At 46.1% G+C, this 144179-nt stretch overlaps 1 protein-coding gene across 3 annotated transcripts; it reads left to right on the forward strand.

The window, feature by feature from the left end:
• Positions 1 to 12300: 12300 nt before the first annotated feature.
• On the forward strand, positions 12301 to 84149 carry LOC144767639 (uncharacterized). 3 transcript variants are annotated; one of them, XM_078651038.1, is made up of 8 exons: positions 12301 to 12409; positions 12506 to 12630; positions 12759 to 12851; positions 13448 to 13556; positions 13859 to 13936; positions 80551 to 80814; positions 82709 to 82740; positions 83081 to 84149. In XM_078651038.1, the coding sequence occupies exons 5-8, from the start codon at positions 13928 to 13930 to the stop codon at positions 83229 to 83231; spliced, it is 456 nt and encodes a 151-aa protein (XP_078507164.1). In that variant the 5' UTR covers positions 12301 to 12409; positions 12506 to 12630; positions 12759 to 12851; positions 13448 to 13556; positions 13859 to 13927; the 3' UTR covers positions 83232 to 84149. The 3 variants fall into 3 exon arrangements, 1 of the variants encoding a protein (XP_078507164.1); XR_013598292.1 differs by lacking the exons at positions 80551 to 80814; positions 82709 to 82740; XR_013598293.1 differs by lacking the exons at positions 80551 to 80814; positions 82709 to 82740; positions 83081 to 84149 and adding an exon at positions 14170 to 14689.
• Positions 84150 to 144179: the final 60030 nt, after the last annotated feature.

Genomic DNA, 144179 nt, shown 5'->3' on the forward strand with positions numbered 1-144179 from the left:
GCCAACTAGCTCTTGGAGTCACTCTGGGTTCCTGGGTTCAACAAATGCAGTTCAAGACAGACGCACCTAAGCTCTCTACTGTGTGTGACTGTCTAGGAGGAATGCACAAAGCTCATCTGTCATCTATATGTCATGTAACCCAAAGACACGGATAAGGCAGGAAAATGCTAACTTTCTTAAAGTGGCCTTTTCGGAATTAACATTTTTAATCTGATTTTACCATAAGAGAGGATTTTTTTCAATACAATTCCTAAAAACACCAAACATGAAGTGGTCACATGTTCCTATTTGGAAGTTACAGCTTATTAAATGTAATATGTAATAAGGTAATTCCAATGTTATCCTATTGGAAAGGGGAGAGGCAGGCCCTTAAGTAGTGAAAAATACATTTAAGCGTTTTTCACTACCATGTAAAAGTTAAAAGAGCATGCCCAACTTTCTTAATACATTGCACCCGGCCCACCTTAGGGGTGACAAATTTGTATTACAAACTAAGGCTTGGGCTTGGCAAAAAGTTTCTTTTGCCAGGTCGAAATGGCCGTTTAAAACTGCACACACAGACTGCAATGTGGGTCCTAAGACACTTTTAAAGGGCTGTTTAACCACTTCCATGCTACTGACAAGGCCAGCTCATCATGCAGTTTACTGGAGCTGTGCTTATGACGAGCTGGCCTTGTCATGAACAATGGTAAATCTGGAGTACCAGCACCCAGCGGGAAAAGCCTTAGCATTGAAGGTGTTAAGTGGGCGGCACAGTTAGTGCTGCACGCCCACTAATAGCATTTAATTTACAGGCCATGGCAAATGTAGTACCACTTCACTGGGGACTTAAAAGTAAATTAAATATGTTAATTGGCTAAGCCAATGTTACTATGTTTGAAGGAGTGAGCACAAACGCCTTAGCACTCGTTAGCAGTGGTAAAGTGCACAGAACCCTAGGGCCAGCTAAAAAGAGGTCAGCGAAAATAGGAAAGGTAAAGGCAAAAGGTTTGAGGGAAGACCCCCGGAAGGCTGACCAGTCTTTGATGTTCAGCATTTGACCACTGTACTGGCACCTTACATTCGCTCACTGCACCTTTTATCCAATTCCAGAGCTGATACCAGGCACTGTGCCAGGGTGGGAGTGGGATCACAATTAGGCCTGGGCACTCACAAAGAAGTGGCCCACATTCGTGGATCGTCTCTGTCATGGATCAACATGTGTTAGTCTCATTGGAATCTGGCCGGTTATTTTTGATTAAATTATTTTTTGTAGTTTTATATAGTGTGAACTCGGCCCTAAGGCATCAGAGCGATGTACATGAGCAACACTCACATCACACAGTTCATTCCTAATTTAGGTATGGAGATTAAGTGATTCGCTCAGAATCACAGGTTGTTTAGTTGATGCTGGGACTTGAACCTGGTACCAATGTCGGCACCTCTAACCACAATGCCACATCCAATTTTAATGCAACCCCCCGCTCCCTTCCTCAAGAAGGCCTAAAAGACACTGGGGCTGAGGGGACAACACCTGGCCCATAGAGAGGCCACTTCTCTTACACGCCCTCTCCCCAGCTGACTATAGCCCCAGGGTGATGACCTGGCAGGGGAGGGGTAAAGCAAAGCACACTGCCCCCTGCTGCTAGAGGGGGAATTAGGTGAGAATTGCCAAATGGTGCAAAATCACCTGCCTCCCCCAGCAAGGCACCTGCATACTACCACTCTTTCCACACCCAACATGCCTTAATGTTATCCCCCATAACATTGCTTCTGGCCCATTAGGTCACACGAGGCAGGGCAGCAAGGTGTGAATACCCCAAAGGCCAAAGCAACGCTTGGACTCCAGCCTTGGTTTACAGCATGGCAAGAGAGTGTTCACGATGCTGGAACCACATTACAGTGGCCTGGCGGGGACTAGGGAAGAAATTAAGTCTCCGGGCCTGTTTACAGAGGCCCAAAAGACAGGCTCCTGTTGACCCTGAGACATTGGCCCATCAACCAATGCCCGCGTTCCCAATCAGACCTTGCACTGTGCTCAGCAACAGGTAGTGGACAGCTCTGGTCTTCATATCTGACACAATACTAGGGGAATATTTACAACGAAATGACGGAGTGCAGCTTAGCCTTACCTGGCTTAACGCCGCACATCGCCACTTCAGAAACGCAGGGTGCACCACATTTACAACAATATGGTGCAGTCCTGCATTTCCCCCTGCACTGGCGCTAAACTTAGCAACCTAGCACCAAGGCAGGCACCCTTGCACCATAGTGCAAGGGAGTCTGTGTTGAGGGGAAGATTGTTTATATGCAGGAAGGTCTCCCTTCAAATTACGTTTTGTAACTTTTATGTGTTGTGCTTAATGCAGCACGCATAGAAGTTACAAAACTTCATTTATTTTTTGATTGTTTATGTGAAGAAAGGTTCCATTTACTGTTTCTATGTGTGTTGCACAATGCAGCACACATGGAAACAGCAAAAACGAGGAGAAACAAAGCATTTCTAGTCAATTTCACCTGTTTAAGACCAAGTTTTCCCTGGTCCTAATTTTGGCGCTGGCTCCCATTCATGTCACCCTTGTAAATAGGAGGCAGTGTCAAAATCAATGGGTGTTGCAGTGGAACACTCACTTCAACACCCATCGCCCTCCACTTTCACAATAAGTACAGCGTGAAAGAATGCCTTATTTACAAGCCAGCGTTAAGTCACGTTATGTGCCTTAACACTGCCATGTAAATAAGGCAAAGACCCTATTGTCACCACAACGTTATTAAAACTCACACTCTTTTCAATACCTGTGTCTGAGTATTGCGTCACATTCCTGTTATGTGGAATATGCAGGATGCACCACCAGGCTGATGAACACTGGCCTGTAGTAGTTGGTGCGTGTAGAGGGGTTCAGGTGCTGCGTTGTAAATTATTATAAAAGCACAATTAGTGGGGCTATGGAACCCTCTCTCTTGCTCTGCAGGGGCTCCGCTTCCACTGGTAAGTGGTCGGGCGAGTTTCAGGGCTCTGATGTTCTGTGATAAACACACTTCACAGAACAGATTATGGCCTCACATGCTTCCTGTAGATAGAGGGTTCAAGTCAATCCTGAGCTCTTGAGTACCGAATATAGCATTCTAAAGCTGACACTTACAGGTCATCTTCGGTGTCATCGCCCCACCCCCCCTGCCCACACTCATCTCGTGCACAGACCCCGGCCCCTCCCTTCATGGGCCATGCTCACAGTGTGCAGGCCCGAGAGAGGGCCATCCTGCCTGGGTCGCTCGAGGCTTCCAATCCAGCTTGTGTGTTGGCACCAAACATCTCTGGGATCCCCGAAGCATCACTTCCTGTTAACGCAACACACTTTCAAAACGCCAAGAGGGCACTCGGGGTGAATGTGACACCAAACAACACTCTTTAACATATGGTAACATAAAACGTCTTCTACTGTGATAAAACCTTAGCACCACAAATATCACTGCAATCCTCCCTGATCGGACAGTGATTGGTCACTCTCTCGCTGACAAGTCTTCCTTATCACATGCACTGAAGGGGCAGTGCCAGGGAGGGGGCCTTCCTGATTCCAGGAGGACATCGATTCGGGGCGGGCAGGGCACCTCGACGCTTGACTACTTCTACTGACATCATGTGTTTTTCTAACAAATGTAACAAACTAGTGGTCACTTCCCTCCACATGTCCTCCCCAGACATGTCACTGATGCCCTGGTGAGATAGGTGCCAGCTCTCAGCCACACCCACGGCTGATGACTAGGGGTGCATGGGTGGTGGTAAACTCTGCCACGTGGGAGAGTTTTTGCGGAACTCCGGAAGTGCGGAATGGCAAAACCTCCACGAACTCAACGGCGAAGCGGAGTTTACCGCACACCCCTAGGTGAGACCTCCGAAACTGGGCACATGGTAATGACGGTGAGGAAATGAGTTGTGTCATCCCTCAAGGGCTAAGTCCTCCCGGGGGTGAGTCGGGGTAATCCTTAGAATTGAGGCAAAGGTGGTATGTTGAAATGGATTAAAATTAAAGTATGCGGAGGAGCTTCGCGCGCACCCAAGATGGTCGCGTGAGCACAAGGCTCCCGGACCCTCGCCACCTCCATCGACTATCCTGTACTTTATCCTGGTTCTGACGACGGGTGTTTATTGGCACGGTTCTGCTGCTCATTTATTTGTTTCAACGAACTTTTTTGGACTTCGGGGTCCAGAGGTACAGACTGTTGCAGTTTTCTGGCCTGCTCCATGGTGACGCCCCGCGCTATCTTGTCTCGCTTGCCGTCCAGTAAGTGAACAACAGCGGACTGCTAGACTTGCGTGGGCTGGCGCTCGCTTTCGGTTTCGATTTCTGTCCGGAGCTTAACCAGACCTTGACGGCTCCGTGGACGGCCAGACGCTCCTACGCCCTTGATCTCTCCGCTTCTACTGCCGAACCGTGACGGCGTCCAGATCTGAGACTGGCACCATCTTCGCCCTCTTGGTTTTACATTTGCCACCGCAGTCACCATTTTCACCCGTCAACAGGCGACCCGCACGGGTCTAGGATTCAAGATGGCCACCAAGCCTGAGAGTGGGAAGCGCGGGCCTAAACCGGGCGCTCGAGGGGGTGCTCCGCAAACGAACATTATGGACCGGTACACTCTAGCTAAGGGATCGCCGGGAGCGGCGGTTAAATCCTCGACGACACTGCTGGAGGACTCATCGATTGAGGACGAGCCCTCGCTGAGAGATCTCATGGGTGCCATCACCGGCATGAAGGCCTCACTGGGGCAACAATATGAGACCTTGACTCTCAAATTGGACACGGTGGCGATTGATGTCAACCTGATCAGGGCGGACTTGGCGAAGACGAATGAAAAGGTCAAATCCCTAGATCTTAAGACCTCTAGCCTGGTCACCGACGTAGCCGACTTACAGGCTGAAGTCGGAAATCTGAGGAAAGCCAATGATTACTACTCTGGGCGCCTAGAGGACTATGAAAGCCATGCCAGGCGCAATAACATCCGCCTGATCGGGGTCCCGGAATCATCGACTGCTGCTTCGACGGACCTATTGGTGGAAGACCTGGTGCTGAATTACTTGGCGCCTAAGGGTCTCAGCAAGTTTTTCGCTGTCGAACGTGCGCATAGGATCCCCGGCGGCACACCTAAATCGGGTGCTAACCCTCGACCCATCATTGCGAGGATCTTTCATTTCCGGGACAGAGACGCTATCCTGCAGGCCTCGCGGCAATCTGGTCCCATTGCCTTTGAGAACTCTACTGTCAGCTTCTATCCGGACTTCACACAACAGGTCCAGAAACAGAGGCTGGGGTTTCAAGGGGTCAAGAAGAGACTCCGGGAAAGATCTATGAAGTATGCTATGCTCTTTCCGGCCCGCTTGCGGGTGGTACATAGGGATCGTACTTTCTTCTTCGACCATCCTGGGGTCGTGAGTGACTGGCTTGACACGCTGCCTACGGATCCTGAACCTTTTGAGGACTCTGGCAAGTCGGATCGGGCGGAAGGTGGCCCGACGGAGCAGGAGTAGCTGTTGACTTTGGCCCCGTGCCCTTCTCGTTGGTTTTGAACTGTGCTATGCTGTGTTCTTAATGTTTGCAAGTAATAGTCTTTTTGGGGGTGGGTGGGGGGCGAACGGGTCCTTTCTTCTCCTGGGTTTCTTATCGTAGATTAGTTGGGTGGTTGGGCGACAGGCACACTGCAAGTTTATGGGGCTCTTTGGTCTTCAGCAGGGGTGCGGGGTGGGGGGTATGGTTGTTTCGACAATGTTGGGGGAATTGGGTTGTTTGTTTGACTTTTATCGTTACTTGCAAGGCGAGGGAAAGGCGCACTCCTGTTATTTGTGGTTGCTCTGGGTGTGGGGCGGGGGAGGGGCTGAACGCAGGGATGGGGGGTAGGGGACTTCGATTATTGTGTTGGAACGTGAACAGGTTGGGGGATGGGATTAAGAGGAGGGTGGTGTTGCAATTGCTGAAACGTTTGACTCCAGATGTTGTTTTACTGCAGGAAACTCACTTGCTTGGCAACAAGTGCTACGCTTTGAATAGGCGTGGTTATCGCCTTGTGGCGCACTCGGGTTTCACTTCGGGATCTAGGGGGGCGGGCATTCTGGTTCGGACCTCCCTCCCCTTGGCCATTGATGATGTCATACTGGATGATAAGGGACGTTATGCTGCCATTGTGGGACGCTGGGAGGGAAAGGTTCTTATTCTGATTTCTGTGTACGTGCCCCCGGGCCTCCAGGCCACCACATTTGCTGATCTGAGTGGGCTTATCCTGGGTCTCCCCGAGGGTCTGCTTCTGGTTGGTGGTGACTTTAATGCGGTGGTCTCGGGGATGCGTGACCGTCTCCCTCCCAGGGAACTGCCGAGGGCCCAGACTTGGTTGAGTGACTTCCTGGATACCCTGGGGCTCACCGATTGCTGGCGGTTGCTTCACCCGGGCCAGTTGCAATATACCTATCACTCTGGTGCTCATGGTAGTCTCTCGAGATTAGATCATGTATTACTGCCCTCAGCTCATGCATCCCTCATACGAGAAGTTAAACATCTGGCACGGGGTATCTCGGACCATTCTCCGCTTTGATTGGTGGTTGATGCACGGCAGGGTTCGGCGGGCCGAGTGGCTCCGATCAATCCCTGGTATTTGAAGGACCCCAGGGTCAGGGATGGGCTGGTTAAAGCGCACGATTGTTATTTCGAGGAAAATGTGGGCTCTGTTTCCTCCCCTAGTTCACTTTGGGAGGCTTACAAAACAGTCATTCGTGGCCAGGCCCTCTCACTGATTGGTGGCGTGAAGATGGCCAACCGCGCTGAGATGGTTCGACTTGAAGGGGAGGTTACGGCCCTGGAGGAGTGCTTGGAATCTGGGGTCACCGCTGAGGGGTTACATCTACTGGAGTTGAAATAACATGAATACAGAGCTCTGGTCACTGAAGCCGCTAAGGAAATGGGAAGAGAACAGCAGGGACGCCTGTATGATGTTGGTGATAAGGCTGGGAAATTGCTTGCTTGGTTAGATAAGAGAGAGAATGCAAGTCGTGTCGTCCCTGTGATTGTTGCGGAGAATGGAGAGAGTTGTACAGACCCTGTTGATATTGTTGCATGTTTTGCCGATTATTTCCACGAGGTGTACTCCCAGGTGTCTGATCGATCGGAGCAGGATTCCCACTTGCTACTGCGTGATATTGCACTTCCCCGATTGTCTGATATTGATAGAGATGCTCTGGATGCTCCACCTACTGTGGACGAGATTGCCGCTGCTGTCCGCTCGGTCCGATCCGGCAAGGCCTCGGGCCCTAATGGGCTCCCCATTGAGCTTTATAAACTGCGCCCGGATTCGCTAGCTCCTCATCTGCGCTCTATGTTTCTTGAGTCTTTGGAGGCGGGTTCTCTCCCGCCAGACCAGAGGCTGGCTACCATTGTTGTCATCCACAAGGATGGTAAACCTCGGGATCGATGTGCCTCTTTTCGACCCATTTCATTGATTAATGCGGAACCTAAAATCCTAGCCAGGCTGCTGGCTACACGTTTGGCGACCGTCATTGGGGACCTGGTTCACCCTGATCAATCCGGCTTTATACCGCATCGTAACACGGCGCTTAACCTCCGGAGGTTGCATGGGGTCCTGGCACGGGCCGAGACGCTGCGTGAGCCCGCCATCTTGGCGTCCTTGGACGCTACGATGGCGTTTGATACGATAGAATGGCCATATTTGTGGGCGGTTCTTGCTAAGTTTGGTTTCGGTTCGGAGTTCGTTCGGTGGGTCAAATTGCTTTATGCCGGTCCTATGGCTCAGGTGGTGGTCAATGGTCGGGTCTCTGCGCCCTTTGCACTGAGCAGAGGGACGCGACAGGGCTGCCCCCTGTCCCCCTTGTTGTTTGCTCTCGCTTTGGAACCGCTGGCGGCCTGGTTGAGGTGGGAACCGTCCCTGAAGGGCATTAGATGGAATTCGGGGTTTGAGGACCGTGTATCTCTCTACGCTGATGATATTTTGCTGTATCTTACGTCACCCCGTAAATCCCTCATTGTGCTGTTTGATGTCCTAACATCCTTCCGCAAAAACTCAGGTCTTGTCATCAACTGGTCTAAGTCCTGTATATATGTCCTGTCGGGTGCCGCCCCCCCTCTGCCGAGTGGTTGTCCTATCGCGATTGTGACCGATGGTTTTAAATATCTAGGCATTTTTATCACGTTGAGCCCTACGCTGCGGTTTGACCGTAACTTGCTGCCCCCTCTTCAGCGCCTTCGGGCGGATGTGGTCGCCTGGGGGAAACTTCCTCTCTCTCCCCTGGGTAGAGCGGCATTGTTTAAGATGATGTCGCTGCCCCGTTTCCTCTACGCATTGCAAAACACGCTTGACGTTGTCCCGGCTACATACTTCCGTGAGGTTGAGAGTTTACAGAGGCAACTGGTGTGGGGGGGTAGGCCCCGGATCGCTATTGCTAAATTGTCGCTCCCGTGGTACGACGGTGGAATTGGTTTGCCTGATATCCGTTGCTATTATTGGGCGTCTCAATTGGGGGCTATAAATCACTGCATGTATGGCCCTTTGCCAAATCCGGCCTTCGAGATGGACAAATGGTTGCTACCGGGGGGCGACTACAACAGAGCCCTCTACTCAAAACTCACCCCTCGTAACGTTACGGGCCCCACTAGGACGGCCGTCCAGGTGTGGCGACATGCTTCCATGGCGCGGGGGTGGAATGATAAACTGACTCGTGCCACACCACTGTATGCGTCTGATAGACTTGGCTCACTCTGGCAGTGGAAGGGGTTTGATAGGTGGGACTTGATCGGTATCGGCAGGATTGATGATGTTTGGACTAAGGGGAGAATGAAGACGTTTGAGAAATTGAAAACCGAGTTCGCTTTGAGCGACCGCAAATTTTTTCGCTATGTGCAGGTCCGTCACGCGGTGCTCTCGATCTTCCCTACGGGGGTGGAGATTCCCGAGTCGTCCCCACTTGAGGACAGGGTACTAGACGGGCATGTTCCTGATAGTACGATTTCGCTTATTTATAAAAAATTAATCAACTTCAGGTCTGATCTCCTGTCTCGCCTCAGGGAGGTCTGGACGGGTGATGGGCTGGAACTAGACGACGAGGACTGGCAGGCGGCGATCTCCTCCCCTAAAGAGGTAGCCATCCAGGCGCGCCTTAGATTTGTGCAATTAAAAATCCTGCATCGAGTGTATGTCACTGGTCCCCGTCTGGTACATATGGGCTTTTCTGTGGATGGTTTGTGTCGGCGTGGATGCGGTCTCCTAGGTACCTTTTTACATATCATCTGGGAGTGCCCTGAGATAGTGCGATTCTGGACCTGTGTGCACGAGGTGATGAGTGAGGTTACGGGGGTGCGATCAATGCCGGAGGCTAGGAGATGTCTGCTGAACGTATGGGAACAGAATGATTACTCTGTGTCGCAGCTTCGGTGGGTGACCTTGGGTAATATGATTGCCAAAAGGGACATTGCGCAACTGTGGGGTGCTCAGGGGCCGCCCGGGATTCGGAAATGGAAACAAAACATGGATTGGTGCATGTTCAGAGAAAAGACTGTGTATATTTCCCGAGGTACCCCCCGAAAATGGGGGAAGATATGGACTCAGTGGAACACTTACCGTGGCGATATATGTGCCCCTCCTCTTCCTGACCCAGATGTTGCACCAACGTCCCCGTAACCTGTGGTTTCCTTCACGTACTATTGTCTATTGATTGCAATTTGTTCTTCTGCCCCCCCCCCCTGTACATCTCTTTCTCGATTGAACGAACGCTCTATGGACTATCCTTCCCGCCCCAGTACTGTGTACTGCAACGCTGTGTATATTGATGTCTCTTTTTCTTTCCTTGCAAGGTGTTTGTGTTTGTGTTATAAAATCAATAAAAAGTTTTCAAAAAAAAAAAAAATTTAAGTATGCCTTTGGGCTGATTATGATCACCTGGGGCTCATTTTACTCCTAATTGGTGAGCCCTAGCCACCTAAATCCTCTGCAGCAGGCAGGCCTCCTGCCCTCAAAGGTGGCACACTTTGCAGGGAGCTGGTTCCATTTTGTTCCCTGCCCCTCATTTTTTTCCCTCATTCTAACATTCATGGATTTATAAAGCTCAGCAAACCATCTGTGAGGTTCTGAAGGTGCTGGAGTTGCTAACTGCTTCATGGTTATCCGTTCAATCGATGAAAACAAAACGTAGGGAAGGCAAGTAGATGGCACTCAAAACCTGGGGGAAAAGCAAGGAAGAAAACAGTGAAAACATGGAAAAAGAAAGGAGAAACCAATTAAAATTGAGGGAAAAGTAAGGAAAATGCAGTGTCAATGAGGGGAAATCAAGGAGAAAGCACTCAAGAAAAAGAGGAAAAAGGAGAGAGCATTGAAAAATGAGGGAAAAGCAAGGAGAAAGCACCCCAAAAATGGGGAAGAAGCACAGGGAAGACGAGCGATTCAGCAGGACCGGGAGATCTAACAAGCACGCCTGCTCGTTGGGGTCGAACAGCAGCATCCACTCAGTAGGTCCTAGGAGAACAGAAGAGCTCTGAGAGGCAGTGGGCGGGCCCAGGTAGGAGGTGGGAAAACAGGTAGCACACTTGAGCGGCAATGAGAGAAAAGCAGGAAGAAAGAAATGAAAACGTGGGGAAAGTTAGGATAACACACTCCAAAACTGGAGTAAAAGCAAGGAGAAAACAGTGAAGATTAGAGAAAAGTAGGGAGAAAACACTCAAAAATGGGAGAAAAAGCAATGAGAAAGCAGTGAGTACGAGGGAAAAGCAAGGATGTGACACTCAAACATGGGGGAAAAGCAAGGAGAAAGCAGTGAAAACGAGGGAAAAGCAAGGATGTGACACTCAAACATGGGGGAAAAGCAAGGAGCCAGCAGTGAAAATGAGTGAAAAGCAAGGAGAAAGCATTCAGAAAATGGGGAAGAAGCAGGGGGAAGACAGGAGCAAGAGCGATGCAGCAGCACAGGGAGAGCATGGTGGTCTTTCCTCATTCTGGGGCACAGAGGTCCAGAACTTCCACCAGCTAGTCCTCAGGGAAGCAGCCTCAATGATCCTGTAGAGACTCACTAGTCCTGGATCAGCTGTGGCTAGAGTTTTTAGTCTATTAGGGCATCAAGGGGATCGTCCTTCCAGCTTTCCATGGTGTTTCCACCATATGATTCCAGGGTCCAACAACAACATTTTTCTCTCCCTTGTGCAAGAATCTTTAACTGAGGGTGGACATTTCTAGAAGCCAGGTGCCCCTGGCCAATCCTGGTGTGGGATGTACGACATTACAACGCATGCTTTTACATCGCATGCTTTTACAACGCGAGTTTTACAACGCATACCATTACAACGCATAGTGCTTTGGGGCGCTGGAAAGTGAATTATTTAATTTACTATTCCAACTCCAGTCCCCGTGGATAGTAGGAAATTCATAAATTGCAACACCAAATTTACTGTATACTGTATCATTTGTCAATGTGGCCAGATCTATGTCGGAAGTTCTACCAGACCCCTCAAAGAAAGAATTCAAGAACAAGTACGTGCTATTCGCAATTTCAATAAAAGCTATCCCCTGGCAGTCCATTATAATACGGCCCATGCAGGATCAGAAATAATTGCTATCAAATTTCATGGTATCACTCAAGTAAAAACCAATCCTAGAGGGGGTGATAGAGTTACTGCATTAAGAAAGTGCGAATCGCATTGGCTAATAAAATTAAGGGCGGTAGGTAGGGGACTTAATACTGATCGAGAATCTTATGTCTTTTTAAAAGACTGATGTATTGAATAATACGAATCCTCTTCTGCTGCACAGCAAATGTTGTTCAAATCGTGTCTACTGGTACCTGAAACCTTTGGCTCAGTCCATATGTATCTTATGCAATGTCTATTACTGAAGTTGTATTATTTTTGTGTCATCTATGTATTATACACTTATTCTAAGAATTTTTTTTTTTAGATCATTAGTTGGTTTCCATCAATATTTTCCACTAGGTATGTCCTTTAATAGTCTGCAGTTTCTAGTACGTTTTTGTGACTTAATCATTTTGATCCACTCCAATATGTCTGCCACAACCTTATCATAATATGATACATCTACAAAGAAATGTTCGAAAGCTCCGGTAATTTTAATATTTGCATTGATTACTATATCAATTCTCAAGTGTAAATATATGCAAGGACCTTGTATGCATACCGAATGATCGTTCACTATCACCACATTGCCCCACATCTTGGCAGATCTAACATACTCCAAGATGGTGGCAGCTGGTATTGTTGACAGGGACTTCCCTAACAGTTAGTCCTCTGTTTATCTCTACGTCGAGAGACTCGCACAGAATCTGGCGTTTGACAACTAGTAACGGGCAGGGTATATAATGCCGTCGGTGCACAGACACGGCTTCCTGCTACGGGGACGGTTATATGTGGAGACGTTACCACTTTGGTTTCAGGTAAGAAGGAACGGGATACCGTGGGCACTAATACGAGGCTGTTTGTGAGTTAGGAGTCCTATAATCAACTAAATTTTATCGAAATTGTTTTTTCAGCGTAGCAACGTATTATGGTTGCGAAAAACATATATTCTACTAATACCTATTGGTCGACCACCTCCGTACTCAATATCTTCGTCTTCAGGATGCGTTAAAAATCAGATATTGATATATATATCAAGGTGGGTTCGGCTCATTTATTTGACCATTATGGGTTGATTGTGTCATCTGGTATTTGTTCGGCTGCAATTATGAAACGTGCAAATTCATTAACTTTTGATCTAAGTGCTGTCTCCATTTTATTTTTTAGCTAAACAACCCACTATGGTTGTGAAAATACGCACTTTCTAAATGGTAATCAACCATCCACCTCATTACAGCAGAGTATGATATATTTGCCAAGGTGGGTTCGGTTTAGTAATTCGTTGCCTGTTAGTTGTTTGGTTACAACTATAAACCGCATTGTTTATTCATTTTTAGTGAAATTCTGCTCTTTTCCCTATCTTTTCCAGCTGAGCCATTTATGACGGTTGTGAAAATGTACACGTTTTGAATGGTCAGCAACCTTCAGCTTATACTTTGCCCATTAGGAAATGTACAAATATAGGAACTTACTGATATATGCATAAGTGAGTTCTGCTCACTATCTTGATTATCACGGGAATACCGTTATTTATAATAATAGTGTTACCCCTAACTCCAATGATTATAAGCCGAGGTGTGCATAGGTCTGTAACTATTGTGACAGAAACTAATTTGTAACACGATCGATACAAATGAGATCAGACATTTATTCACTTCTTTCCCATGTTGCAATCAATTTCGGCAATAAATGTTATCCTCTTGTCCTTATTAAACCAGACAACAGTCTCTAAATAAAGAATCAAATACCAGTATGTGCCATCATTAATATATGCGCATGTTAGAGAATTTAAACTCACATTATTAGAATACTTGATCTATATATAGAACTTGTGTTTTCTCTCTCACTCTTACCAGTACAATATCGCCGTCGTACCTGATTATTGTCACGACTGGTCTATAGAATTTGAATAAATCTCTCCGTTCACACTGCAGTCATCCATCAAATTAATTATCAAATTGAAGGGTGAGTGCCATATTTGGATGTGCATAATGTATGATAACTATATGCTAGTATTAACAAGTGTTCTTCAGAATAGAGCTTGTTTGTCCTTATAGCTTTAAAAGAATTCAGAGACTAGTGACTGCCCCTTCTCTTCTTACATTAAGTATAGCTGTTGATGCTTTCGAATGTCTCTCTCTGACATATTCATTGTTTTTAATAGATGTCTCTCTTTGGTGTTCTTTGTCTACACATAAAGGGTCTTGATCCTTAAAAAAAAGGTCCATAATATTGTAAATACTAATACTCTGATTTATTCTACTTAGGTGCTTTGTTCTAATTGATCTACATTCTACGACCTTAACTTTGATGAAGGAATAAGATTTCATCTCACCATGTTTATGGTGGGTGTTGATTTTAAAAGTTCTCTTCTGAATTGTATATATGTATATTTTGTGTGGTTTAATATAGAAAGAATGTATATAGGATATTGATTATCACACTGATTGTAATAATATATAAGAGAATTTTGTCATCCAACATTTTCTGTAGTATGACAACCTGTATATGTGTAAATATGTGCCTATATTTATATGAGATTGTGTAATTATGTCTTTGTATTATTTAACTTTTCCAGCCTTGATGAAGTCCTTGTGGAGGAAGAAACACGTGTTAGGGCTTTGTATACGCTGTGCCCAGATTGTTATATTATAACCTTTAGGTTATTCTGCTGTAATCAGAATCTCAACCCCCTTTAGCATTTGTGACACACACTTCTTGTGTATGTCAACAGCACCTTGAGGTAGTAGGTGCCCCGAGTTTTCTATAGCACCCTCCCTGTTAACACTTACGTGTTTGATTTATACTACAAATGTGTACAAATTATATATCCAGTAATACTATTTTGAAGAGCTGTGCGGACGTTTCCCTGTGGGAACACTACTACCTGTCTTGGAAGTATAGTAGGGAAGGTGTTGGATATTAAATTAAATATATTCCCTATCCTAGAGCGCCCCCCAGCGCAATGCGTTGTAATGGTTTGCGTTGTAAAAGCTGCGATGTAAAAGCATCGCGTGGTAAAAGTTGCGTTGTAAGTGAGGTTCCCCCTGGTGTGACACATCACCCCTCCAACCATTTCCCAACCACAGCAGTGGCCCGTGCAGATAAGAGCGGTGGGGGGGTTGGAGGGGGGGGAAGAGGGCGGGGTTCGACAGACGACCGCGAGGGAAAATTAAATGCATAATTTTCTCTCATCGTCATCTGTTGAAATCCCCACACCTGGCCCCACCGCTCTTACCTGCACGGACCACTCTTGCCCAACCCTCCTGCACAGCATGCTGGGATAATTCAGGATGGTGCTGTCAAGAGGGCATTGTTCACATCCCCTCAGGGGACCTCAGCTCCACCACTAGCTGACTTCACTGCCAGGGTCTTTCCCACCAAAATGCCAAAAAGGAGCCCCCGCCTGTGCTGGCTTTGGAGGCCTGGGCTTCCTCCTTTGGTAAGTGGCCCTGGGGTGTCCCAAACCTAGCACAGTGTGAAAAGTAATTAACATGTCCAACCCTTTATCCTCGGGAGCTGAAGAAAAGCACTGCTAATTACACATTTTTTGTGTGGAGGCATGTATTCGTTTTGCTGGGAGGCAGGACAATTAACCAGCAGATTGACATAAGGCCTGGACTCTGATCCTAAGCTGAGCGAGAGAAATATGAAAATTCGGACGCCACATTTGGTGCACACATAGGATTTTGTGACCTGTGCATTCAAATTTAGGACACATGTTTCACCTCAGTTTCATACCTTATGGAACTTTGGAGGTCAAAGGGAAGAGAAACTGAACTCTACAGCAGATTTCCTCTATATGCATAATGCAGTGACACTGCAGATAAACCAGTAAACCTTACTGACCTTACCTATGAGTGTCCACTATGGCTACCTATTCACAGTTACCGGGCTGCACACAATAGTAGTTTCAGGCATGCAGCCTGGACACGCCTTTGCACGTCTTGACATGTAACCAGTCAATTGCCTCTTACCCTAGCTGCATCATATTTGACTTCTCTTAAAAGGCAGACACTAACAGTAAAAAAGAACAGTCCATTTGCTATGCGATTACTGTGGGTGGGTCTCAAGTAGTGAGAATCACACTCAGTAAAAAGTCCAAAACTGGCTGATCAAAAAAGCAAAAAAGTTCTGGGCGAACTAAATGGGCGTAGCCCAATTGCAATATGATCTTTGGATTACGTTTTGCTTACTGGACAAGCACCAATAATATCACTCAAGCTAGCTGATTATTGAAGTACCCAGTACTAGTACATCTTGTATTTGACTGCTGTACTTATCTATATTTAGCCTTGTCGTTTACGAAGTGCCTCTTCTGTGCAAGTAGATGCTGACTAATTGGGTCAATCTCTGAGTTTGGCACCTTTCTTGGACAAAGAGGTGATTCGTACATGGATCTGTCTCGCCTCTGCTCACCTCTTCTAGATTAAGAGGTCTTCATGGGTGGGTGACCTGCATTGGCCACCTTTCTTGATAGAGTGATGCACTGTGGATACATATGTCACTCAATTTACCCACCTGTCCTGGGTAAAGAGGTGCTTCATGAATGGATCTCTTCCTGCACTGGGCCACTCTACTGATTAAAGAAGTGTTTAATGTTTACTTTCCTGCCAGCAGCTACGAGGCCACCTTTCCATGCCCAACAGGCTGAAGGTTTTACCTTTAATCACAAAGCTAAGGTCATTGCATGCTGACGTTTTTACCTTTAATCACAAAGTCAAGGTCATTGTCTTTGCCAGTCCTAATGTTCTTCTAATATCTCTGTACCTTTTGTTTGGCAGTCATGTAATCCTCACCATGTGCTGCTGAAAAGTTTATTGAGCTCAAATAGTTTACACACAGACTACAAGAAGTAAGAAAAAAACTGCTGATAGAAATATTTTCATCAATTTTCACAAATTTATTTTCAGATCTAAATCTTAAAATGCACATTTACCAAGTTTAATTACAGTTGTGAAGCTGAAGCCACGTGACACAAGGATTCTCAGAGGGAAGATTTCAGGAAGGATTCTGTAAATGAGGTTCATTCAGAGCTGCGTTCCTCATGGGACTGATGCTGGGGAATGTCCCTGCCACTGGCACATGTCCAACTTCATATTTCTGCTGCAGTGTTATACTGACAACTTCTAGGTATCTGGCTCTGAATTTTATCCCAGATGTTCACTGTATATTTGCCATACCAAACAGCACATTTCTTAAGGACTTGTGATTGACAAATGTATATGCAGGCAAGTTAGTAATAGCCAATTGTATTGGCTGCTTTCCTGACTTTTTATATTTGCTTCCCTTGGCACTGCCTTTACCAGCCTGTTATTTCTCTGTAATTTCTTCTCCATGCCCATCCCCTTGCCCCCTGCAGCCGTTAAGGGGCTGAGGATGGAACACAGTAGTCAAAAGATTCTTCTAATGGCATTTTCGTCTTTGAGGTGCATGTTTATGTTCGATCCGATGGAGTCATTTAGTCTTTGTTGGATGTCCATTGGAACAGCTGGGTGGTGGAGGCCATGGGTCGACCCCCTGTGGAGGACCTTCTACCCTGGGTGGGATCCCTGCGCTCTGTAGGAAGCCACCCCTCTTCCAAGCACTGAAGGTTTGTCAAGCGGAACCCATGTTTATAGCACGCAGTAAACATTTATGTATTGATCAAATATAATTCCAAAGTGGGAAGTTTTTAAAAAAAAATAAACTTCTCCCACTTGCCCTGAGTTTTATTCCTGTGCATCAGGGACTATTCTCCATTTTGTCTGCCCCATCTCGGGCAGGAAAAAACATATGATTGTTGACTTGACCTCAACAGAGTGGGGTTGACTGTCACTGTGACCAGGTAACCCCTTGACAGATGGGCCGCCAGACAGATCAGAAGTTTGCACTGGAAGAGGATGCAGGAGCTCTGCCGTGGTAAACCCAGTGCTTCCTCGGACTATAAGAATGGTGGACTGTGAGTTTGGTGGAGTGGGAGCACTGCTGATCTGCATTGGTATTCCCACGCTCCTAAAGTCTAAAAAAGACTGAGGGCCAGATGTACGAACATTGTGATTTGCGACTCACAAATTGCGAGTCGCAATTTGTGCGTCGTAAATCACAAAGTACAACAGTGTCTCAGACGCTGTTAGTGATTCCCAATGGGATCGCAAAATGCGTGTTTCATGAAAATTAATGAGCCACTTGCAATTTGCGACCCCGTTGGGAATGGCTGGCCGTCCCAGGGATGGTGGCCTGCTGGGCTCAACAGACAACCTTGTCTGCGACTGCTTTTCCATAAAGCAAGTTTTTTTTAAATGCTGCTCATTTTCCCTAAAGGAAAACGGGATGCATGTAAAAAAAAAATAGTGAAACGTTTTTGTTTAATTTTTTAGGGCGGGCAGTGGGCCCTGAGACCACTGCCTGCCCCTAAAAAATATTTTCCCCAGCATTTGCAAAGGGACAGGGGTCCCCTGGGGACCTCTTCCCTTTTGCAAGTGCATTTCCACCCTCTTAAAGAGGGTGGTAATTTGCGAGTTTTGGTCACAATTGCGGTTGCAAAACATTCATACATGACTTTGGGGTCGCTATTAGGAAGGGAACGCCCCTGGTGACTAGCAATTTCTAACTAACGAGTCGCAAACAAATTGTGACTCGCTATTTAGGAATTGTACTTATCCCGGTGACATTTTTCATGCACAAACGGGTCACAAACCTGTTTGCGCATGCCAAATAGGGTACTACATCTGGCCCTGTATGTCTTCAAAAGAGGGCTGCCACTGCAGTTTAAGGGACAGATTAATGAGCACTTTGTGCCTCATGAAAGTAACAATGATGACACAAACTGGCAAAAATGTTTTGATAAACTATTTAATTTCTAGCACTTCCAACTACTTTGCATTACTTTACGACAAAGGGGTGCCCCATGATTGGTGCATGTGTGTTCCTGCGCTATCGCCCATGGTTTTTGATGCAAAGCCCTATCTACTAACATTGTTAGAATCTCGCTTTTCTTCCTTCTTTTTCTGCTTTCTTCTTCTTCTGATTCGATCAACTGATAGTGATACATTTGTGAATGGTTTCCATATATGCTAAACTGCTTGGTCTTCATGGATGCCTATTTTTATTTCTGGCAGATTACTTTTATTTACTATATATGGATGCATTTCATATGTTTTATTATTGGATTTCATCTTCTGATGGTCTGTTTTATTGCTCTCAAATGTATCACTTTTTTATATTCTGTATCTTCATTTGTTTATTTATAACAATAAAAGCGTTTGAAATCAAAATTTTGGGTGGAAGAAGTCTTTACTGATTTCGACATAGTCCTTTTGGCGTTGATTCTGGATATTGCGGCTGTGATTCTGGAAAGCGACGTTGATGTATATGACGTAGGCAACCCAAGCGATTGTGAAGCAAATGCCGAGACACAGAGCCAAGTTGTTTAGCGTTCTCGCCGTACGGGAATTTTCTTGAGCCCGAACTCTGTCTCCTCTCTCATTGGCCGACTGCGTCTGTAAACATGATAATACTCTGAGGTTACTTACGGGAATACACCTCCTAAACATATATAAAAGGCACTACTCTGCTGCTGCTACCATTCAACTACAATTCTTTCAATTGAATCTCAGTAAGTGGCTGGACAGAAAAAGCAAATTGTGGTAACTGAAGGAGAGTACTGTATTGCATTTTTGTGTTTTTTCTCCCCTTTTTCCTTGAATGCAGAGTCTGTTAGGATTGTCTCTAGTCAAAGGTGGGCACCAGTGGTGATGAGGTGTGGGTTAGTGACTCCTTCCTACACATAAAGGTAGTGAGGAAAATACATAGATTGTGGGTACTGAATGTGGCTTAAGTGCCAGAGTTTCCAATTTTGGTACTCGGGAACCAGGTTCGAGTCCCAGCGCCAGCTGAAAATCTCATGATTTTAGAAAAATCACGTAATCTCCCCGTTTCTAAAAAACCTTGCCATGTGTAATGTAATCTGGCGCTCATGTAAAGTACGTGCTCTAATGCCCCTGGGTCAGGTTCGTGCTGCATAGATAAATAAGCATTGGAATTGCAAAAGGTCTCGCATTTGTTTGATTTAGAGCTTTTGGTATTGTTAATGGAGATGTGTTTTACCCATGTGTTATGGTGTGTATGTATGTGGTGTGCAGTAGAATTATGTGAGTCGTATTGGAATTACTATTTGTGCAGCAGCATAAAGCATAAGGAAGGACAGTAAGTAGGTGAAGAGCAGCATGAGGCACAAGGGAGGAGAGTAAGGAGAGCAGCGTGAGGCACAAGGGAGGAGAAGAGCAGCGTGAGGCACAAGGGAGGAGAGTGAGAAAAAGACCAGCATGAGGCACAAGGAAGCAGAGTGAGAAGAAGGGCAGCATGAGGCACATGGAAGGAGAGTAAGGCGGAGAAGGGCAGTGTGAGGCACAATGAAGGAGAGTGAAGAACAGAGGAATAGTGTGAGGAACGTGGAAGGAGAATGAGGAGGAGAAGAGCAGAGTGAGGTACAAGGAAGGAGAGTGAGGACGAAAAGAGCAGTGTGAGGCACAATGAAGGAGAGTACAGAGAGGAGCAGCAGGAGACGAAAGGAAGGAGAGAGAGGCAAGAGAAGAGCAGCGTGAAGCATGCAGAAGGAGAGTGAAGAGGAGAGCATCATGAGGCACGCGGAAGGAGACTGAGGAGGAAAAGAGCCGCGTGAGGCCCATGGAAGGTGAGAGAGGAGGAGAAGAGCAGTGAGAGGCACTCAGGAGGAGAGAGAAGAGAAGAGCAGCAGGAGGGAAAAGGTAGGAGAGTGAGGATGAGATGAGTAGCTTGAGGCACAAGCAAGGAGAGTGAGCAGGAGAGCAGCATGAGGCACAGGCAAAGAGAGTGAGAAGAGCAGCATGAGGCACAAGCAAGTAGGGTGAGAAGAGCAGCATGAGGCAAGAGGAAGGTTAGTGAGGAAGAGAAGCGTGAGGCACAAGGAAGGCGAGTGAGTAAGAGCAGCGTGAGGCGGAAGGAAGGAGAGTGAGGAAGAACAGCGATAGGGTCATGGGAGGGGAGTGAGGAAGAGCAGCATGCGGCACAAGGAAAGAGAGTGAGGAATAGCAGCAGGGCGTACAAGGAAGGTGAGTGAGGAGAGCAGCAGGAGGTAGAAGGAAGGTGAGTGAGGAAGAGAAGAGCAACGTGAGGCACAAGGAAGGATAGAGAGGAGAAGAGCAGTGTGTAGAACAAGGAAGGTGAGGAACAAGGAAGGAGAGTGGGGAGGAGAGCAGAGTGAGGCCCAAGGAAGGCGAGGGAGAAGAGCAGCAGGAGGTACTAGGAAGGAGAGTGAGAAGAGCAGCAGGAGGTACTAGGAAGGAGAGGGAGAAGAGCAGCAGGAGGTACTAGGAAGGAGAGTGAGAAGAGCAGCAGGAGGTACTAGGAAGGAGAGTGAGAAGAGCATCAGGAGGTACAAGGAAGGAAAAATCTTACCGGAGAAAAAGGAGTGCTGGTAACAAGTATACTCCGGTGTTAAAATAATATTCAACAATATATTTCCATTTTTTATAGACATACATTTAAACAACTTACATTTAGAATACTTTTTTCACTTTTAAAGTCTTTCGGAATGAAAATCGAGAAAAAGCAACCAACATTGCTTGCTGGAAGGGTGGGAGACGCTTCCCCTGTGTGCCAGAGGTTAGGTATCTTTGCTCTACAACCTCTAAACTTTCCGCTTAAAAGGGGAGCAAGGAGTTAATCCTGAAGGGGAAGAGCTTGCACTATGCTCATAACCTACCTCCAACTTCCTAAATCCCCTCTCTCCTCCTGAAATATTGCTTCATTAAGAAGCATGTGACATGACAAATTGGGCAGCAATAAAATAGGAGCCTGTGCTGTAAAATTCAAGCCCAGGTGGGCGCACGCACAGAGCCATTGCAGCCCAGAGAGAAGTCAGCTCACAGCAGCATCATGGGCATGCAGGAAACAAACAACACTACTTCTGCTTTCTCTTATATTTCACAATGACTATTTTAGGTCTCGCTTAGAGCAGAGCTTATGCTATCTCTTTGAGACATGCAGTATTCAGTTTATGTGCATTAAGCTCCACCCATGTTCCGCCTATCTTAACAATTGGCTTCTCTTCCTGTACTTTGTAAAGGATGGCTTTTGATTCCTCAATAGGATTAGTAGTCCCTCCTTAGTACCTCCTTGTTTCTTTTTGTAACCTCCCATGAGGACTGGCCCTCTTACTGTGGTGTTACACAGTATGTTTTATTTACTGTAGGTGGGCACTATTTTCTTAAATTGCTTTCTCCTATCACACAAACAACATGCTTTCCTGCAATCTACAACTGCATGTTTACATTTTACTACTATGAGACTCTTCCTCCTTCTCCTTGGCTCCCTCCTCCTTCCTCCTGCTTCTTTAATGGATGCTGTCTGCTGTAAGTTTTACATGGACACCCCCACCCAGCTGTAATTCACACTAACATCCCTCCCTCCTGTTGTTTGCTTAAATTGCCCTGCAGAATTGCGAGTTGTAAATGGAGGGTTTAGTAATGCATGAGGGCAGAGAAAGATTAGACTTGGAAAAAACTTTTTTTTTTGGCAAACCCACATTAAATATAGTTTTCCCCACAGTCGCCTTTTCTTTCTCAAAAACAAGAGATTTTCAGCCATTCAGATGTTAAAAACAACTTCCACAAAGGCCAATTGTGGTACATTTTCCATAGAATCAGATCAGATTATCTGCCCTCTCTCCTCCTATGTCCACAGAGACAGTTTAGCAATGCATTAAAGACACATTGGGACCCATTAGGATGGCGGGCGGATTGCCCCTGCCAGGCTGGTGGTAGCCACCACCAATCAATCAATAGGAGTGTAGAGGGAAAGAGGTAAGGCCGCCCCCCACTCAAACAACTGTAAACAAAACGTGCCTTACCTACTTAACAATACATCAAAGCTATATGACCATCATAGGGGATCTTATATACCATCTAGATCCTTCAAGTGTGTTAAATAACACTAATCGCATGAGCCAAAGATGTGGATTTAAGAAAGAAAAACAGACACAGGTCCCCAAAACCACAAAAAATGTGTGAAAACAGAGAGAGTGCCTCACGGTCGTAACTCCAGAGGGGGTTCCTGGTTGACAATTACCAGTGTACCCACTTCTCATCATCGGTCACTCTCTCTGTGTATAGTGTGTAAGAAATGACCAAGTATAACCAAGTGTATAAATAATAATAGTGGTTTGTAAAAGAAATAACCAATACCAATGTGCACTCTTGTAAATCGTGTACCAATGCACCTAGAACCCCAAAGAAAAATAAACCAACGTGTTAGGTTCAACCAAAATTTAAAAATTATATGGTGAGGGTTGCTAGCTCTCTGTCTTCATTCTGGTGCTGCAAGCCTCCCAAATTAAAAATGGGTACTCATATACCATCCATATTTAGATAGTGCCGACATGTTTCATTGCTCCACTTTCAGCAATTTCATCAGGGCAATCTGGGGTTCTCAATTCCTAGTCTCCACACTTATATTTATGTCGGACCTGCGTCAAAGTTCAAAACAGAACACAGAGGTGAAATCATAAAAGCCCTCAGCCGAGGGTCTGCATTTGCGGTCACTCACACAAAACATATATGGACACGCGGAACAGAGAGTTACCTTATGCTTGCCAAATCAGAGCGTACCGGCAATCATACAAGGGACCCCGTGTCACGTGATCACGTGTCCGCCAGTGGCTCAGTGTATCTCAAGCCCCCTGGGAAAATCAATGTATAAAAAAGAGATGTTGCTTGTCAGGCAAAGATACAGATATCACTACAGCGCTCCAATCTACATTCTTCATGAAGGACGTCCCGCTATTCCCGTCGGGTTTACCTTATACCACACAACGTGATACTACTCTCTTCTAAACTTCCCATCACTCAACCCAACAACGTTTGCGAAGATGGTAATGCACTTACAAGGTGGGAGTTAATCCTACACATCGGCATTCTACCGAACTGTTTTTTGAAAAAGGTTACATACGCGGGTAGTCTGACCCCCTGTACTTAGCAATGTCAGGCAACCAAAGATGTCTAGCGCATCTCGAAACCAAGTGCCCGTTATTAAAAACGTTCATACACCAAGGGCACAAACATTTCTACATTCACATAAAGCCTTACTCGTGCCGCGTCCCTCCAGCGCTTCTGACGGTCCTACAACCACATTCCCGTCTGAACGTAGAAGTAGCCGCCATTCCCAACCACGTTGCATGACGATACGCGTCAGAAGCAACTACGGTGGCCATCTTGGGTGGGGATATTTTTGTTTGCAGAAGGGACACATCGCCGTTTTTTAAATAATTACAATTAAGCGGCGAGATGTAACGAATCCAGAAAAATACACCACATAGTCTTAGAGAAACATATATCCAATGCAGGGGGTCATTTTATAAAAGAGGACACCCCCCCTTATTTTTGAGGTCAGAAGTCAGTAGTTATATTTAAGCTCACACACCAGGCAGAGTGTTGTTGAGTTATTAAATACTCAGTGCCTGCTCATTCCCGCCTGAAAGGGGCACCCAAAACCCATCAAAAAAATATTCAGGCAATGAGGATCATCCGATTAACAACAAAGGTAAAAACAGAGCGGGCTGTGGGAACAGTAGGGCTTACACCCTGAACTGTAAGCAGATGTAACAGGCCAGCAAGATACAGGTGCCCTAAAAAAAAGTGGATTACTGGAGATACTAGGATTACCTCCTACTCACTTTGTTCCATTCGATATTTTCATTCAGCCCCTCCCGGTCTGCCTTTTCTGAAAAAATCCACTTTGCCTCTTTTCTTGCTAGAATTACATCTAAATTGTGTGTGTCTCCAACTACCTTCTCTAGGACTGTCCATGTGAGATCTTTTTGGTCATGTCCCTTCTCAATGAAATGTTGTACTAGGCGGCTAGTAAGTTTCTTGGCTCTTATCGTACTTAGGTGTTCTTGTATGCGGATTTTTACTTTCCGGGAGGTAAGACCAATGTAGTACAGCCCACAACTGCAAGTCAGTCTGTAAATAACATGTGATGTGTTACAATTACTGAAGCGGTTTAGAGACCAGGTTCTCCCACCATGCAGAACAACACTTTTTGTTGCCGAGGTGTAGCTGCACACAGAGCAGCTTCCACACGGGTAGTGTCCATTGGGAATGGTACTTGGCTGGACTACCGAGGGGCATCGAGTGTGGACCAGCTTATCCCGTAAGTTGAATGCCCTTTTAAAGGCGAACCTGGGGGCCGGTCTCTTGCTCGTAGGTGTGTCCAAAATGGACCAATGCTTTCTGATAATTTGTCTCATTCTGGTGGACAGAGGGTCAAAAGTGGTAACCACTGGAAGACAAATTTGCTTCTCTTTAACATTTCTTTCCAAGAGTGCCTCATGTGGAGTGTTCAATGCCCTCTTCCGTGCATGTTTTATGACCTTCACTGGGTATTCTCTATTCTTAACTTTAGTGACGAGCTCCTCTGATTGATCCATGAAGGCTTCAGTGGTGGAGCAGTTACGCCGATATCTCAAGAACTGCCCTATTGGAAGGTTGTCCCTGAGTGCTCTAGGATGAAAAGATTTGTAGTGGAGGAGAGAATTTCTGTCAGTGCTCTTGTGATGTACGCTGGTAGTCAGTTTGTGATCCATCACAGTGATATCCACATCAAGGTACACCGCTGACCTATTGCTGATAGTCCAGGTGAACCGAATACTGGTATCAGCTTGGTTGAGCCACTGTAAAAACATCTGCAGTAGGTCCTCTGTACCTGTCCAGATACAGAGGACGTCGTCGATATATCTTTTCCACAATGCGATGTTTGCCAAGTATGGATTGGAGGGATGGTATACCACATTCTCCTCGAACTGGCCTACATATATGCAGGCCAGACTGGGGGCAAATGTAGACCCCATCGAGGTCCCTGATGTCTGCAGATATAGCTGGCCCCTATATTCAAAAAACTTTTGGTAAGTGCCAGCTCTATGCATTGCAAAACAAATCTCTGCGGCGTGTGGTAGCACCATTCCATGGCCCCCAGGGCCCTCGCTGCTGCCACCAGCGTGGCATCCTGGGGGATGCTGGTATACAACAACTCAATGTCGATGGTGACCAGCATTTGGGTCTCTGGGTCAAAATCAATGTTGTTTGGAGTATTCAATATGTCAGTGGTACCCTGTACATAGGATTTTTGTGTAACCACTGCTTCCCTAAGAAAAAAGTCAGCAAACTGAGATAGGGGTTCTAGAACAGATTGGATCCCCGAAACAATTGGGCGACCCGGTGGCGGGCGTTGGGGTTTGTGGATTTTGGGTAGTATGTAAAATGCCGGTACCCGAGGCTTAGTATTGATGATAAAAGCTGCTTCTTTCTGAGTAATCCACTTTTTAGCCACAGCATCCGCCACCATATGCTTGATGGTATCTAGGAGTTTAGAAGTGGGATCACGCATAAGGGGATGATAATTAGTGCGGACCCCTAACAGTTTTAATATTTCTGCTTCGTAATCCTCAGTGTTGAGCACAACGACTGCCCCGCCTTTATCGGCTGGCTTAATTGTGATGGCAGTATTCTGTTGTAAAGACCTCACCGCTAACCAGTCGTCCCTACTCATATTCTGCCCCTGCTGGCGCTCCTGATTCAATTCTAGGACTTCTATCTCTTGTAAGATACGTTGTTCAAATACTGCGACTTCAGGGCCCAGAAGAGAATTAGGGGGACAGAAAGTTGAAGGGCGATGTAAGTTGGTATCAAAGATCGACAAGGGAGATTTCTCCTTGTCGGCAAAGAATGTATGCAGTTTGATCTTCCGCATCATTTCGGTTATCTCAGTCCTGCATAAAAAGGTGTCATGTTTGGGTGTGGGGACAAAGCCCAAACCCTTATTTAATGCCCCACGTTCAGTCGGTGTCAATTCATGTGGTGACAAATTAACAACTATATCATTACAATCAAGTGCTTGGGGTCCACTCACAACCCCTGGTTCTGGAATGATCTGCCTCTGCTCCATGTAATGCGGGGCGAGTGCGTCTGCCATGTTGATTGCACTCTGCCCCTGCCTTGACCCCTTTGTGCCTGTCCGCTGCCTCCATGGGTGCCTCTCAGGGGTTGCCCTAAAAAAGCTCTCAATAGGACCCCCAAATCCTCGTCCGATCTGTTCTCAGGAGCAAAGTTCACCCTATTGCTCGTAGGTGCAGTATAGCAATCCGGTGCCTCCTCGTCCTCGCTACCTGTATTATAAAAGCGCCAGTTACTGGGTGTACGTCTATTATCTCTCTGGCCCCCTCTCTGAAAATGTTGTCCCCGCCTCTCAAAAATGGGACCACGTGGTTGAATCACTGGTTTATCATAGTATTCATCCTCAGTGTAAGGAAAAGCCCACGTGTGTGTGTAGCCTTCTAAATTTTTCTTGAGGCCCTTGATCTTCTGATTGACTATGTAAGTTTTATACTCTAACAAATCGCCCTTAATCCGTGCTAACTGTTCCTTGGCATCAGTAAGTACGTAAGTACAAACTGTCCTCAAGATCCAAGATCTCCTTTAAAAGGGCCTCGCTCAATCGTTTCGCAGTGTTGATAATCAGCCTGGCGGTGGCAATCCGCCCGCCATCCTCTTCTGAATACCCACCTGCCATATTAGTATGGCGGGGGGACCGCGGCGGACGGAAAGACCGGCTGCCGCTTTTCCGCCCCGGTCGCCTTGCAGCATGGACGGAAGAGGAATAATATGGTGGCGGTGTCTATTAGACACCGCCAGCCATATTACGATGGGCCAGGGCAGATGCCTCATCGCCGCCACGGAAAGGCATGCGGTCTTCACTTTGGGGGGCCCCCAGCGGGCCCCCAAAGTGAAGGAGAGGTGGGGGCGCACACGGGGGGTACCTGTCATACCCCCCTGCATTTGCATATACAATGCGGTAGGCACCGCGCGGTGCCTGCCGCTTTGTGTATGCAAATGCATACATGCATTTATAGCATTGTGGCGGACGGTGCAGAGAGCACCGCCCGCCACAATGTTATAAATGCAGGATGCGGCCCCCACTGTGGAGGCCGCATCCTAATACCACCCATGGGACCCCCGCCCTTATGGCGGGCGGTACCGAACCACGATAGGATGGCAGGCGGACTAAGTCCGCCCGTCATCCTAATGACCCCCATAGTGTCCAAAACGTGCTGTCTCTGGGGACATAGGAGGAGGGCGGGCACTTTATAAGTAATCTTGTTAAGCAACATACAGTTTGCTTTCTAAACACATGTTCACCCCACAGGATTTTTTTCTTCTAAACAAACTAACAGGAAGGATTGCTGTTTCGCTTTTTGAGTACAAATGAAAAAGCTTTGTAAAAATGCATCCCATGTACCAACATGAAATGCATTTTTACAAAACTTGTTAATTTTTTCTTAAAAGTGAAACATCATAATCTTTCCTGTTAGATGTAAGATTATTTATGAAGTGCCTCACCTATGTCCGCAGAGACAGTTTAGCAATGCATTAAAGACACACTGTGTCCAAAACGCGCTGACACTGCAGACATAGGAGGAGGGAGGGCACTTTATAAATAATCTTGATATGCTTATTATATGTACAGTAACAGCCCCTTGCATCTTTGATTTACTGTCACTTAATGCAGTTTTCTGGCTTTAATCAAGGGGAGTGTTTTTCTTTAGCACACGTCAGTTGCTAGAACACAACGCTTTAGAAAATGCAAATGTCACTGCTCTGTGAAAGCCAGTCTTTTGTTATTCTTAAGTGGAGTTTATTGCTAAGTGTGCACACTGATTGCAAGCTTTTTATGGGTACCCCAGGAAAGAGACAGTCCTGATAAGATGAGGATCAGCAATCAAAGGATATGTCTATTTTCAAGAAACATGTGTTGCTTTTCTGTTAGTATAATATGATACAGCATGGAATTATTTTTCTTTTTTACAAACATTTACATGATAATCCCAACACTACTAGCCTATCATAAAAAAAATGCGTGCTGTCTTTTCTTTAATATGAGATAGTGTGCTGCTTTTGTAAAAATTTTCCTTTTTTAATCTCTTTATTTTCTAAAGTGTCTACAATATAATTCAAGATAACTCAAGACCTGTAAACAGGGCATATTAGATGTAGCCAATAAATCTGGGATATTTGTTATAAGCAAACAAACATAACCCACAGGTTTCTACAAAAGGACTCCTTTACTGGAATAAAAGAAAAATTCTGCTCATTAAGGAACCATAAAGCTTTCTTTCATGAAATTGTACGAATGTTAACATTGTTTTTCTTAAGATGTTTTCACCATTTTTAAAGGGAAGGCTTTTTTTATATGTATATGCCCCAACAGCAGAGTCTCGGCACTCATACAATTATTATTAAATCTGCACATGAAAAGATAGGACATCATTTTGTGTGTGGAGCTCTCCATCCTGACTGCAGAGTCTCTACACTAGCAAAATTACTATTAACATGAACTTTGTTAATTGCAAAAAAAGGTGAAAAGGTCAGGTCCAATGTATTTTAAAGAATTGCTAATAATAATACTCCTTATTTTCTGTTTCAACTGATTTCTAAATATAAATTCAGACAGGAAACTAGTTATTTTCCTGGCTGTATTTATTATTAGATATGTAATAAAATGGATTTTAGATTGGTTTTTGAGTGCTTATAAATGCTGTTAGACCTGACTGCTGGGCTAACAGCTTTTCGAATTGATAGATAATGGGGTTTAAAAAAAGAATAAGGCTTAAAAGGTACTAGGTATGCACAGGTTTGATAATAACGCTTGCATGTTTTTATATATGTGTACTGGTTTAGCATCTGTGGGTGTTTATAGCATTGAACCCTGTCAGAAACTTAAATAAGTGGGTACATTTTCTGGTTAAATAAATGGGAAACATATTAGATTCAGCTTCGTTTTTTCGCAAAACCCAAAATAGGCATGTAAAAAAATACATATAAAATTAGAAAATATAAATACAGAAGTTTCAAAAAAACATAAATACCACAAAAAAAGGAGCCCTAGTAGTAATATGTCATGCAAGCGGCTGCACTGTCAATTCAGACCTAAAAAGATTAACATGGCAAGTATAATATATCAATATATTATGTTTGTTAATGGTTGAGAAGTCTGGATATAATCAATAGCAAACAATATTCATGTGATAGCTTATAGAAGAATAGATTTGCCACGTTCTGGTCTATGTTGCATTACCCAGAAGCCGCCCTAGACTGTGCCTTGCCTCTCCCAGTAAAGTATAAACTCCTGCTTCCTTGCAAGCTGGATCAGGTTGGAGAGGAAAAAGGCTTCGCAGTTTTACCCCTTAGTGCAGCAATATGCACCATCCTGGGTTTCCCAATCCTTCTTCTGGTTCAGCTTTTCAGGGTGTACCCATAAAAAGAGAGGTCTCAGAATGCTCTGAAGACTGGAAATACAGGGATTAACAATATCTATAATAGTTTACATAAACGTGGTCCAGTGCACACATTCATTTGCAGACCGTGGGCCAGATGTACGACGGGATTTTGCATGCGCAAACGGGTTTGCGACTCGTTTGTGCATGCAAAAATCCTGTGGGCCACGTACTAACACTATTTTGTGAGGCGCAAATAAATTGGAACTCGCAAAATAGTGTTTAGCGACTCGCTATCAGGAAGGGGGGTTGCCTTCCAAAAAGCAACCCCACAAACCATGTACAAATGTTTTGCAACAGCAATTTCGGTCGCAAAACACTCACAATTTACCACCCTCTTCAAGAGGGTGGTAATGCAATCACAAAAATGCTTTAAAAATGCTGGGAAAATTATTTTTTAGGGGCAGGCAGTTTCGTTTTCTTTTTTTTTTTTAATGCAACCGGTTTTCCTTTAAGGAAAACAGGCTGCATAAAAAAAACCTGCTTTATTTAAAAGCAGTTCCAGACATGGAGGTCTGCTGAGCCCAGCAGGCCACCATACCTGGGAGGGCCAGCCATTCTCAATGGGGTCGCATATTTTGAGTGCCTCATGCATATTGATGAGGCATGCAATTTGCGACCCCATTGAGAATCACAAACATTGTCTCTGACACTGCTGTAAATGTAATTTTGCGAGTCATAAATTGCGACTCGCAATTGAGCATAATTTGCGACTTGCAAAATAACATGGTTGTAAATCTGGGCCCTAGCCTATAAATGAAGGATTTCCAGATTCTATATTTAATCAAACAGTGGCGGCTGGTGATCTTTAAAAAGTGGTGAGTTGTAATTCTTAGCTCAAATACCAATGAGCTTCTTCTTGAAGGGTTCTCTCACAGCTGCTAGCACTAAGTTTACTCTCTTACTCCGATTCACTCAATCTCACCCGTCCCACTAATTCATTTATGCTCACTCTGACCTTCTCTGTCCCACTCAGTCCCACTCATTCTGATTTACTCAGTCTTACTCTTACTGTTACTCACTAAGGCCCAGATGCATCAAGGTAAAATCCGTTCGCAAAGGGGCAGATTCTCAGAATCTGCAGGGTATGATGAAATTACTTACACTTCCTGGAAACAGAATCAACAATATGTTATCCTCAAACCTAAAAACTTGATAAATGTATTTTTGCTGTTATTTGTACTTTACAAAATAATTAACGCCAAATGTAATGAGGTTGTCAGACAGATCTCTAACTGCACAGGATCACACTGGTTGATAGGGCATGAGCTGGTGATTAAGGGGGCCCCAGAGCTTTTCATTTGTCTGAGCAATATGTAGCCCAAAGGGAAAGCTCTAGGATGCTCTCCTGTGAGTAGTTCAGCTTGTTAGCCAGTAACAAAGAAAGAAGGGCTAGGCACTGAAGCACTATCACCCGCAATTTTCTATCAAGTTAAATCAAGAAACCACAACTCGCATCCTAAGGTAACTCGTGCCCTCGCCATGCACTGCTAATTACCCCACATATTTCATCACTCATGACATCATTAATAATATCAGTGCAGCATTTGCTGCTAAATTATTGATGAGAAAACTCATGGCAGGGGTACGAGTTAAAGTTATCTTAGGGCACAAGTTATGGTTTCTTGCCATAACTCTATGGTTTTTGTGTGTAAATTGTTTATCGAATTATAATTTCCCTGTAAACTCTGTTTTTTGTGTGAAAAAAATATATATAGCTTTATATGTGGCATTTGGTTCACAACATGCTTATGAAATAAACAACTGCTTGAAAACGAATTTGGGCTAGAGTATTTCCTTGACGAAGAGGAGAGGATTTGTGAATGTGTGTGTGTATATATATATATATATATATATATATAAATATATATATATATATATATATATGTATATATATATATATATATATATATATATATATATATATATATATATATATATATATATATATATATATATATATATATATACACACACACACACACACACACACACACACACACACACACACACACACACATATATATATATTTCCATCCGGGGTTTGAAGCGCTATATAAATGCATTGTAAAGCATGATGTATGCAGTACATGCATCAGTTGCAGTTCAGTCGCATCTAGCGGTCTCACCTGCAGTCCAAGTCACATCACATCTTTCTGAAAGTCAATCCTGGTGCTCGCAACACCTACAACCACCACTCATATCCAGTAGTTCCCTGTGCAGCAAATCCAAACTCACACACTAGCCTTGGCTGAAGCACAACCTCAAGTTGTCACATTGAGGAGCAAACACATCGTAACAGGGAATGGATTATCATTTAAAAAACTTACACTGCAGGAGTAGAAGAGGGCTGCAATTCCAAGAGGAAGGCAGCAGCACAGCATGGTAAATATGGAGAACCCCATGTAGTCCTTCTCGTAGACCTGTAGTCCAGGTGCAGCTATCATCGGCTGGGTGGTCACCACCACATTCTGTCCCTGGGGATAACTTGGGTAGTTAGCAGTGTACTGAGGGTAGGTGGTTTGAGAATACACGACATTGGCAGGTAAATGTTGAACTAGAGGTGGAACACCCCCAGACACAGGTCCACCTGGATATGCAGGAGGTGGATAACCACCAGCTGCTACTTCCGGGTTCTTCTTAGATGGTTCATATGTGTCCATGGTTAATGTTGGATTCTTCTCCTGCAGGTCTGGATTAATGGCTTCTAGTTGATGAATGACTCTCTCCTTGCTGACCTCTCTCCCTCCTGTCACTTGTTAAATGCTCTCTATTCAAAAGCTCCTTATATACAGTCCAGGCAGGAAAGGTACATTTTGCGAAAGCTTCCTGAAATGCAAGTGTCACTTCTGCTTTCAAGATTAACTATTTCCTCTATGTGGAATGTATGACGTAATTTCGGATTAACTATTTTCTGTGGTTTCAGGGGTTTGCTACCCAAAGTCTTGAAACTTTTTCGTAACCGATTAGATGTAAACCTCAGTGGGTGCCTAGAAGAGCAGTTTTTGTAGCGCTTTTGTACAAAGTAAAGCCTGCATCATTGAACTTCCACTGCAGGGATTCCAGGATCGTAAAATCGACAACCTTCTGTACAGTTTCACCACTCTGCGTAGAGGGCGATAGTAACAACTTGGCAGAGGATATGCCTTACAACCCCACGCTTTTGTGCAGACCCACTTATGCCCTTTGCATCCCTGGTGTGCTGTGTTTGAATGACAGGAATGCATAGATGCTGGAAGAAAGGGTGTCCATCAGGCCTTACATTTATATGGTCCCTTGCCGCGCAATTATGTGCTAAAGAAGGCATACAATGCCCCCGTTCCACACGGGAATTGCCTGCTGTAGATGGCTAATTCCCGTGGGGAGCTGGGGATTGTACGCCTTCTTTAGCGCATAATTGCGCGACAAGGGGTCATATAAATGTAAGGCCTGACGGAGACCCTCATATACAACAAACATAAGGTTTGATTGTTTATGGACAGATAATGAAAGTGTGAGAGGGAAATTCAAAGAGAATGCGATGAGAATAGAAGGCTTCGCCTGTTTAAACATGTGAGGAAATCATAGTGAAAGCATGTGAGGGTCTGAAGGCCCTTTGTGAAAGAATCAAACCTACTTTTTTCAAGTCTGGATTACCTCGGCTTGGAATTTTGCCCTGACGAAGTCCCATGTGAATGGGGATGAAGCACGTAGGCTCTTTCTTTGAATGCATTGTCCTCTCTTGTCTTGCTACTTGAAGACGTTTGAATAAAGGCAAACAAAAAATAACAAGGACATTAGAGTTTTCATTCTAAATAGAAAGCACTGGTTTTGCTGTCTCACATATAAGACACGTGTCTATAAAGGATGCAAGATACATGCTTGAATATTATATAATTCTATGAGGTCAGATTTTTATTGTTCAAGGAATTGTGCTCCTCAAACATGTGTAGTTGCATAACTGTTAGCCCTGCGGTCAAGGCTGTTGCATGGATATGAATTTACCTTAACCCCTTCGGTGCTGATGACGGCCCCCAGCTGTCATGCATCACAGTGCTCGTGTGCTGATGACGGCTGGGGGCCGTCATGAACCCGCCCACTCATTAAAAGCGCCACACAGGCGCAGAATCGTGGTCGCGCCAAGGGGCTAAAGAAATGAAAAGACGAAAGGCATTTGGCAAAACAGGAACAAGTTGGTTTAATTAAATACAGTGGCTTGGAGAGTCTCGACACAATGTGTCTGAGGAAAGTCTCTTGGTTTACAAAGTGTTGGTTGACATTATATAATTCTCGTGAGGTACAATAAAGTAATTTCTGCATTCCTGAAAAAGCAGCTCAGTCATAAATTAACAAGTTTTGGCATTTGATAAGGACACAGATGGCTCTCCGGCATAAGGAGAGCTAGTGTGGCAGTGTGTATGCGTCCAGATGTCCGGCGTGAGGAGAGCATGATTACTAGGTGTGGTGTGCATGTCGTATCCTGATTGGCTGAGGGGCTCGAGCAGAGAATACTTCCCACATCCACTCTATTACACAGGATTAGATGAGGTGCATGCCAGATTAATGATACCAGAGTATAGAGAACTAGATATCAAATGGACGCTAGCTGTAGAAAACTATTGCTTTAATGGTCAGACAATCCCTAGTACAATATAATTGTGATAATTTGCATCATATTCAGGAAGCCATCTGGCTTCTGTCTCCCCTGCTGGGATTCCTAGCAGGCTCAAGCATGAATGTGAAATGTTTTTCAGCACTCCCCACAAAATGTTATTTGGCATCCGGAGTGCTCGCCATAGACGATGGGAAAATCCAGTTTTGTGGGCCTTTTGTTTTACCTTAAATTATCAATAGAAGATACCTTAAGTCTGCCTTCAAGGCACAGTTATTGCATCAGGACCAGTCAGGGACCCAAGGAACCAGTCTCACCACTCTGGATAGATGGCGGGGATAGTCACAACTTGGTGGGGGATGGGACGTGGCCAAGCAAGATGGCATAGTAGTCACACTCTACGTGAGATCCCGCTATCTCCGTATCGTGAATTATCCTGGTGGTGGTAAACGGACATTAAACGCTCACATTCTTTCACTCCCCCTGTCTCTGCCAGGGGCTACAACCACTGCCCTTGGAACAAGGGGCCATGGTGTCGATGCTACCTGCGGGCCCAGGTGCGTCGGCGAAACCAGATGATCGACGCCTTATATAATGAGGTCCTGACGGCCATCCACGTCTCGAGGGATGAACTAAGAACAAAAATCGACTATGTGGCTGTAGACCTGAACCTGCTCAGATGCGATTTGCGGAAGGTCGCCGACCCTGTGACAACCACTGAGAAGAACGTGGGTATGTTGCAAACAGAGCTGCACACTCTCAAGGACACAGTGATCAATATGCAGCAGAAATTGGTGTGACTGGATGCACAGACTGAGGATGCAGAAGGACGCTCCCGGCGCAATAATCTCCGCTTTGTCAGATTTTCGGAAAAGGTGGGGGGCCCATCGCCGGGGCTGTTCCTGGAGGACTGGCTGATCAGCATTTTGGCTCCGAAAAAGCCTTCCCACTTCTTCACGGTGAAAAGAGCGCACTGGGCACTCGTCCCCCCTCCAAAACCAGGGGCGCCCTGAGAACTATGATAATCCGCTTTCTTAACTTTTGAGACCGGGACTTGCTGCTACAACTGTCGCGCAACAAGGCCAGCTACATTATGAAGGGTACTAAATCTCCATCTATCCGGATTATACGCAGAGAGTGCAAAGAGCAAAGGCAATCCTTTTTTGTCGTTAAATGCCGCATGAGGGACCTGAACCTTCACTACAGCCTGTTTTATCCGGCGAAACTACTAGTGGAGCATGGCAGAAAAACATTATTCTATTTCTCACCAGGAGAAGGGACAGATTGGTTGGATGCAAGGTGCTCCCCGGGGGCCTGTCTTGTGTCCTCCATGACAGCAAGAGAGAAACCCGGGCCTCGGAGCCACTCTCGGGATCCTCGTCGCTGAGGACAATGACTGAATGCAGCTAAAACCAGCAGTCTTATCAGGATCCGGATTTGCTCAGATTGCACGTTGCAGGCCTCAGATGTTGTGCCTGATTCACGGCCATCATCACCAGGGTACCCTTCCAGCACCAACGTGAGCAAATATACAAATGGGGGACTATGCTGGGGTAACAACTGCTCGAAATCCCAAGGCATATTAGTGATACTTGGTAAGACTGAACTACCGAGGACAGGGGTAGGGTTTATCACTGATCTACACCTGATGGCAGGGATCCGGGGGCCCCCCTATTGAGGCTGGTTCTTGTCATTGGAGTTGGAAGCATGTCCTCACACCTCTACAGCCTACCACCCACTTATTCAATGGGGAAGGGTGGGGAAGGAGGTACTGACATTTTCTTGTTTTTAACATTCATAAGGTTATACATTGGGGTGTTTCAATTGGGAATTGGGCGGCACCTACATACCAACACGGGGGGGGGGAATGTGGTACTGCCCAGGGGTTGGGGGGAAGTTGGTGGAGCAATATTTGATTATTATCAGTCCGTCCGTCTGGAGCTCGAAAGAATAAGCAGCAATACTGTACTGAACCTGGGGTGGGTATGGATAGCCTCCTATGTGACAGCTTACATTGGGTATTATGGAAAGTCAACAGATGAGTACTGGGGTAGCCGCTGTGAGAAAATGGCTTATCTGGAACGTGTAAGGTATCGCCACCCTTGAAAAACGCAGACCAATGTTTGCTTATTTAAAAAGATATAGGGTGGCGGTGGTATATCTCCAGGAGACCCATGTGTGGGGAGATTCTGTAAAATGTTTGAAGAAACAATGAAGGGGTCAACTGTACGCCACTTCATAGTTTGGCTTTACTCGGGGGGGCCTCATATGGATAGCACCGGTGGTCCTGTTTCAACTCTTATAGATCCCGATGGACAATATGTAATTATGCATGGGAGATTGGATGGGTCAGAGATCTGTATAATTTATGTATATGCTTCAAATGATGATAACGCCCCTTTTTTTGGGGACCTTCTTGCAGCTGCCTCTCCCTACTTGGGAGCTCCAATACTTTAGCCGGAGAGATGAGCTGTGTATTAGACAGCACTGTGGTAAATAAATAATTAATTACCGATACTATTTTTCTATACATTAACTATAACAGATAGCTCAATAAATAAGAGGCAGGATCCGTGATATCTGAGTCAGAATGGCTTTAATCGGATGGCTCGAGCCTAAAGACCATGATGTGGCATGCAATGGAATGGAATGGCAGCTGCCCCGTCTCATTAACATTACATAGTATATATAGTAAAACAGTACAATTGTATTGCATACAGTAGGCGTAACAAGTGACAAACGTAAGATAAGAACATATGGGCGTACAAAGAAGGCGTGCACAGAGTGTGCACGAAGACATGTGATGTAAACGTCACAGAAGTGTCATAAATGGGTGGGTACATGGAGGGGGCTACCTGGGCAGCTGGAACCTTTAACCTACTGGTGCGCGCAAACGGGCCATGACGTGTAACTAGAGAGAGCTGGGGGCTCTGACTTCTGCACCAGAAGAGGAGACTAAAGTCTGGGGTGTCAGGACGACATGTACCTATAGCATATCTGATATCTTGTGTTTGGAGTACATGTTGATTGAATCTAAAAGTCATCAGGGCAAAGGCTACTTGACACTAAGGCTGGTGCATGCATATATTCTACATGTATTGCGTGTGCTATGAATCTTCTATGAATACTAATTCAGTAATTCTCTTGCATGGAGACAGGAAGACTAGACTATAGCTGAAGATGTTTATGCGGTTCGTTAGCTTAGGAATGTGAAGCCGGGGAGCTGAACTGATAACTAGAGGCATAACATATTCTTGGCAGACAGGCAGGCAGGCCAGGCCAGGCACCGCGCTGCTTGGCAGAAAGTAAGTGAAGGGTCAGGGATGCGGGAGGGGCTGCATCGCTCCTCGGAGTGATTCAGAAGACTTGAAGCTTGAATCTGGTGTCCGGGCCCTATGAGGCCTAGAAACGGGGACAACTCGATGAATTAACGTGCACAATGTAAGGACGTTGGCAACATAGGCCTAATACTTGTTGCTTTCAGGGAGACTGGATAACTGGCATACTAACGTTGGACACAACTATAATTGCGTCTTTAATCTGGAGAGGGGGAACATATGCATGTCGATCATGCACAAATAACATATAATGGGGAACACGTAGGGACACATGACAGGGCAAAATTCAATTTTCCTCATTCCCTCCTTGTTCCCTACGTTTCCTTCAGGAAACATCAATATTCATGATACCATCTATCTGTTCATATAGCATCATTTGCTCGTCTCGAATCTTTTTGGAACGGGATTTAGGACTAGGAATACAAGAGGTAGCGCACAAGCCGCAAATCGCAGGGCCACATTGTAAACATAGACAACAACTGAATATGATCATTACTACTATTCCTAGGAATGACAATACTTTCCATCCCCAAGCAGATATTATACTCCAGAGCCAACCGGACCATGTCCAGGTGCCTGGATTCTGGTGCAACTGATGGGCTATCTTGTGAAGTCTGGTTATAGCTGAATAAACAGACGGTGCGTTATTAGGAATGAAAATGCAACAACTAGATCCGATGACTCTACAAGCTCCGCCCCTATCGGCCAGTATGACGTCAAGAACAAGGCGGTTCTGAAGAACGACAAATCTCATAGCAGATTGCTCTTCAGTTAAGTTACCTAGAGCGGAAGTAGTCTCATTCACTACTGCTTCAAGGGTTCTGGTTAACCTACGTATTAGCTTACTATTCTGGATAGGTCCAATGAAGAAAAAGAAACCTTTATTGAAGTCTGTATATTGTTCTAATGCAGTTTCAGTTTGATCGACAATTGGGGACTCGATCTCCCTTCTATGTCTGACGTGTACTAGATGTGTATTTCTGTGATAATCGGATGGGGCTAGGAAAACTGGTGGCAGTAGGAAGGCAATGTAACATGTTCCATCCCAATCTAGGGGCAGACGTACATATGCGGTCTGACCACATACAAAATACGAATGACGTGAGGCTTTGAAATTAGATTTCCCACTGTCACTGTACTTGACCACAGTAGTACAATCACTATGTCCTAGATGTACTGAACCATTCTTTCTAACACATAATTCGCCTTTCACTGGTAGGACTGTAATAGCAGGCAAATCTGGAGTAGTCTCGGATTGAACATTCAAAACCATGAAATTCGAGGAATAATTACCTAGATCATATACTTCATTTTCTAGATCTAACCCTGTCCTATGGGAAAGACCTTCCTTGTCTGGGAAACATGTTCTATTCAGAAGGGACTTATCGTCTAGGGATGATGTTATCGTAAACCATGCTCCACACGACCCATTGTGTGAAAACGGATAGGGAAAGAGTGGCAGAACTCCCTTCGGTGTCTGGAAAGGGGGGAGTCGACCACACACCCAACAATTAGTGGCATTGCTAGTCTGGTGTGAATAGTGTAACATTCGTATGAAAGTATTGTTGCGCATGGCAAGTCTGTAAGATAACTCGTGAGGAGGTAGTTCACTAAAAGTGTGCTCTACTGTATTATTAGAAGAAAAATGTACATGTGAATCAATAGGAGGAAAATATACATGTAAAACATAACTTATGCATGTAACCGTAAGACTCAGAAATAACATAAACAATAAAGTGATTACGCATCTGCTGCGCAAATTTTTACAATAACGTATTTTCTTAGAGTTTCGTCTAACTCTCTCACTAGGGGGGTCTATCTCATACATGTCAGGAACCTGTCTAACCGCTTCACCCGAGAGGGACTTAAACAATTAAACTGTCTGACTTGCTAGACCTCAATTTCATTTTATACTCCTGCTGCGGAGTTTTCTCTAACAGGGGGAGTTTAGAGTCAGTATCTGGGCAGTCCTTGAAAAAAGTCTTTGGACGGAGTCCATGAAAACGTTTAACGTGACTGGAGTGGAGCCATCCCTTGCGGCCCTCCACTTTGACGGCGGTCCTTGTGGTCATCAGTATGAGTTTCGGCTCTTTCCAGCGGGGCTCCAGCGGACTTGAACGATCAAAGTTTCGGATCAAAACCAGATCACCTGGAACGACCTTGTGCGGTTTCACCTGGGTGTTGTCTGGAAAGGCAGCCGCAACCTGTGAACGACAAGAGAGTAGTGCAGACATCAAGGAAGCCAGGTAATCTGTCAGCATATTACTGTCAACATCAGTAATTTTACGTGGCATAGGTGTACCCCACATGTTCGGGGGACGACCGAATACAACCTCGAAAGGTGACAGACCTGAACGGGAGTGAGCGACCATTCTCATATAAAAAAGGGCGACTGGCAGGGCTACCATCCAATCTATACCTTTCTCTGCGCAAACTTTTGCAATGCGGATTTTCAGAGTCTGATTATGTCTCTCGACGAGGCCAGCTGCCTCGGGGTGTCGTACACAGTGGAACTTCCACTGGTACCCTAACGGAAGAGATACTTGTTTCATGAGTTCGGATGAGAATGGCTGGCCATTATCTGAATATACGACCCTGGGCAAACCATAGCGGGGGAAATACTCACGAACCAACTGCCTGGCAGTGGTCGCGGCAGTGTAATCTGGGACTGGATATGCTTCTGTCCATCTGGACAAAGCGCATACTACTACGAGGACATACTTGAAACCTCGACATCGATCCATCTGAATATAATCCATCTGGAGGACTTCAAAAGGGTGGTCAGGAGGATGGAATCCACCTTGTTCCACCGGAACACCTTTACCTGGATTGAACTGACAACATATCATGCAGGTACGCACTTTCTGCTTAGCTGCTGCTCGTAAATGTTTGTTAAACCAAATGTTCTGGATGCTGTCTAACATGGCTTTTTCTCCTAAATGTGCTGGACTATGTGCTGTATTAATAATAACTTGAACCATAGAGTCGGGGAGAAACCATGTGGCTTTTCCCTTCGTCAACCATCCCTGATCTGTCTGGACCCCTCCTTGTTCAGACCATTTCTTGATTTCGTCTGGGGTAGCATGTGACTGTATGTCTAGTACGTCTTGTGTAGGGTCCTTGACTGTCATGCAAGTTGTCAGGACTGAAACGTCTGTCTTTGTCTTGTCAGCTGGAATGACTGGAGTCTGAGCTGTAAGCTTGGCTGTTCGATCTGCTAGATCGTTACCTTGGGAAATGGTGTCAGTGGCTTTCGTATGTGCTTTGCACTTCATGATGGCAATGGCTTTCGGTAAATGTATTGCTTCTAACAGAGCTTGAATGAGGGGACCATGCTGAATCTTGGCTCCATGAGAGGTCATGAAACCTCTTTCTTGCCAAAGGACTCCAAAGTCGTGAACGACTCCGAATGCATAACGTGAATCTGTATATATGTTTACTTTCAGGTTCTTGGCTCGTATGCAGGCTTGGGTCAGAGCGATAAGCTCTGCTGCTTGAGCAGACAGGGAGTCAATACGATGTGTTTCTATAACTTCAGTTTCAGTAGTCACTGCATACGCGGCTACTAGTTCTCCTGTACTTGTTCTCATACATGAACCATCCACATAAAGTGTCAGGTCAGGATCAGGTAATGCAATGTCAGTCAGGTCTTGTCTTGGCTTGGTCATGATGTTAATAACTTCCACGCAGTCATGTGTGGCAGGATTCGATGTAATCGAGGGTAACAGTGTAGCAGGATTTAATACGTTGCAGCGTCTGATTTCTATGTGTGGCTGAAACAGTGTCAGTTCATAACCTGTTAATCGTGCAATTGTCAAGTGCTGAGTCTGTGTTCGGTTTAAAAGAACTTCCACAGAGTGTGGGACTTGTACTGTCAGGGAGTGTCCTAACGCTATGGAATCACTTTGTCTGATAGCTAGAGCTGTAGCTGCAACTGACTTGAGGCACGCAGGCAGTGCCTGGGCTACTGGATCTAATGCGCTAGAAAAATAAGCACAAGGCTTGTGTTGTCCTGCTTGATCTTGCGTGAGGACAGACAATGCTGTACCATCACGTTCGGTAACAAAAAGTGTAAAAGGCTTACTGTAGTTTGGTGTCGCTAACACAGGTGCATTACATAAAGCTTTCTTTAACTCGTTAAAAACAAGTGTATGTTCCTGGGTCCAAGGGAGGACAGTCGATGTGGCTGCCTCCTGTGTCGTTAACTGTATCAGTGGTTTGGCTAGATATGCGTACTGAGGAATCCATTGTCTGCAGTAAGAAGTGAGGCCGATAAAAGCTCGTACCTCCTTCTGTGTCTTGGGCTGTGGAAGATGTGCTATTAACTGGATACGGTCAGGTGTCAACTGTCTACCCCTCTTGGACAGTAAGTGTCCAAGGTATACCACTTGCTGGACACAGAATTGCAATTTCGAAGGGGACACCTTATGCCCCATGTCTGCCAGAAAATACAGGACTGTAAGTGACGCACGTTCGCAGTCATGTTCTGTACAGGCTGTGATTAATAGATCATCGACATACTGGAGCAGGGCAGTGTCAGTTGGCATGTGAATACTGTCTAGTTGTCTTTTAAGTGCTTGACTGTAAATACTAGGACTTTCTGTGAAACCTTGAGGAGCACGTGTGAATTTATAGCTTCTTCCGTTTAAACAGAATCCGAAAAGAAACTGGCTGTCTGGATGAATGGGGACACTAAAGAATGCGTTCTTGAGATCAATAACAGTAAAGAACGTAGCTTCAGAATCAATGGCAGTCAATAGGGAAGAGATATCTGGAACCACTGGGTACTGGGGTATGATACACTTATTAAGTTCTCGAAGGTCAATCACTAATCGATAAACTGGAGGTGCATTTGGATCAGTACGTTTAAGAATCGGAATGATAGGAGAATTACATACATTGGAGTCAGTTTCTACAACTACTCCTTGAGCAATGAGCTCGTCAATAATTTTCGATAAGGCTGCTACAGCCTCAGGTGGTAATTTGTACTGTCGGATTCGAGGCAATACAACACCTTGTTTCAGAGTGACACGATATGGTGTAATGTGCATACAACCTACATCAGTTGGACCTTGCGCCCATAAATGCTGTGGTACATTCAATAATCTTGGATCAAAATCACGTAACACATAATGACCTTTAAAATCACGTAAAAACAATCTCACTCCTTCTGGGGAACAGCATATAACTGCTCCTAATTCTTTCAATGTTTTAATACCCAGTAAATTTTCAGGACAGGATTTCGTAAGCAACAAATCTGTAGTTCGGGACAATGGACCAACTTCAAGGGAAACTGGTTTCGATATTTCATTAACAATAGGCTTTCCTGAAAATCCCAGGGAAACATTTCTTGAGCCTGAGAGTGGAGCCCCTGGAACCTCGTCATGACTGATGGTAGTCCTACTTGCCCCTGTATCAATCAGAAACTTTCTGTCTTTCCCTAATACTTGACTGTGTACATAGGGACCCTCTTGATCTACAGGAATCTCGATGAGAGGCAAGCAAACCTCCCTCTCTAGGCTGTTTTATGAATACTGCTGATATTCTGGATAATCTGACTGTGCATATTGGTACATCTGTTGTGTAACGTGTTGTGTGGCAGCTATAGGCTGCGGTACTGTAACTGTCTGTTGTGCGTTCTGCGGTGGCTGGGCATTTTGCTGAACATGTTCTTGTCTAGGAAGACGTGGTCTCTCTTTCGTCTTACCTGTAGCTATGTTATGTTTCAGGACTGCACATTCGTTTATATAATGACCTGGCTGTTTACAGTAATTGCATGTCCCTTTAACGGGAGCTGCAGAATGACTAGTCTGATTCGGACCCTTCTTCTGACTATCTGGTTGAACAGACTGTGCAACTAGTACTTTCATTTTCGTGTCTTTCATACGTCTCCTTTCGTGTTCTTGCTCTTCCCTGATTCTGTTCTGGTGATACTGTAACATCTGGAGCATTTGGGACGGGGTATTAGCTTGCCATGTACTCTCGACTTTTAATACTCTATTTTTAACTTGCGGTAAGGAATTCTCAACTAGTTTAGTAACAAAAAGATGTGGATACGACTCACTACTTGTTTTCAAACCGCTATTAATAATGAAACATTTCTCAAATCTGGAATAAAAATCACTAGTGTCTTCGTCCTGTTTCTGTTTACAGGCTGAGATGGCGTCCCAGTCTTCCTTTTTCGTGGCTAGTAATCTTGGCAAGACTTGTATTAACAGTTCGGGCAATTCTTTGGATTTATCCCCAAGACCAGTACCTGGGACTCGTGTGTTATCTTCGGTTTCTAACGCGGTCCAGTCTATCTTTTTTTCTCCCACCTCCCATTCTTTTTCTTTGAGTTTTTCATATATGCCCGCAGGCAGCAGGACCTTTAACATTTTGATGATATCAGGATACGTGTATTCTCCCATACGGAGCATGTCTTTTAATTCACGGTGGAACCCTGCTGGATCTCTATCGTGACAGGGCACTAACTTTTTCATTTCTAGTAGCTCTATTTTCGTTATAGGGGTGTAAACAAATACTCGTTCGAGCTCACCCCCCGTTCCCTTAACAGGATGCACTTCTCGCAACGGATTCTGTCTATCTATGTAGAATGGGGGTGAAACAGAAACAAAATGCGGAGTCAGGAACGTTCTGTATTTGTGGCGCTGTTCTAGAATGACGTTAATTAAATCGGTACCTAGACCTTTCCATCTGTTTAGTAGTAACTCGTTCAGTACATTATATAAGGGACCTGGATCAGAATGCTGACTCTCGTACAGTGTAATGAGGTGCTGGATCATATACATACCCACCAGTCGCTGCTCGGCTGGCGGTAGTTTCAGAAACATTTGAGCCACTACTTCGTCTGAAAACGTGGTAGAATCACTAGTCCATCGGACTGCTGATCGGGCGAGTTCTTGTTCATGCATGGTACTAAGCTCACTGTAACCAATCCGTAATTTCAGAACTTTATCGGTAGCCTGGAATAATTGTTCAAGAGAACACTGTTCCGGCACGGGAGGAGGAAAAGCTTTCTTGTAGTCTAGGCGTGTGTGTCTATCGGAAGGTCTCGTCCTACCTACATACGCTATTCTAGTGGGATTCTCGTTGTCTACCTCTTCGTCTGAAGAGTCATTCTCTTTCTCGGCTACTCTCATTGCTTCCTCCTTTTGGTGTATACTTATAATTTCTTTACGGATCTTTCTGTACATAGTTTCTATACTATTTTGTGTCTTGTGTTTTCCTTCTGCTATATTGTCACTCCATCTGGTCAGGACTCTCATCTCGTCTGGATTTTTATCAGGATGATCCTGTTCTCTTATTAAACAATTTATTAAAAATTGCAAAATCATGCCTTGAATCTCGACTTTTCTGTGTACCATAGCTTCGTGAATACTTTCTGGTTTCTCCCCTGTTCGGATGAAATGATATATTCTGTCTAGATGTTCTTTCATATTTGATATAGTAACCAAGAAGCTTGCAACTCGTCGTAAGCGTATGGAATATATTATCATACTATCTTCACCTGGTACTGGATCATATCTACAATCAGATCCGCACTCATTGAAATACTTTCTGAGAGCTTCGTACGTAGTCACTTTCGGGGTACGTTGTAACGCTGCATCTCTCAGCGTCAGGCGTTTTGTTTGAGGCGGGGTGATAGGAATACTTCCCCCTGCCCCTCCTGAACTGGAATCGTCAATTAATACTGAATGTGCGGCCACTGGTAACGTGACTGGTAAAGCAGGCGTACGTAAAGTGGGTTGGTCCTGGGGTACTGGCACATTAACAGGACCAACGACTGGAGGCACAGTAATTACATTATTGACAGGGTGTTGGACCTGAACTGGTGGAATTGGATTCGTATTAGCATATTCTGGGACAGTGTCATCTAAATAGGAAGAAAGGAAAATTTCGGCTGCAGTCGGTTTATGACGCAGCTTAGTCGGGACCAATGGTGGCGGTAAATTACAGGATGTTTCCGGGGTCGCTTTAGGCAAACCCTCGGCGAGAAGAGGATACATACCTTTAATAAGGGCATTTCTCTGTCTGTCTGATTGTTCTGCTCTAACTCGTTCACCTTCTTCTAGTAATTCCCTTTCTTGGGCTTTTTCGGAAGATTCCCTACTTAATTCTGCTTTTCTGAATTCTTTCTCTGTTCTTTTATGCGATTCTTTACGCCATAATTCTATGGCATCTTTCTGGGATTGTCTGGCTTTCTTTTTCCATAATGCTTCTTCTACTCTCATGATGCACTCGGCATCCCATGTTCCTGAAACAGGCCATCTATATTTCTCTTCAAGATGTTTGGTGTAATCCACCCATAAATCTAGATACAGTATGGCATCTAAGCCATGCTTATGATACATGAAATGTCCAGGACTGTCCCTGGGAGGGACAGGAACTGATTCTTCGAGTAATCCTTTTCTGGTTTTTATCTGACGTAACTTCGAAAACAAAGGCATATTTGAACCGTACTTGAACTTGAACACAATACACAATGAACACAGTAATGAATAGCAAAACAATCATTCATACCACGACATTAAGAACACATTAATAACAGTTCGAACAGAATACTACCTGATACATTGAAAACATAATACTTGAATTTCTCGAGAACAGACTTACTAGAATTACTGGATGCACTGCTAAAACAGTACAGAACATACCGGTCTCCTAAAGAGACACATCATACCGTATCCACCTAGGTGAACACGTCGGACCGGATCTGTGTACCCAAACCCGTCGGACCGGGCACAAATTAATGAACCCGTCTAGATACCCCCAGCAACGGTACTCACCGGGAAGCAAACTGAAGGCATCGGACTGGACTGGACTGCTACGATGTCTGGTAACTGCTACGCACTACGCATGCGTTTCGGGTTTCGGGCTTCGGTTACAGGTGGGCCTCCGGATACCTCAGACCTTGCTCTCTCGGCTTGGGCTCTGGTCGGAACGACCCGCCTTCCTCACCGCCTCGTCTGGATGCCGGACCGCAGTCTCCGTCTCCTCCGTGGGCCTGAGGGAGACTTGAAGCAGAAATATCTGCACGTGCACAGTAGGGTTCCGTCACGGCTGTAGAAGGGTCAGGGGGCCTGCGTTACATCGCCGGCGCGTGGGGAAGGGGCTTGTCCCTAATCGGGCGCCATTTTATGTGGTAAATAAATAATTAATTACCGATACTATTTTTCTATACATTAACTATAACAGATAGCTCAATAAATAAGAGGCAGGATCCGTGATATCTGAGTCAGAATGGCTTTAATCGGATGGCTCGAGCCTAAAGACCATGATGTGGCATGCAATGGAATGGAATGGCAGCTGCCCCGTCTCATTAACATTACATAGTATATATAGTAAAACAGTACAATTGTATTGCATACAGTAGGCGTAACAAGTGACAAACGTAAGATAAGAACATATGGGCGTACAAAGAAGGCGTGCACAGAGTGTGCACGAAGACATGTGATGTAAACGTCACAGAAGTGTCATAAATGGGTGGGTACATGGAGGGGGCTACCTGGGCAGCTGGAACCTTTAACCTACTGGTGCGCGCAAACGGGCCATGACGTGTAACTAGAGAGAGCTGGGGGCTCTGACTTCTGCACCAGAAGAGGAGACTAAAGTCTGGGATGTCAGGACGACATGTACCTATAGCATATCTGATATCTTGTGTTTGGAGTACATGTTGATTGAATCTAAAAGTCATCAGGGCAAAGGCTACTTGACACTAAGGCTGGTGCATGCATATATTCTACATGTATTGCGTGTGCTATGAATCTTCTATGAATACTAATTCAGTAATTCTCTTGCATGGAGACAGGAAGACTAGACTATAGCTGAAGATGTTTATGCGGTTCGTTAGCTTAGGAATGTGAAGTCGGGGAGCTGAACTGATAACTAGAGGCATAACATATTCTTGGCAGACAGGCAGGCAGGCCAGGCCGGGCACCGCGCTGCTTGGCAGAAAGTAAGTGAAGGGTCAGGGATGCGGGAGGGGCTGCATCGCTCCTCGGAGTGATTCAGAAGACTTGAAGCTTGAATCTGGTGTCCGGGCCCTATGAGGCCTAGAAACGGGGACAACTCGATGAATTAACGTGCACAATGTAAGGACGTTGGCAACATAGGCCTAATACTTGTTGCTTTCAGGGAGACTGGATAACTGGCATACTAACGTTGGACACAACTATAATTGCGTCTTTAATCTGGAGAGGGGGAACATATGCATGTCGATCATGCACAAATAACATATAATGGGGAACACGTAGGGACACATGACAGGGCAAAATTCAATTTTCCTCAGCACCCTAGATAGGGAACCTCCAAAGTTACACACTGAGCCAAAAATGACCGCAGCCCTCCACGGGCTGATACAAGGGCTAAGATTACATGATGTGTGGAGGGAGCGCCACTCCACTGTGAGACACTTTTACTGCTACACTCCAGCCACGCAAACTTCCAGTCGATTGGATTATTGGTTCCTATCCTCCGATTTGGGTTGACGTGTGGGAAGGGTAACATATCCAATCATGCCCTCGTCTTATTGGAATTAGGGACTAGAAATTTGAGGCCTGACATACCCCTCTGGTGACTTAACACTGATGCACTCACAGACCCGCCCTTTGTAACCACAATCTCCATGCAGCTAGGTAACAACTTTCAGGAAAATTGGGGGATGGCCTTGAGCCGTGCAATGGAGTGGGAGACCAGGAAGTTGGTGATCCGGGGTATACGCATAAAGACCACATTTGGCGTCCGAGCACAGCTGGAAATGGATGTCGCTTAATGCGAGTCTGCTCTGAGGAAGTTGGAGGCGGAGATTAGTACAGCCCCTCAAAAATTAGCAGAGTGGACTGAGACTAAGGAGGCGCTTTGACGGATGTCTGAGGTTAGAAAAATACGCATACAAAACAAACAGGCAGCGGCTTTATAGGAAGGGGGATAGAACTGGAATACTTCTGGCACGGTTGAGCAGACAAGGAATGTCTGCGACACAAATATTGCAGATGAGGGATGAGCCCAGGGCCCTGGTTTATACGCAACACACTATTACAGAGGCACTGGCAACCCATTTGGAAAAAGTGTATACTAACCGGCCTGACATAGGATCCGAGGTAACAGGAGGTTACTTAGATGCACTGGGGCTCCCCCAACTTACTAGAGAAGAGCGAGAGACATTGGATACCCCAGTAACTAAAGAAGAAATTCAAAGTGCTATAGTCCGCCTTAAGACAGCCAAAAGCCCAGGCTCTGATGGCTTACCCACAGAGTTCGATAGGTGCTTCTGGCCACTCTTGGTGGATACATTACTAGAGGTCTACAACGAGGCAGAAGACAGGACTGTACTCCCACCTACCATGAGTGAGGCTCTTGTTGTCATGATCCTTAAACGGGATGGAGACACTAACCAACCGAACTCCTATGGACCAATATCATTATTGAACATTGACGTTAACATTTTAAGTAGCATTTTAGCTGAACGTCTTCTCCCACTTATGAAACGCCTGATTCGCCATGATCAGGCAGGGTTTATACCAGAGTGGAATACAACTTATAATGTACGACGGCTTGTGCACGTTTCGCACGCTCCTGCTCTCCTTGAGACTGACACTTGCATTGCGTCTCTAGATATAGCACATTGGAATGGCCATATATGTCGTGCGTTCTAAGAGCAATGGGAGTGGGGGCACAACATCTGCGGTGGAGCCACCTACTTTACTCGGCCCCTGATGCCAGAGTACGGGTGGGTAAAACTGTGTTGCGATCCATTTAGTTGAGACGCGGCATCCGTCAGGGGTGCCCCTTATCACCGCTCCTATTTGCCATATCTATGGAACCCATGGCTATACGACTGAGGACGGATATGGATCCTTGGGGTGTATGGTTGGGTATGACTAATTATGTAGTGTCGCTCTATGCTAATGATACCTTGGTTTATTTGAGGCAGCCGGAGCTCTCGGTCTCATTGCTTGCAGCTTAAATGAATACATTTGGTAATATCTCTGGATTACATGTCAATCCCGCAAAATCTAAATTGATATCAATCGGCAGGTTGGTGGTGGCTGCCCCGGAATCGATACCTCCCCTGGATATACCGTGGAAGGTAGAGTGGTCACGATTTATCTAGCGGGCTCAGCCGAATCATTCCACAAACTGAATATCAACGGGGTGGTGGAGGATCTGAGAGGCTCCATTTGCTTTTGGGCTGATCTCCCGCCCGATCATTAAAATGATTGCATTACTGCGTTGCCTCAATACACTGCAACAATCTTTCTTCATGATTCCACAATCCTTTCTTAATACGTTGGAAGTCTTGCATGGAGATTTATTGTGAAGCGAGAAATGTAGGCGGGTGAGATTACGAACATTACAGAGAACTTGGGGGACAGGGGGACTCGAGGTTCCACAACTAGAGCTTTACTATATGGCCTTCCAGCTCTAATTTGCAGTGCACTGGCTCGATGACGAAGACAATTGGGAAAAATCCCTTTAGATGGGGACATACCAACAACATACGCTTGCAGGGCTTTTAGTGATGGGAGGTGCGATTTCTGATGGCTAACCCAGACATAATAGGCCATGTTGCTAGCCTATGGGAAAGTGCAGTGCGACGGGTAGTCTGGCGAGCTCCATACACTGGACATGCCCTTCTGGGAAATCACCGACTCAATGTTTTTTAGATGGTGGAAGCAGGGGGGTTGTTCACTTTTGGGAGACCTTTATAGGGAAGGGCACTTTATAACTCAAAAAGATACTCGTGTTGAGTTTGGATTGGGAACGGGGCAATTCCTGCAATATGCAAAGATTTTGACAGTGGCCCCGGAGCTGTGGCCGTATTTTCCCTCCGAACCCCCACACTAACATACTAGTGACAATGTTGTACATGGCACAGGGGCGATGCCTCATAACTCACCTCTACCGAGCACTACGAGATTATGTCCTGCAAGAACCCTTGGGTATGCAACACAAATGGGACATAACACTGCAATCCCCTCTGACCGCGGCTGTATGGAGGAAAGTGCATGAAGGGGTTCACAAGGTGAACGCTAATGCAAGACTTAAACTACTTCCTTACAATGTCATTCATCAGGTGTATCTGACCCCGCGCACCCTCCACACGATATACCCACATCGCATGGACACGTGCCCCAGGTACGCTACCAGAGGAGCCTATTTTGTACATATGATCTGGCAATGCCCCAGCCTACAACTTTACTGGAATGCTGCACTGACATGTCTAGGAGAAGCTGCGGGCTGGACTATCCCATGGGAAATCAGCCAGGTACTCCTGGGCCTACTACCCAGGCCCAACAAAAGGTACTGAGCAGGAAATTTGTAAATCTGGGATTGCTATTGGCTAAGTGACGAGTAGTTTTACAGGGATGCAACCCCAAACACCGACACATACTGACTGGCTAAGAGATATGAATGGAGTGAGCAATGGCGAGCTCATCAGAATGAAATTTGTGAGCCTAGATGACAAGTCAGAAGAGGACAGGTTGGCATGGAATACAATGATATTTAACCTCCAAGGGGACCGGGATCAGACCTCCCGACCGGCGGAGCACGGGGACGTGACTCATAGTGGCGTGAGCATAATTAGCCCAGGCCTGGAAAGGTCAGTACATCAGTAATTGGCACGGATTACATGAGGTTGCAACTACCCCTAGAAGCCAGGTTGCTAAAAGGGACAGATGACACACGGGGAAGGTTACTGTTTATGTTTATACACCTTTATGGCATTAAAATTGTTATACACCACAATATTTTGAAATGTATGTCTCTCTGATTATATAATGTACGAGAATATCCTTGCATGGGGATACTGTTTGGAATATTTACAGTGTACAGCGATTTGTGTTACAACAATATGTGTTATAATTGTAACTAAATGCCAATAAAGACACTTTTTTTCTTAAACTTGGCGGGAGATATGCCTTCTAGCCCCACTCTTTCGTGCAGACCCACTCTGCATCCTTGATGTGCTGTGTTTGAATGACAGGAATACATAGACGCTGGAAGAAAGAGTCTCCATCTGGCCTTAAATTTATATGGCCCCTTGCCACACAATTATGCGCTAAAGAAGGCGCACAGTGCCCCCTACTCCCCACAGGAATTAGCCGTCTAATTGTACGGCATTGGACGGCTTCTTCAGCGCATAATTGCGTGGCAAGTGGCTGTATAAATTTAAGGCCTGACGGAGACCAGCATATGCAATATAAGGATTGATTGTTTATGGGCAGATAATGATAGTGTGAGAGGGAAATTTTAAAAGAGAACGCAATGAGAATAGACGGCTTTGCCTGTTTTAACATGTGAGGAAATCATAGTGAAAGCACATGGGCATCTGAACTAGGCCCTTTGTGGAAGAATCAAAGCCAATTTTTCTTTGAAGTCTGGATTACCTTGGCTTGGAATGTTGCCCTGAAGCAGACCCATGGGAATGGGGATGAAACACGTAGGCTGTTTTTTTGGATGCATCATCCTCTCTTGTCTTGCTACTTGAAGACGTTTGAATAAAGACAAAAAAAGAAATAACAAGAACATTAATGTTTTCATTCTAAATAGAAAGAATTGATTTTGCTGTCTCACATATAGGAGAGGTGTCTATAAAGGATGCAAGAAACATGCTTGAATAATATATAATTCTATGAGATTGGATTTTTATATTTCAAAGTATTCTGCTCCTCAAACATGTGTAGTTGCATAACTGTCAGCCCTGCCACCAAGGCTGTTGCTTGGATATGAATTTATCTTAAAGAAATGAAAAGACGGAAGGCGTTTAGCAAAACAGGAACAAGTTGGTTTAATTAAATAATGTGGCCTGGAGAGTCTCGACAGAATGCGTCTGAGGAAAGTCTCTTGGTTTACAAAGTGTTGGCTGTCATTATATAATTCCTCTGAGGTACAATAAAGACATTTTTGCCTTCCTGAAAAAGCAGCTCAGTCATAGATTAACAAGTTCGGGTATTTGATAAGGACACAGATGGATCTCAAGCATAGGGAGAGCAGTTTGGCCAGTGTGTATTCGTCCACATGTCCGGCATGAGAAGAGCGTGATTACTACGTGTGGTGTGCATGTCGTATCCTGATTGCCTGAGGGGCTCGAGCAGAGAATACTTCATGCATCCACTCGATAACACAGTATTAGATGAGGTGCATGCCAGATTACTGATCTCAGAATATAGAGAACTAGATATCAAATGGACGCTAGCTGTGGTAAACTATTGCTTTAATGGTCAAAAAATCCCTAGGTATAATATAACTGTGATGGTGTAATTATTAGCATCATGCTTAGGGAACCATCTGGCTTTTAGCTCCCCTGCTGGGATTCCTAGCAGGCTTGAGCATAAATGTGAGTTTTTTCAGCACTCCCCACAAAATGCTATTTTGCCTCTGGAGTGCTGGCCATAGACGCTGGAAAAATCCAGTTTTGTTGGCCTTTTGTTTTACTTGGAATTATCAATAGAAGATACTTTAAGTCTGCCTTCAAGCAACAGTTTATTGCATCAGGACCAGTTAGGGACCCAAGGAATTAGTCTCACCACTATGGGTAAAGGGCTATAGTCACAACTCGACAGGGAATAAGCCTTCCAGCCCCACTCTTTCGTGCAGACCCACTTATGCCCTTGGCATCCCTGGTGTGCTGTGTTTAAATGACAGGAATGCAGAGACGCTGGAAGAAAGGGTCTCCGTCAGGCCTTAAATGTATATGGCACCTTGCAGTACAATAATGCGCTAAAGAAGGCCTACCGTGCCCCTGTTCCCCACAGTAATTAGCCATCTAATTGTATGGCATTGTAAGCCTACTTTAGCGCATACTTGCGTGGCCAGTGGCCCTATACATTTTAGGCATGATGGAGATCCGCATACGCAGCATAAGGTTTGATTGTTAATGGACAGATAATGAAAGGGTGAGAGGGAAAGCAGTATCTGAACTAGGCCCTTTGTGAAAGAATCAAAGCCTATTTTTCTTTGAAGTCTGGATTTCCTCGGCTTGTAATTTTGCCCTGAAGAAATCCCATGTGGTAGGAGACGAAACGCATAAGCTGTTTCTTCCGATGTATTGTCCTGTCTTGTCTTGCTACGTGAAGATGTTTGAATAAAGACAAAAAAAGAAATCACAAGGACGTTAAAGTTTTCATTCTAAATAGAAAGTATTGGTTTTGCTGTCTCACATATAAGACAAGTGTCTATGAAGGATGCAAGATACATGCTTGAATAATATATAATTTTATGAGGTTGATTTTTTATGCTTCAAGGTATTGTACTCCTCAAACATGTGTAGTTGCATAACTGTTAGCCATGCCACCAAGGCTGTTGCTTGAATATGAGTTTACCTAAAAGAAATGAAAAGACAAAAGGCGTTTGGCAAAACAGGAACTTGTTGGTTTAATTAAATACAGAGGCCCGGAGAGTCTCAACAGAATGCATCTGAGAAAAGTCTCTTGGTCTACAAAGTGTTGGCTGACATTGTATAATTCTCGGAGGTGCAATAAAGTAATGTTTGCATTCCTGAAAAAGCAGCTCAGTAATAAAAACACATTTGGGCATTTGATAAGAGCACATATGGTTCTCGAGCTTAGGGGGAGCTAGTTTTGCCAGTGTGTATGGGCCCAATTCACAGAACTAACTTAAGACAAAATTCTAAACTTACTACCATTTTTGTATTCACAGAAGGCACTTAATCATTTTGGTATATTTCTGTGAATCGGGCCCTATGTGTCCAGATGCCCGGTGTGAGGAGAGCACGATTACTACGTGTGGTGTGCTTGTCGTATCCTGATTGGCTGAGTGTTCCTATTTATACATGGTATCAAGCTTTGTGTTATTTTTAGGGAATGCAAGCTTTTGGCCTAATGTGTTTTATTGGGGCTAATTTCCTTGGACCTGTTTATGGTGCAACATCTATTTGTGGTATCATTTAGGGTTTTCCCTAAGTGCACGTTTGTCTTTGGGTTAAGAGAGATCCCACCTGTGACCAGTTATTCAGCAGTCGGGGTTGTGGGTCGCAGGACCTGCCTGACGATGTATCTCTGACTCTGGGTTGCTGGGGAGGTCACTCTGGGTAAATCCGACAGCAATGATACAAGTTGATTCTCAACATTGTGCATATAGTTCTCATAGAGTACTTCGATATTGTCTTTACTGATATTAACATAGTTATGCATTGCTAGATCATGGCGTACATCAACATTGTTTTCTTTTAATTTCCTCCTGAGAGGTTTGAATGAGCTGTGGTCATCGAAAAAGAGGGCAAGGAATTTGTAATCTTTTGTTTCCTCGATCTTGTTCCTATCGAGATACCAGCTGGCCTTTCTTGTTGGTATGCTCCTGGCGAGGTTCATGATTTTAGTTTTTTGCTCTTTATTTTTAACACATTCGCCGAGGACTATGCTTGGATGGCTCACAGGAGCGCTGCATGTCAATCCTGATTCGACTTAGTAACACTAGGTCATTGGCATAACAAAAGATTGATAGTTGGGTCAACCCTAATTTCAGAGTGTGCAAGTTTATGTAGGACAGTACTGGGGTAAGGTCTGCCAGAATTAGTTTGAATTAAATGGGTTCCAAGATGCACCCCTGTTTCAGACCGCTTGTAGTAGGGATGGCCCTTGATAGATTCACTCCACTCCCCAGCTTCATTCTAACCCATGTGTTGAAGTATAGGTTTTTGATTGCTTTGAAAAGAAGTTAGAGCATTCACCAGTTTTTTAGCTTTTTCCAGAGTCTGTTGGGATTGATAAAATCAAAGTTGGCTTGTTAATCAAGGTAACAGAGGTAGAGAGGCAGTTTTGCAATTTTAGAGGAGTTGAAAAGGAGTGATAGGGCCATCGTGTTTGTCACATTCCCGGTGCTCCTTGTGAATCCTGTTTGGTTGGGAGGGACAATTAAAAATTTGCTCCATTACTTCTATCCCTTTTGTCGGGTGTGACTTACAGATTGGCTGGGGGATACTATTTGGGCCCGATGCTCCTGCGGTGTGCCCCTTTGTTATCTGCCAGAATACATCTTTGGCAGCAATAATGAGTGTACAGCCTGTGATCAACATCGGCTTTGCTACCAGGTTTGTTCCCTCAGGCAGGTCGACCCCTGAGTCTTGCAGGGTTGTGCTTGTGCCAACTTGTGAAGTGAAATGGGCATGTAAATTGGCGGCCCAAACGTCTTCTGAGATGCTAGATTCCAACCAATGATGGTCAGGGTTTTTTAGATCATTCAACATTTTCCAGGGTATATTAGAATTGTGGTGATTAAGTTTCCAGATACATTTTGCCCAGAAAGTATTTGTGTTTTGGCTCTTCATGGCCCATATTGCTCATTTGAATTCCTGTGTAGCGGCCCTGAAGTTGGCAATATGTGTTTCGTTAAGTGGGGACCAGCGGACTGCTTGAAGGGCCTTGTTAACTTTCCATTTTAATTGTTTCAGAACACCAGCCTTGTGTAGTTTTGGCTGTTCAAAAGAGTGGTTTTGGATTGAGTCCTGGCCGGATATACTCTTGAGGTTGACTGTTTGGTGATGGTGTCAATGAACCATTTGACTCTTTTTAGATTTATCGAGTAGATGGAACCTTAAGGTTCAGCTGTGCCTTTGTTCTTGATCAGGTCAAATGCAAGTTCCAGCTCCTGGGGAAGATGATTGCTTTCTGCTCTTGGTCTCATTTTGAAGGAGAAGACCGAGTGCAGCAGGGGGAGGGATACCAGTCCACATTCTATTAGTGAGTATCCATTTGTTGAATGAAACGAGAAGGCTGGGGGGAAGTCCTCATTGAAGAGGCCATTTAGGATTCACAAACCTAAGTGCTTTAGTTTGCCAAGCAAATTGCGACCCATTGAGTCTCTCCTTCCTAGGTTTATTTGAGCTTATTTGGGAATTCCCCATTGGCATTCCTGAGTCTTTGTAACTTCATTCCTTAAGGATTGGCCGAGCAGTTTCATGTTGAAATCTCCTTCCACATTTAGTGGTTTACTTTGGTGGGACCCCCTACTTTAAGAATGTTTTCTGTCAATTGTTTCTATGTCTTCGCACTGTCCTTGCACGTTGGTGAGGCATAGATATTTATTAGTGTCACTGCCTGTTGCTTTCGACTATTTTCCATTGTCTGGTGCAATATTTGGAGATTTTCAGAATATGTCTGCTCATAACTTTAATTGCTATCAACAGGTATATTCCTAGGGGTAAACAGCGTTTACAATGCAACTTTTACCACGCACTACCTCTACCACGCAACTTTTACAACGCAATTCGTTACAACGACTTGCGCTGGGGGGCGCTGTAGGAAAGGGAATAGTTTAATTTACTATCCAAAACCTTCCCTACTATCCACGGGGACTGGAGTTGGAATGGTAAATTGAACTATTCACTATCCAGCACCCCCCAACGCAAGTCGTTGTAACGACTTGCGTTGTAAAAGTTGCGTACTAAAGGCATGCGTTGTAAAAGCAAGCTTAGTAATGACATCCATCCATTCCTAGGCCTCCTCTGAATTGGCCAAAGTTAGCATCTTTGGTAGCCGAGATCAAGTGATAGGAGAACCCCGGAATTAAGAATGGCTCCAGGACCCAATTTTCCTGCATGGCTACGACTGTAAAGGATTGGAGGTCTCTTAGTAGGTTTGGGTCTTCCAACGTATCCCTCAGGCCAGGCTGTGTATGTTCCTTGAGAAGAGTCTCAAGTTGTATGTTATTTGGTCTGATCCCACATCTTTAACTTCAGATCAGTTTGATGGCAGCTGTCAGTTGATTGTTCCTGTGATCCACCCCCATTCATTCCTAGAGGACTCTGCTCTGCTTTGAGTTATTGAGTAGGTGTTTTTCTTCAGCAGTGGGAGGACTGATACATGTTTTCAAGCATATGGGAAGGTTGCAGTACTGACTGAGGTATTCAGAATGGGTGTGAGCAGGGGGCTGATGGGTTGCAGTACTCTGGAGTAGGTGTGGTGGAGGCTTGGGTCGGGTGTGACCCATGAGTGAATGGACTTCATGGTGGTAGTAACACTGCTTCTTTGGATTAGATCGGGAGGCCTCTGGCAAGGTCTGTCGGGTTCAGGTGTGGTTTGATGTTGCTATAAATGGCAATGGGTTTTTGCTGAAGAATTGAGAGAGACTGTTGCAGAAGTCCTGTTACTGGGTGAGTGAGTTGAAGGCAACCGCTGGTGAGGTGAAATCCTTCACAATGGCAAAGATTTATTTGCTTCTTTCGGTGCTGGCTTAAATACAGTTTACCAGAGCAGCACTTTTGGTGGCACAGATTATTTGGTGGTAGTTTCTAAGGTGGATTTGAATGGCTGCCTGTCTGATTTGTCCTGGCTCATCCACCATTTGTGCTCCAGTTGTTTGTTTTTTTTGCAGAGTTTTATATAGCCAAAATTTTAACCGAATCAGGTATCAGAGCACTTTACATAGCACCAGTTACTTTACATGAGGACACTCATTCATGTTTGCTGTGGCATTTCATCAGTCTGAGTTCCTCCATGTACCAACTGGCTTGGGATCTAGATCCTGTCGTATTTTGTGTGAAGGGGACAGGGTGCTGGCACAGGAGGTGATCAAATCGTTGAAAAATGGTTTTGGGGATTGTGTTGTTGTGTTCATATCAGTGGGTGTTAAGAGTGGTGTTTCAGTGCTTGGCAGTGATGCTGTTCCAGTTTCAGCAGGCTGAACTGGTAGTAGTGCATATGTGTTGGGTTTAGACGAGGATGCTGTACTTGACAGGGCATGGTCTGTCCATGAGAATAGTATGAGATTGCTGACTCAGGTGTTGTTGAAGGTGATGCAAGTAGAGTCCAGGAAGTGTCTGGGGAGATGGGTAGGTTGCTTTACTCATTGGTTGAGGCCCAGGTATCCAAGGTATTCAGTGAATTTTTATGGGTTGGGTTCAGCCTGGTCTTCCAGGCAGTGCTTAATTTGTAAAATATGAAGTGCAGGTGCTCAAATGTTTGTCGGACGCCACATCTACTTTTCTCCGGCTCCACCCACTTACTCTACTGGCTCCACCCACCAGTTACTTGGCGCTACACCAACCAGTTCAGCACAAATGCAAAGCTGCCGCAAATCTTGCCCTTTTGAGTTTTTGGAAAGAAGCACATTAGTTCCAAGTGCTTTGCTGTAATTGTTATTTTATGTTCATTTTGGGGGGGTTAAGGGTTGACTGCACTTAGCAAAAACAATACAGGACCCGCATTCAACAAATGTGTGAAAAGAATATGGTGCAATTAAGTTTTGTCTGTGCTTTAAACATTTATTTTCTCGTTCTAACCACATTTTGGTTCTGAACTGACACTTTTGGTTTTGCTTTGGTTTAGTTATGACTCTACATGTCCCTCTCTAGAAATGTAATTTGATTTGCACCTCACTTTTGTTTTCCTTCTCTATCACGCGCTCTATCATGCACACGCATTTAGATCTGACACTTGTTAGGCGAAAAAGCACTGACATACATCCAAGGCTCTAAAAGGAGGGTTTAAATCTAAAATTGCTCAATGGGCTTAAAAGATTCTTAAACGCATCTATAAATACATCAAAGAGATGTCCCTCAGCACCTTTGACAAGACGTCATTAAAGCAGGCTAGTGCCAATATTTCCAATAGTAATGATGACCCGATAAACAAGCAACAATTTCGATGCTATGGCACTCATGGATGAACTTGTACATTGACTCTCTAAACAGTGCCGCCATTACCGTGGGCATGTGTGCAACAAAAAAGCTTTCTAGAGGCAGAACATGGTTGTACTCTCAAATATAAAAGCTGCCGCAAGATAATCCGACTTTAAAGTTAAACACAACTTCCACAAACCTCTTAGCATTTTACGATAGTGCAATCCAGTGGCAATGTCCCCTGGGCGGCATTCCAGTGGCAATGTCCCCTGGGCGGCATTCCGGTGGCAATGTCCCCTGGGCGGAATTCATATTTTTCATTTAACACTAAGAGGACAATTTTGCTGAATAAAAAAACCTAACTCGCCTTTCTGCTGCAGAGAGCGGAGCTGCCCTGGGCTCTCTGTGCCAAAAATCCCGAGGAGAGCGCGCTCCAGTAATGTTAGCCGCCGGAAGTACATATGTTGACTTTTCCAGGGCCCGCCCGCCCTGCGATGTATTACAGGTCAGCTAATCAAAACACTTACAACAGCGCATGGGCGGGCAAAAGCGTGCCGGGGACCGATGCAGCCAACAATGCGTCCGATATAGCGCCTGAAAGACTGCATAGGGCATTGGAATCACAGAGGAGCACTTCCTGGCTTTTTAGGATAGCCAGATCCTCCCCGAGGGATCAGATGTGAGAGAAGGAGAGACACTCATCTGCTGGTCTGGAAGGGGTGGATGCAGCTGAGCCGTCCAGACGGGAGGGGCGAGGGCCCAAAGCGAGAGAAACCAATATAAAATTCACAGTTAAATATTACGGACTAGTCACAAAAAGGGTGACGGGCCCGTGAGAGAAAATTAAACACTATCGTAAGGAATATGGAAACTTACTGAATTACCGCAACGTGCCATTTCTATAGCGCTTTCTACCTCTTGACAGGCCTCAGGGCGTGTTCCACCTTGCAGAGTAAGCAGGTTTGGCTTGGGTGGTACATGGATGAGAGGCGGGTGCTGGCTGGGGTTTGGGGGTGCGCTTTACCTCCTGTGGAGGTGCATTTCACAGCGTGTGCACTGGAGCACTCCTCCTCCCTCCCCCCACCCGTGACAGTGCAAGCCCAGGCTGGAGCAGGAAGGGGGGCACTGAGAACCGAGGGCAGAATCGTTGGTGAAATTAAAGGTTCGGATACGAGACTTGTGGTCAACATTAAGGTGAATGTTAGGTTTACCTAACAACTCCTACCCCCCCCCCCCCCACCACCGCCCGCCAAAAAAAGAACACGTAGCACACTGTGGTCCCGAGGCAGGATGTTTCCACTGTCCCACAGTGACCATGAATAACCCTGTGCAGTTTCACAGTTTGTTGGTGACCTAAGGTCCTCACGTGCTGCTCTGCCAATAAGAAAGAAAACCGCACACTACTCTGGGTAGGTGCCAACCTGTGTCACTGCTGGTGCCGGAAAAGAGAGTCAATCCTGGCGTCACCACTGTAAATTGGTCTTATCCTGCGCACCTAACTCCGCCAGAGAATACTCGGGGATTCTGCTGCCCGACTACAGTAATCTGACGCGAATTCAGCCATACGGGAAAACGAAACTGATATCCGTCTCCCGCCCACCGCCTAAGAGCAGCAGTGCCAATTCCATCTGAATGGCTCACGCGGTCATGGGAGACGTCGAGAACAACACTGTGCCGAGTGAGGAGGAGACAGTATTTTATCAATTAAGTCTAGTCATAAATATAATTAGAATAATGTGACATGCAAGCAGCAGACGTATAGACCCGGCCCTGATAAGTAAGTGCCGGTGCTAAGCACTGGCAAGCACCGGCACAAATTAAGCACTGCTTCCAGGTGGAATTTCAGGTCTCCGAGTAGGATGTAATTGCTAACGTTGAGAGCAAGTGGTACGATGAAATTGTTGATGGTGTTGGTGAAGTTGGTATGTAGCCCTGATAGTGTGTAGGTGAGAGTGCTGCTTGGGTGAAGTTGTCTGTGATGTGGAGCTTGAACGACAGGTGTTCCATGTTGGAGAATAGCATGTCTGTGAAGGTGGCACAGCTGATGATGCTCTTGTGGATGATGGAGATTCCGCATACTGGCTTGTGAAGTTTGTCTTGCCCAGCAATTTTGTAGATGGGGGAGTGTCTGTAGCATAGTCAGATGCCAATTCAGTGTTCAGCCAGGTCAGAGCACCTTAGGTCCGCTTTCAAGGGTCCAGGACTGGGTGGCACCCTTGAGCAGGGTGGAAAAGCAAAATGTAGAGTCCAGGTGCTGTAAGGTGATTAGGAAGTCTTTTGTGTTCCTGAGACTTCTGAAAACAGGAGGCAAGCCATCAAGCCCTTGGAGTCAGCTTGGTTCTGGGTTGGAGAGATGCGGGTACATCTCACTATCAGGCAAGGAGGGGAGCAGGGAGCAGGTCAGCACAGCAGAGCTGGAGTCCAGCATATTGACTGTCCATTCAGCAGCACAGCAGACCTTCTTCCTGGCAGAGTATCGACATATCCAGAAGTGTCCTGAAGTGGTGGTGTCTGAGTTCTAGTTTTGAGACTTTGATTCCCTCCTTCTGGAAGGTGGGAGAAGCTTCTAGACAGTGACTTTGAAGTGCGGGGAATCCCCTTCCTCCCCTGCACCGACTCCAAGCTGGCTGTAGTGACAATGCAGGGTTATTATGCCTATTGTGCAGAGACTGGGCACAGCCTATTCAGGTGCAAGTGGGACTGTGCTTAGCTCCACCACCCCCCATCATACCAGGTAATGACCCATTAATGCCCATCAAGTCACACTTAAGCTCCCATTCTGTGTGGCTGTCAGGGGATGCCCATGGCTCAATTGTCATTCACCACAGATGTTTATTCAAAGACATGCAAAAGGCGCACAATGCTTAAAGTAATAAAATGCCAACTTTCTAAAAGTGGCCTTTGCACACTTGCAACAAGTTCCTTTTTTAAATTGTGAATCCAGAGAGGCCAAAGGCTATCTTTTCCCAATTGAGAATTACACTTATAAAGTGTAATATGGAAATCCCAATGTCAACCTATCTGAGAGATAAGCCTTGCAGTAGTGAAAAATAAATGTAAGAGTTTTACACTTCCCTGCCATGCACAACTTAAAAGTAAATTTCCAACATTTTAAATACACTGTACCCTGCCCTTGAGGCTGCCTAGCACTTATTTTAGAGGTGACTTATATGTGTTGAAAAGTAAAATTAAGGTTTGGGCCTGGCTGTAGATTTAACGCCCTAATTTGACACATCAGTTTAAAACTTCACACACAGTGTTGGACATATCCCTTTTTAGGAGATTTTCCTTAAATGTTTTGCTTTTTTTCTTCCTGTTTGTTGCTGATTCTCTTTTAGTAGCCTTAGGACTCTGGGAATTTTCCCACTGTAATGCAGCATGAAAGTGCGTGTGTCCTTCTCACACATGCTAGGAAGTGGTACTTACCTAATGGGTTTAGGTGTTGTACGTTTAAAAAGGTACACCACATACCCAAGGCAGGTACTGCATGGGCTAATGGTGGGAGGCAGCACTGAATGTGCCACCCATCGGAATAGTCTGTCAAACATGTATCAGGCCTGCCATTGCAGGCCTGTGGGTGCTCAATTGCACTTATGCTCTGGTTGGCATTTCTCACTCATTTGTCACTATCAATAGGGTGTGGAGAAAGTGGTAGGCGAAAGGCAGGGCAGGTAAACATGGGTGATCAATGCCCAGGTAGTGAAGGACCCCATGTGATTTTTCTCTACCTAGGAGGTCAGCTCTTCCCATAGGACACAAATAATTGACGTAATGCTGAATGAATCAAACATTTATCCCCAGTCAAGAGATCTGGATTAAATTCATCATCCAAACTTGTGTGGTCTATTGAGCAAAAGAAAAATGAATTTAACCCAGATTTTCTGACTACTGGGGTTGAATCTTTGATTCATTCAGCATTCCGTCCATCATTAGTGGCCGCAGCACTTTTTGCCATAAGTGGGACGGATGTGCCCTGACATGGGTCCTTTGCTTGCTGTGCCACAGGATTCAAGCTAGCCTGGCTGATGAAGGGTGTTACCCCGAAACTGGTCCTAGGATGCTTGTTTCCCATCCAGTGAGGACCCAGCTTGGCGGTTTGAGCTGAACTGTTGCCATGAGGAGTAGGGTCAAGACTGTTTTCCTTATGGATGGGTCCAAACTACTGTGGTCTAGTGAGCAAAAAAACAATAGGTTTAACGCTGATCTCTTGCCTGGGGGAGAGTGTTTGATTCATTCAGCATTCCATCCATCATTTGTTTCCGCAGCACTTTCTGCCCTAAGTAGGATGGGTATGCACAGATGTGGGTCCCTTGCTTGCTGTGCCATTGGATTGAAGCTACCGTGGCTGTTGAGGGATGTTACTCTGAAGCTGCCCCTAGGATGCTTGTTTCCAGTCCAGAGAGGACCAGGCCTGGCAGTTTTGGGCTGGACTGTTCCCATGAGAAGTAGGGTCAAGACAAATTTGCAAACTGGGGTGGCGTAGTTAACAAAAAACAACTGATTTAACCTAGATCTCTTGACTGAGGGTGAATATTTTATTAATGCAGCATTCCGTCCATCATTTTTTGCCGCCACACTTCTTGAAAGTGGGCATTTCTCTACTCTAAAACTCTCTGTGTGCCCTTTTGCTTGCCTCCAGTCCACACTGGAGGCAGGGATGGGAGCACAGTTGTGAATTCTCCAGCGCCAGCTATAAACATTGGGCATGCAACTAGAATGACAGACCTCTGCCATTTGAGAGCCTGTCTGGATAGACTGGAGGGAGAGGTTTTGAGACTTGTTCTCTGGGAACCAGATCATGACCCCACTAAAGATAAAGACCAGCATTCCATGCTTCATGACAGACAGGTCTGAAATATAGGAGAGACTTCTGTGGCTCTAAGGGACACCCCTTAAACAACCCTCAACTACAAAGGCACACCACATTACAACTAAGGCTCCCAGTTGTTAGTGTTTACTGATTTTAACAGATAAATACAGATAGAAAAGGGTATTTTTTAACAGTGGAAAAATGCTGAAAATTGTCCTTCTTTCCTGCCTTTGGATTGTCTAGGATAGCAGCTGAGCAGATAGACAGCATGTGAAGTAAACAAACAGGTTGAGATTTCCCGAAATAGAGACATACATTAACATATATTTGTAATATAACGCTGTTATTCGTATGAGTTTTTATTAAGGAGTAAAATAAATGTGGAAATATACCATTTTACTACTACATTTAGGGGTCGATTCCTATTCGGGAAAGAAATCCGTACGACGATTCGTATTCGTAGCTGTTTCCGCACGAATCGTACAAATCCGTCCAAATAGCGTAGTACGATCCGTAGTAAAAAAATACGTCTGAATCTTTGCGAACCGTACCAAAAGCAACTAAAAATCCGTACGATACAGAACCTGAAGGTGAACCGTACGAATCGTAAACATGCTGTACGACCCGACAAGTACGATCCAGACCGGGGAATCAGAATGCAATTTGTACGGGGAAACGTCGCATATGAGCTGCGATTTGTACGGAAAACGTCATGTATGAGCGAGCCACAAAATCTAATACGAGACGAACCCGCACTGAATGAAGCACACTCGAACCCCGTAAAAACGTTGCATATGAGCGAGCCACAAAAGTAAATACGAGACTAACCCACACTGAACGAAGCGCACGCGAACCCTGTAAAAACGTCACGTATGAGCGAGCCACATAAGTAAATACGAGACAAACAACCCCTCAACGGAATGCACGCGAACCCCTAAAAACAGCACAAGGAGGTAGAAAACGACTCATACCGCGTGAACGTCACATTGCACACACAGATAAACAGAAGCAAATACAAGGAAACGAGCCGTACCGAACCACGCTTACACTGAAAAACAGCACAAGGAGGGTAAAAACGACTCACACAACACCACAAAACACGTCTCCAGTGTACAAACCATGGATATGAAGGTCCTGGCCAGATCCAAACAGGCAGAGGGGTGGGCTAACTCAGAACCACCCCTTATAACACAACCACCAAAAATTCAAACTAAGCCCCACCCAGAAATGGACCAATAAAAAGGGCCCACACACACAAACCAGGATCCTTTGCAATATACCCAATTAGCAAGAGACACTGAAAACACACCACCAACTGCACACATCTACCTTCACACATACCCCCAATAACATTCAGACTCACACACCCCCCTTTTACATTCAGACCCACACACCCACATCCATACACACTGGCACACCATACCATGTCCGCCCAGAAGAATCCAAAGTTCACAAAGGAGGAGATGGAGATCCTTGTAGATGAAGTCATCAGAGTCGAACCACAGCTATTTGGCGCAATGGTCAGATAGACCAGCATAGCTGAGAAAACACGCCTGTGGGAGAGGATAGTCAATAGGGTGTATGCTATTGCACCCATAAGACGCACAAGGAAGGTGAGCCAGGCCAGGTGGTACGATCTGCGGAGAATGATCAAGCGGAAGATGGACGAAGAGTACGCACAGAGCAAGGTCACTGGAGGTGGTGGTCCCCGCAGACCAGTACAGTACCATCTCTGGAAGGAGAACGTCATGGCCCTGCTACTGCCGGTGGAAGTACATGGAATTAAAGGAGTCGTAGAGCCTGGTGAGTACACAAACAACTCATGTAACATGGGGGTAATGGCATCCACACCCCAAGTACAAAAAATGCCCACAACAACCCCCAAGTGCCTACCGCCTACAACTCCAGGCAAAAGCAATGCTTATGCCGCTAACATGTGTACGCCCCATTGACAAAGCAAGGCCATGCTACAGGAAGCACACACCCAAGAATGGACGACCGGTATGCTGCAAGGGTGGGTGTCACAAAATGCATCGTGGGACTCCAAATTTGACCCAATTGCATGGGTGTCTGCAGTAGGGAGCAAGGGTGGCTCTTGGACCCCCCTGAATCACCAGTGTGTCTGGTGTGGGCCCTGTCAGGGCCGGCCCTAGTCCATCATGCTTTTGAAATGGTACCATTGTTTCAGGTGGCAGCACCCTCCATTGGGTGGGAAGGGTGTAACGGGGTTGCCAAGAAGTGTGCAAGGCAGAGGGGAGAAGGGTGCAGGGCAGTGGGGAGAAGGATGCAAGGGGGAGGGCGCAAAGGGTACAAGGCAGAGAGCGAGAAGGGTGCAAGGCGGAGGGGAGCAGGGTGCAAGGTAGAGAAGGGTGCAAGGTAGAGGTGGAGCAGGGTAAAAGGTGGAGGGGGAGCAGGGTACAAGGTGGAGTGGGAGAAGGGTGCAAAGGGGAGGGCGAGAAGGGTGCAAGGCGGAGGGGAGCAGGGTGCAAGGTAGAGAAGGGTGCAAGGTGGAGGTGGAGCAGGATAAAAGGTGGAGGGGGAGCAGGGTACAAGGTAGAGTGGGAGAAGGGTACAAGGGGGAGGGCTAGAAGGGTGCAAGGGGAGGGCGAGAAGGGTGCAAGGCAGAGGGGAGAAGGGTGCAAGGTGGAGGGGAGAATGGTGCAAGGCAGAGGGGAGAAGGGTGCAAGGTGGAGGGGAGAAGGGTGCAAGGCGGAGAAGGGTGCAAGGTAGAAGGGTAGAAGGGTGCAAGGCAGGGAAGGGTGCAAGGTAGAAGGGGAGATGGGTGCAAGGCACAGGGGAGAAGGGTGCAAGGCAGATGGGAGAAGGGGGCAAGGGGAAGAATGGTGCAAGGCAGAGGGGAGAAGGGTGCAAGGCTGAGGGTGAGAAGGGTGCAAGGCAGAGGGGAGAAGGGTGCAAGGCAGAGGGGAGAAGGGTGCAAGGTAGAGGGGAGAAGGGTGCAAGGGAGAGGGGAGAAGGGTGCAAGGTAGAAGGGGAGAAGGGTGCAAGGCACAGGGGAGAAGGGTGCAAGGCAGATGGGAGAAGGGGGCAAGGGGAAGAATGGTGCAAGGCAGAGGGGAGAAGGGTGCAAGGCTGAGGGTGAGAAGGGTGCAAGGCAGAGGGGAGAAGGGTGCAAGGCAGAGGGGAGAAGGGTGCAAGGTAGAGGGGAGAAGGGTGCAAGGGAGAGGGGAGAAGGGTGCAAGGCGGAGAGGGAGAAGGGTGCAAGGTGGAGGTGGAGAAGGGTGCAAGGAACAGGGGAGAAGGGTGAAAGGCAGAGGGGTGAAGGGAAAAGGGGAGAAGGGATGCAAGGCAGAGGGGAGAAGGGTGCAAGACAGAGGGCGAGAAGGGTGCAAGGCAGAGGGCGAGAATGGTGCAAGGCAGTGGGGAGAAGGGTGCAAGGCAGAGGGCGAGAAGGGTGCAAGGCAGAGGGTGAGAATGGTGCAAGGCAGAGGGGAGAAGGGTGCAAGGCAGTGGGAGGAAGGGTGGAAGGCAGTGGGGAGGAGAGTGCAATGCTGTGGGGAGAAGGGTTCAAGGCAGAGGGCCAGAAGGGTGCAAGGCAGTGGGGACAAGGGTGCAAGGGAGATGGTGATGAAGTTAAAAAATTGCCCACAAATAGAAACATTTCTGTGGACGCACATGCCCAATGGCCCTCATCCCATGTGGCCCAGGTACACACCCATGCACCATGCTCAATGCAAAGGGAGTGGGAAAGTACTGACAAGATAGCTGACACTGGTCCCTGGTGTTGGCAGCACAAGGCCCCCTGGGACCTGTGCAAACACAAACACCAGGACCACAAGGTCAGATATCTTTGACAGGAACTCACAACCACTGTTATAGCAGCATGCTCCATGGGGGTACAGCCACTACACGAGGGAGGCCAAGTTCCAAATAAGACTGCAACTACCAACACGGCCTGTCACACACCCCTTACACATACATACCCTCCTGGGTCAGGCAATGGAGTGCCCCACTGTCACAATGGTCATGTAACACAACGAAACCGATACAGATCTGCTTAAGCATCCAAGCAAAAAATGCACAGTGCAGATTCACAAGCCTTTTGCGCTTCTTTCATGCCGCCGTTGTGTCACCTTTGTGACGCAGCGGCTGCACAAAAGTGGCGCCATGGTGCTGGGTATTTACAAGGTGACTTATCTGTGAGATGTGTCACGTTCTAAAGCCCTGCGCCAGAAGTAGGTGTTCTGGCACCCGGGAGGGGGGAGGGGGGGTGTTACAGCGCAGCAACGCCTCCCAATTGTGGCTGAGTGAAATCTACAAGATTTCACTCAGTTACTTTTAAGCACATGCTGCCTCATAACCCTGCGCATGCTTGAAGCAGGTGTAAGGATTGACGCGACATTGTGCAGATAGGACCCCACAGAGCATTGCTGGAGCTGCATTGCACCGGTGACGCAACTCCAGCAATGCGCCACTTCTACGGCACAGATGCGTAACACAGCTGTGCCATTTTTCCACCATGGTGCTCCGCATTGCAAATGTGTCGCATCCATGCTGGCATAGCTGTGGTGCACAATGACTGGTGAATCCCTGCTGTTATGCAGGGCTGTGCCAGTCATTATAAATATGCCCCCACATGTCAATGACTCCTGAGCACAGATCAATCTGACCCCACAACATACCCATCCACAAGTGAACATTGAGAACAATCCAAAGCATAGACAACTACCAGGTGTAACAGTGCCAACTACAATGTGTATGAAAAATGGATGTTGCATTAAATGGCATTAACATTGTCTGTCTCTCACACCCACAGGGCAACGTGCGGAATCTACCCCCAACAATGGGGAGATGAATCACAGTCCCAGGCTACGCAGGACCCTGATCCCACCGACAGCGACGCCTCTCACCACTCCATGGATGACCCCGACGAACCTGGCACCTCTGGTGCCCAAACCCGTGCAACAGCTGGATCAGGAACATCTGCGCCAACCGCCACCACCATTCCTGCCACATCCCAGCAGACATCTCGGAGCACTGCCCACACTCAACAACTGACTCAGTCTGACAATGAGGGACAAGGTTCGCCGGGCATCCAGGAGAGGGCAGACAACACCACCACTGCCATCCCTCAGGGATCCCATCGACCCGATGTGCCCACAACGGCAGGCCAGGCTCGTGTGGGCAGGGGTGGTGGGAGTGGCACCAGGCGGAGGCGTGAACCTGACCAGCCAGCTGCAGGGCCCGGTATGTCTGAACTGCGCAACATAATGGAGGCAAACCGGCGGGACACCAGGGAGTTCAGCCAGTTAGTGGGGACCCTCACAGAGATCAAAAACCTGCTGGCCGAGCAACACGCCAGTCAACAAGAACACCAAGCACGGATGGAGGAAAGACTGGCTGAGCTCCTGGCGGTGCAAAGGGACATAAGCCATTCACTCCGTCGCATCGCAGACAACATGGAGCACCCTCCCTGTGTCACCAGGCAAGAAACATCTAGGCGAAGACAGCCAACAGGCACAGGGAGGGAGGAGGAGGAGTAATCGTCCGACGGAGCATCCCATGCATCGTCAAGGCCTGCATATGAGGGTCCCCCAAGGAAGGTGGGTCATCCATGGAAAAGACAGTGAGGGGCAGTGGGCCATGCATATCTCCCAGGTCACCTGGTCTGGCACCTTGACTTTGTGTGCAACAGCATCACCTCATTGACTGTCCTACTCTCCCACATGGACTTGCTGGTTGCAGTCTGAACAATGATGCCAAGCACTGTGGTCTGGACTCTGTTCACTCAAACTGCAAGGCATCACATCTCCCTCTGTGAATTTTGGATTCCCGGCATTTTTGTACAGCACCTAGCACTTACTCACGTTTCACGTACAAGACAGATAAATAAACAAAAAAGATAACAAGTAATATTTATGTTGCAGTCATTTGGCATGAGTCAACAACATACGTGTGGGGATATGTCAAAGTATGCCAGAGTGTGGAACAAACTCAAGCCATCCAGACACTGGGCTCTGAGTCTGGTCGAGGACACACATAGGTCACAATGTATCATTAAATACATACATGGAGCGCAATACTCACCTGTGATGGTTTCAAGCTGCTGAGGGGGGGGGGGGGCTTGCCATACTGCTCAGACAGACAGGTTTGGATGAGTGTTATGATGGTGTAGAGGTCATGGGTCATGCAGAGCTGCCCGGGGAGGGATTACCAGGTCTGTTTGGTGAGGTGGGACAACTATCTCCTGCATGCAGTTGTACTGTGGATGTGATGAATGGTGCCCAGGGCAAGGTTGGCTGGACGGAGATGGGGCAATGAGGTGTTGGATGGGAGTCCATGTTCGTCTTTGGGGGTGGGGTTGTGGGGTTGTGACGTGCCTCCTGAGTGTGGCTGAGGAGTCTGAAGGTGATCCTGCAGTTGACAGTGAGCCTATTGTAGGTATCTCAGGTGGACGTTCATGTGGCTGTGGCAGGGGATGTTGAGGATGAGGTGTGCGGATGACCCCTGGATGTGCACAAGTCCCCCTGGAGTCTGGCTGTTGTTCCTGCCTAGAGGGCGTTGCCGTAGTAGAGCCGGCTGGTGTCATGGACCTGGGTGACTGTCTGACTTGCCTAGGAGTGGATCTACCTGAAGATCATTTGCAGCATGTAGAGGGAGTTGCAGCGTGAGGTAGAGATGGTGTTGAGTTGCATGGTTATTGCGAGCGAGGAGTGCATGATGAACACCTGCTTGCGTACTTGTCCAAGTCCAGCCCCGGGTGGCTGATGTTCATCTATTCGTCAACGCACCTCATGCCCTCTTGAAAGTTGGAACTGGGAGTGGCTGGGTCTCTGGTGAGGGTGAGGAGCAGCTGGGTGTCAATGGCATAGGACATGATGATGAGGTCGTGTGCACATGTGATGGTGGAGAGGGGGGTTATGGAGACATCGAAGATCGTCACGCTGAGTGATGAGCCCTGGGGCATGGGCACGATGACCCCAGTGTACTACGTGCTGAAGGGGGGAGGCGGACTCCCTGGGCCTTGCTGGTGAGGTACTTGGCAATTTCATCCTGGGCCCTCCTCTGGATCCCAGTGTTGGAGATGTGTGATATGACAGTGTGGTAGCACATGGTGTTGAATACCGTTGAGAGGTCGAGGGGATGAGGGTGGTGGTCTCACCATTGTTGACCAGGGTCCAAAATGTCGTTGGTGGCAATAAGGGCTGTTGCAGTGGGGTGATTACTGTGGAAGATGGACTGGGGCAGGTTGCCTGGAGGTGTTTGCTCAGAGGGAGTTGGTCAGTTGCCCGTTGACTGTCTTCTTGATGACATTTACCGGGTAGAGAAGCAGGGTAATGCTCCTGGCAATCCTGTGGTACTGCTGTCAATTGTTAAAGAAGTGCTTGGGTCTCTGCATGCCTCCAGCTCACATGGCATGTGACGTACTCAAAGGAGACATTCATGACGTGTCGGAGGTGGGCTCCAAGGATGGGTCCAGTAGGTCTTCCTTGTCCCAGGGGGCTTAACTGTTGTTGTACTTCACAGAAAAGTCCGCCAATGTAGCAAGAGTGTTGGATCAGTCGCTGATCCAGTGTGTGAGGTTGCAAGGTGTGGCAGTGGCGTTGGTTGGAGTGTCCTGGGTGAGGGTGCCACACAGCTCGTCTGTGGTGACTTAGGTCAAGCATCTTTGTGGGATATGTAGCGGAGTGTGGGCCAGTGTGTTGCTTGTCGGAGAACTGGATGCACATGTTGGTCTACCAATGAAGGATGGTGGTGTGGTTGTCCGCTAGCCAGAAGTTTCTGTCCCTCTGCCACATGTAGTCTGTGTAGGTGAGAGCCTGCGTGCTGATGTAGTTGTTGATGGCTTAGTGGAATTGTGAGTGTCGGCCTGGAGATCTGTAGATGAGTGTTAGACTGAGTGGTCAGGGGGTCAGGGGGTTGGTGTGAAACCTGAAGTGCTGGTGCTTCACAATGCTGAGTGTGTCCTTGTTGTTGTATGTAACTCTGAGGGTGTACTTCTGAACGAATTTCAATTAATTCACCTGAATTGTTGGTGCGGACCCTGCGGGTGATCTTGTATCAGTCTGTGATGGCAATGTTGAAGTTGTGTGCTGAGGATGCGTTCAACCAGGTTACTGTAATGAAGGCAATGTGTGGGGCTCTTGTGTTGAGGAGGTAACAGAGTCCAATGGCGTGCTGGTGGATGGAGCGGGTGTGCAGTAGGAGACACATGACCTGGTTGTACGGACATGGTCTGTGAGGCGGGGCCGTGCGGTGTAGGCAGTAGGAGTTCCAGACACAGCATGTTAAGCTGTTGTGTGTGCGCTTAGGGATTGCCTGATAGCAGGTGTTTGATTGTCTGGTGTTCATTGTATGGAGGGTGGCTGGAGCATGAGTCTGTTGTGTTACGTGGGTCATGCAAGGACCAGAGTGTCTTGCACTGTGCACGTTGCATGCGCTGACAGGCGCTGACGGTCCTGCCTTTGGCACGGAGGAGGCGCAACAGTGGCACAGACAAGATTCTGCCTGCATTAGGAATGGGTGGAGGGAGGGAGGAGCATCTGGGAGGCGTGTGGGTTGCAGAATCAGGGCACTTGGTGGTGCGGTGCCACAGGGAAGGCAGCAGCAGGAATGAGTGAACACCTGACGGCGGAAGGGGTGAGACACCAGGCAAAAAGTAGCACACAAAGACAAGTAGGTTAGAAAGGCACAGTGTAACAGGTGTATGGAAAGGAAGGAGTGTCTGGTTACTCATGGGTCACTCAACGAAAATGGATGACAAATTACCAAAAATGACTGGCACAGGATCAGGCACCAAAAGGCCAAGCTGCGCCCAGGACACACAGCATCAGCAGGTGTTGCCCGGCTGTTGTGGGTAGCAACCTTCACAAATACATACACAACCAAGTACTTCATGCACAATAGGGATCATTAGCCATGAGGAACTGCATGCATGTTGGCAAAGTACACATACTCCCATAAGCACAATCTTTGCCAAATATTCCATAGATGACGCATGCAAAGTGGCAGGAAATCTGCGGTGACAGTGATGAGGCACATTGTACTGTGGTGAACACATTCACTACACAAACAGATCAAGTATGTGTTGAGGCCATGCTGCATGAGCCAATGTCCATGGCCAGTGCCATTGCTCAGAATAAATGAACAGTCATGTAATGAGTTTACCTGTACTGCTGGTGAATTAATGTGCACAGGACTGCATGTGACTGTCAGGGCCTTGATTCCTCAGAAACGTGTGATGATCAAAGTGGTCCATCTCCCGATAGAGTAGAAATGACAGACTCAAAAGGGTGATCAGGCGAGGGAAGGAAAGGAAGGGAACAGCAGGGAGGGAGATCTGAAACAAAGCCAAACAAGCATAAGGATTCAACACTTCTTGTCACTGAATCTTAGGATACCTCAGGACCTATACTGTAACGGTTACACCGGTAAAGGAAAACAACAGCCACAGTATCCTAGTTGGGATCACAGTAATGAAAGTGCTACTAGATCTGAGGATCGAACAAGGACATTACTACACACTTACAAAGAAGGATGTTCCATACGTTTACATGTATTTATCCAGCAGTTATCAACATACCCAAAAAAGTCTTAACAGCCACGTAACAGGGAAAATTGAGCATACTTCTGGGTGAGCTCTACAAGCCCCTGCTGTGAAAACAGAGATGAACAATGCAAATGAATTCATAGCACATGGAAAGGTGATCAAACACAATAACACACCAAAGATTATGTTGTACTAGTTGCAAAAGAAATGGCCACTATTATGATCCTGTTCCAAGGATTGTGCGAGTAGCACAAGGATCACAGAAGACACATAAAAGGAAGCAGAGTATTGCAGCGATATGAAAGGGGTATGATGCTCTGCAGGCTGCGTCAAGGCAAGTAAAGCCATGCGATAATCCTGAAAATCACAGTGTATGAATATGGTCCAATAAAAAGAAATTCAAATGCGCTGCAGCGCGACTCACAGAAAGCCAACAATCCGTAGTTACCCCAGGGAATCAGTGAGGGTCAAGTAGGAATATTACGCATCCCCCGCATGAGCCTTAAGAAGCTCGTCCAATGAGGTAGGAAATTAGGTAAATACAAGGAAGCCCCGCAAGAGCCAGTCATCGGCTTGACCAACTGTGTTTTGAAATGCCAAACAGAACAAGCAGGTGGGCTGGAACTCAACAGAGAGTAATGAGGAGCAATGGCACAAAAGCACCCATACCATGACCAGGATATGCAGCACGCCACAAGAGAATCATGGAATTAACAGCACCCGACTGGTGACAGTGAAGCGTTTACATTTGCTACTGCGCAAAGTTGTGAAATCATCAACGCAACGTTCGTGGCTTCATTGGAATAGAAATTTCTTATCAACTTACCGAGAAGGCTGGCAAAGCAGTGTTCTCCAATGGCCCTGAGGTAGCGACGTGACAGTGACATGACATACTGGCACAAAGGGCAATGCATCCATACGAACAGACTCACTGGACAGTTGACAGAACATGTGGGACATATGCTGGCCCAAACCTTCACAACATGGTTGTTGGAAATCCAAATGTACTGGCACACAAGATTAAGTGGATGAGCCAAACACATCCTGCTGCACACAGAGAGGCTGCAATGCCCCATAGGGCCTGTTGTTGTGATGTCCCACACAATGTCAACATGGTGCATCCGCAATGTGTCAGGGGCAAGGTTTACACACATTGATGCCTTCCACACTCCACTACAGATGACTGTCAAGAAGGGTGACTGTCAGGTCATGGGAGTGGTGCAACATAAAATTTGATCCATGGTGATGAGACATGTATGCATGCTACTAAAACATGCACAGAAACAGTTCCCACACATTCCCAAACCATACCAACACAAAAAAGCCTGTGTGGATCTCTTAGCTGAACTGACATTTACACATGTCCATGCATGAAACGCTGATTCAGCCCACGTTGCAATCATCATGAGGATTAGCAGGAGGACAAAGATGACATGAACAGACAACAGGCACAGCAACCTGGGAATGACAGACACACAAGTTCACCGGTAAAAATCTTTGCAAAAGACATGGGGAGTTACAAAACAGGAACAATGTAGGACACATGCAAAATTCAAGGAAAGACATTGCGCATTACTGTGTGGCATGACATCAGCACTTGCGGACACATCAGAACACACACCAAAGTCACTTTGCATACAATCAGCTGGACACACACATTGCAACACATGCCACTCAATGCTACAAGCTTGCTCACCCATTCCCAGTGACTCACAAATATGAGAAGAAGTTGCGTATGAGCTGACTCCGGATATCATCCTCCTCCTCATCACTTGCATCGTGACCAAGCCCTTGATCCTCAATGGGTAGATGTTCCTGCTCCTCAGGATCCAGGATGAGTGGAACTGCCTTCTCAACTGCCATGTTGTGCAGCATGCAGCACACGAAGAAGATCTTACAGACCTGGTCCGGTGCATATGGGAGGGATCCGCCGGTCTTATCGAGGCACCGGAATCGGCTCTTCAGGAGGCCAAACGTCCTCTCAATCACTCGCCTGATCTGCCCGTGTGCATTATTGTACCGCTGATCTGCAGCTGTTCTTGGGTGCGGAGAGGTGTCATTAGCCATGGCATGTTGGGATATCCCGAGTCACCTACATAGATACATCATGTAAATAAGTGGGTCAGGAGATGCCGTTAGAGCAAAAGAAACTGAAATACACAGGACAAACAGAGTTCACCCACCAACAAGACATGCCCGGTTGTTGCGCAGCTACAGCATCATTTGTGGCACCCTGCAACGCCTCATGATGAATGCATCGTGTGCTGATCCTGGAAAACGTGCACAAACGTGGGAAATCAGCATGTTAGCAAGACACACCACAATGTGATAATGTTTCCTGTTGCGGTAAGCCTGCTCCTGTGCCTGTGGTGGCACCAAAGCCACATGTGTCCCATCAATGGACCCAATGACATGTGGCATCCCTCCCAGAGCATATAAATCACCCTTGACATCTCTCAACTCTTCAGGAGTATGACATTTGATGAATTCATCAATGTGCTCCAACATGGCTGCCAAAACATCACGCAGGACACGGCTGAACATTGTCTGTGACATTCCACCCACATCAGCTATGGTTTATTAAAACATAGCTGTAGCAAAAAAACGGAGTGCTGCCATAACCTTTATCTTGGGGCTCAGCGCTGTAGGATACATGTGTTGCGGTTGAAGATGTGGTGCCAGCTTGTTCGTCAACTCCCGAATCAACTGTTGAGTGAATCTGTAACGTCGGATGCAAGCTCGTTCCCTCATGGTAGCCAAGTCTGGGAATGGCCTTGGTAGAGGCGGTGCCCTGCAGGACATATTTGGGAATAATGGAGATTAACAGTAAGGGTGAGCACAAAATCCGTTCCGCTCGCGGATTTTGCGGATTTTCGGTAAATTAGCGATCCGCGAACTCCCGCGAATTTACCAAAAATCCGCAAATCCGCGAGCGACGGATCCGGGGGGCAAAAGTTCAAGCCTTTAAGCTTGAAGAAGTTCTAACTATTTTAGGATGGCGCCGGCAAACTGCCAGCGCCATCCTAAAATAGTTACTAAGTTAGCTTCAATAGGAAGCACAAATAGATAAAATAAAGCTGGTGCTCCAGCACCTGCTTTATTTTATCTATTAGTGCTTCCTGTTGAAGCTAACATTGTAACTATTGCAGGATGGCGCTGGCAGCTTGCCGGCACCATCCTAAAATAGTTACAGGATATGAAGGGCAGGGTTCATTCTGGCACGATGGTCCTGTCACAAAAATGTAACCTCAACAGGAAGCACTTACAGATATCAATAAAGCATGTGCCCTAGTTGAAGCTCAAATTCAGTGACGCATTCATCAGCCCAAAAGCAATCGTGAGCATTGTCGAGGCTGGGCAGGTGTGCTTTCTTCCCAAATCTACCGTCGAAAATCAGCTGTGATGCTGGATAGAGGCCTTTGCATCCTTTACTTTCACGAGCGCAATCTGCAAAAAAAAAAATCCGGAGATCCGCGGATTTTGCGTATCAACAATCCGCAAATCCGCAAAATTCGCGGATCGTGGATCCGTGAAATCCGCCCATGCCTAATTAACAGTCAGCCAACATCAATGGCAATGTACAAAGCACATGCAAATCTGCTACTAGACATCAGGTCGCTATGGAGTCTGGCGTGTGCAATACATCCAGGACACATATGCCAGCTTGCTGGCACTCCTACGAAAAGCCAGATACACCTGTTGAATGACAAATAAAACATGACATGCCTTGAAATTAGCTGCTAGGCCGGTCTGAGTGAACAGCCCAAGATATCACTGGAGTGACACACGTCACCAAACCTGCAGTGGAAGGTTGTCATCCCATCCAGACAGCTGACTGCAAGGCACACGCACAGGTCACATGGAATGTCAAATGTACATATCAAACACATTGCGATTAAGGTATACAGGTGACAACAAAACAACACAGCCATTGTCAAGACACAGGCATGTATGCCAGGGAAAATATGATGTCTGATGCCATCAGTCCAAACAGACGTGGAAATGCACATGTGGCATGGTGTGCGTAGATGTGAAAACATTCCCATCTCAACACAGACTCATGTTAGATGCACCAACAGCAGATGCAGTTTATGGAACACAAAAAGCAAGCTCATAGTAACACATGACACACACCTGACATAGTCACATAGGGTCATGCTGAGCGTGACATGTCAGTTGACAAAGTGCCCCAGTCCCTGGCATCAGGAGACAGGCGCCGGTAGTGATGACTGTGCCATCCCAGTGTTGATGTGCATGACAAAATCTGCCTAATGATACACATGGGAGAAGTGTCAAGGTGATGTGTGCCACATAGTGTCCCATCACACATGACATGTGTCTACAGGTCATAACACATCGATTGTGCAACAAGAAAACATGCCCTGTGCTATATCACTGGCTGCCACACCTAGGGCCTGCATATGAAAGTATGCAATAACAAGTACTTGATAGACATCCTTGTGCTAACCGTACCCCTACATCTCTGCATTGTGTGTGCCTCGTATCACTATTGTAATGGTGCCATACGTGAGTGTGTGAACCACGCCGTACCCCTGCATTCACATCAGCATGCGAAACACACCATACCCCTGTATTTACATCAGCGTGTGAACCGCACCGTACCCCTGCATTCACATCAGCGTGTGAAAAGCACCGTACCCCTGCATTCACAACACCGTGTGAAACGTACCGTACCCCTGGATGTGAAAAGCACCATGTGAAATGCACCGTACCCCTGCATTCACATCACCGTGTGAAACACACCGTACCCCTGGGTGTGAAAAGCACCATGTGAAATGCACCGTACCCCTGCATTCGCATCAGCGTGTGAAACGCATCATACCCCTGCGTGTGAAAAGCACCATGTGAAATGCACCATACCCCTGCATTCACATCAGCGTGTCAAACGCTCCATACCCCTGCATTCACATCAGCGTGTGAAATGCACCGTACTCCTGCATTTGCATCAGCGTGTGAAATGCACCGTGTAAAACGCACCATGGGAAAAGCACAGTCTACTTTCCAGACGTGTGTGCGCATCGTATCACTATTGTAATGGTGCCATACGAGAGTGTGTGAAACGTACCGTACCCCTACTTTCCGGGCATGTGTGAACATTGTATCACTATTGTAATGGTGCCATACGCGAGCGCGTGAAACGCACCGTACCCCTACTTTACGGGCGTGTGTGCGCATCGTATCACTATTGTAATGGTGCCATACGCAAGAGCGTGAAACGCACCGTACCTCTACTTTCCAGGCGTGTGTGCACATCGTATCACTATTGTAATGGTGCCATACGCGAGAGCGTGAAACGTACCGTACACGTGTGTGGATCTCAAAATCACTTAGGGGACACATAGGGGACGAGTAGTAGACCCTGAATGCATCCTGGGTATCATGGATACTGAGTTCTGAGTAGCTATGTGTCCAACAGGTGACCTGCAAAAGTCAGTTGACCCAAAAAATACAATGTTGCAAAGTGATTGTTGAGCTGAAGCCCAAATTTTGAACGATGCGAATGCGTGTCAGAGCTGTATGTTTAAAGGGATTGGAGGAAACGTACAATGTGAACGAATCTGACCTATCACTCTGTACTCCTTGAACTGAAAGCCCCTCAGCAGCACTGATTTAAGGCAGCAAGAACCCCTGAGAGGGCACTTGCCTACACAACATTTGAGTGGACCACACTGCTGCTGTCTCTGCATCCTCTGGCATATCATGGCTCGTACTATGGAGAGGGCCCCAGCCTTGAGTAAGGAGGAGAACCAGGCCCTCCTGGACAGCATCCTACCACAGTACAGCAAGCTGTATGGGAGACCAGAGGAGCAGGTGAGTGCTGACTCCACTACCTTTGACTGTGCAGCTGTTGTGTGAGTGTCACAACAGGCATTGTGCATTGGTGGGGCAGACATGCAATGTGCTTTGGAGTGAGTACCAGGGAGTGTACATGGTGGTGTCCCTCATGCATAGCATGATGTAGTTCATGTGTGTTCACTCCTCACTTGCATTGTGCTTACTGTGACATTCACTGCATAGTGACTGACACATTCAGCCGTGCCAGACCTTGGTGGCTTTATTCCCAAATGTACTGAGGTGGAACAGTGGTCCCCCCGGAGTGACAGGTGACTGTACTCACAGATGTTTATGACTTGAGGGGACCTGTGGTGAGATTGTCCAAATGATGTGTACGACCTCATGGACGTTGATGTGTGTGAATGTGCCTTGTCATCTGGGAGAGTGTGTATGTGATGTGTTGCACCACTGCTGCATGGCGTTTGCAGCAGCTCTAACCATCTGATGTGACAAGTAGGCAGTGCTGTGTGCCTGACTTGCAAAGCTAGCACGACACCTGTAATACCCCAGTGGCAAGTGGCACATGTGCAAAGTGAGGGTTGTATCCTCTGTTGTCAGTGACAGGCGAGTGATCTGTGCCAGGGTGTGTCTGTCTGGTCTGCTGAGGGTTCTTCAGTGGAGTGGGATATGTGACTGCTTGGCACATGCTGTCCCACACCCTGCAGTTGCATGTGTTGCCCAGTGTGTGTCATGATCAGTGAGTGTGTTGCACCCCTAACGCTCAGTGTCTGTCATGATCAGTGAGTGTGTTGCACCCCAATGCCATGTAGTGCATTGGGGCTTGCCCACAGGCCAAATTCACATGGACAATGATGCAAGCCCTGTCAGCATCCTATGCCCTGTTCACATTATCAAAGGTGTGCGAGTGTGTGTCTCTGGGACATGTAGCAGGTGTAGTGACGTTGTTTCACTGTGTCTTCCTGACAGATAACTGCCTACGAGCAGGGGGAAATCTGGTGGGACAACGTCAGGGCCGTCAGGTCTGCCAGGTCTGCGGGTGTCCCTCGCCGGTGGCTGCGAAACATGCAGAAGAGGTGGGAGGATATACGATGTTGCACCCGGCGTATCACCCAGGTCCAGCTGAAGCAGGAACCTCCACGCCAGCATGGTGGCCACCGTCACCTGACTCCCCACATGCTCCGTGTCCAGACCTCGATAGGCAGTTGCAGGAGAGACAGCAGCAAGGAGGGGGTAGGTACATGGCTGTTTGTTGTGTTGTGTGTCACCTGCTTTTTGAAGTGCTCTGAAGCCTGGCTACCCTCCCACAGTTGGGGCGTCTGGTCAGATAGGTAATATGTGCAGTGTCTTTTCGGTTCCCCATAGTCACCTGGTGCTCATTTTCATCCCTTCCCCTCCTTAACATGTGTCCCCTGGTCTGGGTGTAATCACATTTGCACATGTTCATCTAGGGTGCAAGGAAATAAGACTGCACATTGATTTCCGCATCATGTGGGAGGGTAGTCTGTGACACGTGTTGGGACCTTACCTGTGCCATGACCTGTGCACTGTATATGGGCTTCATATTTATTGGCACTGATTATGGGTCTCAACAAAGGAGTGTGAGGTTTCAACTGCACACCCTTGCATCATGCATGACCTATGTTGTGCCCTCAAACATGATGGACATCAGTGGGAGATATGCATAGTGCCATGACGGTTGCTCATGGTACAGTCAGCTCATTCCAGACCCATGGATCAGTGTGCCCACTACAGTCCCCTGAGAGACGCTGGCCTCCTAATCATGTGTGTCATCCAACACTGTGCCCATTCTATGTGGGTTCAGCATGGGTCTGTCTCTGTGGCATTGGTCCCTGGCATAGTTTGTATTATTCCTGTGTCTGCTACATGTGTCCACTGGACAGGGATACAACATTTGGTTTGTGCATACTCACACTGGGCAGTGCCTGTGTGCCAATTCACAACAATCTGTTGATTGTTGCTTGTCACAAATATATATTGCCAGCCCCACGAGGTGAGCTTGGATTACTTTTGGAATTGTTGCTGCACAGTTTTTGTTACCCTGATTCAGAGGTCTCACTTCTTGAGCTGTATCACTCACATTGACTGAGGGATGGGGTGTTGTGCAGGAGAGGTCTACATGGGCCTGCCGGATTTAGCCTTGCCAAGTCTGATCTGTTGGTGAGAATTGGCTAAACAATGATTCACCATGCACTGCCCCTGTGATGGTGGCCAGTGATTTCAGTTGGGGCTTGGCAGCCTATGTCATTTTGTTCCAGACATGATTCAGGCTCATACATTTTTGCCACATGTATGTAGTTCAGATGCAACGCTGTTTTGTCTTACTTCTGAGATGACATTTTGCCTAGGGATAATGGTGTGTCACAATGCAGCAATGATTTTGTACTTCACAATTGCTGGCCCAATAGCTTCAGCATTGTCCAGAGTTGGGACATGTGTGCCACTCCACATGACAGCCAGTAGGTTTTATGTGCAAGCAACTGTGTCATCAGGGAATGGATGCCCATGTGAGGACTGACATATTTCAAGTTGTGTCACATAAAAGATTGTACCTTGGCACTCACAACACTTGTTAAAAGTTGTTCATGTTTAGAATGTGTTAATATGATGAATTGTGTAAAGGACACTTATGTGCCTGCATGATAGATGTCTCACAAGGTAGTGCACACAAAACGAAATTTCCACTTTCTTGGAAGAAGCTGGCACCTTTTCAAAGAGGCCAGTGTTAGCGATTAATGGTGTGCCTTGATCTCCATATACATGTCCACACAGTGGTTTAGAGGTCTAGAAACCCCTGTGTTGCCAATTAGACAAACTAATGAGTGTCAAGACATCAAGACCTCCGTTGGACCATGTATATGGCAAATCTGCAACGCCATTTGTTTCTAACAGTGTTTTATCTTAAAGGGTGCCAGCTTTTTCAATGAATGTGTAAATGTTTTTTAGTGTGCATTTCCTCGTGAGACATCTTTCGTGCAGGCACATACGTGTTCTCTTCACAAGGTGGCGAATCACCACCTTCAATACATGTCGATTGTGTAAAGTATGGTGAGTCCCAAGATACTAACATTTATTTACATTTATTTTTTGCCCAATGTACTTACAGGGCTCTGATTGTGGTGTCACCTTGGGAGTGAGGTGAGTTAGTTTGCCCTTAGGGGCACCACTACTGTTGATTTCTTTGTGAACTTCAGGTGGCATCACTTAATTGCATTGATCTGCTCTCCTGTAAACAAACACTAGCTTCTCTGTGTATTTCTCATTCAAGTTGTGGCCTGGTGTGTTCTTTGGATCATTGTGTCCAAGAAGCATTGTGTCTATACCAAATGGGCAGTGCAAGGCTCAAATATGTGCAGAGTTATCTAGCTGTTACTCGTGATGCATGGCATGATTTGCAGTGTGACCTACTAATTTTGTGCTCATGTGTCAGATGTGTACAGATGACTGATGCATTTCTGTTTCTTCTCCTTGCCCACAGCATCATCAACAGAAACTGGAGGAGACAGCAGCAAGGACCAAGAATAGGGTACCAGCCACAGTGCCACCAGCGTGGAGGAGTCGGCGGGAGCCAGTGGCACGGAGGGTGCGGGGAGTCAGTCTGCGGACCTGTTGGAAGGCGAAACATCTGACCACGCTGACTGATCCGATTCTGGCTCCCTGGACTAGGGGGAATATGCAGCAACCCCGGGCAGCTGCACACAGTCTGTACCAGCCCCTTCCAGCACCATCTCCACCCTCCCAATTGCACCCGTCCCTTCTGTCCGTGCAGCCCCCCATGTCTCCTTCAGCCCGGCACTTCAGCCCCTGCCCCTGAGACCCCTGCTGCCCTCAGTGCAGAGTCTGTGTACTTACTCCACCAGTTGCACGTTGGTCAGACATCGATGCTGAGTGTCCTCCATGCACACACTCAAATACTGACCCAGTTGTTGTCTTTCATGGAGGGCATGTCAGCAACGATATCTGACCAACGTCGGATAATGTAGTCCATGGACTCATCACTGACGGCAGCAGTTTCCCTCCTGCAGCGGTCCGCCCCCCTCCTTCAGACCCATCCTTTCTCCCCTCTCCCATACCTGCCCAACGCACACACAGGAAGACACCATCAGGCACACAAATAGACACAGGCAGCACACCCCCACATATGGGGAAGCGCACACCTTCTGGCACGCACACTCAGGGGGCTGCAGGCACACCCATGGGGATTGGGCTTAGACCGTATACACGCAGCCAGAGTCACAGTGCGCAACCCTCACAGCCCTCTACCTCCACTCCAATAGTGCCCTTGGGTATAGGGGTTGGGCTGGCTGAACTGCCTGCAGTGTGCAGCGCTGAGCATGAGTCCAGCTTCGGCGCTGCACAAACCACTGAGGAGGATGTGTCCACCCCTGTACCCACCCCACCTACCCTTGCCACTCCTGACCCTGTGGTGCCTGATCCTGCCCCCCATGATGCCCCCAAAGGGTCCCCATCCCATTAAGTGATACATGTGCAGGCAAGTTGGGGTAGACGGCCCACCCAACGTCCCCCTACCAGGACTATTGACTGGACTGGCCATTGGCCTTATTTGAGCAGAGACTTATTTTTGCACTTCTTTTTTGTTCCTGCTCAATAAAGCATTTTATTTTACGTTCAAAAAACTGTTTCTGTAACTTTCATTTACTTGATGTTGGTGATGAGGGAACTGGAGTTGCTGTCATGGTAATGTTTTGGGGTTCTGAAAGATGTTTTTTGTTGATGGTCATGAGGTGGACCATGGTATCTGTGTGCCATCACAATGTATCTGCTATTATTCATTGGTTGTGTGTGCTCAGTTTGGCTAGAGACATTGCCCCAATGAGTGTTCCTTCCTCTGTGGCACCTGACATCTTCACTGCAGACAGTTGCACAATTGTTGTGCTGACATGTGTGCACATTTCCTTTTTTGGTGACAGTTCCCTTCAACAATGCCCATGCCTGCTCACAGATATCTACTGCTCATTCGTCTGTGCCATGCATGCAAATCACTGTACTTGTGTTTTGAGTATGTACAAATACTTTCATGGACACATTCACCCTTTTCACCACTATGCATGTGTATAATCACAGCCTACCCCTATGTTGGGGATTGTTATGCAGGGTATTTGGGAACATGACTCACAAGTTTGTGCATTGTATCTAAGGGGTTTCATCCCTATTCCTTCCATGATAGACTACATATTGGTGGTCTGACAAGTGACAACCACCTGGACATTCATATTATTCCTGGGATATGCATGACAGTGTGTGTTCCCTTTCGCTCTCTTTGTTTGGTAGGCTGTTACATAACTATACACTATTGTGTCATGATGGTAGGGTGTGTATTTTGCCAGCAACCTCCATGGGTGGGTATGCATGTGGAATTTGACATCACATCCACATTGGTGTGTCACACAGTGTGTGAATTTAATCCATCCTCCAGGGAGTGGGACACTGCTGTAAGTGTTGTGTTGCTATGGCACTATCATGAATGTCACAAGTTAGGGATGTGCACATACCCCCATGTAGTTGTGGTATGCTGATGATGATATACCCCTATATCTGAGCACTGCTGGGAGTCCTCTGCAGCCACCCCTCATATGTCTGGCCTCTGCTGGGAGCCCTCTGCACCCAGCCTTCATATGTCTGGACACTGCTGCTGGGAGCCATATCCACCCACCCCTCATATGTCTGGCCACTGCTGGGAGTCCTCTGCACCCACCCCTCATATGTCTGGACACTACTGGGAGTCCTCTGCACCCACCCTTCATATGTCTGGCCCCTGCTGGGAGTCCTCTGCACCCACCCCTCATATGTCTGGACACTACTGGGAGTCATATCCACCCACCCCTCATATGTCTGGCCACTGCTGGGAGTCCTCTGCACCCACCCCATACTGTTGGCCACTGCTGGGAGTCCTCTGCGCCCACCCCTCATATGTATGGCCTCTGCTGGGAGTCCTCTGCAGCCACCCATCATATGTTCGGCCACTGCTGGGAGTCCTCTGCACCCACCTCCTTACTGTTGGCCTCTGCTGGGAGTCCTCTGAAACCACCCCTCATATGTCTGGCCTCTGCTGAGAGTCCTCTGCACCCACCCATCATATGTCTGGCCTCTGCTGGGAGTCATATCCACACACCCTCATACTGTTGGCCACATGGGGTTGATGGCGTGTGTGTGCCTCGTATAAGTATTGTGAGGGTGCCGAACGTGAACGCGTAAAACGCATGTACCCCAATATTCATGGCGTGTGTGGGCATCGTATCACTATTGCAATGGTGCCATACGCATGCACGTGAAACGCACCGTACCCCAACATTTGTGTGCGCATCGCGTGACACACACCGTACCCCAAAATTCATGGCGTGTGTGCGCATCATATTACTATTGCAATGGTGCCATACGCGAGCGCGTGAAATGCACCATACCCCAACATTTATGGCGTGTGTGCACATCGCGGGACAGGCACCGTACCCCAACATTCATGGCGTGTGTGCGCATCATATCACTATTGCAATGGTGCCATAAGCGAGCGGGTGAAACACACCGTACCCCAACATTCATGGCGTGCGTGCGCATCGTGTGACACGCACTGTACCACAACATTCATGGCGTGTGTGTGCGGCTCGTATTACTATTGCAATGGTGCTATACGCTAATGTGTTAGATGCACCGTACAACACACTTCTGTTGTTGCGGTACGTTGTTCTCACCGTATGCGCCATCGTCGCTTTCTGTGCACCAGGTCATTGGCGTACAGGACTGGGATGGCACGGACCATGGGGTTCATGGCGTGTATGTCGCGTACCGGGGATGTGGTTCTGCTTGGACTCTGCTTTTACGTACGTTTTGAGCTCCCGTAGAAAAAGGGTTGTACGGTGTGTCGCAGAGATGAATCATACTTGCTGGGCCGGAAACTGCTGCTCGATTACGTACGGACGTCGTGTAATCGTGTTCCGGATACAATTTGCACATATTTTTTTGTCGAACGGTGTTTGGTACGATTCGTATGGGGATCTGCTTCGGGTTCGTACAGCTATACGTAGGGGATTTTACCAAATCGTAATCGGCCCCTTAGTGTCAAAACACAAAATAAATATGGATAAATATCAATAAGGTGGCCCGAAAATAAATATGGATAAATACATACAGAAATGTAAAAAAAAAATTAAATACCATAAAACCGGGAGCCCTAATTATAAGTACTGGTGCCATACTTCAGCATAGGAGAGATACAAATGTGGGGATGTGGGACCCGACATCCTGGAACTGCATGGTGCACACTGCCGGAGGAATCTGTTGTTATGTTATGTTATGTTACGTTGTTTTTGTATAGCGTACGGCTACTCACTAGGAGTGTCCCGACGCTTTTCCACCAGTGACTCATAAAAAGGTAACACAACACAGCTAAAACCAAAAACATAAGAAGAAAAAATAAAAAGAAACAATTTAATAAAAGGACAAGCTAAGCCTTAAAAAGCCAAGTCTTCAGGCTCCTCCTAAACTGAAGCAGATTGGCAGTACTGCGCAACGCAAGTGGAAGCGAATTCCACATCTCGGGAGCTCGACAGCTAAAGGATCGCCCTCCAGCGCGAGCCTTCTTCACCCGTGGAACCACAGCTTTAAAGAGGGATTCCGAGCGGAGAGAGCGAACTGGATGATAAAAGTGCAGTCTCCGCTGCAGATATCCCGCCCCTGATCCATGCAAAGCTTTGTGCATCAGGGTCAGGGATTTAAATAGGATCCGCTTCCTAATAGGAAGCCAATGCAGCTTCTGAAGCAACCCTGAGGCATGTGCGCGTCTGCCAAGGCCAAAAATTGCCCGGGCGGCAGAGTTCTGCACCACCTGAAGTCGCTGAACCAGATAATCGGGGAGGCCAAGGAAGAGGGCGTTTGCATAATCCAGCCTTGAGCCAATAAGAGCCTGAACGGTAATCCTCCTGTGCTCCTCCGACAACAACGGCAAAAATTTTCGGACCATCTTCAGGATTCCGTAACAGGTACCGGCCAGGCCGAGGATATGGGTTCGCAGCGCCAGATGGTTATCTAACTTAACGCCCACATTTTTGGCCACTCGGGAGGACTGAGCGGGGGGATTCATGTCGGACGGCCACCAATGCTGCCAGTCCGGCTCGACGACACATCCAAAGAATAAAATCTCAGACTTGCCCGAGTTGGCCCTCAGACTGTTCCGTTGGAACCAGTCGAAGACCTGCGCGAGGCAGTCCCGGATTCTCTCTCCATCAAACTCTTGATCTTTCCCGCAAGTGAAGAGGAGTTGCGTGTCGTCGGCGTAAGAGACGATCTGGGCCCCATAAGCCTCCACCAAGGCCGCCAAAGGGGACATAAAGATGTTAAATAACGTGGGGCTCAACACAGATCCCTGTGGAACCCCAACTCCCAGTGGCGGCATCTCGGCGGAGCTCTGGGAGACCCAGACCGTCTGGCGGCGATCTTCAAGAAAAGAGGTGAACCACCTGAGCACCGTCCCCCTGAGGCCGATGTCATAAAGCCTCGCTAAAAGCGCCTTGTGGGGGACGGTGTCGAAGGCCGCCGACAGATCTAACATGACCAGCATGGCCCTACCGCCGACATCCAGAGTCTCCCTAATAATCTCAGTGACCTCCAGCAGAGCCGTTTCCGTACTAAAATTAGGACGGAAACCCGATTGAGATGAATGGAGCAGATTGTTCGCTTCCAAAAAGCTCGACAGGACACCGTGGGCATGTTTTTCTGTGATCTTCGCCAGTGCAGGTAAAAGCGAGATTGGCCTATAGTTAGCCAGAACCTCGGTGTCAAAACCCGTTTTTTTTAGGAGGGGGATCACCATCGCTCTTTTCCAAGAGCTGGGGACCCTACCCTCCCTCAGGGAGGTATTGAGGACAGCGTTGACCAGAGGATTCACCACCGCCGCCATCCCGGCCAAAAATTTGGCCGGGCAGGGGTCAAGTGGCGAGCCAGATTTAAGATTAACCAGTAACGCCTCAGAGACATCACAGGTAACAGTAGGGAAATCGGACAGCGTCACCGCAGAACTTGGCGGAAAACTACAGTCTGCCCCCACGTCATTGCCTCCTTCCGGTCCCTCCACAAAGGTGGCCTGGATGGCCTTGATCTTACTTGTGAAGAAGCCAGCAAGATCACGTACCCAAACATCCGCCGAAGCTGGCGGGGGCGGATGGGAGCTGGGGGTAGTAAACTCCTTCACAATGTTAAAGATCTCCTTACAGGAGTTCGCCGATGCCTCTAGCCTCCTCGCCAGATAGTCCCTCTTGGCACCAAGGATGTCCCGATGGTAGGCTTTAACCGCCACTTTATAGGCAAGTTTGGCCTCCCCATCGTACATACGGCGCCACGCCCTGTCAGCCACCCTGCACTGACTGCGGGCCACACGAAGCGCCTCCGTAAACCACGGGGCCGATTGCCGGGCCACCGTGTACCGGGGGGCAGCCTTAGGAGCTAAATCATCCAGCCTGTCAGTAAGCCAGCGCTGTAGAGACTCCACATCGCTGTCCAAATCACCCGAAAGATGACAGGGGTGATCCAGCAGCGCCTGTTCAAGTAAGTCAGGTGTCACCCTATACAGCGCTCGCGAGGCTGGTCTGAGCAAGACAGGCGCTCTATAGTCCGGGCGTGCAGATTCCGTCACCGAAAAGCTGATCAACCGGTGGTCAGTCCAGAGCAACTGCCGGGTAGCAACCTCCGTGGGTGGAACAGAAGAGAACACTTGATCCAGGGTATGCCCCTTCTCATGTGTTGGCCCCGACACGCATGGCACAAGGCCAAGCGGCGATGTAACATCCATCAGTTTGGCTGCATCGGAGTCGTCTGCCACATCCAGGTGGAAGTTAAAATCACCGGCCACAATGCAGTGCTCTGTGGTCAGTGCCAGCTCCGAGGCGGCCGTCTGCAGATCCTCAAAAAAAGAACCCACAGGACCTGGTGGCCTATATACCAACAAGCCCTTCAGGGCCTGACCCGGTGACAGTCTAATCGTAAAAGCCAATGACTCGGCATTGCCAATAGGAATCAAAGGAAGCACCGAGCAGGAAACGCTCTTTTTAACCACAACCGCCACTCCCCCTCCCCTGCCCCTAGGTCTGTCCGCCCGAAAGATGTTATACAGCGGGGGAATGGCTGAGAAGACGTCCGGATTGGAAGCCTCTCCCAGCCAAGTTTCCGTTAGAAGCAGACACAGGGGATTTTCCCTGACCAAAAGGTCGTGGATGTGCAGGGCATGGCGGCCTACCGACCTCGCATTCAACAGCAGGCAAAGATGCTTCACGCCGACAGTTGCCGGGCAGGGAACGATAGCGCACGTCCAGGCAGGCGTCCAGCCACAGGCCGGACAGCGACATTTGCCCCTAAACCGCCCCGGAAAAACGGAGCGACAGGAGCGGGAAAAACCCTGCAAATCCCGCAGTGACGCAGAAGAGTAACATATCATTGCAGCCCGAGTAGTGCCCGACCAGAGTCCCCCGCCGCCCAGCCACCTCCTGGCTCGGACGGGCGCAGACGGGCAGGACTCTTGCACGACCTAGGCGCAGTGAAGGCGCGCCCGCTGCGCGTCACCGCTGCGCGCTGAAGGGGAGTGTTAAGTGGGGCGGGCGGAGGAGGCCCAGGGAGCTAGAGCGCTCGGTCCGGCGCCTCCACAGCGTCGCACCCACACCCAAGATGGCGGCGTAAATGCGGCAACAGGCTGAGAGCCCCCAGATCCCGGACCCGCTAAGCAGCGGTGGTTCCACTGATTATAGTGCAAGGTAGGGGCCAGTGCCCTGTTAAAAACAGGGACGCGCAAATTAAATTTAAAAAAAAACAAAATAAACGAGCGTTTTTTTAAAAAGCGCAAAGCGCTGTCAGGCAGAGCAGCGTGCTGCGTGCAGGTCGCCAGCAAAGTGGAGTAGAGATGGAAGGTCGGGCTGACCCGCTCAAGGCCAGCCTTAAGTGGGGCGGGCGGAGGAGGCCCAGGGAGCTAGAGCGCTCGGTCCGGCGCCTCCACAGCGTCGCACCCACACCCAAGATGGCGGCGTAAATGCGGCAACAGGCTGAGAGCCCCCAGATCCCGGACCCGCTAAGCAGCGGTGGTTCCACTGATTATAGTGCAAGGTAGGGGCCAGTGCCCTGTTAAAAACAGGGACGCGCAAATTAAATTTAAAGAAAAACAAAATAAACGAGCGTTTTTTTAAAAAGCGCAAAGCGCTGTCAGGCAGAGCAGCGTGCTGCGTGCAGGTCGCCAGCAAAGTGGAGTAGAGATGGAAGGTCGGGCTGACCCGCTCAAGGCCAGCCTTAAGTGGGGTGGGCGGAGGAGGCCCAGGGAGCTAGAGCGCTCGGTCCGGCGCCTCCACAGCGTCGCACCCACACCCAAGATGGCGGCGTAAATGCGGCAACAGGCTGAGAGCCCCCAGATCCCGGACCCGCTAAGCAGCGGTGGTTCCACTGATTATAGTGCAAGGTAGGGGCCAGTGCCCTGTTAAAAACAGGGACGCGCAAATTAAATTTAAAGAAAAACAAAATAAACGAGCGTTTTTTTTAAAAGCGCAAAGCGCTGTCAGGCAGAGCAGCGTGCTGCGTGCAGGTCGCCAGCAAAGTGGAGTAGAGATGGAAGGTCGGGCTGACCCGCTCAAGGCCAGCCTTAAGTGGGGCGGGCGGAGGAGGCCCAGGGAGCTAGAGCGCTCGGTCCGGCGCCTCCACAGCGTCGCACCCACACCCAAGATGGCGGCGTAAATGCGGCAACAGGCTGAGAGCCCCCAGATCCCGGACCCGCTAAGCAGCGGTGGTTCCACTGATTATAGTGCAAGGTAGGGGCCAGTGCCCTGTTAAAAACAGGGACGCGCAAATTAAATTGTGCACAAAGATTATTACTGCCATTCATTTAATATTATTAAATATTTTAAATGAATAAAAAGTTAAATATTTATTATTCAAATGTTCATATGTACATATTTAAAATTAAATTAAATGACATTTAAAATATTTAAATAATTATTTAATAAAATATATTATTAAATATTTCAAATAAATATAAAAAATATATATTTTGCAAGCCGCTCCTCCACCCGTGCCCCCCCACATCACAACCCAGCCTCATGATTGCGGGTATGATGTTCCATTTGAATCCGCCCAGCATTGCTGCTTTCAGCCACTTTGACCCATTTAGGGCTGAATGCGACATTACAGTAATACATCTCCAGCAGACCATGATAGGCTAAGATGGCTGATGCATCTTTCCTTAATACATGGTGTTTTCTTCAACTTCCCACTCACATGATCTTCACCAGTGACCACGGGCAAGGAACGAATTGACGATATTGAATCCACCTGTGTTTTTCATTCATTTAATCGCGCCTCCACTGGAGCACAAATTACCTCCGGGCGAGCAGAGCGAAGGGTAGGTGAAAGGGTCTTCACAGCACAGAGGTATGTAAGTACCCTCTCGCCAAAGCGTTGTGTTCCAGTCTCCCAGGTACGCTTGCATTATTTCCTGATTTTTTGTCTCGTATTTACGTTCTAGAACTTCTACTGTAGTTTTAACTACTTGACTCTAGGGTAAGAACGAATCACTACCTGGGTCACTATGTGCATGTTCAGTGTGTGTTTGTCTGTTCTACATTTTATACATATTATTACAGCGATTACATGTTAAGTGGACCACGATGTTATACGCAACAGGAGATTTGCATTGCACTCCTAGGATGCCTTGGCTTGTTTACTGATACTCTTATGCCATTATGTACACCCTATGGACCTCAAGGGAATATACATATCCTCTACAAGTACATGATACCATTATGTTTTCCTTTATCTTTCAGGTTGGATTGGGAGACCTTAATAGGTTTAATCATTGTAGGCACTTTTTGACTTAATCCCACTCTCTTTTTTGAATTATTTGATATTATAGTGATGCACCTAGCCCTGACTAAGGGCAGAGATATTTGTTTTCTGGTCCAGAAGAACAGCCATGGATCCCTCCTGGACCGCTGAGGCATGAAACCTGTCGATCTTCCAGAGCAGACATTGCCAGTCTTCTTAATCAGAGTTGATAATTCACACAAATCTTGTAATCGTTTAGACCAAAATCTTCAAACTCAGTATTGAATTATCTAAAGCCTGCTAAAAGAAGAATTTGCTCGTTATAACTGGTTCATGAGGTGCTAACATCAAGAAAAACGGAGATAGATATCGCCTAGATGTACTACCAATGCTTGAATGTAAATTGAAAAACATGAACAATGTTTCATACCTCGCTTTTAACAAATGTCTTTCCTTCATTAGAGGAGTAGATAACATCACCATACCACAGTACCCATGGCGGTATCCCCAAAAAACGATATGGAATATGCTAGTCACTTAGTTCACTAACATTACTCACACTCACTTCAATTTAAATTTCAAATTCGCATTAAACACTCCTTAACCATGCATTTTTCCCTCTTTCATTGTCCAGAGTGCTTGAAACACCACATTCAGATACATGCTAAATATTTATGTAAATAAGATGCTAATAATGTATGACAGTGTACTTTATTTACCCTCCTGTGTTAATATCTCTCTGTTAGTGATTATTTTGTAACAACCTAAAAGAATAATATACAACTCATTTAGCAACTTTTTATAGCACTTAATTCTACAGTTTTGCAATTTCTATATGCTATATCTAATAGGTGTTAGTAATATCCAGTTTAAAGATACTTAGGGCATATTACCAACAAGTAGCGATAATTATCGCTAAATAGGCTTAGCGACGATTTTTTTATCGCTGCCTATCGCTGGACATGCTATTAGCAACGTTTTTAGCAACGTTTTTCTCCATTGTGCTAAAATATCCAGAAATAGCGGCGAAATGCATGAATATCGCTGAGAATACAGCGATATTCACGCATTAGCGACAAAATGCTCTTAGCCATGTTATCCACCTCCCATTGGATAACATGGATAAGAACTGGTGTGGGCAGGTGTTAGTATTTGGAGATATTCGCGCTTAGCGCGAATATTTCCATCGCTACGCCTGCCTTGCTAATAGGCGATAGCGAAGTTAGCGACTGCTTTCAGTCGCTAACTGGTTGGGTACGCCCACTTTGCATGTCATTAGCGATAAACATCGCTGACATGCAAAGCAGGCCCCAAACTGCTCGCTATCACCTAAAATCTGTCGCTAATAGCGACAGCTTGCTAATAGGACAATAGAATTATCACCGCTTAGCGGCTGAAAACGGCCGCTAGCGCGGCGATAATTGCCTATTGCCCTGCTTGATAATATGCCCCTCAGTTTCTTAGCCTCTCAAGTATGAAAGCCCCTAAAGGGATGCATGCGAGTGATTTCAGCAGATCAAATCAGATGAAAGCAGATGAAAGCAGTGAGAGTTCAACCTGCTAAGCCATTCTGATGGCTTATGGAATAAGAAACATAACAGAGGTTTTGTAAGAAATCCCACAAAAATATACATCGAGCCACCCATGAATTTTACTATATGCGTCCATGCCATTCCCACCACTTTTAGGCCCCTGTGCCTCTTTTGGACAGGGCCTCCCAGGCACTATGGCGATTGAAGTGTGTGTCTAATGCTGGCTTTAAGACTATGAACTGCATTACGATTTTCTGTGGCACCAGGCAGAACAGCGAAGGTCGGTACAACTTTTTAATCATAGCACGTTTTGAACTGTTTTCAAATGGCTTGATATGAACAAGAGTGTGCTCTGGTGCTCAAATTGGGAAGCTGTGACTTAGGGTCTTATTACAAGTTTGACGGTCCACAGGATCGCTGAACCCGTGGTGGTGGCCCGACCACCACACTGCAGGCCTGCCCACAGTATTACAAATGCAGCAGTCAGGCCACCACAGGTCCGCTATGATACCGGGATCAAGGAACCCGCTGCAGTCACGCAGCTGTCAGGAGCACTAATATGCTGGCCGTGCCTCTGCAGCACAGCCAAGGATATTAGGAGTTGCCTTCCACAATCCTTTTCTTGGTAGTGAGCCTGCCATGAAAAGAATGGCAGAGAGGCAACAAAGACCCCTTGCCACTCCCGGCCTTCGGGGTGCATGCAGGGGGACACATGTAGGGCCCCCTTGGCTTTGCACCCCAGTTCCTGCACAGTGTAGCAAGCAATTTCCGGCAGGGTTTCCATGACGGCCTTCCCGACATGGAAACCCTGGGGGAAAGCAGGTTGTGGGGCCCCTAGCAGGGCCCCTTGTGAGCGTGGCCTCCGGTTGGGGGCCGAGGTTAATCCCTGCACACTGTGGCAGGCACCTCACAGTATGGGAGCATGTACTATGGCCGCTTTATGGCAGTAACACATGGTCCCATAGGGAAATGTCGGAATGCGACTGAACAGTGTTCTTCGCATCCTAATAAAATAGTCAGGACGGCCAACCGAAGGGCGTCGGTAGGGTTTATGAGATGGTGTTGCCCGACTTCATAATTGGACGCTGTCGCTTTGTTCAGCAGGTCAAGCCTGCATGTTGGCTAGATTCTGAGCAGTGTATTATGGAGGTGATATCACAGGGTCCCTCTTCATCCTGCCAAAAGGCAGGTTTGCCCTTTTCATCACAGACTGACTGGCCACAATATCTTGGGAGATGCTGTTTGGGCAACAGCTACTTCTGATTGCAGAGGGTGATTGGGCTTCTTCCTCGTAAAGCATCATCACATTGGTCAAAGACAGTGGGGAGGACACAATAATAATAGGGAAGGGCAAAATGTACTTGCAAATAGCTGTAGAACAACACAAAGATCTGCTAACAGGGCTTATCTGAATGTCCCACTACACACAGTCACCCATGCACTCTCAGCCACTGTTCTTCCCCCACCTGCCAGCAGAAGAGATGCCAGTAAACAAATCAAAACCTCAGTCAGTGATGCAGTACACATCCTTTCTCTGTGGAGTCTGTGGGAGCTATTCACAAACTGCGTTTTCTAGTACATTTTGTAGTACTACAAATCAAAGTACCAAGTTATATTCACAAATCTTCATGTGGAGTATACGCTTCTACATTTCCTATACCTCTATGTGTGGAGATATCCACCCCAACTGCGGAGTCTCCGCACACATGGGTGTATGTTGTAGTAGTAAATGTGGATGGCATTAACTAGAACATGGAGAAGACATAAATAAATGGGAGAGAATTAGAGAGGAGTAAGGAGAGGTTTAGTGAGCTTCACCGAGGGTCGGGAGGTTGGGAAGGGACATCAAGCTATCCATAGAAGAGTAAGCCTATAGGTATTCACAAACTGCACTTCTACAGTTACTACAGTCTAAAAAGGAAGCCTGCACTGTATTACATTACCAGTACTTCAGCTCAGAGCAGGACACTATTGTAAATTTCCCGATTCATGCCCTTATATAGGTATAAATCACTACGTCCTTATATAGGCATAAGAATTATAACCATATTTAGACATAGCTCATGCAGTCCAAATACGGCAGGGCTACTTCCATTAGTTCCGAAAATATACAACGATTTTTTGGGAAAACTCGGCTTCAGCAGCTAGGGACTTTCCCTTGCTCAAGAACTGACTTGTCCAAGAACTCATGGAGTTTTCAAAGAACTGAGAGTCTTTAATGACGTTATTATGTACACCTTTATGTCAAACTCTGCAACTTCAAGGTATAAATATGCCCACACTTGCCTTAGCAAACACACGGTGGTTTGGAGCAGTTCAACTATCTACTTGCCCGACGCGCCCTGCTACTGCAAGTGCCGAAGGAAGCCGACCCTCCAGCAGACGCACTGAGAGAGACGGTGTCTTTTCTCCTGCCGAGAAATCCAGCTACAGTGTTTCCAGGCTACCCTTGCCGGTTGCTGGGAAATCAAGTCCTGAGACTGACCGTCTTCATTCTACATTAAGGTACGGAGATGATTAGACTCTAAATCTTGGACAGATTCTTGGCAAAAGAATACTACATTTATGCTACACCTTACTTACTTCTTCCCTCGTGCTGAGCTTAGGTTAGGTACATTGGGGTTGGCGTATTTTAGAAGCACCAGTTGAGTACTTTTAGCCTCTGTTATTTATGTATGTTTTTATCTGTGGTTTAGGAACCATACAATGCTCTTACAGTATTATTTTATTCTATTCTTTATACTGTATGCATTATATTTTACAACCAGTTTTATGATTGTAGCAGTTCATTTCTTATGCTTGAGAAAGAAGACTCTTCAATAAAACCTTTTTATTGAAAACGCCCGTCTATTTCTCTACACCTCTGGTGAAACGAAGCATGCACCATTGAGTGAAATATCTATCTATTGTTTCCACGACTCTGATGATCAGTTTTATCTTGGGGAAACAAAGTTGTCATGTTTATGCGGTTGTTCATAAACTAATCCCTTCTTGTTTATTTGAGAAAGTTTCTAGTGACCTCTGAGCTAACTGGCACTCACAATTGAGTCTAATGTATTCGATAGAGACCTAGTAGACCTCAGTCCTACGTCTAATCTATAGGATATATTATTCCAATGCACAGAGCCTATTGGGAATATAGGAACTACACTACAGGGTCTGATGAACCCCACTGATGGCCAATAATGGTATTGCACCCCTCCCGCACCATCCCATTCCCCCATAGATAATAATTGAGTTATAGACTTCAAATGTTCCCCCATATGAAACATTGTGATATTAAATTAAAATATAAAACATATTTTAATATATAAATAAATATACATTTCAAATATTAATATAACATATAAATGTTAAACAAAAATACAAGAATATAAATGCAATATTTTAATTACTTATTTTGCATGTAAAACACAATAAATAATAAATTGTATTGAAATGGAATTACATTACTTTTAATACATTCTCTAGATCACTTTTAATAATTATTAGTGCATGATATTTTTGTTTTTTACTTTGGGTGCAAATTTATTTTTTAATTTCAATTTCAGATAATTGTATTTAATTTATTTTTGTTATGTTTACAATAATTAAACATGTAATTCAAAATTATGTTAAAACTACTGCTGTAAGTTTTGTATTTAGTTGTATATTTAAAATAATGTTATCATCAAAATATTTTCATTTGTTTTGTGCTTAGTAAACTTTTCAAATGTTTTCTATACTTTATCGCAGGGAGACCTCACAGTTGGGGTAGAGATCTCTGCATGGTAAAGTAGTTGGAAAATATATATATATTTTTTTAACTCTGACCCATTCCCCGAGCATACCTATTCCAGAGGACTGCAACCCATCGGTACCATGCTCACACCTATTCTGAACAGACACACCCCACATGAAACTGTCCTCCCATTGGAGATGAAATCCTCCATTGGTCTCCTTCCATGCTTGCCAACTACAGACTGATCTCCCTGCTAGCATTCCCAGCAAAGGTCTCAGAGAAGTCATCAACAGATGCCTCGACTAATACCCCAAATACCACCAACACCTCAACACCACTCAATCTGGTTTCAGACTGAAACACAGCATGGAAATTCTCCTTATCAGCCAGCCTGGTACCATAAACCTTGGATACTTGTAAACTCACCTCTTCAAGGATCCTCCTTGAGCCTAACCTTCTTAAATGTATACATGATCCCTCAAGCCAGCATCAGCTGTTCTCACAACATAAATCTCCTCTCCTACATCAATAACACACAGTTCATTCTTTCCATCACTGACAAGACACCCCTTACCTTAATCAAGTTCAGTTCCTGCATGACTGTAATTGACCATTGGATGTAGAACAACTGTCATAAGTTGAACATCAACAAGAACAAATTTGAGATCTTTGGGATCTTTACTGTGGGACACTACCTAGTGGCCAACAATGCTAGGACTCCCCCCACCACTCATTCCAGGAACCATGGGATTGCCATCAACAGCAAACTCCGCATGACTGCCCAAGTCAACGCCGTCACTGTCTCATTCTTCCAGACCCTGGAAACGCTGGGAAGATTTTCAAATGGCTCCCAGTCAGCACATTGTCATGCACACCCTCATTACAAGCAAGCTGAACTACGGGAACAAACTCTATGCCAGAATTAAAAAAACTCACCAGGCTGCCAACTATTCAGAACTTGGCATCAGAACTCATTCGCAACCTCCCAAGCTGCACTCAAATCACACCACACCTGAAGGAGCTCCACTCACTCCCAATTCATGAATTAGCACAATTCAAACAGCCCTACCAAGTGCCATGCATCTAGCGGTCGAATAACTAATTTCTGGAAATGTTCCCGCATTACAGCAATACCTGAGATTGGCACACAAAAGGACGGTGTCCTGAACTGTGATAAAACGGTATAGTTTTTGTTTCTCGGTTTGCTGGGACGGACGCATAAAATCTGAGCTCCGAGTACTGTTGTTCAAAAGCCACAAAATGGCGATATTGTACAATGAGAGTTATAGGATTCTTATGATGTGGAAATATCCCGCTATCACAGAAACTCATACCCAAGTAAAATGAACCTCAGAGATTTGAAAACCATACACCTGCCTAATTAATGTCAATAAGCACCCAGTGCTCGAACCATAGTATCAAACAGATGTTGATGTCGAGCCACAAAACAAAGCTTCTGAATACATGTCAAAAGCTGGGTCAGACTCAACAGCAGTAAAAGGGGGCCTAATTGGAGAACGGTACAGGGTGTAAAAGGAGGAGGTGGGATGAGATGTGACCTAACGACCAGAACTGTCTAGTTCACTGACTACCTTCTCCAATATCCTCCTAATATTTTCATTTACTTTTGTGTCAATACACCTTTCTTCAATATCCTAATAATTAGATTTACTTTTAGGAGCATGTGATGTGTCATGATCATGATGAGCCTTCAAGTTAAGTTACAGCTGCTGCTGAGGCCTCAGAGCTTAGCTATCAGTAGGCTGAGACCATAATCCACGCTGGGGCTCCTCTCACATCCTCTAGTCGGCCTCTGGTCCCATGGGACAGAGAGCCTGGACAGGCACTGTCAATTGATCATGATCTGATCATGCCAATAATTTGATTGATTCCCAGCCAGGGAGGAGCTAGGAGTCTCAATCAGGGTCGGCACATTTTAGCTAAGGCAGGAATCTCTGTTTAATTAAAGTTTCTATTCCGCCCTACCTGGAAACAGGTGTCTGACCTAGGCTGTGGGCTGTGCCATACTACTACTAACTGTGGTTGGCATGGCACTGTTCGAGAGAAAGTGAACACTCATAGTTGTTGAATGTCACTCATAATTACACTGAAACTATGAAAATGTTACACATAAACAACCTGAAACCTTGGCAGCTATGTTCAAACTCATCACTCACTCTTTCATGGCACTAAATAGCACTGGCCCAGCTTACATCAATAGTAGCATCTGCTTTCACAAACCTTCCAGAAACCTCCACACATCTGGACTCCTATTTGTATATATCCTGCACATATGGAAAACCAGATCCAGTGGTTGAGTCTTCTCCTACATTGCTCCTAAAGTATGGAATGACCTGCCAGTACACATAAGAGCCTCTCCCTCACTTTTTGAATTCCTCTAAAAGTGGAATGCCCAAGTAGTCCCACTTGAACATAGGTTTGGCTCGACTCACACCTGTTCAGCACCAGGATACACTTCCAGATGATCGGGTGATAGTTTGCTCTGCAATATGGTATAGCATAACATAATGTAATGTATCGTAACGTAACATACAGCTCATTTTCCATTCCATTTCCTATTCCACAAGAACTGTGCCAACCAGCAATGCACAGAAAGTAAGCACGACCAGGTACTTCCCCATGAAAACCCAAACATTACGAACAAGAAAAAGGGAGATGAGTAAGACTAGTGAGCCCAGGAAGACCAAGCCAGGACCACGTCCACAAGATCCAATCCCAGCGGGAAGGCAGAAGAAGGCTAATCCCATCATGTTCTCTAAGTAAAGAGTATAAACACAATCCTACCCCGATACCTTTCAGGCAGGTAGGGCAGGGTAGGTTCGGATGCACATTAGAACCAGCACCACACCAGCCCAACAAGCTTAGAACAGAGGCAGGGGGAATAGAGTTAAACATGAAATAGGGATACAGGACAAACAATACACTTACCTGCTAGAACTACCTAGTTCCAGGAAGGAAAATTAGAAGGAGCACAAAATCAGATCATACACCAGCAGCCACAAATGTGGGGGGAACACCTATCCAGCAGCAAAGGGGACTTCAGCACCCCACACTAAACAGCCTTACTCAAGCCTCAAGCCGAATCAGGAGTCAGTGAAGGGTAGGACAGTACCACATGGCCCTCAACATGAACAGTAGAGAGGCTGGGAAATGCACATGGATGGGGCAATGAGATAGTGTACACACACCCCACAAGCCTAAAGCACAGCAAGGAGCACAGTGGTAAGTCAAAGACCCGCTCCCACCCCAGAAAAAAGGGTCCACTAACCTGCCTATTAGTCTAAGGGTCACAGTGCTGTATATAGGGCAAGGCCGCCCAGCATAGAATGCACGGGGAGAACTCATATCCAAGCCGTATCCAGGGGGGAATGATAGTGGTCCAAAGTATCGCCAGAAAGAACAACCCCAAAAGTGGCACTGTCCATCAGAAAGCAGTGAAGAGCAGACTGAGCATCCTAAAAGTACTACTGGACAGTCCCCAAAAAGCTGACCAGAGCGGCTGGGGCACACAATAGTGAACAGGATGAGACTCGGAACATTCCACAATCCCCAAGCTCAGCATGGAGCAGAACAGAAATCCCAAGCACAGGAAGAATAAATGGGGGGAAGCAGAAGGTGCTCACCTGTCCTCCAGCTAAGGGTACTTTAGCACTGCTCAGCAGACGGGTACACCATGGCCCCAAGACCAACAGGGAGCACACACAGGGGAAGGCTACCTTCCAGACCCGCTAAACTAGGTGGCGTGTGGGACCGGGTGTCTACATCTAATGACAGAGGCCAGGAGATAGAGAAGAGAAATGTGGCACATCAATCCATGGAAGAAATTGTTGTATTCCTCCAAACAAAAGCTACAAGATGCCTTAACAGTTAATAAAACTTTTCAGTCAGACTAAATATTGTTTTATAAACTAATAGTAGGTGAGTGGACTTGGTAAATGTGATTTTTGGTGCTAGAGTTTGCCAGCTCCATGTGATTAACACACTCTTACTTATTCCTATGTGGTCCTTCACTTACAACTATTTTGCCTACTCTTACTCCCATATATGCCTAAGTTTACTTCTACTTACTTCTTCCTATTCCTACTTACATATATTAATTACTACAAAGTCTAATTGTGTCATGTGTACTTTTAGTCTTACTTTTATGTATTCCTATTTTTACTACTTCTCTTACTTTGTCTTTACTTCTACCCTTGGCCTTACCTATTCTTACACTTACTCTTATTCATACTCTTACTCCTGTTTATTCCTTCTCTTATTTCTATGTACCTGTAGTTACTCTTACTTTAAGTGTACCTACTCCCACATAGCTCCAGTTACCCCTACTCTTAACCTAAACTCCTACTCACTCGTAATGTTTTTCTTACCTACTCCTATTCACATGCCCTGCTCCTATTCATAAATACACCTACTCTTACTCCTATTACAATCCTATGCTTATTCCTCCATTTCCTTACACTTGTTCCTACTTGTACACCTACCTACACATTCTTTTACTAATCCCTGCTCATATTTAGACATTATCTCACTTACATTGCTACTTTGGTTTCTATCTACTCCTATTCTCATAGGTAATCCTGCTATACTCTTGGCACTTACTTCTATTTTTACTTTCTTATGTTTTAAATTACTCATACTGCAACGTTACTTCTAAACCTACTATCTGTTAATCTTAGATGCACTGTCTCTCATATTTATTATGCCTTCTCTTACAACGTATTACTTCTACTCTTAACTTTTCCTAACTCTACTTCTATGTGCTCCCACTTACTCCTACTTTTTCTTCAACTCATATTTACTCCTTCTGTTAATCCTGATTGTACTTATTACTCTCACATACTCCATACTCTTACATGCATCTATGCTGAGTCCTAATCCTTCACATTTCTACACTTACTCTTGCACCTACATTTACAATCTTTCCTATTTTCACTTAGACAGCTACTCCTAAGCCTCCTTCTACACTTACTCCTACTTTTACCATAACTTCCTTGTACACTTTGCTACTCTGACAACTACTTTGACTTCTACATTTTCCTACACTTGTTATCTAATGTCAAATATTTTTCTAGAGTGCTTGAATACCAAAATGTGCCTTGGCGCCAGCTGAGTTAGCAAAGGAAAGTTACCAAGAAGAGAAGATACATGTTTTCAGTGCTTTCCTGAAAGCCAAGAGGATCTGATGTATTTGGAGAGGACATTCCAAGATTTGGCTGCCCCAAGCACAAAGCTTCCTCCTCCCCAGTTGTCATGCCTAAATCTAGGGATCGCCAACAGTTTGGCTAACGCTGAGTGCTGCGACCTGCTTGGTGAATACACCAGGTGAAGCTCTGCCTCAAAAAGACAGGTCTTAGCCCTTGCATTGCTTTGTACACTCTATTCAGTGCTTTGAAAGTGACCCGCTGTCTGACAGGGAGCCAGTGGAGTTTCTTAATGGACTTAGTGGCTGAATGAAATTTAGGAATAGTGAAGTGCACACAAGCTGCAGTGTTTTTCAAAGTTCGCAGTTTGTTGACAACGTGCTGATGAGCATACACATAAAGGCCATTACAGTCATCAATCCTCAATAACGCCAGGGAGGTGACGACCGTTTTCTGCAGGTGACTTTGAATGAATGGAAAAATGTTCTTAATCTTTTTAAAGATAAAGAAAGCGGCCGAGGTCACAGCATTGACCGGTCCATGTAGGACAATTTGTTATTTAGGAGGACTTCTTAGTAAATCTCACTGGGGCAGGAACAGCTCCCAGTTCAGTTAGCCACCAATCAGGGGACCAATAAGAAGGCTGGTCACCAAACTGCTGCACCTCCTCCTTCCTGGAGTTAAGTTTGACGCCAATGACATCAACAGAATGACTGCCTTCACACAGATGCAAAATCTAGCCGCAACCCTGTGTCCGCACAGGCCAGTGTAACAACAATTTGCGAGTCATCGGCATAGAAATCAAGGCGAAACCAAAAGATCTGACCAGTTGTGCCAGGGGCGCACCATATATGTTGAAAGTGTTGGACTCAATGAGGATCCTTGTCGGTCCCTGCAAGGAGGAGATTAAGCAGGTGAGATGAAATCCCCCAGTCGTAATGATTGCTCACGGTCAGAGAGGAAGGAGTTCATCAGCTCCCAGCTGTACCGGTCACCCCAGTCCCATTCAGTCGCTCAATCAGCAGCTCATGATTCACAGTACCAAAGGCAAATGATAGAGCAAGCAAGATCAGGTCGGCTCTGCCGCCCTGATCTAGAGTCATCCTGATCTCCTCTGTAGACTTAATGAGGGCGTTCTCCATGCTGGAAACCAAATTGAGTGATACCCAAAAGGTTGTTGATATATATGTATTCAACCAATTAAGTGCTCATAACTTTTTCAATGATCTCAAGAGACAGGGAAAAACAGGGAATGGGGTGATACCTGCTTGGGTTTTTAGATTCAAGAGAGGGATTTTTGATTAGAGGTAAAACTGGGGCTTTTTACAGAAAGAGGGAAAAGGACTTGAAGGCACATTAACTGGGAGATGCTTGCTAATTTGCTCCCAATGGTTTCAGCAGCCAGCACTGCAATCCTAGGGGGGGCAGGGGTCACAGGGCGAGCCTGATTTAGCAGCTTTAATCAATCTGATAACCTCACCCAAAGTAGGTGGAGTAAAGCAGCTGAGTGAGATGCCTGTAACTGGTAAATTGGGCAATTACTTGGTTGAGGAAGAGGCACAACTCAGAAAGGAGAAATTGATATAAACATTGGCGACTTTGAGCTTGAACGCATCAGCCGACATACTGCAAAAAGATTGGCGAAACTGTTTGGACAAGGTCGACGGGTCAGTAGTCAGTTTTTTAATGGTAGCAAGCAGTACTTTAGAAGAGTGTGCAGCTGTCTCGATCTTCTTGGTATAATACATACATTTTTCCTTACCAATCTTGTCCTTGTAGTCTGACAATCAGATCTTATATTTAGCCTTTTCTATGTTGGAGTACTCAGAACTCCAATGTTTCTACTGCCTCTTAAACACCTGTTTAAGGGGCCTTACATTATCAGAGTACTAAGGAGATGATAAACTATTTTTTTCAATCTTGGTTTTCTTCACAGGTGACAAGGCGTTGGAGATGGAGTCTAGCTAGTGCTTCTATTCCAAGGCTGCTGTCTCAACATCTTAATGTGAGTCAGGACAGGTAGACTCCAATCGTTGGCAAAGCTCTTCGGCTTGGAATCTGTGCCATGGCCGGGAGGAGGTCCAGGCTGGACTGGCTATAGGTCCATGCGGCCTTTGGCAGTAATTAATGATAGAGGAAACAGCGCTATGGTTGGACCAAAGAGGAGGAAGCATATGAATGTTCCCAACAAGGAGTGTCATTTGAAAAAACACCATAAAATGTATGCCCCGCTTGATGTGTGGGACTATCAACCAGTTGGTTCAAGACTTTGAAAGACATAGTCAGCAGTAAGGCTGCAGTGTTGTAATCAGAAAGAGCATCCAGATGAAAATAAGGTCACCAAGAATTGTGTAGTCTCTGAGCTATATGTCTGTCTCCAGCAAGCTGCTGGTCCCCTTAGTACAAATTGAGCACAGGCAAGGTGAGCGATAAATAACAGTGCCCTTGAAGGTCTGAGTGTCAGACAGAGCACTGCAGAATGAAGTCACTGTGCAAAGCGGGAAAAACAGAGGGGAACAGTGGACCACTAATTCAGATCTGTAAACAATGGCGATACCGCCTTCCCGTTTCTCCACGTGATCGTATCTAAATTTGTTGAAATCAGCGGAAATTGAAGCTAGGATATCCGGACCTGCGGAGGAGACAGCCCATGTCTCAATGATAAAGGTAATCAAAGGCTTATAGGTGTCAAGAAAATTAGGAAAAATAGAAAATTCCAAAGAGGGCTTTATTAGGGACCTGGCATTAATGAGAGCACAAGGCTCATGGGAAATAGTGGACATGTGAGTGCCGGCTGAGGTGGTAGAGCAATTAAGTGTCAAAATCTTGTCATTTTTTGGCTCTTAACAGCATTCAAATGCTAATATGCTAAAGTGATCCCCACAAGGGGAGCAGGACATATCACAAACCAATGCCAGGAAATAGGGTCCACTAGATATCAACGTTTGCATGCCAGCAACTCATCATGTACATAGGTGATCAAGGAGGGGGCCTCCAGCCCAAAACTGGCAGGGGTCTGGCGCTGTCTACGGTCTGTGCGTGGACGGGTACAAACGGGCCTGCCTCTGGCGCACCTTCAGCTAGCCAGCAGGAAGGAAGTGCTGTGCGCCGAGGTTAGTAGCCCTCCATTGGCCAGTGGGAGGGGCCTGAGGCGTGGCTTGTTCACAAGATTGTGTGGCAAGCAGAGTAAAGTAAAAAACAGGTGGGCCAAATAAAATGTTAAAAACTGGGGTCCAGCAACCCCGACTCCTGCCCCATGCTCCCCTGGAGGCAAGGAGCCTACTCGTAACAAAATAAGAGTGGCAAAGACAAAAAACAATCAATTAATAAAGAGTATCAACTCTTAGTAATATGGTGCTCAGAGTGAGTAGGGATCCGGGCACCTTGCAAAATGCGGCGAGTGTCCTTAGAATGGACTGGCAATTTGGAAATGACCTTGGGGTTGGAGTCCAGTAGGGACAGTGATAATGGGAGAACACGCTGCCACCATATTAGATCTGAAGTTAAACAAGATGCCTCAAATCCTACTCCTGCCCAGAATGTTACTGGGACAGGTTTATGTATACCAGATGTGCCCCAGCTGTAGTCAAAACTACCTCCATCTGCTAGCAGTGGACCACATTCTGCACCTATGGTGCTGTCTCACTGTCAAACGTTGCTTGAGTCCTCAAAAACTCAGAGTGCTCCACTCTGTAAGGGATCCCATAATACAAACACAAAGACTTGAGTCTGAGATTCTGGAGCTTAGTACCTAGTGTTCAGAGTCATTCATCTAAGACAAGTGGATGATCAGAAAAATCTCACAGATCTAGCACTTCTCTGGGAGTGATGGATGCCAGAGTTCCCTCACTAGATCATCACATTTATCCAGTCGAATCCTTGATTGTGAGCACTGCATCTTGGCCTCAGTGCAGGACAGTAGTCCTGTTGGGTTGATCTCTTGCAAATAGGACACCCTACAAGGACAAGCTTGTTGTCTCCCGTAACAGTGAAAGCAAGATTAACTCTAGCAGGGAGTGGCCTGTTCTGGCTGGTTCCTAGGTTTGAAATGGCCACAAACATCATCTGAGAAGATTTTCACCTACACTTTCACCTATGATTAACGCTCGCAGCATATAACTGACACGATAACGGTTAGCTCGGTTGCAGGACGCTGTGTGCTTTTAACGTGTGTGTGTGATCTTGAGTGTTTTTTAAGATTTTTACACAAGTGTTTGTGCTCTGACCGGTACCCCCCTACTTTGCCTTAATTTTTGCCTTTTTAAACTTGCGCAATTGCACATTATACTAACTGCTCTTTGCACTCACCGTATCTGGGACTTAAAACCCACCAGTCCCTCCCCGGTCCACCACCAGCCATTAGCGGGCTGTTTGTGTGTAGGGAGTCGAGATTGGTGGGTACCCACTTCCGTTGTGCCGTGATCCTCCGCCATTTTGGGTGGGGAGACGGTCTAGCTGTTCAAAGCTTTGCACCAGCACAGTGCAAAGGGGCCGAAGGTGTGGAAGCGCAGCAGACGTGCGCCTTTGGCTCGCCAGCGGCACGACGGTGGTGCTCCAAAGGTGAATCCGTCTGTGCCCATCCGTGCCAGTTCGTCGCCAGATGACGGACACGCTGTTGCCCCAACTAGAGACAGATTTTCTTACGCCGGTAATGAGCTTCTCAAAATCAGGATTGTGGTGAGCAATTGTAGACAGTCTTGTGTGGACACAATTGAGAGTCATTTTTGTTGTACTCAGTGTAGCTTTGGTACCGCACTTGCCACGTCTCCAGGTGGCCACCTCCCGCATCCCAGTAAGCATATCAGCATTCTCAACTTGAACTGTCGCTCCTTAGCCAAACACCATGCGGATGTCAATGACTTATTAGAGGACACCTCCCCCGACATCCTCTTCCTTACCGAGATATGGCTCTCGGATGAGATGACAGCCGAGCCAGGCCTTGCGCTTCCGTTAGGCTACTGCATCCTTACATTGAACAGGGAGTCCAGAGGAGGGGGAATCGCGGTTATTTTTAAATCTTGCTATCCCTGTACCTTTGTAAAACAAGTTGTAAGCAGTTGCAAATGCGCACATTTCAAGAGTGCCTTGAGCCCCAACTACACGATGTCAGGACTCCTTGTATATCAGCCGCGGTGGCCCTCCACAGACTTTAGGACTGCCCTCGCGGAGACGGTCAGTGTATTAGCAATCAACTCTGCTAACTTTACAGTCACAGGGGATTTGAATCTCCATTTGGATAATCACGAAGACACAGACGTGGCTAACTTTGTAGCTGACCTAGCGGCCTGCCAGCTTGTGCGACTGGTATCAGGTCCTACGCACATTGCCGGTCACCTCTTAGACCCAGTCTTCACTACCATGCCCTCTCTTACAGTGCATACGCCCATCCCCATGGGATGGTAAGACCAGTATCTTGTCCCTATGTCACTCCAGGGTTTATCCCCGTCACGGAGTGAGGATCGATCGACCTCGCTCAAACGCCCATGGCACAAATTGAACTGTGAACAACTCGACGCATACCTCGCGGCCACCTGCCCTAGTCTTCCGGTTGACACCAACGAGGCTTATAGGGCGTTCTCCGATTGGATTAGACATCCGTTAGATAGCTTTATTCCGTAGAAATGGTCCAGTAAAAGCAAATCCAAAACTAGACCATGGTACAAAGGCGATTTGGCAGAGACCCGCAAAAACTGTAAAAGGTTGGAGCCCATATGGAGACGGGATTTTGTTCCTGCCGCAAAGGTCATCTACCGGATAGCGATTATGAAATACCACAGGGCCATTCATTTGGCCCACGCAGCTTTTTTTGCCAAGCAAATCCGTGAAAGTGATAACCCCGCAAAAAGCATGTTCCCAGCCTTCAATCCCAGCAGACCGCAGCTGGCCCAACCATCAAGTCTAATGAGCAGTGTGAGGACCTGGCCACCTTCTTTGTTATAAAGGTGGATATCATCTACAGGTCCTTCCCCATGACCAACACTAACAAACAAGAGGCACAAGGTCCTCCAAATGCTAACAACGTGGATACCTTTCCGCCTATCCCCGCCGACCAGCTGCAATCACTATGCAACAAAGTCAAGTCTGGTTCCCCCTCAGACCCACTCAGACCAGACCAATTTAGGAAAATGCTTCCTACTATTCTACCCTCCATGGGTCAAGTGATAAATGGGTCACTTGCCTCAGCCACTGTACCCAGGGCATGGAAACAGGCCAAGGTGGTACCCTTGTTTAAAAAAAATACTTCTCTCGACCCTGCAAAGCCAGAGAACTATTGTTCTATTTCGCTGCTTCCCTAGGCGGCAAAGATCACCGAGGCTTATGTCAACTCCCTCCTGTCAGACTTCCTGACCAGGAATAACATGCTACACCCCTCCCAGAATGGCTTCCGACCAGGTCACAGCACAGAATCTGCCCTCCTGGCTGTGACAGATCATCTCTGGTCTGTCCTGGACGCCAGCTAAATGTCGGCGCTGATCCTGTTGGATCTGAGCGCTGTGTTTGACACGGTGTCCCATGCCATTCTACTGCACCGCCTGGAGGAAGCCGATATCACCGGACCGGCATTGGAGTGGCTCACCTCCTTCCTCCATGAAAGGTCGTTTGTGGTGACAGTCCCCCCTTTCTCCTCAGACGTTCACCCCATCAAACAAGTGGTGCCACAGGGCTCCTCCCTCAGTCCTTTGCTGTTCAATCTATACGTGCAACCCCTAGTCGTAGTAGCTAACAGCAGAGGACTGACCATGGTCTCCTATGCCAACGATACACAGTTGGTGGTGGCGCTGTCGAATAACACCGAGTGGGACACCCTTAAGTTTCAGGGCGACCTAGCGACAGTCGCCTAGTGGATGACCGCCAACAGTCTCCAACTTAATGTCAGCAAGTCGGAAGTACTACTGGTGGGGAAGGACCATGGTCAGTGGAGTGAACGCTGGTGACCTGCTAGCCTTGGTTGTGCCCCCCCTTCTAAGGAGGCTGTAAAAAATCTGGGGGTGTGGCCAGACTCATCTCTCAACTTCCGAGTCCAAACCAGAAAAGTGGCAGGCACCTGCTTCAGACTCCTTCGGCGGCTTCGACCTCTTTTGTTTGTTTTTTTACACTCCGACATGCCAGATCATCATTCAGGCGTCTGTTTTATCAAGGCTAGACTATGCCTCCTTGCTATATCTAGGGTCTAGCAAGGCTGAAATCCTGAGGCTACAAAGGGTACAGAATGCGGCTGCAAGAACCCTTCTAGGTCTGCGCAGGTCTTGCTCTGTGTCTAACGCCATTTGGCGCCTACACTGGCTACCAGTGATCAGGTGTATTGAATTCAAGGCTCTCTGCATCGGCTTTAAGGCCTTGAAATTGTCCTCCCCTGACATCCTGGCACAACTCCTCTTGCCATATGTTCCCTCACGCCATCTTCGCTCACAGGGTCAACACCTGGTAGTAGTTCCCCTAACACAGAGAGTCCGCGCTGGAGGCCGCTCCTTCCGTAGTATAGCAGCCCTCCTCTGGAATACACTCCCAGTTTACATCCGGGGCCTCAACAGCTATCTTGAATTCAGGAAGGCCATTAAAACTCACCTTTTCCCTGCACCATAGGTTTACCCTCTGGTACACCCGTTTATGTCAGTTGCTTTGCTGTCAGCTCCGGGACGCCCCTTTGCTGGAGCAGCTGTTTGCGCTTTACAAGTAATGTTAACATAACATAACATTACTACAAATAATCTTATTTATTTTTTGATAGTTTACATTTTTTCTAAACTCATTCATGGACCATAGAAGGTCAGCATTCTATATACAGAGGTTAGTAGACCAGAAAACATAAATACATGTGATTGTGTAGAATAGAAAATAGGTAAAAATGACATAGTGCCTTGAGAAAAAGACTGTACAAAAACAATTCAGGAGAAGGATTTCCTCATTAGCTAGAAATAGTCATTTTCATGCACCATACAATTAATTTAAAATATATACCAGGTATATATTTCAAAGTCACATTAGCTGCTTGTAGATAGTTACTTGGGGTCCAGTTGGCGAGAAGCAGCTATACTCATAGAGACAAGACACTGTACAGAAGGGTACGAATCTTGAACACTAAACTCAGGGTTTCTTCCATGCCCCTTATATGAGCACAAGGTGAGATGCACTTGTTAGGAACTGAGGTCTGACTGGTGTAGCCTGGGCCATGCACTTAATTACTTGGGTAGAAGAGAAGGTGGACATCAAAGTTCAGGTGAAAAAAAAAACATGTGCTGGTGGAGGGCTTTTTGTTCTGCTGCAACCTAGTAAGAGACTTGTATTGTCTTGGTAAAGAGCACAAAATAAAATTGAGTGCCAGGCTTCCTTCAAGACTACTTGGGCAATGGAAGATTTACCTTGCAGAGGGTCATTGACCTGAGCACTTCAAAACTCCCACTCAAGTCAACTGGAACTGTAGAGTTTTCATCCTTCGATGCCTGATGGCCATAAAGGAGATAACCCCAAGATGACTAGCGCAGGTCTTTTTAGAAGGTCTAGACTGCAATGTCTAGACTCAGTGGCTCAATAGGAGTGCTAACCGACTTCCTTGAATCAGATGATAGAGATTCTGCTGCTCACAATTAGCCTCTGGTATGGCTTATTTTGGGGATGGCTAGTTGTAGGGTAGAAAGTTGACCGGACACAGTAGCCATGTGCCACTTAGATCTTAATTTTCCGCTGACTCGGTTTATGTCTGTGCTGGATACTATTAGAACTAATTTTCAGACGCACTGGGGCAGATTTACCAGGACTGATGCCTAGGGACTGAAATAGAATTTGATACGCCGGTTAATTCCTGACAAAGTGACAGATATCTCATCCATCTTAATACAAGTACATTATATTCCAATGCACTTATATTAAGGAGGACAGGATGTCAGTCAGGTTGTGATGGAGTAACCCATCTGCCAAACTATGTCAGGCCCCTAGACTTTGGGCCTGTGGCAACCTGAACAGAAGAAGCCGGTGAAGGCCTGGCGAGTAGGAATCCCGTCTTTTTGTGCCGTCAACCTGAGCCCAGATTTCCAGTATATGCGGTGCGATGTTTGGTGTGCCCAAAAACTACTGAAATTGGAGGCATGTGGTCCTTACCCATCCCACCCAAAAACTGAAACTAGAAGTAGTGCTGCCACCACACAAGTTTCCCATGAGCAGTGTTGGTCATTATGTGGGGGTCAGTGACTCTTCTTCAGTGGTAGCAATACTATTGCAGTTGAGACTACATAGGTGGGGCTTCTTTGCTGATGCCTTTGCTCTGTGTCTAATGCCATTTGGCGCCTACACTGGCTGCCAGTGGTCAGGTGTATTGAATTCAAGGCTTTCTGCATCGGATTTAAGGCCTTGAAATTGTCCTCCCCTGACATCCTGGCACAACTCCTCTTGCCATATGTTCCCTCACGCCATCTTCGCTCACAGGGTCAACAACTGGTAGTAGTTCCCCTAACAAAGAGAGTCCGCGCTGGAGGCCGCTCCTTCCATAGTATAGCTGCCCTCCTCTAGAGTACACTCCCATTTTACATCCGCGGCCTCAACAGCTATCTTGACTTCAGGAAGGCCATTAAAACTCACCTTTCCCTGCACCATAGGTTTACCCTCTGGTACACCCGTTTATGTGAGTTGCTTTGCTGTCAGCGCCGGGACGCCCCTTTGCTGAGGCAGCTGTTTGCGCTTTACAAGTAATGTTACAAAAGGGGGTGGTGATGGACGGAGCATCTGAATCAATCAAACACTCACACCCAGTCAAAAGATCTGGGTTTAATCCATCACCATTCTTTAGCCCACTCTGCCACCCCAGTTCAGACATGGCTATCTGCAAATCAGTCTGACCCTGTGCCTCATGGGAACAGTCCAGCCCGAACTGCCAAGCCATGTCTTCCCTGGACCGGAAACAAGCTTCCGAGGACCGGTTTCTGGCATTCCAGCCGTCTTCAGCCCGGCTTGCTTGAATCCAGTGGCAAAGTGAGCAAGGGACTCACGTCTGAGCATACCCTGCCACACTTATGGCGGCCAAAAGCGGTACAAAAGGGGGTGGTGATGGACGGAGCATCTGAATCAATCAAACACTCACACCCAGTCAAAAGAACTGGGTTTAATCCATCACCGTTCTTTAGCCCACTCTGCCACCCCAGTTCAGACATTGCTATATGCAAATCAGCCTGACCCTGTGCCTCATGGGAACAGTCCAGCCTGAACTGCTAAGCCATGTCTTCCCTGGACCGGAAACAAGCTTCCGAGGACCGCTGTCTGGCATTCCAGCCGTCTTCAGCCCGGCTTGCTTGAATCCAGTGGCAAAGTGAGAAAGGGACTGTGGTTCTGAAAATCTGAACCCTGTTGTTATCCCGATATCGAGGTCCAATACCCGTGTCACAAAATATCAACGTACCATGACGAATTTGGTGTCAGCGAACCGATAATGATTAGGGCATCATTCCCATGCATTTGCGTCATAATCGAGGGTCGCCAATACCCCCAAATCGTAGTTTCCGTCCCTACCCCTTAGACTCCATTTTGTGAACGGCATCCATCTTACGTCTTGCCCTCATGATAAGTCAATTAAAGGTCGAGCTTGATCTAAAAGGACACGTCCTCCTTCCCTGACTTCCCCCTGACCTGTCCCAACTGACTCCATTGCCTTTAGCCAAACCTGTTTGGGCAGCCCCTCGCCCAGTGGCCAAATACGATAGCATCGATACATAACATTCCTCAAACCATTCACTACATACAAACCATGCTTTCTACAAACACACACCTGTCCTGTTCCCCGTTTATGGCCAGTTTTATGACTAGGAGGTGCCTTCCTTTATTGGGGTTTCATCGATATCTGATGGGAGTTCCGGGCTGGGCTGAGTGATCTATCACGCATTGGACATCTAAAATACGGGCTTGCCTACATGACTTCGCTCTTTCGTATTATTGTAGAAATATGTGTATAGCCATATCATAAACTCAAGAATTCTTGCTTGCAGCTATTATTTCTGTATATAAGGAGAAGGCTGGTTCTGTAAAAACGAACAGTCTCCTGAGAACACATGACCCGTGTTTGTCGTGCTTCTAGGACTTCTGTTACTTGGTAGCTATCAATAAAACTCGATCTCTGACTCGACTAGAAGACTCCGTGTTTCTGTGGTCCGGAACAGGGAGAACAAGAGGTCTTCGGGTGTTATCCCCTGGCACCAAACGGGTTCCTAAAAACCCGTTACCTCAGGACTCACATCTGAGCATACCCTGCCACACTTATGGCGGCCAAAAGCGGTACAAAAGGGGGTGGTGATGGACAGAGCATCTGAATCAATCAAACACTCACACCCAGTCAAAAGATCTGGGTATAATCCATCACCATTCTTTAGCCCACTCTGCCACCCCAGTTCAGACATGGCTATATGCAAATCAGTCTGACCCTGTGCCTCATGGGAACAGTCCAGCCCGAACTGCCAAGCCATGTCTTCCCTGGACCGGAAACAAGCTTCCGAGGACCGGTTTCTGGCATTCCAGCCGTCTTCAGCCCGGCTTGCTTGAATCCAGTGGCAAAGTGAGCAAGGGACTCACGTCTGAGCATACCCTGCCACACTTATGGCGGCCAAAAGCGGTACAAAAGGGGGTGGTGATGGACGGAGCATCTGAATCAATCAAACACTCACACCCAGTCAAAAGATCTGGGTTTAATCCATCACCGTTCTTTAGCCCACTCTGCCACCCCATTTCAGACATGGTTATATGCAAATCAGTCTGACCCTGTGCCTCATGGGAACAGTCCAGCCCGAACTGCCAAGCCATGTTTTCCCTGGACCGGAAACAAGCTTCCGAGGACCGGTTTCTGGCATTCCATCCGTCTTCAGCCCGGCTTGCTTGAATCCAGTGGCAAAGTGAGCAAGGGACTCACGTCTGAGCATACCCTGCCACACTTATGGCGGCCAAAAGCGGTACAAAAGGGGGTGGTGATGGACGGAGCATCTGAATCAATCAAACACTCACACCCAGTCAAAAGATCTGGGTTTAATCCATCACCGTTCTTTAGCCCACTCTGCCACCCCAGTTCAGACATGGCTATATGCAAATCAGTCTGACCCTGTGCCTCTTGGGAACAGTCCAGCCCGAACTGCCAAGCCATGTCTTCCCTGCACTGGAAACAAGCTTCGGAGGACCGGCTTCTGGCATTCCAGCCGTCTTCAGCCCGGCTTGCTTGAATCCAGTGGCAAAGTGAGCAAGGAACTCACGTCTGAGCATACCCTGCCACACTTATGGCGGCCAAACGCGGTACAAAAGGGGGTGGTGATGGACGGAGCATCTGAATCAATCAAACACTCACACCCAGTCAAAAGATCTGGGTTTAATCCATCACCGTTCTTTAGCCCACTCTGCCACCCCAGTTCAGACATGGCTATATGCAAATCAGTCTGACCCTGTGCCTCATGGGAACAGTCCAGCCCGAACTGCCAAGCCATGTCTTCCCTGGACCGGAAACAAACTTCCGAGGACCGGTTTCTGGCATTCCAGCCGTCTTCAGCCCGGCTTGCTTGAATCCAGTGGCAAAGTGAGCAAGGGACTCACGTCTGAGCATACCCTGCCACACTTATGGCGGCCAAAAGCGGTACAAAAGGGGGTGGTGATGGACGGAGCATCTGAATCAATCAAACACTCACACCCAGTCAAAAGATCTGGGTTTAATCCATCACCGTTCTTTAGCCCACTCTGCCACCCCAGTTCAGACATGGCTATATGCAAATCAGTCTGACCCTGTGCCTCATGGGAACAGTCCAGCCCGAACTGCCAAGCCATGTCTTCCCTGGACCGGAAACAAGCTTCCGAGGACCGGTTTCTGGCATTCCAGCCGTCTTCAGCCCGGCTTCCTTGAATCCAGTGGCAAAGTGAGCAAGGGACTCACGTCTGAGCATACCCTGCCACACTTATGGCGGCAAAAAGCGGTACAAAAGGGGGTGGTGATGGACGGAGCATCTGAATCAATCAAACACTCACACCCAGTCAAAAGATCTGGGTGTAATCCATCACCGTTCTTTAGCCCACTCTGCCACCCCAGTTCAGACATGGCTATAGGCAAATCAGTCTGACCCTGTGCCTCATGGGAACAGTCCAGCCCGAACTGCCAAGCCATGTCTTCCCTGTGACTCTTCTGCAGTGGTAGCAATACTATTGCTGTTGAGACTACATAGGTGGGGCTTCTTTGCTGATGCCTTTACTCCTCCTTCTTTATGCAATATCTAGTTTTAATATTATTCATGGGACAATTTCCTTTCTAGTACCCCTGTTATCAAGTATATTAATTTTTTTAACTGAAATAAAGAGGACACAAAGGCAAGTGTGCCTGATTTAGAGTTTGGCAGACAGGTCATTCCATTCCAATCATGATGTTTATAGTGCATTTAATTATATGGCATATACAATAAGGCGCACACGATATCCATCACATTTGTAACGGAGTAACCGATCCCCCAAACCGTAAACCATTCCTTTGTTCTTATGAATCAGCATCAATATGTATCATGATATACTTCCATTTTAAAATGGATGTGTGCAGGCATGTTGATATGTCTTAACATGCACAGATTTAACATCTGATTTAGTATAAGCATATTTTGATAACTGGTCAGTCAGTGATATTGGTGACAGCATACTCTTACTTATACATACACCTATGTAGCACATACTTAGAGGCCTATTTACAAAGAAGTGACGAAGCGCGGCGTTAGCTTTCCTGGTTTAACGCCGCGTCTGCCACTTCTGAAATGCAGGGCTGCACCATATTTACAACAGTACGGTGCAGCCTTGCATTTCTCCCTGCGCTGGTGCTAATTTCAACTGCCTAGCACCAAAGCAGGCACCCTTCAACCATAGTGCAAGGGTGCGTTGGGGGATGATTGTTTATGTGCAGGAAGGTGTCCCTTCCTGCACATAAACAATCTTAATTGGCGATTTGTGCCCAAAGCAGCCCACATAGAAGTTATAACTCATCATTTTTAAAATGATTGTTTATGAGCAGGAAGGGGCATCTGCCCGAGCATAAACAATCACACATGGTGTTTTGCTCTTTCTATATGTGCTGCACAATGCAGCCCACTTAAAAAAAAAAAAAAACACAAGGAGAAATAAAGCATTTCTCCTCATTTCATCATTTCATCATGTTAAGACCGGGCTTTTTTTGGTCTTAATTTTGGTGCTGCCTCCTTTTTAAGACCCCATTGTAAATAGGGGGCAACGTCGAAATCAATGGGTGTTGTGGCAGAACGCCCACTGCTGCACCCATTGTCCACCCCTTTCACGCTAAGTGTATTGTGAAAGGGTGTCTTACTTACGAGGAAGCGTTAAGCCACGTTAAGTGGCTTAACGATGCCTTGTAAACAAGGCGAAGCCCGTATCGCCACAGGAGCGTCTTTAAAAGTGACGTTCCTGTGGCAATAGTGGCTTGTAAATATGCCCCTTAATGTCTTGTGAACAAATTCCACCTCCATCCTGCTTCCAATCATCTCAGTTCACAAGTGGTTAAGGAGAGAAATGAGAGGGGCACCTGCTTCCTCCTGGAAGAAGTGGAGATTGTTGGCAGTGGGCCATATGTGAATGGTCTTTAGCTATTGACCATATAGCAGAGCATCACCCAAATTAAACTCTGCAGTGGTGAACTTCCAGTGATCCTGGGATTTACAGAAATGTGGGATGACCTCCCCCGTGGCCACACTTAAGAGGGCTTGGGAGGACCATCCTGCTGAGGAAAAGGTGTATTCCGGGGTTACATTACTGCAGAGGTACGTGTAGAAAGTGACCTTCACGTGCCTCCATGCCCAGATCTTGGCAATGGACAGCAGCAAATGGATGAGCACCATTGACGCCAGTTACAATCCAGTGTTAACAGCTCCAAAGCTAATTATGCATATATGGCTCATAACATGCTGGCCCAAGGTTAAGTGTTGAAATGTATCAGACGCCCTGACTCTACCCTTCTTATAGAGAGGTCTTGGTCTGGCGTAGGACTTATTTTCCCACCGCCTCTGGTCTTTCTGAGTTTCTGACATATCAAATGTGTTACACAGAGGTCTCTGCAGCAAGTCCATTAACCCAGTGAGCTAGTTTACTGCCTTCAGGTCTATAGGCCACTTTGAAGTAAAAGACTGACATAAGCTGGGACTGCCATGCTGTGAGCTCGCGGTTTGCAAACTTGGGTAACCTCGTGTCAGTCTTCTTCCGTGAATTTATTTTAAGGCATTATCAACTGTAGCTAGTTGCTGATGAGTGTTTGGGAAATATTTCACGATAGACGCATCAAAATAGGATTTTGCAACATGGTATCAAAACCTTATGTCTTTCGAAGAATTCCTAAAAAAAAAATATAGATTTCCGTCAAAAATCTCTTGCGTTGTTTGTAAGAAATGTTATCAGCAAGAAAAGTTGTGCAAAGTTACGATCTTCGAAACTGCAAGAGTTGCGAGCTCAGCATTGCACAACTCCAACTGTAGAACTGCAGTTACTCACATCTAATGCCGCAACCCTTATTGTCTTCCCGGAAGTTGTGGCTTGATATGTGGTTTAGTCCCCCATCCCAACGGCCCTTTCAGGTGTAAGAATTCACCACTGAGTGTTGTCAAAAAGAGACTGAAGGAAAAGGGGGAACATGTTTGAGATCCTCTGAAAGCAGAAAGTGATGAGCGAAAGTGCAACTTCCCTTTTTGGGATAAAAGATAAAGATAGAAAAATAAGCAGCGAGAATACAGTTCTGGTTCTGAAGCAGAGGCCAACATTTGGATGGGTGGAGAAACAGAATACATCTCTTCCCCTGATCCTAGTTAGGAGGGACTAGATGTTGGATGAGTGAAGAAACAGTGCTACGCAAACAAGTGATGTCCGGAATATTGAATAAATCCTACATTTCCCCTCATCAGCCAGGCTAGCTTGAATCCAGTGGCAGAGTGTGCAAGGGACCCACGTCTGGGCACACCCATCCAACTTGGGGCAAAAAGTGCTATGCAAACAAATGATGGACAGAATGCTGAATAAATCATGCATTCACCCCCAGCCAAGATAACTGGTCACGAGTAAAGAAACTAAGCACATCTCCTGCATTCATTTCTGCTTGCATTCCTGCACAGAATGATGAAGGAGATGTTGTGAGACGAGACAGGATTGCTCTTATGCCCGGAGGTGATTCAGTAGGTGGCTTCTCGTTTAATACCAGTTAATCCATCATGTTACAGGATAAGCACATTATTAGGAGGAATTATGTTTCATGCTGGGTTACTAGAGTGACTGAGTCTTATGCATAAGCAACTGAAGGGTAGCAATGAACCTGCAGCAATCCTTGTAACCAGTGTGTCCGCCTGCCTACTGACACCATGATAAGTCCGCTGGCAGGATGGTGTATTTACTTCTGGGTGCGGGGGAGTATGAGCAGGCGTAGTCAGGAAAGGTAAATGTGCCAGTGGCGTGAGGCCCATACCCTAGTAGTAGGCCCAGTCTCACCCACAAGGTATGGTGAAGACACCACCAGCAGCTACAGGCAAGAGAGAGCTCCATACTACGCCTGAGACACCTCTCCTGTTAGGCAAGCGACATGAAGTGAGTGGCAGTGGAAGGAAGGCTCTCAGGGGAAGCCTGTAGGTGCAGAAATGGGTGTGAAGAAGAAATGGACCATCAGCACCGCAAAAAAACACAAAGATTAAACAAGTGAAGTGGTCAGTAGAAAAGGACTAGCCATTAGAGGAAACACACAGAAGAAACAAGAGGGCTAGTAAAACTACAACAGTAGCACCAAAGTGTAGATTGAGATTCTGGAGGGTATCTGACGAATAATTTGGGCATCTGAATGCCAATTGAGTGCTAGGTCTCCGGCGGTGCAGCGGGGCCAGCTGGAAGAGTGTCTAATACCTGGAAACTGGAAATGTCTGTGGACTTCCTGATACTTTCCGAGGGCCATCTGGTTGTGCCTGGTAGTAATGCTCTGTGGTGCAGCTGGGCTGTCAATAGGCCTGCAGTTGCTATTTGTGGGCCTGAGTGTATACTATACTGTGTGAAGGGGCACTAGGATGGTGAAGGGTCTGCTATCAATGCCTGAAAGCAGGTGTGTCTCTGAGAGACATTTAGTAGTGACTGATGCCCAGATGGGCTGTCTGAAGGTTCTCAGGATCTCATATAATGATGATATTTAGATAGCTAAAGGTCATCTAGGCCCCTAAGTATTTTCGGGAGAGCTGAGGACCAGTGAATGGCATATGCGTGTAGGCCAGAGACGTGGGCTGGGGTATCTGAAGGCAGAGTGCAGGTCAGGTCTCAGAGAGTTGTTATGGATCTGATTAGGAGTCACAGGGTATGTCAAGAGTTTTTGAGGGAGATCTGGTGTGTTAAAATACCAGCTTGGATTTTCCTCGAGATAGCTCAAAGCTTCTGTGGATGAAATGGTCATCTCAGAGAGCTTGTTGGGATCCCTACACTTTTCTGACAACACGCTGCAGTTGTTAAAGAACCAAGCAGATGTGTCTGATGGTCGCCAATTGCCTCGCCTGGATAGCTGTTTGCCTATGGAGTTGAGACAAATCTGTAAATGCTACCAAAAGTTTTGACCATTGAAATGTGTTCACAGGTTCATAGCTTGTCACAGAGTTTTCCACAAACCATCTTCACTAATTCTGCAAAGTACTTGGAGCACCCATGTGCTGAACAGATCCTAGATAATTTATATCATTGATATAATTACCTCCCCACCCCCTCCGCCAGCAATGCTGCTGGTAATAAAGATACTTTTAATGTGGCTGAACCATATGAGCCATCAACACTTCATGGTTTCTGTCAAACTGAAGTTTCGAGATAATACTTGTCACCTTGACAGGGACCAACATCCAACAGTGAGTATCTGAAGTACCTCCTGGCACAATTATTCTCATAGCGCAGATATGCAAACATTGTCTAATAATGACCATGAGGATGTTTGGTCCCACCTAAGTGAGGCCGTATTAACCCCTTCGGTGCGTCAGACAGCACAGCCGGGGGCCGTCCGACACACCAGTGCTCATGTGCGTCGAAAGGCCCCCGGACATCCTCGCACATGGCACAGGGAATCCCTCTGGTTCGGGCACCAGAGGGATTCCCTTCCCCAGCTCCTGAGGCTGCCTGCTTTGTTTCCCTGAAATGACGATCAGCGCGCACGTCGCGCTGACGTTATTTCAGTGAAACCGAAACTGAAATGAGCCAAGAGGCTAATTTCACTTTAACTTTCTATGTGCTCAGGGGTTATCTCATTTTCACAGTGAAAATTGACCCTTTTTTTGCAATGTGACTAGCTGTAGAATTTTAACCCTAGCTCTGCCGACACCTTAGGGAGACCTAGCAAACCTCTACATTTTCAAAAACTAGACACCCAGGGGAATCCAGGTTGCAGTGACTTGTCTGGCTCTCACCAGGTCTGTTACCCAGAATCCCATGCAAACCTCAAAAAACAAATTTCTGTGGTGGAAAGTTCTGGAATCTGCGTGGATCCACAAAATTCCAAACACCCAGCATTCCCCAAAGTTTTCCATGAAAATTGATACCTCAGTTGTGAGCGTATGTCTAGTGCCCGTGACAGGAAACGCCCCAAAACGCAACGTGGGCACACCACATTTTCACCGTGCAAATGGACCCTTTTTTGCAAAGTGCCTAGCTGTAGATTTTAAACCCTAGCTCTGCCTGCACCTAGGGACACCTAGCAAACCTATACATTTTTGAAAACTAGACTCCCAGGGGAATCCAGGATGGGATGACTTGTCTGGCACTTACCAGTTTCTGTTACCCAGAATCCCTTGCAAGCCTCAACATTTGTCAAGCCCGGGACAAAAAATGAGTTTTTGGTCCGAGGCTTGGCGGCCATCTAGGGAAACCTACCAAACTCACACATTTCTGAAAACTAGAGACCTTGAGGAGTACAGGGAGGTATGGCTTTAGTGGATCCCCCAACGTTTCCCTACCCTGAATCCCCTGCAAACCTCAAATTTTGATTAAAAAAATCTAATTTTTCTCAAATTTCTGTGTGGGAAGGTACTGGAATTTGTCCCTTGATAACACACTTAAATGAGTCCCAGAGGATCACTGGAGAGAACACCGATGCCTCGTTTTCTTTAAAAAAACACATTTACATCTCATCTTTAATATCTGAGATATCAGATTCACTCTCTAGAATCTTCTAATTTAACCGCCACAATCGAGGTCCAATGTTATCTGCTCCTCTTTGGAGCGACAAGTTTATGTCAGCATAATTTGTGATAAGAATGGGATGGATCTTAGAGTCTAAAGACTTTGAGTAGTGAAGCATCTACTAGTATATAGTCCATGCAAGAAAAACTAGTGTGGAGGAGAGAAAAGGTTGAGCTTGTTGCCTTTGGATTATGGTATATCCAAGCGTCATGGAGATGCTGTGCTACGCATAATTTAGTAATTTGTTTGTGAGCCCTGGAGGATCTGAAATTGAAAGCAGAGTGCTGAACTAAAATTGGATCTAATGGAAAATTAAAATCCCTGCCTGGGATTAATTGAGCTTGTCGTAGAAAATCATTAAGTTAGTTATAGAGAGAGAGCCACCTTCACTAGGTTTGGCCCCCACTCCAAAGCAACATGCCAGGAACCTGGGAATTATCATAGACGATGCCATGGAAGGATCATGTTCGATCCCTTTGTGGCAAGGGCTTTGCCATTCTAAAACTCCTAGCTAGGATATTCCCATGGATACCCCTGGATTGCAGACGCTCAGTCACACAGGCCCTACTGGTCAGACGCCTGGACTATGGCAATGCGCTATTTGAAGGGATGAATGAACATCTGTTCTCTCGCCTGCAGGTTTTGCAAAATCTGGCGGCTAAACTTATCTGCAATAAGGGCAAACTAGACTCAGCATCGGAATGCTTAAAGATACTCCATTGGCTACCGATGCATCAGAGGGCTGCCTTTAAATTGCTTAGCCATGCCCACAGAGCTCTACATAAAACTGGCCCCACAATTCTTCAAGGGAAGATCGAATTTTATGTTCCCACAAGGAACCTACGCTCTGTTCAATCAGCTTTGGCCAAGACCAAACGCATCTACAAAGTTAGAACAGGAGATCGCTCTTTTTCCTACTTTGCAGCAAAAAGGTGGAATGAGCTCCCCACCGACCTGAGACATACCACAAATTGTGTCCAGTTTCTGAAAAACTGAAAACCCACCTCTTCCCCAAACTTTAGCATCTTAGCATCCGCCATCAGTAGTTGCTATCTGGTATAAGCGCTGTGATATCCCTCGGGATGAGTGTTGCGCTCTATAAAAACCGCAAATAAAATAAATAAATAAAAATAGAGCAAGAAAACCGGGTCATCAATGCTGTGGACGTAAATTTTCATTAAGTATAAGTCATTTTCATGATTATTTAGCTTGGATATAAGCCAACACCCATTAGAATCGTTTTCTGATGTAATAATTGAGAGAACCAATTTTGGGGAAAGAAGGGTGAGGAGACCATTTTTCTTCCCCTGTGCTTCAGAGCATGTGACATCAATTACCAATCCTTTTCTCATCAGGAGAACTTCCTCAAAGCCAATTTTGGTTTCTTGTAAGAGTAAAATGGTCCCACTCAGACTTTTACAATTATCTAATATTTTGGTTCTTTTCACTGGATGATGTAATCCCTTGGTATTAAGGGAGATTATATTGAGAGAAGCCATTAGGGAGCAGAAGGTATCTAGCTCAGAGACTGGTGCCAAGAGATTGTGATCCTATCTAAGAACAGAAGTAGCCACTTAGGGGTTGCATGAAGGTTACTTGTCCCATTGTGCTGAGCACAACCCATCCAAAACTAGACATAGCCCAGCCTTGAAGGTTACAAGATTATATCTATTTGTGAGTGGCTAAGGACAGAACGGGGAGACCCAGAGGGAATAGGAATTCAGATTTGGTCTCTCGTCTTAACTGAAAGGTGCGAGTTGGAGACAGCCCCCGCCCATTGATCCCACTCTAAGGACAAAGAAATAATAGAATAGCAATGAGGAGAGAGCACTACGTGTGTGCCGTGTTAATCCAACAATTCTGACAATTTCTATATTTCTGAGCAATAACTCATAGAGAAGCACTATATGGGTAACCGAAGATGCACAAATCAAAAATGTGTAACTTAGGGATACAATATACCAATAATGAGTAGAAAGAAGAAGTATCATCAACTTTCCTTCTTGAGCGACATTAGACTGAGACTTTGAATCTGTTTGTTATACGTGAAAACCCTGTGCATATGGGACATGGGCACTGCATACCTTTACTAAACAATGCACAACTTATGAAGTTCTGAGAAGCGACTGTTGTCTCCCAATCACACCCTATCCCTAGGCGAGGCACAGCCTGAAGTTGGGATAAAGCATCATGTGGCCTTGTGTGTACCTAAGGTACATATGAGTACCCAGTGGTTTATTGGAGCCCAAATAGAGCATAGAATAAAATCATAGTGATTATCTGCACCAGTCTAAAAGTGGGATAAGGAAACAGGACTCAGCCTTAACCCCTTCTTGAGCGTGAAAAAACATATATCTGCAGTAATAAGAAAAAAGAAGCATAACATCATGAGTGCACATTCTACGGTTTTCAGATAGAGTTAATTTAGGTGTACTGTATGTGTAGAGCATAGGATACATGACATAAATACCTTGAGCTTAGAGTATTTAGCATTTCAATCATATGTATAGAGGAAAGAGAAACTTTCAGTCCTGAGCCAACCACCCAAGCGGGTAACAGATGCAGATCAGCTTGCCATTAAGATACACTTAGTGTAGAACATGGGTTCATTTGCGCTTCTGTTTTGTTATCTAAGAATATGGTTATATCAGAAGGCTCTGCAAAGACGTGTGATTGTCCCTTTAAGGTGATTCTGAATTTGGATGGGCCTGAGAATGAAAAAGTATCTGCATCTCTGTGAGCCTTTGCAGAAGAGCCAGAAATGATTTGCAACTCATGACCGTATCTCTTGTGAAGTCCTACGAGATTAACATTTTGTGGCCCTTCCACATAATTGATCCGATCTTCCTCATCCGCACCAGAATTTGTTCAGCATATTGGTGGTGAAGCGATTTGGAGATTAGTGTTTGTGGAGCCACCATGCTCTTATTTCTGAATGTTGGTATCCTATGAGCTCTCTCGATCTCAAAATCTTTGAAACATTTTATTTAAAGTACTTCAGGGATCCAAGAAATTAGGAAGTTGGCAACTGAACAATTTGAGTTTTCAATGTCTTCAGGCAGCCCAAAAATAGGCAGAAGTTTTTTTTAACAACATTGTAGCACTATAAGGCGGTTTTTATAAACATTGTAGCGCTATAAAAGACTTCAGTTTTTTTGAGAATGCAGCACTTGAATCTCAAAGGTGGTGAGTAGCTGAATTTATACACTCCGTTTTGGAGATAAATCATCCATACCCACCAACTTCATAGGAGGGCTTTCGTCCATTCTTACAAAGGCTTTAATGCTCATTACTGTCCGAGGCTTCATGGAAGCACAACACAAGGGCAACTGCTCAGATACAGACCAGCTTTGAAAGCTTGGAAGACTTTAAGAATGCCCAGGAACTCAAGGCTGAATTTTAAGTCTCAGCGACTTTGGTCCAATTTCAGGCAAAGGGATCTCCCATCGCTCATTGATTTATTATTGTACATTTGTTGACCTTGATATTCATGTTTGCGGTGTAACCACCATAAAGCATCAAATTTGGAGTGTACCGAAGAGTACTGTATCATAGTTGTGTGCTGTAGGTACTGGTACTTCGGGAGGGGCAGGGGCAGAAATCCTTGAAAACTGCCATTACCATATTTAGCTAATGTCTTGGTTAATGAATGAATCGACTGGGACAATTAATCATGAAAGGTGGGTTCAGAGCACGGATCAGTAACCTAACATACAAGTCACAGTGATACATGCCAAGGTACATCAGGTGGCATTGGTGTTTGCCAGTACTTTCATGCTGTGGCCACCGAAAGGTACAGGCAAATTGGGCATTCACTTGAACTCCAAGGTGCTGTCTCCCTACTGGTATAGCTGCATTCATCAGATATGTGTGCCTTTGCTGTGCTGGTACACATGCATAAAGATATGTGTCCTGTAGGTAGAGTCCTTGTAGTAAGTTCCACAGGTACAGAAGTGAGATGAAAGAAGAGATGCAGGTAGAGTTGGCACATACGCTGCCTGTGCGTTCTGAGCCTCTTGAATCCAGAAGGTTTTGGTCTGTGTTACGTGTGTTATTGTCTGGGGGCTGTGAGATACCCTGGCCCTGTAGTATAGCCTGGTTGTTGGGGAGGGAAGAACCCCTCATTATACAATATTTGGTATGTAGAGCAGGCAGGTCATATTACCAAATGAGGCTGTTTCAGGGCAGGGGTTCACGTTGCACTTTTACAACCTGTAAGAGACTATTGAGAGAAAAAGCAAACTAGGGGAAGGCAACTGAGAGAGAATAACCTGACAAAGAACTTGCCAGGCCCTTGGGATACGCCAATAAAAGAAAAAGAACTATAGGAGTAAATGCGAGTGAAAGAAATTCAGAATAGAGCGAAACCCTATTAAATTATTATTTGCGCATTTTCCAAGAGGAGACCGAACTTTTGAATTGCAGTTTTATATATGAGCTGACAATGCCTGAGGCAGCCGTTCCTTGCATTTTTATTGTACTGCCCTTCCTGTAAAGAGGTATTTCCGGAGCTATTTCCTGTCTGACGCTATCTGTAGCTCCTAGGGTTGAATACTGGCAGGGCCGTGTAATCTTTCATCCTTCTGCGGTCCATAGATTAAGTGCTATTAAATTGGTTAACAGAGACATCTGTTGCACCTCTTTTAAAAATGCAAATCTTTGGAATTAGGCGATATATCTCAAGAAAACAAGTCATTATTATAAGGACTTTTACTTTTTTTATTCCCTAGAAGACATCCTAGTTTAAACTTGATTGACCCCAGGAGCCTGTAATCATGTGAATAATTACGGAATCCACTCAACTTTTCCTCCTTCCCCCTCAATAACATCAGCACCACTGACGTGGGTATTCACACACATCTGGCATCAGAACCAAAAGACCTCGAATGCCACAACATGCCCCGAATGCCACAAAATATTTGTTTCATTCCAAGATGTCCAATCACGATTTTCCTCACTGTGCCGGTTGAAATACCTGGCCCTCCTCTACCTATCAGATATGGCTTGCCTCTGGGTGGGCTGGCGGAGCAGGGTGTGTTTGGGGGGGGGGGTATGGGGGGTGACCCAGGGCCTCACTTTATCTTTTTCTGGTTACTCCTGGGCAGCAGTTCTAAACCTTTTGACTGCTGAGGACACCCAATGAATCATAACTGGAATCCTTCGACCCCTAGCCTAAGCAATTTCCACGAGTGCATAAAACACCAAAAACAAGTACACACCAAACTAAATGCTCAAATATTGAAATATTTTGCTTAATACACAAAATCAAAAATAGAAAAAAGATTTCAGATGTTTAATTAGCTTTCTTTATACGTATATACTTTATTAGTTTTCATGCATTAATCGTAAAATTATTTAAGTTGGGAAACAAGTCGGTGACCACCTGAGTAGGACTTGCAGACCCTCATGGGGCCTGGGCCCACAGGTTAAGAACCACTGCCTTAAGGGTCTTAAGGTGTGTAAGGCAGGCTTTGCATCACCGCTTCAGATGATAGTAGGAAAGAAAAGTATTAATTCTAAAATGATGGTGGTCCATGATTAACCCATCCCCAAAAGCAGAGCCTGTGCTGTTTACATTGTGGATGAGCCAACCCTTTGTTAAAGAGGAAGGGTAGGAGGACATGGCCCGCAGATCTACAGCAGGGCACTGACCAACAAGGCTCAGAAACCAATGACAGGCCCCGGGTCACAATTCCACACACACAATTTTCTAAAATGAAAAGCATGAATTTGTAAACAAAATGTGAGCTTAAAATGAAATGCTGGAGTTTGGTGTCAGAATACTTGCATTTCCAAATGTACATTTAAAACTGTTATTGAAATAAAAAAGACCGCCCGCCTGCTGTCTAATGTCCAAGGATGGTTGGTGTAAACTTTTTTTCTGTCTTAAAGTGTTCGGAACTGTAACGTGAGTGATAGCACTGCTATATTATCCTTCAGAATCCTCAGTTGTGGTGCTCTTTGCCTCTCTCTGATCTATGCTTACGCAATTATACCCTGGGTTGATAGGGGGATTGTTTAGGAGTTAAGGGTTGTACAAACAGCCATCCTATTACATTCTGATAAACATATACCCTTGAAGGACGATTTGGAGACCAAGAGTGTCACCCTGTTGTCTAAACTTAGGGATGCCATCGAGGTAGTGGCACCAGCCCATAAAATTAAATTGATAGACAAGGGGACAACCTGGTTTAATAATGCTCTTAGGGAACAAAAACAAGTCCTCTGCCAATGTGAGAGAGCATGGCGTAAGTCTCACAAACCCAGTGCCCTTTCTGCTTATGTATTGAAGTTCGCCGCATACAAAAAAGCCATCCGTTTAAGGAATGCCGAATTCTATGAGGCTACAATTATGGAGGCTGTCAACCCGCAGAAAGAAGTATTCAGGGTTCTAAACGACTTGAGGACGGCTAGGTTGCAAAAACCAACCTTTAGTCAAAGGGATTGCCATGATTTTCAAACCTTTTTCTTGGACAAGATAAAGGATCTGATGACAGAAATCAGTCATACCCCAAACCTTCTCTGTTCAATCGAGCCTCCATCCCCTCTCCCCAGGCTGACAATGAACTCTTTGACTAGTCTGCCCTCCCTTACCAAGGTGCTTCTGTCCACCCTAGTAGGACGGGTGAAATCAGGCTCTCCCGCTGACCCCTGCCCCCCTAAAATTTTTAGGTTGGCATGGCCGGCTATGGAGGATAAAGTACTTGCCCTTTTGTACCGTTCGCTGGAGACGGGACTTGTTCCTTCTATTTTTAAGGAAGCCCGGGTGGTTCCGCTTCTAAAGAAACCAGGTGCAGATCCTAAAAATTTAAGGAACTTTAGGCCAATCACTCAGCTGCCTTTTTTGGCAAAAATTCTAGAACAGCATGTTTTGCATTCTCTCACTTGCTTTCTAGAGTGTAATCATCTCCTTGAGCCCAATCAGGCTGGGTTCAGAGCTCATCACAGCATGTTATTGGTCATGCTTTCCGTGCTGGATGACCTGAAACTCAGGGCTGATAAGAAAATTCCGTGTGCGTTGGTCCTATTGGACCTATCCGCGGAATTTGATACCGTTGATCATGGCCTACTATTACTGCGGATCAAGGATCTAGGGATTCAGGGCACGGCTTTGGCCTGGCTGACTTCCTTTCTTAGGGAACGCTCCCAGCGAGTCCAGCTAGCAGATTTAGTGTCCAACCCAGCCATGCTGACATGTGGAGTGCCCCAGGGCTCAGCTTTATCACCTCTGCTTTTTAACATCTACTTGCAGCCCCTGATAGCAGCAGTGAACCAGATGGACTGCACGGTTTACAATTACGCCGACGACACTCAAATTCTGATCCAGATCGACCATTCACCTACGGCTCACCTGAGAATGCAAGACATTCTCAAGTTTACCATAAACTGGATGTCGGCTAATTTATTAAAAATAAACCATGACAAAACTGAAGTCTTAGCAGTCACCACAGCTTCAAATCCTTGGACTGATCTATTTTGGCCGGCAGAATTGGGGCCTTTCCCGGAACCCGCAGTGGCAGTAAAAAGTCTTGGTATCATTGATGCCTTGTTATCCATGACACAGCAGGTGTCGGCTGGGGTGGGAACATGTGTCAGTCTGCTGCGCCAGCTTCGGAAACTGTCGTCACTGCTGTCATTCTCCACTCTTAGACTGGCGGTCTCAGCCTTGATTCTGGCACGTCTCGATTACAGCAACTCTTTATATTATGGCCTACCTTAAAACCTCCTGGCGAGGCTCCAGGTCGTAATGAATGACGCTGCCAGATTAATTTTCAAAAAACCTTGGCGAACCCATTCCACGCCCTTATTACAGGACCTACATTGGCTTCCAATCACTCAGAGCACCAAATTCAAAAGCCTCTGTATTGCACACAAGGCCATTCACGGCTCAGCCCCTAGCTATATCAAGGACCGATTGTTCAACTATATGCCGAGTAGGTCTCTTCGGTCAGCTGATGCCTGTAACTTGGTCTGCCCCCGGTTTAACCTTGTGTCTATGGGCGATAGAGGTTTTTCTAGCACTATCCCTCAGGCTTGGAACCGACTTCCAGTCAAACTTCGGAAGGAAACTAATCTCCTCCTTTTTAAAAAGAATTTGAAGACTGTGCTTTTCTTGGAGGCCTGGGGGCCCCTCTGAGCTGGGTCTCTGCGTCCCTCGCTGGTGGTTTCTGTCCGTTGATAGCGCTTAGATACCCCTGGGTGATAATGCGCTCTATAAGTCTATATTAACATAACATAACATACAAACGTGTAATGGTTCGGGTGCTCTAGAATGCATAGGTTTATCAGTCGTGTTCTCATTTTGATCCACACCGTGCCACTATTTGTGTTAAAAATATTTAAGAAGAATCTACAAATCCAACTTATTGTTGTATTTCAATTCTATCCTGTTTTGCCTTGTGATGCACCATTTGGTCTTTGGAAAAAAAGATCCCTTGGGAGATCAACATGAAGTCCCAGATAAGGTGTTCTTTAAATGTTATCCAGTACTGTCCAAGGTTACTTTTCTAATGTACTTCATGTGAATTACTGGGCATGTTTATTTTTTTTTCCTATGGAGAGAGCCCCAGTCACCCTGTAAAGTCATCCTACATTATGTCCACTTTTCACCCATTTAAATCTCCAGGACACAGGGAAAAATACCACAGTTATTAAATACAAAGCAACACCAACTGTCCGCTTTAAAATGTTCTAAAGTTCTAAAGTAGGTTTTTTCAAAACAATATATTGCTGTTGAGGTATAAAAGTCCCTTGCATGATGATGAAGAAGGTGCTCCCCTGCCCTGTGAGCACAAACTGTAATAATATCTGGATCCATGATGCTGATCTTTGTTGTCATCGTCACACACCAGCCATGTATGTGCGCCATGACATAGGCTGGTATCATGGAGTGCAGACATTTTAGACCGGGAGGGGGCACTTAAAGTGCTACTCTCACAATGGTGAAAGGCAACGGTCTTCGTCAGGAGTTAAGCAGCATGAGTGTGGTGGTGGCAGCATACCATATAGCGATCAGTTGGAGTAAACAGGTCCTTTTTAGGTCGAGTCCATACAGCGCTTGCGCTGTTAGGTGATCTGTTGTATCTGTTTGTGGAGTCTGACTCCTCCCTCGCTTTGGAATGTCTTTTTTAAGTGTCATTTAAAAATCGCAGCCTCCAAATGGCTAATGTTTGAAACATGCCCCACCTTTTTTAAAACATTGGCTCCCATGGAGTATTGCCTTGGGAACGAACAGCGACACACACGCAATCCTTGCCTTTCCATTTTCAGTGCAGTGCATGTCTTCGGCATTGATGTCATGTAGCATGCACCTTACAGTGCTCTTGGGGAACAAGCAGGGACCGACTAGAGTGCTCCTGTATCAGCACGCACTCTACGGTGCCTCTCGGGGCACAAGCAGGCATCCACTTTGGCGTGCCTTTATGGTTTGGAAATCTCGTGTGCTGAGGGGCTTCCCAGAGACAAGCCTCTTTTCCAAGGACGTGCGCTGCAGTGATGGTGCATGCTGAGTCCTCCAAACCACCTCCAGATGTCACAGTCGCATTGGAGAAAAGGTATTTTTAGTTGTCTGTGCTTGCACAATTTGTCTCTTTTTAAATGCCATTGTTGTCTTCCTTTTGTCTCACTGGGGCCCTTCAAAGTTACTGGTTTTATGTGCCACTTTACTGCTTCTCCTCTGTAACAAGTTGAAGTCCTGGAAAATTACACTCGCTTGCTCGGTATGGGGAGCTGATTTTAAGGTGGAGCTTTGATCAACCTGTTATATCTCTTCTGTGGGGATTGGCAATTGCCATTGGTTACTATCTACGGAACTACAAATAGAAAAATCCACGGGTCTAATGCACTCCTCAAAAAGAAGGAGAGGTCAGAGGCAACTACAGTGCAAAAAGGTAATATTGTGTGTTATGAAAGAGAAAGTCCTATTTAAGAGGATGGAATCACGTGGCATGCTTCATCATTTGGGATCTCCTGTTGCTAGGTCTTGGTAACTTGCTAGACAGTTCTACATTGATCGATGCAAAGGGGCCTGCTTCAATACACGAGCACCACTCTATAGAGTTGTGTACATCCTCTGTCTGTGCCTCTTTCTATAGCATTGGCCACACTAAGTATGTGCATTATAAAAGTTGGTACAATAACACACTGTACAACAGCATTTAATCAGGGCTGTAATCTGAACCGGGTATTCTATTTAATACTGGGTGGTTATAGCATTGTGAGTAAGTTTGTCTCAAGTCTGTATTCAGCTTGTCTTCAGTCTGTCCTAAATTTGTCTTAAGTTTGTCTTAAGTTTGTCTTAAGACTATCTTCAGACTGCCTTAAGTCTGTCTTAAGTCAAATTTAAGACAAAATCCTAACTTTACTCCTACTAAATGCCTTCTGTGAATACCAAAAATATTAGGAAAGACTTAAGACAAACTTAAGACAAACTTAAGATGGTAACCCCTTACCGACATTTACAGGCAGGAACGCATGCACTATTATTGATCACTTGTTGATCTCTGTAAACATTAGTGCATACTGTACCACCACAGAGATAGTAGACTTAGCTATCAGCGACCATAACTGTATTGTTCTAACACTTTATATTTAGGGCCCTAGAAGTCAGATACCCCAAACAACCGTAGATTACATTACTCCATGCAGATCAAATGGCCCAAGGATAAAGTGGAAAGGGGAAAACTCTGACAAGCTTTTTAAAAGTATTGTTACGGCATGTCAGGCAGAGTTATTTGACTGCTTGGAACCCAATGCTGATTCCATGTATAATATAAGGTGCTTTAGCAAGATTAATGTTAACATTTCTAACATCTTAACTGTAACTAAGGTGAATAAATCAGCCCAGATTAAAGGCTGGTTCGATCAAGCCTGTAAACAATCTCTGTTTCTATTAAAGCAAGCCCTGTTAAGTAGACCAAGGGACAGGACAATTGTCACCAACTTGAGATCCGTATATAAAGTACAGCTAAAGCGAAGGAAGAAGGAGTTACAGGAAGACGCCAGGGGCAAACTGACTATGGCAGTTGCGATATCCAATACCAAGCTGTTTTGGGACACAGTTAATTCTCCCTTCTGATCTAACATCCCATGTTAGTGAGGAAGCATGGGTTGCACATTTTTCCTGCATCTTTGACTCGGGCACATTATTGGGGATGTAGACATTTGGCCAACCCTCCCACTTAACATCACACTCCCAGAGGTAGAACACGGTATTAACAGCAGCAAGTGGGGAAAGCACCGGGCCTGGACGGTGTACCAGTCGACTTGTATAAAGCCGATTTGGTACTCTGGGGACCGGTGCTGACCAGAGTTTTTAATGCTGCTGTATTGAAAAATTCGCCCTTAACCTGGGGTGAGTCCACTATCAACCCCATATTTAAAAAGGGAAGCAGATCTGTAGCCAAAAATTACCGACACATTTCCCTTCTAGACTCATCAGTGAAGATCATGAGCAGGGTCTTGCTGGTGAGGCTAGAAGAGTGGGCGGAGGATAATAAGATTCTGGCTCAGTCACAATATGGGTTCAGGAAAGGGCGAGGGACCCTGAAACAATGCATTAACTTAGATCTTTTAATAGGGAAATATACACGAGCAAAGCAAGGATCCCTTTACCTTTGCTTTGCAGATCTAAGTAGTGCATTCAACCTAGTAGACCACGGCCTATTATGGCTGATTTTATTGGGTCTAGGTGCCCCGAGCCAATTATTTTCTTTTTGGCTAGACTATATACCAAATTATCTGCCCGTGTGCGCTATGAACAAGCCGGAGAATGTTCCGCTAAATTTTAGGTCAATCTAGGCATTAGACAAGGCTGTGTCCTTGCGCCTCTCCTTTTTACCCTTTTTATTATTAATGCCATCGATTCTGAACTTAAAATGGTCAAATGTGACGCACCACAAGTGGAGGGCCTCGAAGTACCGGTACTGCTATACGCGGATGACGCGGTACTTCTCTCTAGGACACCTCTAGGCCTCCAAAGACTTATGGACAAGTTCTCTAATTTTATCAAGGGCAGAAAGCTGCAGATCAATAAAACTAAAACTAATGCTATGATCTGTGGAAATAGAGCAGGAAAAACAAAATCCTTTTATTTAGACCACCATAAAATCTCACTAGTAGAGAAGTTCTGTTACCTGGGCATAACCTTTAGCGGTAACGGAATGTGGACACAGGAGGTGACTAATGTTAGGGCTAAAACAGCCAAACGTTCTCTCGGGGTTTTAAATTTGCGTCTAAACTCGGGGATTGCCGTATTCGTGATATGCTACATATATATCAATCTAGATGCGTGTCGATAGCGCTCTATGGAGCTGGGGTCTGGGGTTACTGTCACCATGCAGATCTACAAATTGAGGAAAATAGGTTTTTGGAAAAATTACTTTGTTTACCTATGTCGGCCTCCACCGAACTCATACATACCGAAGTGGGGGCAGAACACTTGACAGATTTAATTGGGCTAAGACCCCTGATTGCCTGGAGATCTATATGGTTGAAGGATGAAACCATTTTCAATAGAAGCATTCTTAATGATTGCCTCCGCTTGGACAAATGCTTACAGATCCCATGGCTCAAATATGTAGTAACAACATTTAAGGACATATTTAATATAAATATTATGGATGATCACAGTAGGGCTACTGATATATCGAAGTGTTAAATTAAACATATTTATTTGAGGAAGAAAGCTTTTGACCGTAAACGTACAAGTGGGCAGTTAATAACCTCTAAGCTCTATACTTCACATGTGGATACCGTTGGTTTTCAACAATATCTAATCACGGTTACTAGAACATCACACCGGTTTGTACTCACCAGAATGAGATTAAGTATTGTACACTACCTAGTGGCATTCCCATGTATTAAAAAGTATCCTACGATCCCATGTCCATGTGACGGAATAACAAAACAAAGCACTATGCACTTTCTCCTCATTTGTGATTTATATTTACACCTTAGTATTGCTTTTTTAAAACCACGTTTTAAACAGTACGGCATTTTATCTGTAAATACTGCTATGAATCTCCTGTTTTTATTATATGAGCCGGATGCTTGTTTTTTTACTGCAACCTACATCCTAAAATCAATTGCCCTTAGGAAGAGTATGCCATTTTAAAATGTTGTCGCCCTGACTGCTACTATTTTCTTAAAATTTACTGTATATGTCTTAAATGTTTTGTGCTTTTATGATTGTTCTTTATAATCTAATAAAGCTTACTGAACTGAACTGACAGACTTAAGACAAACTTAGGACAGACTTAGGACAGACTTAAGACAGACTTAAGGCAAAATCCTAACTTTACTACTACTAAATGCCTTCTGTGAATACCAAAAGTAGTAAGTTTAGGATTTTGTCTTAAGTTAGCTCTGTGAATCGAACCTCAAGTCAATTGCAAAGAAAATACGAGGCCACCAACTCCAAGGCAATATCTCCAGCAGTGGAAGTTTGTAGACATAGGGCCAAAACAGCAGCCCTTTATGAGGGAGAATTGTGGGGGCGGGGGGGACACAAGTTCTCTCATGGTGGGAGAGGCAAAAATAATACGGACGTTGTTGCATGTTCCCAAAAACACACCTCTAATTCCATTATTTTATGATAATGGCATCAAAAGCTTAGAACACCTAGCTGTGTTGAGACCTTTATTATTTTTTTATAAGACTCTGGGTCATGGAGGAACTCAATCCCTACAAGCAAGGACTGAAGGAGTTCCTCAAACTCAACGGTGGGCTCACTTTTCCATGGTTCCACCATGTGTGTACCTAATTTAGCAAGCTGGGCCTGAGCAGTTTCTAGAATAACCCTAGCTCACTGACATTACGTTTCAAGAACGAGTTGAAATGCACCTACTGGGAATATGTATTAAAAAGTGTGCATCTCAACCTTAGAAAGAGAAGACTCTCCTCCCAATTTAGATTATCTAAACTACAGCCAACTTTTGAGTCTTATTTTATTTATTTATTTATTTATCTTTATTTCGGCTAAATTGCCATAAAAGAATCACAACACAATTCATTATAAAATACATCAAGTCACAATTTTAGATTACATTTGGAACAGGTAATACGATTATAATCTAAAAAAAAATTCCTAATAAAACTATCTCTGAACTCAATAAAATACCAATAGCCTTTTTAGTGCTTGATAAAAACGCATTGGGTCATGTAAACTCGTCTCTTTGGCATTACAACTTTAGGCTTTTTTTCCTGCGCAAGAAATAAATCGAATACAGAAATCGGCTAACACTGAATACTATTATTTGGGTTGTGTCTGTTTTGATCATTCTTAGTGCTTGGTTACAAGATCTTATTCCTAGATGTACACATAGAGGCTTAATCCATTATCTTCTGGCCAGTGCATAAGCTGTACAGAAGAAAAGGATATGAGGGTCATCTTCCTTCTGATTGCCCTCGCAGATGTTGCAGGTTTCATCTGCCACTGGTGCAAAACCATTGGTCCCCCTAGACCAGCGCACCAAGGTTGTTTTGGCCAAAAGGTTGCCATATCTTAGTTTCATAAAAAAGGTTTTGGCAAGTGGAGGCTCAATTTCGTCAAGGAAGGCCTCAAAAAAAGGCTCATCCTTGAAGCTTAGAAAGTTGGTCACTAGAGTCCCAGCATTATTCACATTTGTTATTAAATCAGACACAAAACTCCAAAAAGCCCTTTTTACAACCAATTTTGAATTCGGCGGTAAACCTTCCGGATTCTCCCAAAAATGATTTAAACCTATTTTGGTGAACCAGATTTTAACATGTTTTAGCCAAGGATTGGTATTCAGTTTATCCAACCTCAGTATCTCTTTTAGACCTTCCCTATAATTGTGCAATTCAGGTATCTGCCAAAGCCTTACCCATAGCATTAGTGGCCGGACGATAGTGTAGTGATCAGTCCTTTTGACATTTAAATCCAGCTGAAGTGGCACCAAAGGAGTACCTCTTGGGGCCCTTACCAAACTTCTCATAAAGTTATTATCCATAACAGTAAAAGTGTCCTTTGACATGGGCCCCCAAATTTCAGCACCATAGAGGGCTGCTGGTTGGACTTTAAATTTAAATAACTCCACTACCGGTGACACAGCTTTGCTAGTACTCAAGCTTTGCTTCCTAAGGATAGGCTTTACATTCTGTGCAAATATCAACTTGCTTTTTTCAATTTGGGGCCGCCAGGAGAAGTTAGAATCTAACGTGACCCCTAAATATGAGAAGTTTTGAACCGATTCCAGTTTCTCACCATACAGAATTAGACAGCCTTTATCTGGTTTTGATGGATTTAGGGCCATACATTTAGTTTTTTTTCCATTGATTTCTAATCCCTTCTTGTTGCAATAATCGCTAAAGGAATTAAGTAGTGCCTGAAGACCTTTCATAGTTTGATAGATCAAAATAGTGTCGTCTGCGAATAGTAATGAAGTTACCTTTTCTCCATTCAGTTTTGGTGAATCATTTTTACATCCCTCTAGATGTGCAGCGATGTCATTCACGAAAAGGGAGAAAATTGTGGGGGCCAATACGCAGCCTTGGCGAACGCCTCGCTCGATAGGTATTTTCTGGGTTAATTCCCCATTTGGACCCCATCGCACTTTTGCGAAGTTCCCAGCATGCAGCTCAATTATCTGTACCAACAAACTGCTAGGAAACCCTGCTCCACACAATGTTCTCCATAGAAGGTCTCGTGGCACTAGGTCGAATGCTGCTCTCAGATCAACGAAAGCAACGTATAAGTGGCCCTTCTTAATGTGTACATATTTCCAGTACAGACGGCAAAATCTGAATACTTGGTCAATTGTGCTCACTTTACATCGAAAACAGGCTTGATATTTCGTTATGATCGCATTCTCCTCCAACCACTCATTAACATGAATTAGGATGTGTCTCAAGTAGATTTTTTGGAGAATGTCCATCAAGCTTATTGGCCGATAATTAAAAGGGTCCAGCCGATCCCCTTTTTTAAAGATTAAAATAATTTCTGCTCCCCTCCAACTTTCTGGGAAATCTAGACTGTGGGATAGCTTATTACACAGATAATTTATGTACGGGTCCCATACCTTTAGGGTGTGCTTGTATAGGTCCCCTGGTATTTTATCTAGCCCTGGGGCTTTACCACTTTTTACCGAGTTTATTGCCCCCTCGGTTTCTTCTATTGTAAATTACAGGTAGACTGTGGGGTGTTTAAGCCACGGGGCATCATCGCCGGAGACTCTTGAAATTGTGTCATATTTTTTGTAAAGGTTCGTGAAGTGGTTGACCCACGTTAGCTCGTCAAGGTAGACATTAAGCATGGGCGTAAAATCCGTTCCGCTCATGGATTTTGCGGATTTTTGGCAAATTCGCAATCCACGAACTCTCGCGAATTTGCAGAAAATCCGCAAATCCGCACGCGGCGGATTTTTTTGCTTGGTGATACAATATTGCGGCGTGCGGCGTGGCGCGCGGCGTTCACTTTCCGTCATTCAGCGTATGCCTAGTTGTTTTTCTCGATATTTTGCGAGTGCTGCGCCATTTTGGATCTTGCTGCGGAATCCCGCGGGAGTTTGGCGCCCGCGAATACGTAATCGCGGCTTGCCACCACCTTCCACAGCACGCATCGCGAGAGTTCGCAATTGCGAACATGTAGGTGCGGCGGGCAGGAACAATCTCGCACTCGCGAAATTGAGATTTTGCAATTCTGCACAAGAAATCCACCAGCAAACAGCATAAACCTTCAGAAAATGATGATTTTTATCAGAATCACTCCTCAGGTTGACATTTACCTGCACTTTTTTTTGCAAGAAGGTCATTATTTGGGGGGGAGGAAGGGAGTGCCCCACAGTCTCCAACTTCCTGTTCCTGTCCAGCAGGCTCCTCCCAGTTCTTTCTTCTTGTGCTGGTCACTTTCATTTGGACCTTGACCTGGAAGGATTACTTTTTGTGGGTGCTGCTGGATATTTGGATTTGAGGCCTTTTAGACTTTCTTTGGAGCAAATCGCGCGAAATTGCAGAAAAACGATTTTTGCAAAACTGAAAGCACTCAGCAGGTGCAAAAGTTCAATCTTAACATTAGTAACCATTCACTCTAGTGCTTCCTGAGGGGCCCCTCCAGAGTTCAGTTGCCTATTTGCAACTATTCTATGACCCTGCTCTGACCCTCACAGCAGGCTCATAGAATAGCTACAATTAGGCCATAAAGGTCCTGTGAAAAAAAATTGCACTGCAACAGAAAGCAAATTACAGATAAGGAAGGAAGCAGGTGCCAGCCAGACTGGAAGTTTAAAAATCAGTGACACATTAATCAAGCCAAAATTAATTCATGGCAGTTGAAGCAGGGCAGGTGTGCTTGCTTTTTTTCACCCCCATAATCTACAGTGATAAACCAATCAGAGGGTGGCAGTGATGTACCAGAGGGTGGCATGGGTGTACCAGAGGGTGGCAGTGGTGAAACAGAGGGTGCTGTGAACCTGTGATGATGAACCAGACGTAGAAACAACATAGTCGCGGCCGTTGCGAGACGACAAGTAAGTTTGCAATTGCGAACTGGTACACAAACCTTGCGAACTGGCAGAAACCCTTGCAAACACAAAAAGACACAAAAATCCGCAAATTCGCGAGAGTTCGCGGATTTTGCGGATTGCGAATCCGTAAATACGCAAGTTCGCGTACGCCAGATTCGCAAAATCCACCCATACTTAGTAGACATCTTTTGCCACTCTCCCTACGTGGTTACCATTGGCGACTAACCTCCAGAACCCTACATTATCCTTTGTTTTGACAGCTATCAACAAGTCCGCCCAGCTTTCTTCCTCCCAAGCCTTTCTTGAGGCATTTTGTACCTGCTTATAAGTTTTCCTTGCTATTTTTACATCTTCCGCGGATTTAGATTTGATCGCGAGCAGAAGAGCCCCCTTAGATTCCCTGCATAATCTGCATACCATGGCTTACAATGGGACAGATTATGTAATTTTTGTTGATTTTTCTTTGGCATTTTTTTGACTAACGTTCTCAAAGCTATAAAAAAATGTGTGTGAAGTGACATAAAACAAGCAGGGTTATCATCATCGGTAAGGGAGCCTATAAAAGTTCCGAAGGACCCTGCAACAAGTGCGTAGATTTCGGCAAGAATCTCGCCATGCTCCAGAATATGTGACCATTTAAGTGCACGGCTGTTATTACTGACAAGGATCTCATCACTCGTTCCACTATTTACATCAGTTGTCGGCACATGCAAAGCCCCCAAGAGCAGAGAAGCTTCTAAAAATAGGCCCAGGGGGTAGTGATCACTTTCTAACCTGTCCTCTACCTCAATATCAATCATACTCTGCCAAATAGACAGTGAGACAATTACAAAGTCTAGATTGCTTTTGCAGTTGTTTCTAGAAAATGTTGTTTTTTTGGAGGTGTCAGACGGGAGCCGCCCATTGCAGGCCCTGAGGCCATGCTACACAGACAACTGCATTAGTTGAACTGCCAAAACTGTGCATTTGACAGGTTTATTGTTCTCCAATGTTGGAATATTGTTAGCTTGGTCCTCTTCTTCAAAAATATCACTAAGCCCTGGGACCGGTTCGTAGTTATAATTTAAGTCACCAGCTATAATGACATATTCCTCTTTTCCAACTATTCTACCTAAAAGGGAGTCTAGTTTAGCTAGAGTGGGAGATTCTTTGGATGCAGGGGCAGGTCTGTTGTAGACATTTATTAGGTAAAGTGTTTTCCCTTCACATGTAGTGATTTTCAAAGCTAATATGTCAAGTGAATTTGTGTCTACTACATCAATCTGTATCCTCAAGGTTACCTTCACCCAGGTTATTAAACCACCTGAGGGCCTTCCCCTTGTAGATGGAATAGCACCAATTCCAAAAGATTTGAACCCTACCCTATGTGGTATAGCTACCGTCTAAGATTCCTGTAGCAGACAAAAATCACTGGAATCAATATACTTTGCCCATTCCGGGTCCCTCAAATTCTTGGCGACACCGGCTATATTCCATGAGACTAATTTCAGTGTCTCACCCTTGCTACTTAATACAGCAGATGGTTCCAAGATTGGGGGTTCCATGTTTGGTAACGTCTCTCTCATTGGTTCCTCTCCCAATAAGACTATGTCTTCGCACAATGGCATTATTTGTGTTCCTAAGTTCTGGTGGCAAAACATCTTGTTGTCTTACTCCCTGGTCACAATCTACCACCACTACTTCAATGCCGGTTAGTGGATTAACTACATCTAGATCTCTAATATTGGTAAATGCACTATGATCCTTTTTGTTTCCTACACCCGTGTGCACTTCTAGGTTTGCTTCCATATTTCTTTCTCTTGGTTCATTCCAAGTAGAGGGGTTCAGCCTACGTGTTCTAACTTGGGTGCTAATTGCACATCCCGCCAAAGGATTCAGTCAATCAACTGCTTCTAAGCAGCTGAATCTGGTATAGGTTGGCAATCCCATCCATTGGTTTGGATTTCCCAGGTTCCCACCACATAATCTACCTGAAGCACTATGATTAACCATTTTCCACCTTCCACCACCCTCTAGATGCGTTTTGGGTGGATAAAAGTAGGACAATGGTCTAGTTTGAATTATATTGTTTCCGTCAAATGTGCGTGGGTTCCAGGAGCACAGGTGGTGCACAGTACGTGGATCTTCGAACGTGACCACCACACAATCGCCTGGTATTGTCTTTCTTGTCGGGCCTATCTATGGAACCCTACGAACCATTAATATTTTGCTTTTTATATGGTGTGGTAAAGGCCTCTGTACATTTAACCAATGTGAGACTTTGTTTTTCAGTGTCCAAAAACTCTCTTCTACTTGATTATTCGATTCCGGAACCCCCGTCAAAACAATTACATAAGGGCTAGCACCTGGTGGCAAGTCTATGTAACCTCCCCTAGGTGTCTTCCCCAATGGGTTCCCTTTCTGTCTCTGTTGGGTATCCTTTGTAGCATTGACGCCCTGTGCTGGAATTTCTTTGGCTATTGGGGCACTAGTTATGGTATTTGCAGTGGGTGCATTTAATTGATTGACACTAATACTTGGAGGTAAAGGCTGTCTTATGGGAATGGCACTAGTTCCCTGATGCAAGGGATGTAATATATTGTTATCTATTGGGGCTACTACAGGCACTGAGGCTACACGTGCAGTAGTATTAATCGCTGAGTCAGCTATACTCAGACTTGCCAGTGTTATAATACTCTTTTCAACCTCCAACAGCTGGTTTTCCATTCGTGTCAATCTTACTTCTAGTGGCATTAGGAGTGATTTAAGAATGTCCCCTATTTCCTTCACTAGGATCCCATTTCCTTCCTCAACAGTCGCTACTCTACTTCCTCCCAAGTTGTTTGGAGATAAAACTTCTTGTGCCCCTTCAGTTATTTCAAGATTTACAGTATTTTGGTCCTCCTCCTGCTCCATTGTCATAGTTTGTAGCACTTTGCCCGTTCCATCCCCCTCTTTAACTGGTATGGCATTTTCCTGTGCCTTGGCTACTTTTTGTCTTTTCCTAGCATAGGCAGAAGGGATGGGGCGTTTTCGTTTGGGTATAGCGCCCTCCTTCCTCCCGCGCAATTGCTTTGTGCTGGTCTCATTCTCAGGGGCCTCCAGCTCTATGATTATCGGTTCGTTGTTGCTAATCACAGCTGGCTCTACTGGGGATGAAAATTCAAGAGGTGGATTTTCACAGGGCGATTGTAATGGAACATGTATGGGAATTAGTAACTGTGGGTTCGGAAACATAGTTTGATGCACCTCCACTTGTGTTGTTATTAGAGCAGAACTTTTGGTGCGTTCTGGGGTTTTGGCTGATGCTATGTGGCCCAGGGACGATCTCTTGGCCATTGAGGGGTCTTGGGACATTCTTCTGGCCATTGTAAGGTCCAGCGAGACCTTTTGCTCCATTAGGTTAATACCCATGTCTATTACCGAGTTCGTCCTAGTAATAAAATCATCTAGCGTGCCTGTTAGCTTGGTTCCCCCCTTCGCCACCTTACTTCTACTTCCTCTAGGAGACATCTCTGGAGCCATTAAGCAAATGATTACGGAGTCAATTTAAATGAAATGTACATATAAAATATGGGGGTACAAAATGCCAATGCAAGAGGGGTGGCCCGGTCCGGTCTTACCTGGTCTGTAACGGGCTAGAACGGGCCCGCCCCGCGCTTATCCCGCCCGCGTCCCGCGTGCGCGTTGTGGTTGCTCCTAATAAGGGAGGAGACGCAGGAGGTCGCGGGAAGAGGACCAGCTGCGGCCGATAAGCGCCGCTGAGCAGGCTGGTCCTCGCAGTCCCACCTCTGTCCGTGTGTGGGGCAGATGACTCCAGGCAAATCCTCAGGCCTCAGGGTCCCGGCGAGATCACAGCAGCAAAGTTCAGGCACCCGCGAGCGGCATCCGCAAAGCGGTGGCCGCGAGAAGTGGCGAAGTGGCCGGACAAGGCAAGGCAAACAACAAGGTCCGCAGCAGCAACAACCCTCCGACGTAGCACAAGAAGACTCCCACCAGGTACACTCACTGCAAGTTCTTTTCAGCAGGAGGGGATGGGAAAAGGACCAGCTGCGGGCGATCAGCGCCGATGAGCAGGCTGTTCTTCGCAGTCCCGCCTCTGTCCGTGTGTGGGGCAGATGATTCCAGGCAAATCCTCAGGCCTCAGGGTCCCGGCGAGATCACAGCAGCAAAGTTCAGGCACCCGCGAGCGGCTCCCGCGAAGCGGGGGCCGCGAGAAGTGGCGAAGTGGCCGGACAAGGCAAGTCAAACAACAAGGTCCGCAACAGCAACAACCCTCCGACGTAGCACAAGAAGGCTCCCACCAGGTACACTCACTGCAAGTTCTTTTCAGCAGGAGGGAGCGGGAAAAGGACCAGCTGCGGCCGGTCAGCGCCGCTGAGCAGGCTGGTCCTCGCAGTCCCGCCTCTGTCCGTGTGTGGGGCAGATGATTCCAGGCAAATCCTCAGGCCTCAGGGTCCCGGCGAGATCACAGCAGCAAAGTTCAGGTACCCGCGAGCGGCTCCCGCAAAGCGGGGGCCGCGAGAAGTGGCGAAGTGGCCAGACAAGGCAAGGCAAACAACAAGGTCCGCAGCAGCAACAACCCTCCGACGTAGCACAAGAAGGCTCCCACCAGGTACACTTACTGCAAGTTCTTTTCAGCAGGAGGGGGCGGGAAAAGGGCCAGCTGCGGCAGATCAGCGCCGCTGAGCAGGCTGGTCCTCGCAGTCCCGCCTCTGTCCGTGTG

This window comes from Lissotriton helveticus, chromosome 7, assembly GCF_964261635.1.
Source record: "Lissotriton helveticus chromosome 7, aLisHel1.1, whole genome shotgun sequence".
Taxonomy (NCBI): Eukaryota; Metazoa; Chordata; class Amphibia; order Caudata; family Salamandridae; genus Lissotriton; species Lissotriton helveticus.

Coding starts and splice junctions, on each gene's coding strand:
- LOC144767639 (XM_078651038.1), top strand. Junction 80,815..82,708: donor GAGACAGCAGCAAGGAGGGG/GTAGGTACATGG, acceptor ATGTACTTACAG/GGCTCTGATTGTGGTGTCAC. Junction 82,741..83,080: donor GGTGTCACCTTGGGAGTGAG/GTGAGTTAGTTT, acceptor CCTTGCCCACAG/CATCATCAACAGAAACTGGA.